Source organism: Dysidea avara, chromosome 11 (assembly GCF_963678975.1).
Source record: "Dysidea avara chromosome 11, odDysAvar1.4, whole genome shotgun sequence".
NCBI classification, from domain to species: domain Eukaryota; kingdom Metazoa; phylum Porifera; class Demospongiae; order Dictyoceratida; family Dysideidae; genus Dysidea; species Dysidea avara.
This window is the reverse complement of record NC_089282.1, coordinates 3,100,804-3,217,614: the sequence shown is the minus strand read 5'-3', so window position 1 is coordinate 3,217,614 and position 116,811 is coordinate 3,100,804. Positions and strand designations below refer to the sequence as shown.

Genomic DNA, 116,811 nt, shown 5'->3' with positions numbered 1-116,811 from the left:
TTTATAGCAACAGACAGCTTGATTTGGAGTACTCCTTTTCTTTAAATTTGAGTAATGAAAAATGACCTCCCGCCCACATGAAAATCCAAATTTTTGTGGATAAGAAACAAGTAATCAAGTTTACCTGGCCTAATATCTGAAGCATAGTGTTGATTACTTGGTAGGCTAGACCTTAACTGATTACCCTATAGCTACATGCTCAATTGCATTTAAATCTTTGCATTTCCTGTGCTTTGCAAGGTGTGGTCCGAAATTAGGTTACTTTTGGATAAAACGTCATGCAATTTGGACATAGACTTAATGCCTCGTCAAACACACAATCCTTGAAGAGTGTTGGTGTGCTAGTTGGTGAGTGTCTAAGCTAACAAAGATGTAAATTCAAGGCAATACGTTTTGTAGTTTCTGAGTACAAGCATCTGAAAATTCCTGGTGGCCAAACATCAGTGGTTTACTCTATGGTAGATATAGTGACTGACCAAGGTGGATGTTGATTTAAAATCGTCATGCTGTTAAGGGTTATTTTTTCATATCAAGAAGTTTGCAGACACTTCCTATACATTGTTCATCACAAAATGCCAGCTTGAATAAGCATATCCATTGAAATACCATTGAAAATTAATTATTGTGTAACTACCTATGTCATGTCTGTTTAATAACTTTCTGGGTGTGATACATGTAGGGCAACTCTACAAGTACAATGATACCAGAAGAAGTCTAATTCACAGAAATTTTGGCATATTAAAATGGCCTAAACTGACCTGCTTTGGTGAATTTCCCCATACATTTTGTATTTGGCATTGTGTGGGGAATGTTATAAAAGGCTTAATAACCCATGACACATGATAGATATCTCAGATTCTGGACCAGATTTGGAAGAGCAGTGAATAACAATTAAAATGAGCTATAGCAGAAGGAAATCAGAAGAAATTTGAGCACATCTTTAAGGTTGAAAAGTTGAAAATCACCTACTGTTCCTATGACAAATTAAATGGCAGATATTTGGAAGGGATCGCTCTGAAGCTGTTTTGATGTCTTGACACCATTAATGTTCGCTACATCAGTGTTACAATAAAACAAAAGCATTGTGAATTAGTTCTGCAGGTTAGTTTGTGAAAATTAATTATGGCGTTTCTGCAATTAAGCACAACAATGTCTGTTTTTGTAGCAAACTTCTTCATATGGTGCCATGTAATATTTTTATGTAGCTAGGTTTGTGTTTTGTATGTAGACATGTAAGGTGTTGGGGAAGCAGCCTTGTGCAGGTCTAGCCTTTTGGTGTCACCCCTTCCTCTTTGAATAAATTAGATAATAAATAAATGAATAAAATTTCATGGTGTACCAAGCTGTATATCCCCACTAAAACTTTTTGACTCCTCAGATAAGTTCTGAGGACATCTTCTGTTATATCACATTTAATGTTCTTAGAGTATCTTGATCTTTCCAAAGCAGTTAGGGATCATAGTGAAGCCAGTGCCCCCTTGCATGGGGCAAATTTCCTCTATGTCTCCATATCCTAATAGTGTATTTGTGGGAGTGTGTAGTACAGTGGAATGGAGCAGTCACATTGAAATGAAATACTCTAATACAGCAACCAGCTGAATTCAAGACCATTTGAAGCTTAAACATCAATGAAAATGGTCTGATACAGAAATAAAGTGGCATTATTAGCCAATTATGGTGGCATAATTTTGGGAATAATGGGCAATTCTCAAAAGCATAATAGGTGATTTTTTGAGCACTGCTCAAAAGCATAATGCTCAATTTTTGGAGCATAATAGCCTCATGCCTAGTAACAACTTGTAATAAATTAGTCACAATATATAATTTAGTACGTGGTTTATAAAGTTGCAAGTCAGCATGTTCGGAACCTCAACCTGGATGTGTTACTCCTCACAGTTGTATTTCACTAAATGCTGTACTGAAATTATAAATGCTCCTATAATTACTAGCAATGTTGTGGGTGTGTGGAGTTGTACCATGAGCTGTGAAGTTGTCAAGGAGTTCATCCAGTCAAGAGGAGATCACTACATATAGTGAGTGTATAGAGTAAGTACTTCAAGTGTGTTGGTGTCCATTACAGGAAAAGAATGGAGAATGGTGGATAACCTGTCACCGTAGCCACACTGGTGAGAAGATGATCCAAGAGACATCACTAAAAAATATTTTATTGTGGAATTTATAGTACGGTGGATCCAGACCTCTATTAACACCTTGAGTATCTGAAAGTAACAATAACTGCTCAAGTAGGACAGTTCGAGTGCAATGAGCTTTATCTGAAATTGTGTCACAAACACAATAATGGTCGCTGTAGTGTGGGGACATTCGTAAAATTTGTATGGGCGACTATGGGAAGAATTTTTTGAACTGTAATATCTCAGCCAAGACGGAAGATATCAAGCTCTAACCAACAGGTACGGTAATAAATTAGCTGAAAGAATAGGAATTTAGAGTTGTTTTGAAAATCAACCGAAAATCACTTATTGTAATGTATTATAGCCATACCTGCTAGTTAGAGTTCGATATCTTCCTTCTTGGCTGAGATATTGGCCGTTCAAAAATTTTCTTTCCAGTTGCCCATACAAATTTTACGAACGTCCCCACACTACAGTGGCCATTCTATGTCTGTGACGTTGTTTCAGATAAGGCCCATTTGCTTGAACTTGGGAAATAATGGTGTTCAGATAATTGGGGATCCACTGCACTGTTAGTCTGTTACCCTAGAATATGTCGTGTATCATTTGTTATACATAGTTTATTATAACCAGTTTCACAAACCACTCTATATACAATAACGTCCACCCATACCAAATATATTCTCAATTGGATATTTTAATACTTAATAAGTAATAGTGCAGCTGTAAATAATACTACAGTAACATACAAAGTGTGTGTATAGTCTTACTGGATACTACACTGAGTGTCTTCTGTAAGAATATCTGCTACTTTGTGTAGGGTAGCTCTTCCTTTCTCCACTGTAGTGATGGAATGTTCCAGAGCTCCTGCAACATCTCTTCCACCAGTAGTACCTCCAAGGACAAGGATAGTGTCAGAATCAATGGGGACTACAGTAACACAGAACCTGGGGCTGGACAATGATGATACTGTATTCCACTTGTTAGTAGATTCATCCAACATGGCAACATCAGAGGTAGGAACTTTCTGTAGATCACCACCCATGATCACTGGTGGGTGAGAGTTTGATATTGTTCTAGTGTTCCTGTGAGGAGCACTGGGTAACTTCATCCATTGAACTGACTGGTGACTGGTAGTGGCGGATGATGTGATGATATCCACTGGTAGTTGGTATACTCTATTGGTCCTGCCTGTTGATCTACTGTACCCCACAATGATGATCTTGTTGTCACTGATGGTGGGGAAAATAGCCCACATCGGCTCTGGTAGCAGAATGCTAGTCATCATCCAGTGAGATGGTTGTGTAGTGTTCAGTATCTCAATATCATCATTGATAGTGTCCTCATCTCTTGCTCCACCTGCTACGATGACGTACTCTGAGTGACTCACTACTCCTGGTTTAGACCTGGCTCTTAACAAGTTGGGGAAGTGGTCAGTCCAACTATTGTTAATGTAGGTGGTAACTTTGTTAGTAATCTTCTTAGTGACATTATCCCGTCCACCAATTACAGTTAATTTACCATCAATTATTTGTAGTCTGCCCATATAGTGACCAGGGGGAGGTAACTGTTCCCACTGGTCAGTGATGATGTTGTAGCAGTAGACATGATAATGTGTATCATCATCTGGAGCATCACCAGCCATGATGTATACCTTCTTGTCATGTAGGACTGCTGATGTGTCATACATGGGAGAAGGCAGGTCTGCACACCTCTCCCATGTGATCTCATAACAACCACTTTGTAGTGCCGGCACCAAAGGAGGGAACTCCTACACAAAAAGTAGATCACATGATCATGGTAGTAGTTATATCCCAACGAGATGTATTGTATCCCATAATCAGTTGGTTAATCAATGAATGAATTTGTAGTAAAATTCAAATTATTGTGTAATACACTTTACGAGTGGTTTATTTGTATGAAGTTGAATTCTGTGGATTTCACTCCAAACTACAATTGCACTATAAGATAATAATTATCGTTGGCTTAGACAAAAGTTTGGTGTGACTGAAGTTTAGTGAATTTGGTGAATCAAGGAAACTTTATTTGTCAATTTAACTTTTATATTCTTCAATAATGGCTGGGTCGTAAATTCACCCAACTTTTTTCTGCCTACCGGTTTCATATGCTGATTCACCAAACTTAAGTCACACCAAACTGTAGAGTATACCACACAGACTAGAGATTGTTAATCAATCGATAACATCTTGCATGGTACCAATTTATGTATGGTGTGGTCACTTGTATGGTATCTGTGATAACATATATGGCTTCATAATACTTAGGTTGTACACACTAAAAATGTTCTTACTACATTATTCACTGTTTAGGTTTACAGTGTATAAAGTTACTGAAGATGGAGATTATAATGGAGTGAGGGTATGACACCATGACAACTACATGTGATGACTGATGTCACTTACTGATTGTTATGTAACTTAAAACTGTTGATGTTAGCATCCTAAAACTTGTTTGTAATTATATCAAACATGGTGGGCGTGTCCACTTACTGAATTATATCATCCATGGCAGAGTTTCAGGAGAGTATTAGGTCATTTTAACTTGATTAGTTGTTTAACGGGTGAAAATCTTTAGAGTAAAGGGTTGGTAGGTCAGCATATGAATAAAAATATTAACAGAACTCAGGACTAAAGGAATACAAAATATGGTCTCAACAAAAAGGCAACTCGTTTGTAGTCATAGCATGCTTCTGAACTAGATTTTGATGAGATATTTGCAGGTAAACAATAGTTAAATGTATTGGAAGAATAGTAGGACTGCACAGAGTTTCTAGTAACCTGTATTTTAGCTTCATTTTTAATCTATGAAAATGGTGGATCAGTCAGGTCCATACCTTGTCTGGCATGTGGAACAAATAATCAAGTTAATGTGTCTTTAAGCAAGCTATAGTGATCAATAATCCTTAGCAGTCGATACTCGATACTCCACAATGGTAAATGTGTTACAGAGTGTTTATGGTTTGATGACTGTTCTATTAGAGTATATCAACATTTATGGATCATACTTAAGGTTACGGGATACTGTAAACCCCACATGTACACTATCAATCATTTTTCATGATTAGGGGTTTGATTATTCTTAATGCATTGTTATCAAATATTTATGCATTCTTAACTTCTCTTTAATCGACATGAAATTCAAATGTTGTTATGGAAACATGGGTTGTCCCCATGCCAATTAGTGAAAACTATGAACCAAAAATCAGACCAATGAAGAGCCATGAGAACTTACTAACAATTCTAAGATTTGAAGAACATCACTTGTGAGGGACTGACAAGAGGATTTGTGAATAATGCGTATAGTTGCTGAAATATGACTACAATATGGCCTAAAGCAAGACACTGTGGTCACAACAGCGCAGTGCGCATGCGTATATATAAACGTGCGAATATTCGAATGGGCACTGGCAGATCCGGAGCCTCTGTCAGCTTCGAAGCTTCGGATTATTCGAATAGTTCGTCTCAGCCCTAGTTAATACCTTATCTAAACGTAAAAGTAACTGCTTATCCATTGCCAGTTCACTTTTCTGAATGCTTTTGTTGAACTTGAGAAATAATGTTGTTCAGATAATTGGGGATCCACTGCACTGTTACCCTAGAATATACCATGTATCATTTGTTATACATAGTTTTTAAAATAACCAGTTTCCCAAACCACTCTACAATAACGTCCACTATAACCCATTATACTGAATGTATTCTCAATTAGAAATAATTAATAGTAAATAATATTACAGTAACATACAAAGTGTGTGTATAGTCTTACTGGATACTACACTGAGTGTCTTCTGTAAGAATATCTGCTACTTTGTGTGTATGAGGGTAGCTCTTCCCTTCTCTACTGTAGTGATGGAATGTGCCTTAGCTTCTGCAACACCTCTTCCACCAGTACAACCTCCGAGGACAAGGATGGTGTCAGAATCAATGAGGACTACAGCAACAGAACTCCTGGGGCTGGACAACGATGATACTGTATTCCACTTGTTAGTAGATTCATCCAACATGGCAACATCAGAGGTAGGAACACCTTGTACTATACCACCCATGATCACTGGTGGGTGAGAGTTTGGTATTGTTATAGTGTTACAGTGAGGGACACTGGGTAACTTCATCCATTGAACTGGCTGGTTATTGGTAGTGGTGGATGATGTGATGATATCCACTGGTAGTTGGTATACTCTTTTGGTCCTGTGTGTTGATCTACTGTACCCCACAATGATGATTTTGTTGTCACTGATGGTGGGATAAATGCCCCACATTGGCTCTGGTAGTAGAACACTAGCCATCATCCAGTGAGATGGTTGTGTAGTGTTCAGTATCTCAATATCATCATTGATAGTGTCCTCATCTCTGTATCCACCTGCTACAATGACGTACTCTGAGTGACTCACTACTCCTGGTTTAAATCTGGCTCTTAACAAGTTGGGGAAGTGGTCAGTCCAATTATTGTTAATGTAGGTGGTAACTTTATTAGTAATCTTATTAGTAACATTATCCCGTCCACCAATTACAGTTAATTTCCCATCAATTATTTGTAGTCTGCCCATGTAGTGACCAGGGGGAGGTAACTGTTCCCACTGGTCAGTGGTGATGTTGTAGCAGTAGACATGATAATGTGTATCCCTATCTGGAGCAACACCAGCCATGATGTACACCTTCTTGTCATGTAGGACTGCTGATATGTTGTACATGGGAGAGGACAGGTCTGCACACCTCTCCCATGTGAGGTCATAGCAACCACTTTGTAGTGCCGGCACCAAAGGAGGGAACTCCTACACAAAATGTAGATCACATGATCATGGCATGCCTTTAGTAATTATATCCCAATAATGAGATGTATTGTATCCCGTAATCAGTTGGTTAATCAATAAATGAATTTGTAGTAAAATTCAAATTATTGTGTAATACACTTTACGAGTGTTTTATTTGTATGAAGTTGAATTCTGTGGATTTCACTCCAAACTACAATTGCACTATAAGATAATAATTATTGTTGGCTTATACCATATATGATGAAAGTTTGGTGTGACTGAGGTTTAGTGAATTTGGTGATTCAAGAAAACTTTATTTGCCAATTTAATTAGCTATTTTATATTCTTCAATAATGGCTGCGTCATAAATTCGCCAAACTTTTTCTACCACCAAGCTGTAGAGTATACCACACAGATAATCAATCGATAACATTTTGTATGGTACCAATTTATGTATGGTGTGGTCACTTGTATGGTATCTGTAATAACATATATGGCTTCATACTACTTAGGTTGTACACACTAAAAATGTTCTTACTACATTATTCACTGTTTAGGTTTACAGTGTATAAAGTTATTGAAGATGAAGATTATAATGGAGTGAGAGTATGATACCATGACAACTACATGTGATGTCACTTACTGTGATTGTTATGTAACTTAAAACTGTTAATGTTTGCATTCTAAAATTTGTTTGCAATTATATCAAATATTAATGATGTGAAACATGGTGGGCATGTCCACTTACTGAATTATATCATCCATGGCAGAGTTTCAGGAGAGTATTAGGTCATTGTAACTTGATTAGTTGTTTCACGGGTGAAACTCTTGAGAGTAAAGGGTTGGTAGGTCAGCATATCAATAAAAATATTAACAGAACTCAGGACTAAAGGAGTACAAAATTAACAAAATGCAAGTAAGGAGATGTGGTCTCCACAAAAGGCAACTCGTTTGCAGCCCTAGCATGCGTCTGCATTAGAATTTGGTGAGATATTTGCAGGTAAACAATAGTTAAATGTTTTGGAAGAATACTAGGATTGTACAGAGTTTCTAGTAACCTGTATTTTAGTTTCATTTTCAATCTATGAAAATGGTGGGTCAGTCGGGCCCATATCTTGTCTGGCATGTGAAACAAGTAATCAAGTTAATGTGATTTAAGCAAGCTATAGTGATCAATAATCCTTAGCAGTTGATACTTTATATGCTGAGTGTGTTACAGTGTTTTTATGGTTTACTGACTGTTCTATTAGAGTATATGGATCATACTTACCACAATTTGCTCTTTATTTTCATATGTAAAAATTACAGAAAAATTCTTACGCAAAATTTTTGAAAAAGATCGCGATATTCTAATGGAGTAGTCATTCACATAATTATCATGAAATGTTTTGCATGAAGACAAAACAAATTACGGTATTACAATTTAAAAGCTTATTATGACACTTAAACAGATTTAACATATTTGCTGCAGCCCCACATGTATTTCTGAAGTATGCCCTCTTTAATCAACCAATTTGGACTCTTTGCCATGTATTTTTAAAATTTCACATTCTCAGAAAAGGATGCAGGTAGTAGACAAGAAACATAATTACCAGTTGGAGTGGCCATATGGTACATACTATGATGTAAATTACTTGTAACTATTACTGAGAATTAAAATCCCTTATATTACTTTATATGGACTAACTCAGTGTCACACATTAACCACACACACTACACACCTTCAGTGGTTTGATCTTCTCAGACAAGTGTGTGATTGGAGGACGTCTGGCTGGATCGTTATCCAAGCAAGCCTCAACCAGTGGTCTCAATACTCCAGCTTCTCCCGTCAGCTTGTCAACATACTCCTTACGACGTTCAACTTCACTCAGCCCCCTGATCTGCCGTGAAACTGGATCAAACTCAGTAGGAGTTTTCAATGAGGGCCACTGTTCACTGACGGTGTAAAGCATTACTCCTCCAAAGGAAAATACATCTAAAGATAGCCCATATTTGGGCTTGTCTACTAAAGCTTCAGGGGGCATAAAGGGAAGAGTTCCCGGGGCCTGGCTGAGATATTTCATGGCACTCCAGCTATCAGCATCTATTCCTTTAGCCACGCCCAAATCAGCAATCTTTGCAACCGGAAGTAACGGCATATTCTTCAACAGGATATTATTAGGGGACAAGTCGCGATGAATTACTGGAGGAGTACGAGTGTGCAGGTAGGTCAGTCCTTCAGCTACATCGTGTAATATAGAGATCTTCCTCTTCAGACTGATATTTGGCTTCTCCACGTACTTGGTAAGGCTCTCATCCATCAACTCCATAACCATCACCGGAAGTGATGCTCGACTGGGATAATAGACACCCATGAGGCGAACGATATTGGGGTGGGTGAGCTCGCTGGAACGGATGCACTCGCGCTCAAAGTTTTCTCGAAGTTTTCCTGTATCCTCATCCTCGAGGAGAATTGAATGAATCTCTTTAGCGGCACACGTCACCCCACGATACTCCACTGCGTACACTTTACCATACGCTCCTCTCCCTAGGCGTTGGGTCAGTGGTCGGACTTCATTGAGAGTAAGTCCCATCAACTTATCGCTGAGATCCTCAATTTCCTCCGGTGCTTCAGCCATTTCGCAAACAATAGGATTGAGGGTGTGGTTTAATAACACCGCATATTTCCGCACACTTTAGTGTATTGACTCACTGACATGGTGCTGCAATGCCTCAGCTGCGCAAGCGCTGCAGCTTGATAAGTGTGTAATACAGTAGCTACCTGCAATTAACATATATGGGAACAACCAAACCAGAGTCAAGCAAGTTATCAAACTATCAGTTTAAGTTTGTAGGTGTGGAGGAACATGCAGCTATTCCCACAAGCTCTAGCATCCATATTCTGTATTATTGTTGAGTGTCTCCGAGGTACAGGCCTGAACGACAACCCTATCAGTATCACTACAGTAATATCAACATGTTGTATTGATCACTGTTGATCATCACATACAGGTTGTGTAATAGTAATATTGTCAGTGACGTGTGTAGTGTAATTGTTTGTTGTGTGGGACTGTTCTTCTGTTGTTTCATCATCTTCTACACTACTAGAGTCACTGGTCATACCTGTACAAGGAGATATGATAGTATGTACATTAACGAATGATACATTTGGGACCTACTTGACATGGTCACTATAATGGGGTGGTCTTATTAATGAGATCATGAAGTACGTTTGGGACCTACTCTACATGGTCACTGTTCTCTCCATTCCACCATTCCAGTAGTCTATTCCACTGTTTATACAGTCCCATGTACACCTCCCATCTCAATGTCTCATAAAATTACACTCACTTTGTTGTGGTTGTGACCTCATCACTTGATGACTTGTAGTACTGGTGTTTGTCATGAAGTAGGCCAGCATTGTGTAGAGTAGTGGTCTGGAATAGGGAGGAGGACAACCATCAACTAACTGTACATGATATGTAATACAACAGTGTGTACTGATGGTGAAGGATGGTCACACATCACAGGTATGACATACAAACAGATCCTGTTAATGTGGGAACTTGAAAATTGGTTGGTCCCAAGGTATACAGGGCCCAGTGTACCATATTGGGAGAAAGTTTTGATGGGCAAAATGGATTTCTCGGTTTTGTCAAAAGCCGCAAAAGTTTCCCAGCGAACGCTGCTACTAACTTATCTGACCAATCATAGATGTGTGAAATAAAATTAATTTGTTTAACAACATGGAAAGTCCTGCAGCAGCCCAGCTTCTTTCATTACCCACACCCACTTATTGGGATTGTGCATCACTGTCTGTAGCTAGTCATACATGGAGCCACACCCATTTATGTTACAGTAGTATGAAGGCAAGCATGAAGCCAATCCCATTGCTGCATGTACACTTAATCTGAAGCCACACCCACTTTAACTGATCAGGTGTACGTATACATCATAATTGTTGTGAGCCACGCCCACTTATCAGGAATGTGGACAAATGTGCATTGTTTATATGCACGGCTAAATGCTTTGAGCAGGCACGTTTTGTCTACCATGAAAGTTTAACCATGGATAAGTTTGTTTTCCCTCTAACGTGAAAGTTTTCGCCCATTGAAACTTGCACACAGTCTGGCAACACATGTCCCTTTGGCAGGTGCTGCCAGACTAGGTGGCACAAAGCCTAACTCAAGGGATCACTTAGTTCTGTTCATATCAGAGCAGATTTTACGTAAGACAACCACTTGTATACAAAGCTTACAACACGGTCAATGCTGTATAGCAGATTTTCTAGGAATATTCATTGATCACCACCAACCAAAATTTCAAGGGGGGAAATTCTCACTTTTCAGGATAAATGGATAAATAATACTTTAACAATGCCATTTACTAGAGCTGCAAACTTCAAGGGGGCACAGATAGCAGCCAATCACCCCCCCCCCCCCCCCCCTCTCAGAACAGTCCCGTTATACGACACTAAACTATATCACATACAGGTGTATGCTACCATTACTCACAATGACTTGGTAGTGTGGTCTGGATTCATCTTCAGCTCTCGACACAAGAACTCACGATCTAGGGGTTCTCTGGGCTGGCCTGACTCTAAAAATAAAATGTCCTTAACCACCATATCTTCAACTTCTTTAAAGTTAGCATAATTGCAGGCTAAATGACTAGCAAGGAGATGTCTAACCGTACTTTGACCTGTGACAACAGTCAGCATTGACAAAGATGAATAATACTAGTTAGTTGACTGAAAGTCAAACTGTTGTGTTGACTATTAGCAGGAGTTAATAATAGTGGTACTCTTTGTTATTAGACCATCACTACTTTATTGGTTAATTCCCACATCAAGTTTGAGGTAGCTGCACTAATATTAAATTTAATCATTTGATTGATGATCATGTGAATGAACTATATTCTATGATAGAGGGAGACACTGAATGACCAATAGCTGAACAAATAAACACAGCTAGGGAGTTTGGAGCCCCTCCAGTTTTGTTTCACAAGATACATATATAGCCCTCAAGATACTCTAATAGAGTAGTCATGTATGACTGTACAAGAAATAATTATGAATTATAAATCCGATTAGGGAACATAGAAACAAAAAGTAATGAAACAAAGGTAATTGACTACACATGCAGCTTCTTTCTTCAGCTGAAAAATTTTGGGCAAGAAAACCTTCATGATCAGTACTACAGTACTGTATGACAATCAATAATGACCAACTGTGTTTTTCACCTAGGGATGGGAAACAAGCAATACAAACATAATGGCCTCACTTGATTCTATTTATTTTTACTACATTTCACATCTTGGGTAAAGTAGCTTGACTGCTGTCCTTGCTAACTTTCACTTTGACTGTGGTTACAAATTGTGACCTAATTTTAGAAAACCGTCAATATTTGCACATTTTCCAAAATTTATTTAATGGTTCTTTGTTGTCTATAGCGACAGAGAAATGGACTGGCTAAGTTTCAGCTTCATAAAATCAGCAGTGTGGGACGAGCAAATAATTGATGTGTACAGTAGTCATTGAGAAAATAATCTACAGAAGTTTACTACCATAATGTACTGATACAATGGCATATGACGATGAATCTTGGCTGGCCATGAATTTGTGAATCCACCAAGGTAGAGTTTTTACCCAAAGTGTGCTTCTGTGTTCAAGAATTCACTGAACAAAGATCATTGGTAAATTCTTTCGTCACCGCAACGTAAACAAACGTCTGTAACTTAGAAACCTGACAAGGTTTTTTGAACTCCTACGAACAGGCAAACACAATGATGCCCAGGATTTATCCACTGGAGTGTTAATTCACTACCTACCAGTGAAGCGATAAAAACTTTCAATTTTTTTCTGGAAAATTTGCATTTACCCAATGTGTTTTATTACAAAAGTACAATTGTTCATGGATCAACAGTTTTCTCAAATTCAGTCACAATTACACAGTTGCTAATGGAGGGACTTCAGTGGTGGATCTAGAAGTTCACAGAGGGGTTTCAGGTTAATACATCTTTACGTGGGCAGTGGAACTCACTCAACAAGTGTGCAAAGCACATTCAACATGTACAACATGTCACAACTAGGGAGTCTGGGGCATGCCCCCCAAATAGCCTTCTGAGATCGAATTTGGTAACACTTTTGATCAAATAAACACTATAATAATTACTGCATGGTGTTACTTAATTATCCAACTCTAACAGTGACAATTCTAAACACTGACATTCAGAGGTCAAAGCGGCAGTTATGAATCTACATGATATGCAATACATGGGGCACAACACAAAATATTAATGTAGTAATATGATTTTACGCATCCAGAAAACTCCTGAATCACTTTGGAATGACTGACATGCATAGGTTAGGTTAAGGCCTACCAATAGAAATAAGTTTTGGAGAATGTTTTGGAATAGTTACGAGGGACAGATCCAGACTTTCAAAACAGGTGTTCACTGTGGAACATGGCAATTGTCAGTAGCTTCAGTCTAGCTAGCTACCTCAGTAGAAGCTACTAAGCTAGCTAGTAATATCACTCTCCATGCAGCAATGTTTCACTGTTAAATTTTACCATTACATTAAAAGCTTTTAGGATTAGCTTTAAACCATTAAACGATAATTATTTTTAGAGGTGCTTGTTGCATATAATCAGAGCCCGCCTTCTGACCCTGATAGGGGTGATGTTAGGATGGCATCAAGTGATTAACTAGGTCATTAGCTTTTTTTTGTTTTGAAACTATCAAATGGAATGAAGTGTTAAATAATACACATGATTCCTTGGTCACATGTGACCACAAAGACCAAAGTCAAAGTAGTCATGGCAATGATGTATACAAAATAAACATGCAAAAAACAAGTTAATTAGTCAAAGTTGGGTTGCAAACGGTGAGAATTGCGCACTTGGCTGCTGTACAGTAGGCAGTTTCACTCACCTGCACCAGCTCTGTAAACTGATTTCGGGCATGCGCATTGTTTTCAAAGGGATGAAATCATTGCAACCCTCCTGTATCTGCCAACCTGCAAGAAAGTTGTTGCAGAAGTCAGAATTATACACAAGAGGAATTTTCCATTAAACTAATGCACCTATCAGTGTAAGCCCCACTACCACTGATACGGGCTGAGGTTAGAGAAGGTGGGGATTTGCATCACTGAAAATTACAATTCCTACCTACTGGGAAAGTACTGGAGATGCAAACCCCGACCAAGTCTCAACTTGCAAACCCAGGGCTAGGAGGGGAATTGTACAGTCATGTGGTGTTGGTCTAGCGATGAGTTAGTTCGAGTGGGATATGAATGTAGTAGCTAGCACCTGAGCCACTCCTTCCTAAACTGAAAGCACACACTTTTGTTGCCTGAGTGAATTACTTTAGTGAAGACAAATCCCCACTATGTTGAGGGAAATTTAGCAATCAATTCCCTCACCATCCCCGACCTTTCTCCACCCTCAGCCCATATTCGTGGTAGTCGGGCATAGGCGAATAACCCCCTCGCTAACCCCCACCACAGGTAGTATATCTTGGCTGAACTCTTGGAAACACATTTCCCTATGCCCATACCTAGATAGCATAGTAAAAGTTTTTAAGGGGTGGGAGTGGGGGCTGCTTCAGTACCCTTAAATAGCCCCTAAATCCACTCTTGGGAATAGCACCATTTATTATATTAGTCTGGTCTTACATTATTGTCATTAATTACATTAGATAACGTTAGATTAAATCAAACATTATATTCTACTCAATAAATCTGGGTAATTCTGAAATGCATGTATCGTGGTTTCACATGGTTGGTCATCCACATATACAAGAAGCTGACATGGCTTTCAATGTATATTACATTACTGTTCTATTAGAGTACCATATATAGGGTTGGCAATGAAAAAATCTACCTCTATAGTTTCTCCTCCAACTCTGGGTGATCAATTCTACCCAAGTCTACATCAAACCGTAGGGTAATATTATGGTGATTCCCCTTGCTGTTTCTGTAGCGCGTATTTTAATTTTTCAGGTTTTTAAATTAAAATGGGCAGCAGCATCAGTGATGCTGTTTAGAGCACTTCAATGTTTCCATGAATGGTGCTTTACATGGTGGTCACTATACTATCGAAGACAGATGCGTATTTTTGGTGAAACAGATGCTGTGAGTTTCTAAATCATAGCATGAGCGAGGGCATCAGTTTGTGTTGGCACCTAAACATTGTAAATCTCCAATTAATATGGTGTCGGGGAGTTAGGAAACCAACCTTGGACTTTGTTAAGTGAGTTTCAGTTGGTTGATTTTTCATTGCAGACCCGTCAAGCACCATTTTAGCAAAAATTGAAGTACAGCAAATCACCTTTTAAGCAAGTGTATTTTGTAGAGCACCTGCTGATCAACGAGTTGATACGAGACTACTTCATGTTCAATCGCTACCACAACTCATGTTCCGTTCTTGTCACTGGTAAGTAGACACTGTGGGGTTGATGTAGGGAGGTTGATACATGTGACCGTCTCAGCAAAAACCTGAATTGTTCGCACAAGCATGCATATTGAGAAAAACGAAATTTAAAATATTTCATAAAATTACGCATGCTACAAAGAAAAATACGCAAGTTTTTATCGGGCAAGTATTTGAAGAAGGAAGATTCAAATTGATTAAAACTATATACCATCTTATTCGCCTGCTCATGGAGAGTTTGAAAATCTTTGTTTCGTTTCTGTAACTTCAACGGTATGCGTGTCACGTGCGTTTGTTTACGATACGGTAAACATAACAAGATCGTTATCATTTCTTCTACCAAACTGCCTTCATATCCATATGCGCAAGTGTCTACAGGGCTAAAACAATATCTTGGCTGATGTGCTGATCAATGGTGAACATTTTAAGCCAAATTGCAAAGTTGTAGACTAATCCAAACGGAAGTTATGACTGCGAATGCAAGAACCTGTAGTTTATTTTCAGTATAGTCAATGTACAAATCGATTATCTTACTCTTCCTACTGTCTAGTGCTATAATTTCAAAACTACACACCACAGAAGGCTGAAACTGATGATCCATTCCTTGGACACTGCCAATAATGCTGAGTGAATAAAAAAAATTTTAATTGTGCGAACAAGTCGGGTTTTGCTGAGACGGTCACATATATTTATTCTAATAGAATTTTTTGAGGGGAAGATTTTTCGAGGAGGGAATTTTTTGCTATCCATAAGGAACCACATTATAGCAGACAGTTTTTGGACACACACAATATAAGTAACATGTTTAGTTACATAAAAAGGAGACCAAGTGCTCAAATATTACAAACAACTTCCTTACTTTCTTTTTGTTATCTTCTAGTTGTCTTAGCTCATGTCTCATGTTTTGTTGAGCTTGTTCAGTTTCCTGATTAGTTTTCTTCAGTTCCTGCACCATGACAACAAGATCATGTGATACACAGTGTTGGGAGTAATGTGTTACTTATGTAACGCATTACGTAATATCATTACTTTTGTGGTAACTAAGTAATATAACGAAATACGCTATAAAAGCAGGTAATATACGGTACAAATCAGCCACAACTTAAACACACGTTATTGCTACACGCAATACCCACGCGTGGACTTCACTACTTATGCAGCCACGCACACGAATTTGCACGATGCCAAAGCACGAATACACAGTTTTGCGTGTGCAGCATTCAACTTAACACTCTTTGTGTAGCGAAAAACATGGGTCGAATGTCTATGGAGACCAGAAGGAGGGTTATTATATTGCGACATCGAGGGTATAAGCTTAAGAACATCCAGCTTCGACTTCGCGATGAAGGTATTGAGGTGTCGAAAACAAGCCTCTGCCTATTGATCAAGAAGTACAACAATGAAGGCATTATATCAGACAGGCTAAGACCACCTTCTCGTGCTGCTAAGCTATCATTCCAGCACTTACGAATGATCGACAATGCACTAGACCAAGATGACGAGATCACATGCAATGAGCTACGTCGTATGTTAAGAAAGAAGGGTGTGAATGTATCTTCTTCAACTGTTTACCGTGCCAAAAAGCACTTAGGTACGTCAGATAAGTTTGGTATAAAAATAGCTAGTGTAAGGGATGCTCCTCGTAGAGCCTAGCTGGGGAATCATTGTTAGTACAGCTCCAGGCTTATTATGAATGCATTAACACGTGTACGCAGAGTATACTGAACTAACCGTTTAAACTGTCTCCATAACTCTTAACAGGTTTACAAGACTGCTCTTTACTGCAATAGACGCGTGATGATTTCAAAGTAAGTAAATTAACAAGAGCCTCTTGAATCATTTCTTAGGCGCTAAATTCTAATTTGATAATGTGCTTTGAACCACGGCTGTGAAAATTATTTTTGAGTCCACACCCTAGGCTAATGCTCTATTCCCTCAGCTAGTGTATTCTGTTGCAGTGGCCTTATGAAAAAAATGGGCTTTAGTGCCTGGCGTATTCCCAATATAGTTTGTTGAGTATGCTGAATAGTCTTAACAGCCAACTCGTGTTATCACTCAGCAGATAATTTCACCTTAAAATAGCATGCAGAACTTTAAAAATAGTTATGAACACCAGAACAATAATTATTTCTAGAGGCTGGTCGCTGTGTGCATTCAAGTAGCTATGGTCACAAACTAATTGTCATGGACACTGAATTATTGGGTGAGGGTAAATTCCCTAAACTGAGCACTATTTACATGTGTGTAGATGCAAAAAATCACTTAGTGCATACTATTACAGGATGGGTATCAAGTGTGCCACACTACTGTCAAATGATACGAAACAACAATAAGCAAAAGAGGTTGCTATGGTGTTTGCAGCAGAGGATCAATTGTGAGAATTTTAAAGATGTGATATGGTCGGATGAATGCTCTGTTGCCATTGAACGAAGCAGACGCACTTCAAGACGAAGAGGGCAGCCACGAAAGTTTAAGCCAAAACCTAAGCACCCCTTGAAAGTGCACATTTGGGGTGCAATCAGTATGAGAGGTGCTTCAAGGGTAATCATGTTTACTGAGAATTTGACCGCAATCCGATATGCTACCATCTTGAAAGCTGGACTATTGCCATTCATAAAAGCCAAATTTCCCCACAGTCATCGATTCCAACAGGATAATGACCCCAAACACAGAAGTCGTTACATACAAAATTTTTTCACCAAACGTAAGGTCAACTGGTGGAAAACTCCAGCAGAAAGTCCGGACCTCAACCCAATAGAGAAAGTATGGGGTTCAATGAAGAACTACCTACGCTCAGTACATTTCCGCAAGCTGGAAAACAGGAATCTTGAGGGTCTCAAATCTGGCATCAAGAAGTTTTGGAAAACACTAACACCCAAGACATGTCAGAGATACATTAACCACATAAAAAAAGTGATGCCAATTGTTGTTAAGCAGAGAGGAGACGTCTCTGGGCACTGATGCGTACTGTACTCTTTCAACTATGTAACTATAGTTTAACATGACCCAGTATTCTTGTATAAATTTTGATTAATTGACAACATTTGACAAAACATGAGATTAGGGGCACTTCTTAGCAAACCGAAATCATCTCTGTGTGTGTTTGGGGAGGGGGGACTGTTTAGAACATAAAAATACATGCAAAAACGAGTCTGAATGCCATAAATGACACAATTGTACTATTTTTGATGAACTAAAAAACATGACAAAACTGATTACATTGACAACACAGTACATAAAACAAACGGGAGTACTGAACGAAACAAAACAGTACATAAAACAAAACTGTGTACTGAACAAAACCAAAGCAATCAATTAACAATGTAACCAGTAAAAGCCAAACAAAAAAAAAACTGTTGAACCTAAATCATGTTATTAACCATTAAAAGATCCAGTCACTTTTGAAAACAATCAGTTTTTTGCAGATCTTGGTGGCCGATTCAACCTCCGTCCCATTTCATCAATAGATTTGACACACTTCGACCAGGCCAGTTGCTCGTTCTCTGTGGATCGCAATGGCCACATCTTAAAGGTGGCAACTTTTACGGCTGCAAGTATATCTTTGTCTAATTTGTTTTTGCCACGTTTTCCAGACACATTCGATGTCATTCTGACAGCCTTGGAAATGAAACATTTAATCAATCTAGCGGCAAAATTTGCACGGGACGAACTTTCCTGCTTCCGATTTTGTAGAAATATTGGGTTAAACACCTCTGTAATCGGGTACAGCCTATCATTTCTCTTTGGTTTCTTTACATTGAAGGAGCGAACAGGTAACTTCTTGCGTACCTCATTATCATTACAAACAGAGGACTGGCCAAAAGCTGCACGATTTATGCCTGGCATCACTATTGGTGGCGGCAGAGGAGGGACATAATTTTCATCATATACATCGGCTTGCATTTCTTGAAAACTACCACTGTCGTCTGACAACTGAAAATCAAAATTGGGACTGCTGCTTAAATTTTCATTCCCAGCATACGTGTGGTCAAACTGAGAATGGCTACTCCAACCTGAACTACCCAGAACATCATTAAAACTGTTGGTTTCATTGAATATGTTGTCGGCATAAGACATGTCCATAGTACCACCGTAATCAAAACTTTCTCCCTCCCTGGTTCTGTCATCCATTCCATAAGCATCAAACGATGCCTCCATCGGAGAATAAACATTACGATCATTATACCATTTAGCGGCACTCCTTTCTGAATTATTTTGATGGCGAACATCAATATTGAAAGTGTTCGTGGAATACTTATTCGGTCTACTGTAATCGCCCTCATAACTCGATGGTGCACGGCTGTAGCTACCCTGCTGTCGCACATCAAAGTTAAAAGTGTTCCCAGGCGAAGAACTTGCAACTGGAGGCCTGGTACCTGTCAACTGTGGCACCTGCTTTCTCTCCTCAGCCTGGTTACCCGAAGAATACACTAATTTCTTATGGCCTTCTGGTGTTGACTCCAATGCTATGGCAACTTGATCTGTTAGCTTGGATAAGCCCAGTTGTAGCTACAACAAACACAAGAGCCAGTCAGTATACACACATTAAATTAAACAGTTTATTCATACGTTTCTCAATTCTCCAAGGAAATCAACTTCACTTTCGTCGTCTGATCTGTCTTCCTGCATAATATAAAATAGCAATTTATGACATAAATAATGTACACACAACACTAGCAGCTATAAAATTACAATATAATTCAAAAACAGAAAGATCTGTTTATTGCCAAATTGCCTTAGTGTGAGGCATGTAATCAGTAGTTTTGAACATTCTGTGTTGTTACCAGATATTGGAAAACCAATCCAAATTACACATCAGGCAAAATCAAATTAACACCACCAGTGGTAAGCTCTACATGTTTTGACCCACAGCATCGCTCAAACTTTTCTTGATAGATGTCTTTTTCTGGGTTGTGTGAAGGCCTCAAATAGTGATAGCCTTAGTGAGGTCCTGGGTGGCAAGAATCAGTGGTCTATTGGTGGATGGCCTTTTTAAGTTGGCCAAACATTTTCTGTGTTCACTCTGCTGCATATCAGCCACTAAGGAGCCACTGTGATTGTAACTTTTAGCTTCAGTATTTGTGCAATGCCATTTTACAGTCTATTCCTTTCCCCCAACCTGCCCACAAACCCACCCACCCTATTGTGAGCATCCATGATACCTTGCACGTCCAACAGTTCAGATTGTCCAACTTATTTGCCAAGAAACTGTAAAAGCAACCTAAGTTCTTTGAATGTTCTAAAAAGTAATAAATTTATGCATCTTGTGTGTAAATGTCATAAGTGTGCTCATTACCCTTGGTGAGCTAAGGTGGCTTGAAATCTTTAAAACTATTTATCTCGAAACGTCTAATGCATGATTTCAATCAGTTTTCCAAAATGCAGCAACAGGTTTATTTGTTTATAGCTAATGTGAACAAAGGAGAGTCGAGGAATTTCTGTATACACACAACTACTCTCATTCAGAGGTCACTGTCTTGCACCAATCAGGTAATAAATTATTCAACAATAATGACATGTCACAATCACCAGTTGTACCATTAACAACTTATGCCTCACTGTAGATGAATATCAAAAACAAATTTATCATAATCCAATTTATTCAACTTTCTTATTAACTTATCTTGTAAGAAATGAGTGGATACTGTGGGAATTATTGCAGAATGGAATGTCTTTTGCTAAGTGCACACATATAGCAATATGCCAGGTTAATCGCTGAAACAATTCTACATGGCTTGGAACAGCAATAGATACCAATAGTTGGCTGGGAAAGCAATTAATGGGATTCATACAAGATTTTATAAACTTGAAAGTGCATAATATTTCACAAACTATCGCAAAAATATATTGTAGGCTACCATGAAGCATGGGAGAAATACTAAGCTAACAAAAACTTTATTTGTAGGCCAGACAAATTTTTTTATACTGCTGCACTTCATTATTAAATAATGACCACCCACAGTGAAAGTCAGCAGAATATCTTCTTAAATTTGCATATTGTTAATAAACTTAAAAATCAATAAACACATTATCCAATTAAGTGGCATTGTTATTTTATATTAATACGTGTTATCACTGTACCTCTTCAGAAGTAGAAGCTGGTGAACCAATTTCAATTGTAAAATTGTCTTTGTCTTTATTCCCCTGTGATTATACATTAGTATAATTATTGTACATCAGGATTACAACACATACAGGTGTCTTTTTAGGTTGTTTAGCCTTTTTAGTCTTTGTCTTTCTTCCATCAGACGGAAGTTTTTGTTTCATTGGCACCTGCTTCTTACATTTCTTAGATGCCACCTTCTTAGTATGTGGCTGCTTCTTTTTCGATAGCTGTTTCTTTGGCGGAACCTACATACATAATATTAATTTAACACAGTAATCACTATTACATAGCATAGCTATAGCCTGCATAGTTGAAATATCTGTTATCCTAGACCTCAAGCAGTCATGTGATATCACATTGTTTCCTAACTCTACAAGATGGATTACAGTGTATTTGAGTGTTGTTTTCTATGGTATTGTTTTAAATATACTGTGGTACCCCTGCAGAGAATTTAGCTGTTATTGGGAAGGCAAACTGTGCTCACTGGTTATTCCAACCTTGTGGAACTAAGTTGTTTGCATCTATTTAATGTCCAACTCAGGAGAGTGTTGATTCTTCAACCCAGCAAATACTGAATATGCTAATTCTGTGAAGCGAGGTATTGTTGAACCCCTTAAAGACATGTTAGAAAAACTAGTATAGCCATTCATAGAATATTTTGAGCTTTTGAGAAGTTCACCATCACAGTCAACACAAATGAATGTGGAGGAGATATCATAAAAAAGATGTCAAATCGTGTCTTAGAGAAGCTAACACTATCAACCAATCAGTGTACAATCATAAAGTCTTAACACATTTATTTAATTAGTATTGGCTAATGTATAGTATACAATGTTTGATCAAACCAAGTGGAGTTGTTGCACCCTGGGCTAAGCACCTGAGCTGATTGCCCAGTGCATAATCTTTAACCAACTAGGGAAAGTCATTGATCATCCTTAATCCCAAAGAAATTATCACCATTTGGTGGGACCTATATACTCAGAATCCGCTAATTTCCTCAATCATATTACGGTACTACTCTTTCACAATAACACCCAATTTAACGTATCTTTATGCTTGTGAAGAATAAAGAGGTAGGAATTTAGAGTGGGAGTAATAAAGCTTAAGTTGCTCCTGCAGTAACCAGATTGGAATGAAGCACAGAGTAATATTTGCTGGTATTCAGCTGTTCTAGCATGCTTTGCCTGCATTACCAGTTTGACTAGTTTGCCTCCTAAAAGCTTGACACTATTTGGTATTAGTCCCTAATTCCCATGTGAACCATGTAGTGTGCTAGTTTTGTGCTAAATATTCAACAACCAACACCACTGAGACCCTTTCAGATTAACCCTGTTATTTGTATTATTTATGGTGTAAAAAGAACGATCATGGAAAATAAAGAAAGCGGCTATACACGCAGTAACAACTTATACAAAGTCTCATTAAGTACTAAAAGTATGTACCTCACTGCACCTGTCTTCTTCTTGGTTGTCCTCTTTCCCTGTGTCACTGTCATCATAGACCAACAAATGCTCCTTTTCTGTGGCTTCACGTTCATTACCTAATGAATATTTCACCAAGTTGGCTAAGTAAATCATAAATATTAACTTAATACAGTATTCTGAAAATGCGTGATTTATGTCTGGAGAAGTGGGTTTGGTTAGTCATGCCTGAACCAGACCACTACTGATTTGTCCATATGCAGGGAGCTGGTAGAACATCTACCAAGACCAGACCAACTCACTTTAGACAATGGTATGCAGTGTTTCGTTTGATGTGTGGAGGTCTCTTGTTTACGAAGAGACTTCGCAGCAAGTCTCTTAGTGCTAAGAGACCTGCGGCCAGGTGACAACCACAATTACACACAGTAATGCAATTTAATAGCCTTTTGTGGCAATTAGTATTTAACACGTTAGTAAACACCAAGCAACGTGAAGCGATTGCGAGCCGATTGTAACGATCTTGCATAATTGATGGCTGTGTTTCAGCAGTATTACTGTTTAGCCTGGCCAAAATACTGAAGCTGGCAAAGCCCGCGATGAGTAATTCAACTTGTGGCCTTTCGCCTAGTATTTACCGATTTATACACCAAGTATTAGACAGTATGGCCCGTTAAAGTCGTCGCTGCCAATAGCTACAACTAAAACTGTGTCCTTTACTCACGTTTAATGGATTTGCTGGCTACGTATCCACTCAGTTCACCACCGGAAAACTCGCTTGCATTGGTGTTTACAACAGGCTCGACAACAGGAACGCTCTGCACTAGGTTCAGTGTTTGTACACCATTGTCTAAGTAAGTTATCCGCCTTGGTTTCTATGTTGCATCATTCTAACACCTCCTACTCAACATTTATTCCCCGAAGAGGCTGGTATTTGCTGTCTAACTATTACTTAGAAGGTATAAATATGATATAACCATAATTGCCAGACCAGTTTTTCCATAATAGACTCATCCTTTCAGCTATAAAAAGGTGTCATGTACTCAGTTAACAAGCTGATGGTTTGTGGTCACCAAAGACCAAACCCTAACAAAAGTGATGGTTGAAGACCTAGCCTACTTTTCTGATTGACAACATAATTTTCTGGTGGGAGGTGCACAACATAACAAAAGAACCAGGTACAGTAGTTTGCACATGAATCTTGCAGAAAATTATTTGAACTGACAAGCCAAATTGGATGCACGAACGTGTTCTTACACAAAGTGAATTCTAGGCCCTCTGCCAATCTGGAATGGCTCTCATTGTGAAAAGTGACTTTTGTAACATCAACCACCACTATCAAGTTTTAATGAACTTAAAGACACTTCAAAATTCAACAGGCAAACTCCACCAACGCATGCACCTGTCAACGAGAAATTAAACAGTACTACCAAGAGTTAATGGTACTACCAGTAGGTTATTATTGGTATAGGGCACATGTGGACAAGTTTACAAGTATGAATGCAATTAGCCTCCTATAAAAGGTAGTATTTAACACCTCAGATTACATCCAGCACTGCAATAAATGTACAAGGTTTCTGTAGCTGTTTTAGCCCCTTGCATCAGTTGACAAGTTTTAAGTTGCCTGTTATAAAAATAATTGACAAGCCAACCATAGGCACTTGTTTACAACTATAGTGAGACACACACAAATGCAATTAGCCTCCTGCTGATCAGTAAACAAACTAGAATGATGGATTTGCTATTTCATTATAACATAGATAGTAGAGTGGGGGGATTTGAAACTTCTATTTTTCACACGTTCTATCCTCGTCTACGAGGAATTTGACACCTTACTTTTACAAAGATACATAGCCTATAACATAGAACTAATGTATATGAAGCTACACAGAAAATCTCAACGCAAAACATGCAAGTACCTGGCCACTAGAGTGATGAAAAAAATTGTGAAACCTGGTGATATCCAGACGCAACGAGACGAAATCCCTTTCTCTGCTGCTGCTGGAGTTCCAAACCACCCGTTGCTCAAGGTATAGCATTAAACAAGTCACAGAACAAGTTTCAGGCGAATCTAAGCTACCATGAGCCTTTGAGAGGGAGGAAAAAAAATTGAGAGCCACTAAACAGAAGTGTGAAATATAAATGGCGGCGTGCGAGTTTCCAAACCCCACTGATTATAATGAAGTGAATAAGCAAGCCATATTCTTTAGTTATTATTTGTCTATTTAAAGCTCTGCATGGTGCTGGCTAACACACCAGTTATAATAAGTATAAATAAACTGCATCGTGCACACTGTAGTTTACAACATTCTTACCAATAAACAACACCTCGGCTGAATATTTCTTTCCATCCGACCAACGGACAAAGTAGGTTTCGCCAATGACAATGTCTTTATCTTCTACTATATTCTTTCGCGGAACTTTCCCTACTGTACCATCATCGGCGTATGACACCACAGCGTAGGTCTCCTTTTCCTCTGAAAAGTACACATTTCACGCTAAAATTTCTACGCCTACTTCAAAAAACACACCACGTTTATCTCTCTTTTTCCTTCTTTCACGAAACATATCACCTCGACTCACACTGTCAACACAACACAACACTACAACAACGTGGCCTCGAACAGAATTGCGCATGTGCGCTAGCAGAATTTGTTTTAATGCCTACCGATATCTTTGAAGGACGATCTCACACCGGGTACAGAGTTTATAATGTCAGTGGACCGCGTATGTATTTGTGTGTGCCTACTATACTTTGTTAGTATGCTTGCTATGTATATTTAACTCTCGTTAACAGTTGCAATATGTAGCTAGGGCGCACGCACATTTTCTGGTAAGTGTGCGAATTACTCGCTAAGTCTCGCGAGGCTTCACACGATAATCAGGTACACGAAAATAACACGCGTGTTCCACGCGTGGATCGTTTAACTTGTGGCTGATTTGTACCGTAACTCAAGTTACAATGTAACACGTTACCTAAGTAATATAGTTACTGTAACGAATCTAATATTACATAATATTATTACTACAAGTAACAAAGTTACTAATCTCATTAGTAATCCACTGAGTAATGCCTAGCCACAATGAAGTAATGAAGCCTACTGAATGAAGCTTATTCACCAACTTCTTACTTATAACCAAGATTTGCACATTGTCCAACAATGCAATCATGTCACGTGATAAGGTGGTAGTTTCACACGTGACAGCTTAAGGCAGTGGACACAAAGTAATATAATATGTAATATTATTATAGTTACTTTATTTTATGGGTAATATGTAACTGTAACTAAATAGTTCAGTTGCAAGTAATATGTAATATGTAACTAGTTACTTCTAAAAGTAACTTGCCCAACACTGGTGATACACTACTGTGGTGGTCTAGTCTCACCTCCTCATAGTCAGCTTGTTTCTTCTCAAACTCTTTTAACTGGCTCTGTAACTTGGCCTGCTCTGATTTCATTTCATCAAGCCTGTAACAACATGACTGAGAATTACTACACAAACACACACTACACACACACATACAAAACTATATATTTACTTGCAAGTATTCACACACATGCCAACTCTTTTAGACTTTGCAAACTCACGTTGTGGTTTTTGTTCTCAATTTGGATACAGCTTTAGATCTGTTCATACGAGGACTATTACTATGTTCCTTCTGACCGCCACCACCACCACTACTACTCCTGTCATTGTCCTACAGAAAGACATTATAACCTGTTATGTGATGAGGTGTAGTTTGTAGCTATATGCCTTCATGGTTATCACAGGCCCATATCATTATTCATTACTTACCACTACTGGGGTACCAGTTGTGTTGCTACTGGCAACTGACTTTGGTGGCTTCTTGTTAATGATTCTAATACAGAGTTAACTTGATGATCATCCTGTGTGTGATAGATGTGTTGTAAATTATTGGATAAGCTTTACATACTGCACTAAACACGAAAGCAAGTCTTGTAAAACATGCTGATAACTACCCACTGTGCACTATTCGGGCACTATGTGTGAGTCAGCTAGTGCAGGCAAATTCTCCTGACCTCCTGGGAATCTCATAGAAAGCTATACACACTACACACACACCTTCGGCAAATACTTGCAAATGAAGTTCAACCCATCTAAATGTATCCATCTAGCTATAACAAGAAAAAAACATACATAAACATTGTTATCAAATCAAATCCATAGTCAACAAATACAGCAAAATAAATCAGCTAAATACCTGGGAGTAGTGATAGACGAACACTTAACTTGGAAGGACATGTCAATGTCATCTGTAGCAAAGCCATCAAAGCAAAAGCCTTTTTACAACGTAATCTCTTCCGGTATCCAACAACAGTGAAATCCAATTGTTACACATCCTTAGTGAGACCTATACTAGAGTATGCCACTACAGTGTGGTCCCCACACCTTCAATATCAGAAACACCAAATAGAAAAGGTTCAGCGTAGTGCTGCTCACTTTGTTAAAAATGACTTCTCCTATCACAGTAGTGTAACTACCATGCTCAAACATCTTAAGTGGCCACTACTCAAACACTGAAGTTTTTTTGGTTTTTTTGATAATGTTTTACAAAATATTACATGGTCTTGTTGACATTTCTTTTACACGTATACCCCTCTCAACACCTACCCGTGGACACAACCAGCGTTTCGTCACTCCTTTTGCTAGAACTGATACATATTTAAATTCTTTCCTACCCTCTGCTATCAATTTGTGGAATTCTCTACCCAATTCATTAGTTGAACTGGATGATTTAAACCAATTTAAAGATGATTTATCCTTATACCTCTTCCCAACAAACTGATTTTATGTATGATTATTTGTAGTGTGTTTATACTCTTTTTGTGAGTACTACACAGTAATTAACAATAATAACAATAACCTTTTTAGTCCCTGCATTCTCTGCTGGTGATGAAACTGAGGAAAGTGTTCTCCCTCGCTGCAGCTGGAGTTTATCCCCTCCAGTCCAGTAGTCTCAGTACCACTCTCGGTGGTTGAGCCTTGTTGAAGTATTGGCAACAGATGAGGCATTAACATTGTTGTCATAGTACTGTCCATGTCACTGGGACCTGTGGATACAATAACATGAAGAACATGCAAGTGCAATAAAATTACAGTAACAAGCTAACAGCTACAGTGAAATTACTAGTAGTCCCTCAGAACAATAACATCAAATAAAAATCAAATGTCATTGTAAATATTCACTAACTTGTAACCTTTGTTAGCCTTACCAGACCAGTGTCTATGTTGGACTGAAATATCCTTTACTTTATTTTTACAAACTTGTATTGCAACTTTCAAGTTGGAATTTACACACATTTTTTAGTGCAGAATTTATTACAATCATAAAAGCCAGTGTGTATGGGCTTGGAGGGACACGAAGGTAGCCAAGCCAACACACAAAAATTAACTTGACTATACTCTCCAGTTGTACACTTACTTGACTCATACACACTGCTTGGGGACTTGGGCTCAGCTTTAGGTGTGTTTAGTCCTTCATGGCTAGGAGGAGACACATCTGATTTTATTGTGACACATCTCTCTGCTTGTTAAAAGTGATCAGTTTGCCGGCTACATTCCGAGGTGGAGAGGTGCTAATTTGTGTCGTAGTAGTTGCAGGTAATGGTGGCACCCTTCCTGCCGTTACTGGTGAACTACCAAACATGCTTGGTGGACTCCTCATAACTGACTTGGGCCCATCCATGGGAGATATTGTAGTTGCCACAGGCATCGGTAAATTGTTTGTGGTTTCTGAGAAGTTCTTTGTGCTGCCTACACGAGTAACTCCTCCAGGCATGCTCCTAACTTTAGACTTTGGGTCCAGAGATGGAACAGACAGGGACGGACACTACTGGTGGTAACCGAACTCTGTCCATTTGTTGAGAAAAACTCATTGTCTTGATGGCAGGGGAAATGGCATCCTGTGTGGGTGAGATCTTCTTTTTCATTGAATTCTCAACAGGTCCTGAAGAGTACGATCTCTTGTCATTTGACAGAAGAAGGTTTCTGTTAAGTTTAGGAAAACCTGAGTTAGCAGATTTGAGGGTGCTGCATCTGCCCCAAAATCACCAGCTGAACTAACTCTTTCCAAGTGTTTATGTACAGGTGGTCCCTTAACAATTTGGTCCCCTTCTTTGATGTGATAAGAAGAGCTAACCCTCTGTATTGCTGCTGGAGGAACATCATCTTGTGTGATGGACATCAAGCTGATCTTCTCTTTCGAAGAGGACGGTTACGGGGAGACAAAGTGGAGTCCACTGCTGTTGGTAAGTTACTGAACATATTTTGAGCCAACCGAAATTCCCGTTCTACCCAAGATGGTACCTGAACACACACACAGAAGTTATGTATCCAGTAAGTACAAATACTTTGACATGTAGGTAAATACATAAATATATACACAAAGTTACACATACATAATATACTTACTATAGAGTCCTCAAGACTGTCGTCAGTAGTTGCTGTTATTGGGGACAGAGGTGGCATAGTTGGGCTCATCGATCGATCAGGAGTGTCTCCACCACGAGATGAGCTCTTGTGTGGGCTCTGTAAGCCTCTCCTGGGGTGAAGAAGATGGAACAAAGATAATAACTAGTGCAGCCTACTAAACCATCAAAGTATTGTGACAGAACTTTAGCAAAAAAACAAGTACAACACACACACACACACACACACACACACACACACACACACACACACACACACACACACACACACACACACACACACACACACACACACACACACACACACACACACACACACACACACACACAAACACTACACCCACAGACCTGGGAGTCCATTCTATGGAGAATGGAGTTACTAGCAATACGACGTCCTATAACAAAAGGAGTCCGTACCAACAGCAGTGTTCTCTAAGCTGTTCTGATCATCAATAATGTTATTACCTGGAGTATAAAGGATCTATGCCTGGAGTGAGAGCCACTTGTCTCTCCGCATCAACACCAACAAGTTACAACCATAACAAGCGATACCTTCCACCTTCATATTGCTACTGTCTAAGGCAGCTATGTCCACTATTTCACAATTCTCAGTACAAAAGTCTATGTTAAATATAAACTTTCTTCCACTCAATTGTTCTCTGTATTTGTGTCAGTATTTGGTGCAGCCCAGGGAGCAGCTTTCTTTGCATCAGTTGCTCCTACTAAAATTTACAGTAGCAACTTACTTCACTATCGTTTGCTGATCTGCACTTCAACAGAAATGTTGTCCCTTGCCACTAGCTAGACCGGGGCACTAGACTATCGATCGTCAGGTAAACTTGTACTGTTTCTACAATCTCACGCGACATTCAGCATGTGCTGGCTTCAATCAACTACTACCATGAAGTCTGATACACGAGTCGAGTTTCATTTCTTTCTTGCGGCGTGGTTTTCAGTAGACAACTAACTTGTATTCTAAAAATTTCGTGAGGGCACCGACTTCAAGCAGAATCTCCGTTATTATATAGAAACATCATCACTTGATGTTACAGTGCGTCCTGACAAGTGAGTCTTAAGTGTGCAGTGTTATTATGACCTGTCATTTGTTTTGTACTAATACACAAGTCTACTCACAACCTCGGCACTGTCTGCACCCAACAATGTCAGACTCTCCTACATTTATAGGCTTCACGGATCGCTAGTGGGATAACACTTCCAATATCATATCCCACTGAAGAATGCAGTGGTAGAGTAAGCCACTGATATTCAGCGACCAGGAATTTTCGGATGCTCGTACGCAAGAGCCATAAAAATGTATTCCCTTGAAGTTTACATCATTGTTAGCTTAGACACTCACCAACCAGCACACCAAGTACCAAGTTTTGTAGAATTTATTCAAGAACTGTGTGTTTGGTGAGGCATTCAGTCTATGTCCGAATTGCATGACATTTTGGCTAAAAGTACATATTTTCAGACCACACCTCGCAAAGCACAGGAAATGCAAAGATTTAAATGCAATTGTGCATGTAGCTAGGGTAGTCACTCAAGGTCTAGTCCACCAAGTATCAGCTTATAAATCATCAGATATTATTAAATGTATGAACACATGTAGGCCAATCAAATTTCAGTCATTCATTGATGTATTTAACTACAAGTTCCGATGAATTTTATGAGATGATTTCAGCAGTTTGACACCATAAACATCAAACAAATCATTTTGAGTGTTTAGTTGTGTTATGATGATCTATAGCTGGGTTACTACCAATACACCGAGAGTCAGAACACTTGCTACAAAGTCACAAGCAAATCACATTTCAGTAAATTTTGACTTGGAATATTGTCAGATGAAGAATGATACAATATGGAAGTATTTTGAAAGGAATTTCCACTGCAGCTGTAATTGACTGTTCTATTAGAGTAGTTGATATAATCCTGACTGCTTTATTAGAAGATTTCAATTTTATTCAATTAAATCTTGGAATTTAACTTTTTAGTAATATTCTGAACCAGGAGGGGGTGGGACATGATATTATCCTTCTATTATATTTGTTACTGTGCAGAAATCAAAAAGATTGTTGTGCACAGGTGTGATCATAATGAATGTTCAGGTTAGTACAAAACTCATCTAAGGTAGGGGAGTGAATTACAAAGGGGGGGAGTGTGTTCCAGAGTCTGATTGTAGAAGGGAAAAAGGAAAATTTGTAAGAATCAATCATAGTGTCAAGCTGTTTATAATATCCTTCCCTTGATGGACGATGATTAGGTATAAAATCATTTGTGGGTATATACTTAGATTGCCATTAATTATCTTATACATTGTAGTTATCTTAGACTTGTTTTTTCTTTCTTCAATGTCATAACACGTACAATTTTGCATAATTTAATTGAATTCCAATGATATTACAAGATAAAAAAACTTAATGTATTAGCTACTTGCATCATTGTAGACACTGAAGTCGATTGCTTTTACTACTAACAACTAAGAATACAGCAAACAAAAACACAGGTACCTGAAACCATAGATAATAGAGTAAAAGGGATAGGAAACGCAAGCGATTTCCGGTTTGATTTCCGTTTCGCGTGACTTGAAAGGACAAGACAGTTTTGTGCTCAAGCATGGGAATTAGTGTTCTAAGCAGCGTAAATAGTAACCCAACAGACTGCAGCAAGTATTTAGGCCTTTGTGAGAGACTTTGGCAAGAGAATTCAAACCGTAGATTTTGTAACAAAGCGTATTGCATTAACCGTAATTGTTACATGCTGTCATGCTTTCGCTCATAGTACCTTCATGCCTCATCCATACCGCTTCTTTTATAGCCGGTTCCACTTTCGAATCTTGTGGTAAGCTAGGCGTGTCACCAACACAGTCTTTTACCATTGCGTTGTACTGCAAGGTTGTTTAAACTTTTGGTAAAAAATGGAAGATACTTAGTCGTTTCTTCAAGCAACAGTTCCTGTTTTGCTCTGATATTTCCTCTGGTTCCCTCTGTTAAATGGTAAGGAATATGTTTATCACAGTTAAAAGGATAGAATATATTCACGAAGAAAGTAAAGTGGTTTAAAGTAATTTTTGAGCCGTTTTTTTCACTTTCAATCTCCTTTAATTTTGCGCACAACTTCCTTGAGGGTTGGTACCATCCTAGTTCCCTCGATTACTTACTTGAGTTCATTGTAGCGAAGTTTCTCAGTTGTTGGTTGCAAAATTCTGTCGTTACAACAATTTGTTTCTCTTTGATACAAGCGCAGCAAGCGTAACGAGTATGTTCGTGACGTAATACACGGAATTCCAATAGAAATGCATGTATTTTGTATGGTGGCCCGTTCCGGTCTATTTCCTGGAAATTTCTTTCATTTCTGGGAAATTTCCGAGAAATTTCTTCACTTTTTCTCATTTCTCAACAGTTTCTCTAAAGTTTCTCACCTTTTTCTCAATTTTTTCTCTATTCTTGAAACTTTCTCTAAAATTTCTTTAGTACTTCTTGATCTTTTCTCGTTTCTCAAAAATTTTCATAGAATTTCTTTGAGAAATAAGACGTCATGTGCACGTGATCAGTACTTCTCTAAAATTTCCATAGAATTTCTTCGTGACATACGACGTCATAATGCGTAATTAAGAGTTCTTACTGTACAACTTAAAAGTGCGCGTGGATATGGCAGTAAAAGATGAAGTTTCTTTTTTGTTCAAGTGCGTTAAGGAAGGCAAGATTACGGGAGACGAAGCCATCAATATCATTGGCAAGGGCAGATCATCAGCCACCACAGGAGCTATTATGAGATATGGACCCAATCATAGTATCCAACCCCCTACACCAACTGCAAGTAAGCCAGCAACCGTTATCTTGTTACACTTACTGAACGTAGTTCGAGCACATGCGTATTGACTTTAATGTATAAACCTGGCTTTGGTCTGTAGAGCTGTCTGGTTTTTTGTCAAAACAAAATGCTCTATATGCAGTGCTCATGAGCAATGGTGTTTTAAAAGCAGGATCTTCTGCCTTGAGCTCTTATCAGAAAATATCTTTTTTGTTCATAACATTTTTATTATAGCCAACTTGTATTTTTCCTTTTAATGCCTGCTTTAATTTGTATAATATGTAGCTAGTCGCATGAAAGTCTCCTGTCCGGACCGTATTGCCTTAACTTCTTGACATTATCAATTAGAGATTATAAGTACCCCCTCAGAAAAAGTTTTGTCGTCTGCCCACACCTTTTTGTTCGGCAACTTTTTGCATACAATTTGTTGTTACCGCCAAGGCCTTAACCATATAATCTTACCGCCAAGGTGTTAACCATATAATCTTACCGCCAAGGCGTTAACCATATGATCTTACCGCCAAGGCCTTAACCATATAATCTTACCGCCAAGGCGTTAACCATATAATCTTACCGCCAAGGCGTTAACCATATAATCTTACCGCCGAGGTTTCAACCATATAATCTTACCACCAAGGTCTCAGCCTTAATTTGCATGCAACAATTTTGAACAAGAATGGTATGGATGATTCACCAGACCTCTTCCTAGAAATGGGGGGTTTTAAACTTCTAATTGATGAGTGGTGCTTACGAGGAACGTGACTAGCTAGTGTTTTATAGGCATCACCAGCAACATGGCACTTTCATTTTACTAGGTAGCAGTAAAAGAGCTGAGATTATTGAAAAATATAAGCAACTCCAATGAGGAGAACGATCAAATAGCTCTAAGAAGACAAGATGTGCTGCTAGTGTTCAAAAGAGAAACCCAGTTTTAATTAAGGTCAGTGTATAACTAACTATTCTAATAAGCATCAGTGGTGGATCCAGGGGGTTTGAGAGGGTTCCATGGAGCACCCTTTTTGAAAAATCATCAATGAAGCACAATCAAAATACTCTAATAGAGCATTCACTAAAATCTAGTGATGTGCGATATAGCTTATTGTTTACATTGCATATTGCGATTATTGCAAGCAAAATTATTACGATTATGATAATTATCACGACGACAATTAACATGTAACATTAGATGCCAGTCTACAGGTGAGAACTTATACAAACAACAAGTTTCTGAGTGCAGTTGTAACTAGTGATGAAAATTTCTATCAGAGAAAGTTCTTGTTTATTGCAATTACTATGTATTTAGTTGAAATTTTTATATCACAATATAGCTTTGTCACAATATGATTATCATGAGATACACCGCATACGATAGATTGTACCATCACTACAATAATGCAACAGTCCAGGATGTAATCAAATGGCAGTTGCCAAATTGGTTTTACTGTATGTTGAACTTGAGAAAAACTGAAATTCACTCAAAATTTCTGCCGCTTTTGGTCTGAGCCTTCAAAAGTGTGGGTTGCAAAAGTGAAACCCTGAAAGTATGGATCCACCCCTTGAGCATTAGCCACATGTGTGCAACTGACTCAATAAGTTTGTTCGATTATGTTAGATTACACTTGGTGGAATGAGGTTCGATGATATAAAGCAACGTGGTGTACACTGCAAGGAACTTGGACCTAATGTTGGGGTTTCTATGGCACCCACAGCAACGTATGATGAATTGGTTGAGGAAGGAATAAAATACTTCTTCAGTTACAAGGAAAACGTAGCAGGTGTGGCAAGTCGTGAATATTTTTTGGCAGATGGGCAAGGAAGCAAGTTGCCCAACACCTTGCAAGGCCGCCCATGGGTTTTGGCAGATTATCTACACATCATGGCATGTTCCCATCAAAGACTAGGATATTCTGTGTACAAGTAAGCAGTCTTGTGTATATGATGAATGTGGGATATTTAATCATGTGTATTGGAAATCTATATAGCAAGAGATCATCGGTATTCCCAGTGAGCCAGTTAATGTTCATACTCCAATACCAGAGCCAGGTACTTCTCATGTTGTTGCCACAATACCATCTGACTCAAATGATGAGGTGGCTTTGAGAGATGTACAACACAGCAGTGACAAGAAAATAGGTAAATATATCACAGCTTTGTAACACAATTTCAATCTCTACGCATGTACGAAGATGAACACTTCATTCCATTTTCATCATTTACACTGGGACGTGAACTTGGTAAGGGGGTTATGGGTTGGTGTTCCTGTCCGAACTAAATGGAACGTTTGTTGCTGCAAAGTAAATTCCATTGACATCAGATGAGGTCGACATGAGTGAGATTAATGTTTTAAGGTGATAAAATAGTTATATAGCTATATGATTTCCATACGTGCTTTTATAACATTTGTTTACACTGAACAGCTCACTGCGCCACCCTAACGTTGTTGTGTTCATGGGGTATTCCAGAGATGAACATCACCAAGAGTTCATAATATAGAGAGGGAGGTATGTAGCTGCCAAGCGTGGCTACCAGTTTACTTAATACCATGTAGAAAGTACCACTAACTTACTAACCACAATATATGAAACTATACCTACTACAAACAAAGTCTAAAATATACATAATAATATATGACCTAGTAGAGGGTGGGGGCCTGCACAGTGCAAAATTTTAGACTCTCTGTGCCGAAGTGAGCCTAAGGGAAAAAACCCAATGAGCTTTACACTTTTTTTTTCTTTTTTTTTTTTTGCCCATCAGGAAAAAACCAAAGTGCAATTCCACCCTCTAAAACAACAAAACTGTACTGTGTGCATCCAGTCAACAAATTCAACACCTTGATAATCATAATGGTCTACAACTGGTAAGGATTCCAACAAACTTGTCAATCACAAGTACATTCATCACCCCTTGCAAGGGTGGGTGGGTGGGGGTAGCCTACACTTTGAAATACGCAGCGTAGAATTGACATACATTCGCACCTTACACATTTAAATACCCTACTACCCGCACGTGCAACAACTTCCGATTCCGGTTGGAGGTTATTTTCTGTCTAATTCACTTTGTTCAACCGACAGAAAATACACCTCCACCCTCATCTAGTACCCATACCCACACACCCTGCACCATACACATTCATATTGGTATGTGGCTGCTAAGCGCGGCTACCAGTTTACTTAATACCATGTAGAATCCCCCCCTCTTTATATTATGAACTCTTGACATCACGTATACATCTTGACTAATTATGTACATGGTGGAGATTTATTCAACCTCCTTTTCAAAGAGGTACATTTATTGACTTGACTGAAATCTTTACATGTGTAATTATCGTCACAGAAAATACCACTCTCAGCAAGTGACCAACTGTCGATAACCGATCAAGTGGCACAGGCACTTGCTTATATGCATGGACGAAAGCCTCCTTTTATTCATCATCGAGATGTAAAGCCAATGAACATATTGGTAAGTACATATGTAGATTGATGTAATATAGGCAAGCATTGTCTGTGTACTTGTCAAGTTCTTTGGTGCCTTAATAGTACTACTAGAGAAAGATTGGGTATAAATGTTATGAGATGTCACTGATATGGTACCTTAAAAGCTTTGTACATTGTGCAAATAAACTTCATAAGTACTTTTGTATTACTTTGGACTTTCTGCTGCACATAAAACAATATACCATATTTACTTGGTTAAACGCCGCACCTTTAATAGTTGCCGCACTGAGGGGGGCCCACAATCGATTGTGAAAATAAGGGCTTAAATATCGTTCACATGTATCGAACGTTGGTTAAGCTTGAATAGTCGCCACATCGATTTTTGAGACTATAAGGTAATAGTAGCCGCAGCGTTTAACCAAGTAAATATTGTACTTTTAAACTTATTTATGAATAAAATAATTTTATGGTTTGTTAGAAATTATAATTATTGTTCACAGGTTGAAAAGGGAACTTTCCATGTATACTTAACAGACATGGGATTAGCCAGACTCAAGACAACAGCTTGTACAACGACAAATGTTGGAAAAGCTGAAGGCACACCTTATTATTCTTCACCAGAATGCTTTTTTGGAAACACATGCCTTGCGTCTGATGTTTGGAGCTTTGGTTTAGTCTTATCTGAAGTGTTCGGGAGAAAGCATGTGTGGGGAAAACTAATGACCCATGCTGAGATGGCACAACTTATTGTGGCTAAAACTCTACCTTCCGTACAACACCTCAACCCAACCATCAGAAGGGTGTTGTTTGCAGTATGATGCGAAAAAGAGAATCAATATGATGACTGTGATACAACAACTAAGGGAAATAAATATTTAACAACTCAAGACACTTTTTAGATGTTTGTACAATACTATAGCTTCATCGGCATTTGTAGGCTTTGAAATATTATCTTCACTCATTACATGTTCAGCTAAATCAGTGAACTCCTTTGGTACAGAGCAGGGCTTAGTGACACTCCATTCACGTGCAGATTCTACATCATCACTACTCACGGTGTGTCTATATGATCGTGTCCCTAATAATTGCATAACATTTTATTCAAATTTAAGTTTATCATACCTTCATCTTCAGGAAGAAAATACAGCTTATCTGGTATACCACCAGGATTATAATTACTTGGTCGTATTCTATGAATGTTCCATTCATGTGCCACGTAATCCAATTCAGCTTGTATCAAGTCCATAAAACAGTATCGAAGGCAGTCACTGCACACAAAATCCATTGTTTAATTGGTGAAAAGTATGTGTATTTTGACAAATTCTATAGCTGTGTTAGCCAAACTATAATCCAGCCAATATACATTGTCTCAGAAAACATGACTATTTTAATGTTTTTAATTTGACATTGGCCTACACAAAATTTTTAATCATAGTAATGTACTTGATATTGGTAGAATGTTCACATAACCTAATGCATAAATTGTGTGACCAAATGCCTAATCATACATAGTTTGTTCAGCACTGGTGATTCTAGACCTGATATACAGGTGGAGGGACAGCATAAAATGTTGTATGACTGTACCATAAAGCAGAATTTTAAGGGAGTCGGGGGGGGGGGGGGGGGGAGGACCCCAGAAGCTGCAGGATTTTTGCAATTATAAGGATTTAAAATTAGTGCTAATGCTAAAACTAACAATACCCCCCCAGTAGAATCGCCTATGTTGTTCAGACGCTGTGACCTAGCATTTTTTTTCTTATTTCAAGCATTGCCAATATTTCCTTAAACTGGATGATGCATGCAAACAAAATTGAAATACTTTAATATAATTGGTTTGCTAATGCATTTTAATTGTTTACAGTAAGTTTATTAGCATATATGCAACAGCACCATACATATATAATCAACACTCTTTTACTTACATATGATATTCACTGCTGTCATCCAGTTCACCAGATTCTCTCAAAGCCTGTAATCATAGCAATTTTGCACTTATCACATGTGAAACTCTAATTTCACACACCTTAGAATAATCCATCCACCATTGCGCTGCATTCTTGCGGAGCTGTCCCCCCACCAAGCCTCAATACGCTAGTTTGTGCACGATTAAAACAAACAAATAATAAAATACAAGGTAAACAAACTTGATTGGAAGTAGATCGGCCATACATGAAGCTTTTCTCCTTTGCAAAGGGATCGTCATGTTGATCTCGCAAAAATGCTATATTTGTATTCTCAGTTCCTCTGTCCGTTCTTAAAATTGTAGGACACCCTACAGTAATAAACACATCAGTTTTAATTTATATGTTTAGCTATCATATGCCTTAAAACATACCACATTCAATTGATTAATTAAACACTGCAGTTGTAATTAGCCTATAATATAGTATAAAAAACTAATGAGGATATTCAAGGGTAGCCGGTGCTATCAGTACAAAACAGCTCTTAGACCTCAGTGCATCAAAAAAAGAGTACGTACTTATTACAATAGCTGCAATGTGTTTCACCACAATGTACACTAAAAATGGAAACAATAGACAAAAGGTATGGCATACAGAAACACATTATAGAATAATCATTGTTTGTTCTCTTCTCTATTACTGTAGGATTACCTTTCTAACACTATACAGATACATAATTATCTAATCCAAAACAGCCAAGCTGTAAAAAAAGTGTGCGGCCCTCAGAAAGGCTATGGTGAAAAAAGATGTGAAATCCAAGGTGGCGGCCAAGAAATGGCTGTGATGGTAGGTTAATGGTAAAAATTTTAATAATGACAATTCAGGTAAATTTTGTGAAGCGGCACAAAAATTCACCTGAATTGTCGTTATTAAAATTTTTACCATTAACCTACCATCACAGCCATTTCTTGGCCGCCACCTTGGATTTCACATCTTTTTTCACCATAGCCTTTCTGAGGGCCGCACACTTTTTTTACAGCTTGGCTGTTTTGGATTAGATTTCATTTCTTTTTGTATTTGTATACCCCAAAGCCGGCCTATGGCCAGCTTTGGGAATTTTTAACCTATGTTTTTTTCTTTACTACAGGAAGAAGAAAAGATGAAGTAGATGCACTTTAAATATTTTATCAGTAAATGTACAAATTATATATATGTGACCGGATTTGCGAAAAGGGGTCTTCCACACACATCCAATTTACGAACTTTGGCAGTTCATAATGTCAGATAGGAAAATAGCATTGCCTTGAAATTTGGACAGTGATGAGTAACAACATAGGTTAATGCATGAACAAAATTTCAGGTTAGTATCTTCTTTGAGCACAAAGGTATGGTCATTCAAGTTCATAGAATTGGATGTGTGTGGAAGACCCTTTTTCGTAAATCCGGTCACATATAATACATATGTGACCGGATTTGCGAAAAGGGGCCTTCCACACATCCAATTTGCCAACTTTGACAATTGATAACTTCAGATTGGAAAGAGCTATTGCCTTGAAATTTGGGCAGTGGGGATTTCTTTGCAGCTGAACTCTCTACATGATGGTTTCTTTGTAGCTGAACTCTCTACAAGGTAATTTCTTCTAGCTGATCTCTCTACAGGGTGATATGTTTGTAGCTGAACTATCTACAAGGTAACTTCTTCTAGCTGATCTCTCTACAGGGTGATTTGTTTGTAGCTGAATTCTGTACAGGTGATTTGTTTGCAGCTGAGCTCTTTACAGAATGGTTTCTTTGTAGCTGAACTCTCTACAAGGTAATTTCTTCTATCTGATCTCTCTACAGGGAGATTTGTTTGTAGCTGAACTCTCTACAAGGTAACTTTTCTAGCTGATGTCTCTACAAGGTGGCTAGTTTGTAGCTGAACTCTCTACATGGTGGTTTCTTTGTAACTGAAATTTCTACAAGGTGACTTCTTCTAGCTGATCTTTCAATAGGATGATTTGTTTGTAGCTTCACTCTCTACAAGGTAATTTCTTCTAGCTGATCTCTCTACAGGGTGATTTGTTTGTAGCTGAACTATCTACAAGGTAACTTCTTCTAGCTGATCTCTCTACAGGGTGATTTGTTTGTAGCTGAATTCTGTACAGGTGATTTGTTTGCAGCTGAGCTCTTTACAGAATGGTTTCTTTGTAGCTGAACTCTCTACAAGGTAATTTCTTCTATCTGATCTCTCTACAGGGAGATTTGTTTGTAGCTGAACTCTCTACAAGGTAACTTTTCTAGCTGATGTCTCTACAAGGTGGCTAGTTTGTAGCTGAACTCTCTACATGGTGGTTTCTTTGTAACTGAAATTTCTACAAGATGACTTCTTCTAGCTGATCTTTCAATAGGATGATTTGTTTGTAGCTTCACTCTCTACAAGGTAACTTCTTCTAGCTGATCTCTCTACAGGGAGATTTGTTTGAAGCTGAACTTTCTAAATGATGGTTTCTTTGTAGCTGAACTCTCTACAAGGTAATTTCTTCTAGCTGATCTCTCTACAGGGAGATTTGTTTGTAGCTGAACTCTCTACAGGTGATTTGTTTGAAGCTGAACTTTCTAAATGATGGTTTCTTTGTAGCTGAACTCTCTACAAGGTAATTTCTTCTAGCTGATCTCTCTATAGGATGATTTGTTTGAAGCTGAACTTTCTAAATGATGGTTTCTTTGTAGCTGAACTCTCTACAAGGTAATTTCTTCTAGCTGATCTCTCTACAGGGAGATTTGTTTGTAGCTGAACTCTCTACAGGTGATTTGTTTGAAGCTGAACTTTCTAAATGATGGTTTCTTTGTAGCTGAACTCTCTACAAGGTAATTTCTTCTAGCTAATCTCTCTACAGGGAGATTTGTTTGTAGCTGAACTATCTACAAGGTAACTTCTTCTAGCTGATCTCTCTACAGGGTGATTTGTTCATAGCTGAATTCTGTACAGGTGATTTGTTTGCAGCTGAGCTCTTTACAAAATGGTTTCTTTGTAGCTGAATTCTCTACAAGGTAACTTCTTCTAACTGATCTTTCTACAGGACAATTTGTTTGTGGCAGAATTTTATACAGGGTGATTTCTTTGCAGCTGAACTCTCTACATGGTGGTTTCTTTGTAGCTGAACTCTCTACAAGGTAACTTCTTCTAGCTGATCTCTCTACAGGGTGATTTGTTTGTAGCTGAACGATCTACAAGGTAACTTCTTCTAGCTGATCTCTCTACAGGGTGGTTTCTTTCTAGTTGAACTCTCTACAAGATAACTTCTTCTTAGACTAGCTGATCTCTCTACAGGGTGATTTGTTTGTAGCTGAACGATCTACAAGGTAACTTCTTCTAGCTGATCTCTCTACAGGGTGGTTTCTTTGTAGCTGAACTCTCTAAAAGGTAACTTCTTCTAACTGATCTCAATTTGTTTGTGGCTGCATTTTCTACAGGGTGATTTCTTTGCAGCTGAACTCTCTACATGGTGGTTTCTTTGTAGCTGAACTCTCTACAAGGTAATTTCTTCTAGCTGATCTCTCTACAGGGAGATCTGTTTGTAGCTGAACTATCTACAAGGTAACTGATCTTTCTACAGGGCAATTTGCTTGTGGCAGAATTTTATACAGGGTGATTTCTTTGCAGCTGAACTCTCTACGTGGTGGTTTCTTTGTAGCTGAACTCTCACCAAAGTAATTTCTTCTAGCTGATCTCTCTACAGGGTGATTTGTTTGTAGCTGAACTCTCTACAAGGTAACTTCTTCTAGCTGATGTCTCTACAAAGTCACTAGTTTGTAGCTGAGCTCTCTACATGGTGGTTTCTTTGTAACTGAACTCTCTACAAGGTGACCTCTTCTAGCTGATCTTTCTACAGGGTGATTTGTTTGAAGCTGAACTCTCTACAAGATAACTTCTTCTAGCTGATCTCTCTACAGGGAGATTTGTTTGTAGCTGAACTCTCTACATGATGGTTTCTTTGTAGCTGAACTCTCTACAAGGTAACTTCTTCTAGCTAATATCTCTACAGGGAGATTTGTTTGTAGCTGAACTCTCTACATGATGGTTTCTTTGTAGCTGAACTCTCTGCAAGGTAACTTCTTCTATTGATCTCTCCACAGGACGATTTGTTTGTAGCTGAACTCTCTACATGGTGGTTTCTTTGTAGCTGAACTCTATACAAGGTGATTTTTTCTAGCTGAACTATCCATTTCCATAGTTGCATGAACTCCCTACAAGGTAACTTCTTCTAGCTGATCTCTCTACAGGGTGACTTGTGTGTAGCTGATCTCTATACAGGTTTCTTATTTCTAGCTGATCTCTTGAATTCTCTTCAGGGTGACTGCTCTATTAGGATGACTGCTCTATTAGAGTATCTCGATCTCGCACTTGCTGCACCAAGTTGGATTTCGTGTTATAACTCCGTGGCTTTAAGTCTGATTCTTCTACACCATTGATGAGCCTTTCTAAGATGATTACTCCATCTGTACAACGATTTTCAAAGCATTACCCCAAGCGGTTTATCTGGTAGGCGTGGCAAGCAGTCGTTATTTTTATTAGCTAATCTCGATTGCGTAATTGTTACACACTGTTTGTTTTTTCGTTGTATCTTCCTGTTTTTTAGCTCGATTTCTTTCAAACCACAAAAGGTTTGAGGTTCAATAGTTAACCTATTCACCCACCGATTTTCAGCTTCTTCCCATACGCGGTTTACCCTGTAGGCGTGACAACATATTGGTGTTAATTTTCGTGAATAATCGCTCATAACTCTTTGCCTGTTTATCGTATTCCAGCCAAAGTTGGTACCGAGATGCGCCTTTATATCCCCCTTCTGTGTGCCAAATTTCAAGGCAATCGGATATGGCGTTCGAGTTTTATAGCAATTTTTGTAAGTGTGCGACAAGAAAAAGAAAAATAAGAAGAAAAAAAAACGAAGAAACTGAGCCAATTTTTGAAGTCGCATATCTCGGGAACGCGCGAAGCGATTTCGCTCAAATTTGGAATGTGGAGTGCTGCAGTTGGAGGGAATGTCCACAGCAAAAATCGGCTTGTTTCATCAAGGAAGCACAGAGCTACGGAGGTGCGAAAATTGCGTTTTCTTTCTTCCTGTCAATATACTCACGGGTGTTACGCGCCGGCTTCTTGGGCCGCACGACACACTACCGTGTGTCTTGATTGTCACCGTGAGGCATGTTCACTGACACAGTATAGCTACAGCCACTATTCAAATGTAAGCCTTTTTGTATCAAATCTAAAAATGTACGTTATTATAGTACATTTAGATATTATGTCTTGGCCTTATATGTTTACATATACTGTATATCCGAGGATCAAAATGCCATCCTGCAGGAGCTGAGAATTGGGAAGGATGAGGGTGGGCAACTGTACCCTCTGCCATTTTTGAGGGCAGCACCTATTCACTTATTCCAATGCCCAAAAGGCAACTATCTTATGGTACTACTCAAACGCAACGTCGCTATATGGATTGCAAGTTGATGTTTTCACAAAATTTTCATCCTTGGAACACATCAGTAGACAATTAAAGTAAAGCGATCCTAAAATATTAAACTGTGAAAATGCTTAAGTCATTCAGCAAAAAAGTTGAACAAGTAATATCAAGAGTTAGAGGATTAATGCTTGGTTGTATGTATACTATAAATTATTTATCTCATGTTTTCAACTAACCTGCTAATTTTTCTACACAATTTAAATAGTACCCTGCAATAATGTATGGATCATTATTTGAGGGGGACACATGAAGCCAAAGGATTCTACGTGAGTAGCTGTTAGAAGGTAAGATAAGGATTATACACTTGTTTTTAATATTGCTTACCCATCAATGCAGCCATGTATGGCAAAACCATACGGCTTTAATTTATCATATCCGTCACAATGCCATATATAGTCTGGCCTCTACAGTTCACCAGAAAAGTGGACACAAAGTACAATAAAGCATTATCTGGTGAAATGAGTACACCTTGCTGTGATACATCCTTCTCTTCAGTTTTTTTCCTTTCCTAGCTGCAGCGCCTTCTGGGTTATCCAAAGCTGACAACATCATCACAACATTTCTGTAGCAAAATGTTGCTTACTGACTAAATAAAGGACCAACTGACTCACCTTCCAACACGCAAACTATGTTTCTCTTTCAGCCTCTTGTGCAATATGCGGTAACCAATGCAGTTCCCTGACACCTCCCTTTCTTTCTATGAATACAGTATTGCAGTAATGGTAGTCACATTTATTTTGAAAGACTGTAGAATGAATGTAAACAATTGTCCTAATGTTGGATCCATGTAGCATGGAAGTTGGAACAATTGCTTCTCACCCTTCTTTAAGCTACACAAAGCCTGCAACATACAATGAAAGCATCCTCTCACAACTCATAATAGGATAGGCAGAAATTCATAAACAACAGAAATTCTTTAATAAAATAGCCCTCATAGCTATGCAGCAGGTTGTATTGTAGTACTATGATACCGACTCTTCAACACTAACAATTTTATAATTCTTGACCTGTGAATAAGATACTTTTCCAGTACAAGATGTGTGGAGAACATTTTACCAGTGTCCTCGCAAGATATTGACCTGTTACAATTTTAGATTGACCGTTGTTACAGATCTGCCAGCCTACAGCAAATGCTTGTGTGTTACCTCTTGAATACTATTTGCTTTATAGGCTATAATATACCATTCAGTGTAATTTCTGACTACCACAGATACAGGCTGGGGTAGGGGGGAATTGATTGCTATAAACTGAGGCAAAGATGTGGGTCCCTTGAATGTTTGGATACTAAGATACTGCGTGTATTCATGTAAGGGGCCACTCACGCATATCGACTCGCAACTTGGAATTCATAGATCAACACCACAAGATTGCACATCCCTTCCTGTGACTGTCCCACTAACTATTTTCCTGTGCTTTACTTGAATGCCTATACTTCTCCTATAAGTAAGGAGCTGAAAATTACAGATTCCCTGCACCATCCGCAATCTCAGCCCACATCTGTGGACCATGGTAGTTGGGGATTTAATAGGTGCAAAAAAGTATATCTCCCACTAGGGACCTACAGATAGGCTATAGACTAAACAGCTGTGGAGAAGGGAGTATGCGAATGAACTACTTTCATGGATACACAACTTACTTTAATAGCCGCTTCGACTTCTTCAAAGGAAGTTTGACCGTTTTTGTCTCTTCTTCGCAAGCCCATCCTCTTCAGTCGCTTCCTCAGTTGATCCATTGTTAAGTTTATACCGTGCCGTAAGTGTAAAAACTTGCAAATGTCCTCATATGTATAATCGTCTTTGAAATAACGTAATATCAAATCTTCCTCACCCACTGTATGCAAAGCAGGAATGGCCATGATAGTGCCGTGCTTGACACCATCCCATAATAACAAATATCACGTGCACATGACGTCGTATTTCTCAAAGAAATTCTATGGAAATTTTTGAGAAACGAGAAAAGATCGAGAAGTACTAAAGAAATTTTAGGGAAAGTTCAAGAATAGAGAAAAAATTGAGAAACTTTAGAGAAACTGTTGAGAAATGAGAAAAAGTGAAGAAATTTCTCGGAAATTTCCCAGAAATGAAAGAAATTTCTGGGAAATAGACCGGAACAGGCCACCGTAATTTTGTGACATCACATTATTGCGTTTCCTGTCCCTTTTAAGTACTCTATTATCTATGCTGAAACTATAAGATCAGAATTTATTCTAAATAATGCTCTATTGCAAAGTTTACCATGATATTGTTGGAGCTTAGTGGGGCTTAGTAGATGAAACGATTTCTTCACTATTGGATTACTATATCAGACAATAAATACCACGCTGATCTTCACGGTTTACTAGAACTAAACCCTATGGCATAATGTACAGTATGCATATGTCACGCAATTATCGTGACATCATGTCCTACCTCCTCTGATTCTGAACCATGGTTTGAGTTAATAAAGAAGTCAAAATATTTAAACTACTCTAATAGAACAGTCACTGAAATTCCATTTAAAATGCCTCAACACTGCGTCATTCTTCATATGAGATTGTTCTAAGTGAAGATTTTACTGAAAACGTTTGCTTGTGGCTTTGTAGTAGGTCCAGCTACAGATCGTCACAAAATATACTAAGCACTCAAATTGATGTTTTTGGTGTCAAACAACTGAAATCCTCTAAATTTGTTCATAAATTTCATCAGCAGTTGTAGTTATATGCACCAATGAATGACCAAAATTTGATTGGCCTACATGTGCTCATACATTTACTAATATCTGAGGCATAGTGTTGATTTATAAGCTGATACTTGGTGGACTAGACCTTAAGTGACTACCCTATAGCTACATGCTTAAATTTTTTCATTTTGGTTTGGTCTGAAAATAGTTACTTCTGGCCAAAACGTCATGTGATTCAGATATAGAGTTAATACCTTGCCAAACACACAGTCCTTGAAGAAATCCTACAAAAGTTGGCGTGCTAGTTGATGAGTGTCTAAGTGCAATTTTCAAGGGAATACGTTTTGCAGTTTCTCCAAAATTTTCTGGTGGCCGAACATCGGTGGCTTACTCTATGGTAAATAGTGACTGACCAAGGTAAAATTGTCATGCTATTAAGGATTATTTTTCATACCAAGAAGTTTGCAGACATTTCCTATATTATTTGTTCATGGCAAAAATACCAACTGGAACAGGCATGTCCAATACATTTTCATTGAAAATTAATTATTGCATAACTATCCATGTCATGTCTGTTTAATAACTTTCTGGGTGTGATACATGTAAGGCAACTCTACAAGTACAATGATACCAGAAGAAGTCTAATTCACAGAAATTTTGGCATGTCAAAATGGCCTAAACTAACCTGGTGTAACCATACATTTTGTATTAGGCATTATGGGGAACATAATAAGAGGCGTAATAACCCGTGACACATGATGGAAACTTGAGATTCTTGACCAGATTTGAAAAGAGCTGAGCTATAGCAGAGGGAAATCATATAGCCATACAACAATAGTCATGCTGTTCCCTACTTGGCCCCCCCTAGAATCGCCACTGTAGATATGTAAGTTTTTGGGAAGCACCGTTGTGCAGGCTTAGCCTTTTGTAGCTACCCCTTCCTCTTTGAATAAATTAGATAATATAAAATTTCACAGTGTACCAAGCTGTATGTCCCCACTAATAATTTTTAATTACTCAGATAAGTTCCGAGGACATCTTCTGTTGTATCACATTTAATGTTCTTAGAGTATCTCGATCTTTCTAAAGCAGTTAAGGATCATAGAGAGGCCAGTGCATACCTCCTTGCTTCCCTATATCTGCACATGGAACAAATTTCCTCTATATCTCCGTATCCTAATAGTGTATTTGTGGGAGTGTGTATAGTACAGTGGAATGGACTATAGTGGAATGAATTATAGTGGAATGGACTATAGTGGAATGCACTATAGTGAAATGGACTATAGTGGAATGGAATAATTATTTCATACTAACTACAAAGAGATTCATTTATTAGTCTACAGGACTACTAAATATGAAAATAAATAGTAGAGATCTCTGAAATTATTCCATTACTTAGTCTTGTATGTACTTTGTTAGTAGTGTATAAATCAAAACAAGATGTTATGTAACTCCTGGGATGGTTCACTGTAATGTTGTGGTCCATTTGCTTAAACTAGTATATGGTTTATAAAATTAGCAAGTTGCCGTGTTTGGAATCTCAGCCTGGATGTGTTACTCCTCACTGTTGTATTTCACTAAATACTGTACTGAAATTATAAATGCTCCTATAATTACTAGCAATGTTGTGGGTGTGTGGAGTTGTCACATGAGCTGTAAAGTTGTCAAGTAGTTCATCCAGTCAAGAGATCACTACATATAGTGAGTGTATAGAGTGAGTACTTCAAGTGTGACAGTGCCCATTGCAGGAGAAGAAAGGAGAATGGTGGATAATCTGTCACTGTAGCCACACTGGTGAAAAGATGATCCAAGAGACATCACCAAGACACAAGAAGGTATTTTATTGTGGAATTTATAGTACAGTTGTATCCACAGTTATCAGGACCTCTGTTAACACCTTATCTAAACGTAAAAGTAACTGCTTATCCATTGCCAGTTCACTTTTCTGAATGATTTTGTTGAACTGGGAAATAATGTTGTTCAGATAATTGGGGATCCACTGTACTGTTACCCTAGAATATACCATGTATCATTTGTTATACATAGTTTTTAAAATAACCAGTTTCCCAAACTACTCTACAATAACGTCCACTATAAACCCATATACTGAATGTATTCTCAATTAGAAATAATTAATAGTAAATAATATTACAGTAACATACAAAGTGTGTGTATAGTCTTACTGGATACTACACTGAGTGTCTTCTGTAAGAATATCTGCTACTTTGTGTGTGTGAGGGTAGCTCTTCCCTTCTCCACTGTAGTGATGGAATGTGCCAGAGCTCCTGCAAGACCTCTTCCACCAGTAGAACCTCCAAGGACAAGGATGATGTCAGAATCAATGGGGACTACAGCAACACTATCCCTGGGGTTGGACAATGATGATACTGTATTCCACTTATTAGTAGATTCATCCAACGTGGCAACATCAGAGGTAGGAAGATGATGGAGATCTTGACCACCCATGATCACTGGTGGGTGAGAGTTTGGTATTGTTATAGTGCAATAGTGAGGGGCACTGGGTAACTCCATCCATTGAACTGGCTGGTTACTGGTAGTGGTGGATGATGTGATGATATCCACTGGTAGTTGGTATACTGTAGTGTAGCTGCTTGTTGATCTACTGTACCCCACAATGATGATATTGTTGTCACTGATGGTGGGGAAAATGGCCCACATTGGCTTTGGTAGTAGAACACTAGACATCATCCAGTGAGATGGTTGTGTAGTATTCAGTATCTCAATATCATCATTGATAGTGTCCTTGTCTCTGTATCCACCTGCTACAATGACATACTCTGAGTGACTCACTACTCCTGGTTTACTCCTGGCTCTTAACAAATTGGGGAAGTGGTCAGTCCAATTATTGTTAATGTAGGTGGTAACTTTGTTAGTAATCTTATTAGTGACATTATCCCATCCACCAATAACAGTTAATTTCCCATCAATTATTTGTAGTATGCCCATGTAGTGACCAGGAGGAGGTAACTGTTCCCACTGGTCAGTGGTGATGTTGTAGCAGTAGACATGATCATATGTATCATTATCTGGAGCACTACCAGCCATGATGTATACCTTCTTGTCATGTAGGACTGCTGATATGTCATACATGGGAGAGGGCAGGTCTGCACACCTCTCCCATGTGAGCTCATAACAACCACTTTGTAGTGCCGGCACCAAAGGAGGGAACTCCTACACAAAATGTAGATCACATGATCATGGCACGTCTTTAGTAATTATATCCCAATAATGAGATGTATTGTATCCCATAATCAGTTGGTTAATCAATAAATGAATTTGTAGTAAAATTCAAATTATTGTGTGATACACTTTATGAGTGGTTTATTTCTATGAAGTTGAATTCTGTGGATTTCACTCCAAACTACAATTGCACTATAAGATAATATTTATTGTTGGCTTATACTATATATTATGACGAAAGTTTGGTGTGACTGAAGTTTTAGTGAATTTGGTGAATCAAGGAAACTTTATTTGCCAATTTAGCTATTGCATATTCTTCAATAATGGCTGGGTTGTAAATGCCAAACTTTTTTCTGCCAACCTGTTTCATATGCTGATTCACCAAACTTAAGTCACACCAAACTGTAGAGTATACCACACAGACTAGAGATTGTCAATCAATCGATAACATCTTGTATGGTACGAATTTATGTATGGTATGGTCACTTGTATGGTATCTGTGATAACATATATGGCTTCTTATTATTTAGGTTGTACACACTAAAAATGTTCTTACTACATTATTCACTGTTTAGGTTTACAGTGTATAAAGTTACTGAAGATGGAGATTATAATGGAGTGAGGGTATGACACCATGACAACTACATGTGATGACTGATGTCACTTACTGATTGTTATGTAACTTAAAACTGTTGATATTTGCATTCTAAAACTTGTTATGTGAAACATGGTGGGCGTGTCCACTTACTGAATTATATCATCCATGGCAGAGTTTCAGGAGAGTATTAGGTCATTTTAACTTGATTAGTTGTTTCACGGGTGAAAATCTTGAGAGTAAAGGGTTGGTAGGTCAGCATATAAATAAAAATATTAACAGAAATCAGAACTAAAGGAGTATGAAATGTGGTCTACACAAAACAGCAACTCGTTTACAGCCATAACATGCTTCTGAGCTAGATTTTGATGAGATGTTTGTAGGTAAACAATAGTTAAATGTATTGGAAGAATACTAGGATTGTACAGAGTTTCCAGTAACCTGTATAATATATTTTAGCTTCATTTTCCATATTTCAATCTATAAAAATAGTGGGTCAGCTGGGCCCATCAGGGGCGGATCCAGACTTTGGAAAGAGGGGGGCACCTTGCTGAAAAACAGTTGAAGACCAAAAAAAAAAAAAAGGTCACAACAATAATAGCTAGTTATCCTTTACCAAATATATCACGTCTGTTATGTAAAATAAAATCCTATTTATAGCTTCATAGGTAAGCTACACTGCCTCATGAACATTGTGACTGCTTTATTAGAGTAATCGATTGCTCTATTAGAGTATCTCGATCTTTTACTGACTGTTCTATTAGAGTATATCAACACTTATGGATCATACTTACCATAATTTGCTCTTTGTATGATTATTTTATGCAAAAATTACAGAAAAATTCTTATGCAAAAATTTTGAACAAGATCGCGATACTCTAATGGAGTAATCATTCACATAAATCATATGAAAATAACAAAAATTTGTATCATGAAACATTTTGCACAAAAATAAAGCAAATTACAGTACGTCGTTTCTTGCTATTTTAAAGCTTATTATTATGACTCTTAAAGATATTTAACATATTTGCTGCAACCCCACATGTATTTCTGAAGTATGTCTCTTTCAATCAGCCAATGTGGGCTCTTTGCCATGTATTTCTGAAATTTCATACTAGCCATCATGAAGTTCTCTAGTTTAACAATTTATCTGCTATGTTAACTTCACTTCAAGTTCAGTTGCCAGAGTGGACCTTGCTTCAGACCTCCGAGAATCAACTATGGATTGGTGTTCCTAACCCTCCCAGGGGAGGGTGGTTGGACCCACCCACCCTCCCCTGTGAAATTCCTTAACTCACATCAGATAACCGGAGCAGACAGACGGAGAACTTTTGACTTTAACATATACATGCACTGGAGTGGAGCTTTTTGGGTTATTTCCTGTATGGTCAAAAAAAAAAAAAAAAGGCCGGCAGGTTTTTTCCTTGAGTTTCCTTGGGCTGGGTGCTCAGAATTTTTTTGTTGGGCTTATTTTTATTTTGCTAGCCCCCACTTCATTACTTATGCAGTTTTTTTTTTCTGTAATGCAAGATCTGATTAAGTATTAGTTAGTTGTTGTAAAGGATTTGTATGTACGTATGCTAGTGGTCAACCATTATTAATAGCCAACCTTCTGTGGTGGCACAACACAGTAATGAATTAAGTAGTGGGTGTGTATGGGTATGGTATGGTGTGGGAGGGGGAATTTTTGATTTGCGCATACTCGAAGTATACGGAACAAATAAAACTGGATGTATAAATTTATGAGGCAACTGGACAAAACGTAAAAAAGCAGCCCTATGAGGTACTCTTGTGTATTAACGAAGGTTTAGAATTGGTTGCTAATGTTTTTCAAAGCTTTCTAGCGAGATTTAGAGAGAAACTTCACTAAGAGGATGGTTTTGCTTGTACCCATGCCTGATACGGACATTGGCATAACAGCCTTGCTGTTAAAGCTTCGGAGCTCAAACCCCTGACACAACATTGCTGTGAGCTGCTTAACAACAAGACGTGTTCAGTTACAAAATCGCAGTATGTGTTCAGTAGAAATCTCGACTTCAATATCACCGTACATTTCCAATGGCAAAATTGAAATCGAGGTTTCTGCTGAACAAGCAGCCCGATTTTGTAATTGAACATGTCTTCTTGTTACCCAGTTCACACCAATGTTGTGTCGGGAGTTTGAGTTCCGAAGCTTTAACAGTGAGGCTGTTATGCCAATGTCTGCATCAGGCATGGGTACGAGCAAAACCACCCTCTTATCAAATTTTCTCACTAAATATGTTGCTAGAAAGCTTTTAAAAACATTAGCAACCAATCCTAAACCTTCTTTAATATATAAGAGTACCTGACAGAGCTGCTTTTTCACATTTTGTCTATTGACTGCCAAGTTTTATACGTCCAGTCATGGTCCATTTTCGTGACGCATGAAAAATCCGTAAATATGCCCAATTCACAAATTCCCCTATAACACATCGAATTTATTTTTAACTAAATTACATCGAACGAAAATTTCACGATTTATGGTAATTCATACTCGAGCTATATGTGACCTGATCTTGGAAAACCTACCCTTTTGGCACATTGGTCAATTTTCTGTTTTATAGCTTAAATAAGGTACTGGGTACTCATCTATCTTGTGTCAAAATTTCAGCTTAATATCTTTAAGCATTACTGAGATATGGCCAATTTTCTCTCCTGTACATTACAAACTAACTTTTATGGTAGTATATTGAGTTCTGTGAGTGATTAAGGGTGACAAATCACTTTGTTTACCAGCAATTCCGTTTTTACCATCTAGAATACTTTAAAAGACATTTCTGATAGTTTAATGAAGTATTCTTGGTACATTTCTGCAATTAAATCCCATGTATTATTGTCTAAGACTAAGTTTTAGCCATTCCAGCACCTGAACAAATCACCCAATTTGTAAGTTAATTGTCCCACGCATGTGAAATTACTACATAGTCTGATATAATCATCCACATCTCCTAAGAAAAAGAAGCTATGAGTGCGAAACTTCACAGCAAGAAGGTTTAATAGTTGCTTTATCCAAATGTGCAAAAAAAACATTAATATTGAAAAAATTGTTGAAATTTTCAATGCAGTTTTCCCAAAATGTTTGCTTGTGCCCAAAAGGTAGGTTTTCCAAGATCCAGTCACATATTACAAGTTTTTGCAATTGAATTCATCAACTTTTGCTTGTCCCATTTGCAGTAGAGTTCACCAACTTTGCAGTAGAATTCGTCTCGTTTGCAATTGAATTCGTCAATTTTGCAATTGCATTTGTCGCATCTGCAGCTGGGCAGATAAGAAACATAGTTATTATCAATTGGAGTGGCCATATAGTACTAAACTCTATAACTATTGCTGAGAGGTATTATATGGAACAATTTAACGTCACACATTAACCACACAACACACACACAAACCTTCAGTGGTTTGATCTTTTCAGACAAGTGTGTGATTGGGGGACGCATAGCTGGATCATTATCCAAGCAAGCCTCAACCAGTGGTCTCAATACTTCAGCCTCTCCCGTCAGCTTGTCAAGGTACTCCTTGCGACGTTCAACTTCATTCAGCCCCTTGATCTGACGTGTCACTGGATCAAACTCAGTAGGTGGTTTTGGTGTGGGCCACTTTTGATTGACAGTGTGAAGCATTATCCCTCCATAGGAGAAGACATCCAAGGACAATCCATACTCGTAGTTGTCTGCCATTGCCTCAGGGGGCATAAAATGAAGCGTCCCTGGAACTCGAGTGAGATGTCTCATTGTGGTCATGCTGTTGACGTCCACTCCTTTAGCCACGCCCAAATCTCCAATCTTTGCAAGTGGCGGAAATTGCTCCACTGAAGCATACTTCAACAGGATGTTACCGGGGGACAAGTCGCGATGAATTACTGGAGGAGTACGAGTGTGAAGGTAGGTCAGTCCTTCAGCTACATCGTGTAATATAGAGATCTTCCTCTTCAGGCTGATATTCGGCTTCTCGACGTAATCTGCTAGGCTCTCATCCATCAATTCCATAATTATCGCCGGAAGTGATTCTGGACTGGAATAATAGAGACCCATGAACCGTACGATGTTGGGGTGAACAAGCTCGCTACAGCGGATGCACTCTTGTTCAAACTTTTGAACCTGCCAAGTGCGTGTTTGAGCGAGAATTGGGTGAATCTCCTTGGCGGCGCACTCAACTTCACCATGTTTCACTTTGTACACTCTCCCATATGCTCCGGCGCCTAACTGTTGGTCCAGAGACTCGATTCCTTCGATAGTAAGCTTCTTAAACTTTTCGCTGAGATCATCTGGTGCTGTGGCCATTTCACAAAAGGTACAAAGAAAGGGTGTGGCTCGGTAAAGTTATTCGCATAAATTAGTATAACTCCGGATATATTCACTATAAAAATAGGTTAAATAGTTGACTTATCTTTGATTCTGAGTTTATATCAAAGGGAAAATAGTAGCAATAGTTATACTACGGGTACATAGTACTATCATAGATCGTATATTCTTCGTACCCAAGAATATACGATCTATGGTACTATAAGCTAAAAAGGAACACATGGGGCTGTAAATGAACTTACTCTCAAGGCTCCAGGCAATCATGACATGTAGCCTTGACAAAGAATCAAATATATAGCCTGTGTGGATATTGGTAAAGAAGCTGGTAAACTTACTATGTTGATGGTCTCATTGTTTGGCTAAGATTTACAGATTGCTCCTACCCTTTTCAAATCCATCATACTTAAGACCCGAGACACCGTCTTGATGACAAAGTCATTGGTACAATAATAGTTGTACATTAGTTCCTATAATCACTGTTGATCATCACATACAGGCTGTATAATAGTGATATTGTCAGTGATGTGTGTAGTGTAATTGTTTGTTGTGTGGGACTGCTCTTCAGTTGTTTCATCATCTTCTACACTACTAGAGTCACTGGTCATACCTGTACAAGGAGATGAAATAAGTGTAATATGCACTCTTACACACACACATGCCTAATGCCATTCCATACACTTATAATTCAATTGACTATATTTACAAGCAAATACACAACTAGTCTGTCCAACAGTTCTCCCAATCCTCTGTGGAGTCTACCGGATGTTGAGTAACTTATTTACAAGACTGTCTATTATTAGGATAAACCTCCAGGAGATCTCTAGGACAATAAGTATCAATGGTTAAATTTATCATATGCAAGATTTGCAAAACTAATGTGGGGAAATTCCCTGGTCTCCAACAGCATTGTAGCTGGGTTTTGTTTGGGTTATCCGGTCACTTTATAGAATATATGGGTCAGATCACATGTGAACTTATTTATTGTAGAACTGTATTAACGTATCATAGACTTACACTGTATGTGTTACTGTCTGGACCCACACCTATTTTTTTTTTTTTAGTAGGCATAATCCATTTTCATATTTATCTGCAGGCTAAAGCAGAACCACACCCACTAATCAATTATTACTATTGTCAAATCAATATATAAACACACAGTTATTATATGAGTCATTAGAGGAGGGTGGAAGCACTGCTCAAAAGTATTACGTTAATTGCATACCTCTGTTTAGAATTTCACGTGAGCTTCAATAGTCGTAATACAAAACTAGGGATCACTGGGGATCATTAGATATTTAGATTGTACTTTGCGTAAGCATCACAATGGTGTACTTTGTTTTGTAAAATCATTTAGTTTTCAGGGCAAAACTGATGAAATACTTTCGCATGTAGTACACTTGCACTAACCAGGTATGTATATTCTTCAACAAGACAATGATGCCACACTTTGTTACACCATCCACACAATTTAGTTAATAACAGAAAACGAGTATTTAGCATAATTCATTTTAACAGTGCTTAAACCGCTTCCACCCTCCTCTGATGAGTCATAGTTTACTCAGTTTTGCAGTAAGCCATCTTCTTTTATGAGCCACACCCACTTATCAGGAATGTGTGGTATTGTCTTGTCTATAGGCATGGAGCCATGCCATAACATGCTGTCTATAAAGTTATTCTGAACCAGGTTTCGATGGTGGTCTCTACTGCAGGATTAAAGACAGGGGTGCTATGTAACTACACCATCAAATTATCAGGCCTATGACTAGAACACAGCTACGCACATGAATACACAGCCTATAGGTGATGTCATTGTAGACGAATATCAATAATAGGGCAACTATGGTCTTCTGCAATATGATGTCATGGAAGTATATAATAGGGATTTGCATCACTATGAATAATCCTCATTATGGGTACGACTTGTTTTGGTTACAGGTCCAGTAGTCGACAGTTTCACTCTACGTTTACAAAAAATCTTCAATAACTTAGTGAATGCCAAAACAAGTTCCTTAGTAATAGCACCACAAAAATTATTGGTGTCAACAGTAGCAATGAAGTTTGAGACAATTGGCTGCATACACCTTAGCTATGAAGTACACCTTAGCTATGTTTGGTACCTACTTGACATGGTCACTACAATGAGGTGGTCTCATAAACAAGACAGTGATATTTCACTGTGTAAGATATCAGTGTACACCTCCCATCTCAATGTCTCATAAAATTACACTCACTTTGTTGTGGTTGTGACCTCATCACTTGATGACTTGTAGTACTGGTGTTTGTCATGAAGTAGGCCAGCATTGTGTAGAGTAGTGGTCTGGAATAGGGAGGAGGACAACCATCAACTAACTGTACATGATATGTAATACAACAGTGTGTACTGATAGTGAAGGATGGTCACACATCACAGGTATGACATACAAACAGATCCTGTTAATGTGGGAACTTGAAAATTGGTTGGTCCCAAGGTATATAGGGCCCAGTGTACTGTATAGGGAGAAAGTTTCAATGGGCAAAATGGATTTTACGGTTCTGTCAAAAGCTGCGAAAGTTTCCCAGCGAATGCAGCCTGCTACTAGCTTATCTGATCAGATTGACTGATATGTGAAATAAAATTAATTTGCTTAATTAGCAACATGGAAAGTCCTGCTGCAGCCCAGCTTCTTTCATGAGCCACACCCACTTATTGGAATTGTGTATCACTGTCTGTAGCTAGTCATACATGGAGCCACACCCAGTAGTATGAAGGCAAGCATGAAGCTTAATTGATCATCAGGTGTATGTATGCATCATAATTGTTGTGAGCCACACCCACTTATCAGGAATGTGGACAAATGTGCATTGCTTACATGCACAGCTAAATGTTTTGAGCAAGCACCTTTTGTCTACCACAAAAGTTTAACCGTGAATAAGCTTGTCTGCCCTCTAACGCGAAAGTTTTGCCCATTGAAACTTGCACACAGTCTGGCAACACATGCCACTTTGGCAGGTGCTGCCAGACTAGGTGGCACAGAGCCTAACACAAGGGACCACTTAGTTCTGGCATACCTTCATATCAGAGCAGATTTTACGCAAGACAACCACTTGTATACAAAGCTTACAACACAGTCAATACTGTATAGTGGATATTTTCTAGGAATACTTTGTTGATCACCACCAACCAAAATTTCAAGGGGAGAAATTTTCACTTTTCAGGATAAATGGATAAATGATACTTTAACAATGTCATTTACTACAGCTGCAAACTTTGAGGGGGCACAGATAGCAGCCAATCCACGAAAATCACTACCAACCTCCCCCCCCAAAAAATAGTCCTATTATACAACACTAAACTATATTACATACAGGTGTATGCTACCATTACTCACAATGACTTGGTGGTGTGGTCTGGATTCATCTTCAGCTCTCGACACAAGAACTCACGATCTAGTGGTTCTCTGGGCTGGCCAGACTCTAAAAATAAAATATCCTTAACCACCATATCTTCAACTTCTTTAAAGTTAGCATAATTACAGGCTAAATGACTAGCAAGGAGATGTCTAACTGTAATTTGATCTGTGACAACGGTCAACATTGACAAAGATTAATAATACTAGTTAGTTGACTGAAAGTCAAACTGTTGTGTTGACTATTAGCAGGAGTTAATAATAGTGGTACTCTTGTTATTAGACCATCACTACTTTATTGGGTAATTCCAACATCAAGTTTAAGATAGCTGTACTAATATTAAATTTAATCATTTGATTGCTGATCATAAGAATACACTATATTATTCTGTGATAGAGGGAGACACTGAGGGACTGATAGCTGAACAAATAAACACAGCTAGGGGGTCTGGAGCCCCTCCAGTTTTGTTTCACAAGATACATAGCCCTCAAGATACTCTAATAGAGTAGTCATGTATGACTGTACAAGAAATAATTATGAATTATAAATCCGATTAGGGAACATAGAAACAAAAAGTAATGAAACAAAGGTAATTGACTACACATGCAGCTTCTTTGTGAAAATTTTGGGCAAGAAAACCTTCATGACCAGTACTACAGTACTGTATGACAATCAATAATGACCAACTGTGTTTTTCACCTAGGGATGGGAAACAAGCAATACAAACATAATGGCCTCACTTCATTCTATTTATTTTTGTTACATTTCACATCTTGGGTAAAGTAGCTTGACTGCTGTCCTTGCTTGCTAGCTTCGCTTTGACTGTGGCTACAAATTGTGACCTAATTTTAGAAAACCGTCAATATCTGCACATTTTTCAAAATTCATTTTATGGTTCTTTGTTGTCCATAGAGACAGAGAAATGGACTGGCTAAGTTTTAGCTTCATAAAATCAGCAGTGTGGGACGAGCAAATAATTGATGTGTACAGTAGTCACTGAGAAAATAATCTACAGGAGCTTACGAACATAACGTACTGATACAATGGCACAGGACAATGAATCTTGGCTCATTGTGTTTGCTGTGAATTTGTGAATCCACCAAGGTAGAGTTTTTGCCCAAGGTGTGCTTCTGTGTTCAAGAAGGAAGATGAATTCACACAACAAAGATCATTGGTAAAATCTTTCATCACTGCAACGTAAACAAACATCTGTAACTTAGAAACCTGACAAGGTTTTTTGAACTCCTATGAACAGGCAAACACAATGATGCCCAGGATTTATCCATCGGAGTGTTAATTCACTACCCACCAGTGAAGCGATAAAAACTTGCAATTTTTTTTTCTGGAAAATTTGCATTTACCCAATGTGTTTTATTACAAAAGTATAATTGTGCATAGATCAACAGTTTTCTCAAATTCGGTCACAATTACACAGTTGCTAATGTAGGGACTTCAGTGACGGATCTAGAAATTCACAGAGGGGTTTCAGGTTAAGAAATAAGTTTTGGAGAATGTTTCAGAATAGTTACCAGGGACACATCCAGACTTTCAAAACAAGTGTTCACTCTAGAACATGGAAATTGTCAGTAGTTTCAGTCTAGCAGCTAGCTACCTCAGTAGTAGCTACTAAGCTACGTAGTTAGTGATAGTTGATGATAATCACTCTCCATGCAGCAATGTTTCACTGTTAAATCTTACCATTACATTAAAAGCTTTTAGAAAACGCAAGTGAAGCCTTTAGAATTAGCTTTAAACCATTAAAACGATAATTATTTTTAGAGGTGCTTGTTGCATATAATCAGAGCCCGCCTTCTGACCCTGATAGGGGTGATGTTAGGATGGCATCAAGTGATTAACTAGGTCATTAGCTTTTTTTTTGTTTTGAAACCATCAAATGGAATGAAGTGTTAAATAACACGTATGATTCCTCAGTCACATGTGACCACAAATACCAAAGTCAAAGTAGTCATGGCAATGATGTATACAAAATAAACATGCAAAAAAAAACAAGTTAATTAGTCAAAATTGGGTTGCAAACATTGAAAATTGCGCACTTGGCTGCTGTACAGTAGGCAGTTTCACCCACCTGCACCAGCTCTGTAAACTGATCTTGGGCATGCGCCTTGTTTTCAAAGGGATGAAATCATTGCAACCCTCCTGTATCTGCCAACCTGCAAGAAAGTTGTTGCAGAAGTCAGAATTATACACAAGAGGAATTTTCTATTACACTAATGCACCTATCAGTGTAAGCCCCACTACCACTGATATGGGCTGAGGTTAGGGAAGGTGGGGATTTGCATCACTGAAAATTACAATTCCCACCTACTGGGAAAGTACTGGAGATGCAAACCCCGACCAAGTCTCAACTTGCAAACCAAGGGCTAGGAGGGGAATTGTACAGTCGTGTGGTGTTGGTCTAGCGATGAGTTAGTTCGAGTGGGATATGAATGTAGTAGCTAACACCTGAGCCACTCCTTCCTAAACTGAAAGCACACACTTTTGTTGCCTGAGTGAATTACTTTAGTGAAGACAAATCCCCACTATGTCAGGGGAAATTTAGCAATCAATTCCCTCACCATCCCCGACCTTTCCCCACCCTCAGCCCGTATTCGTGGTAGTCGGGCATAGGCGAATAACCCCCTCGCTAACCCCCACCACAGGTAGTATATCTTGGTTGAACTCTTGGAAACACATTTCCCTGTGCCCATACCTAGATAGCATAGTAAAAGTTTTTAAGGGGTGGGAGTGGGGACTGCTTCAGTACCCTTAAATAGCCCCTAAATCCACCCTTGGGAATAGCACCATTGATTATATTAGTCTGGTCTTACATTATTGTCATTAATTACATTAGATAACGTTAGATTAAATGAAACATTATATTCTACTCAATAAATCTGGGTAATTCTGAAATGCATGTATCGTGGTTTCACATGGTTGGTCATCCACATATACAGGAAGCTGACATGGCTTTCAATGTATATTACATTACTGTTCTATTAGAGTACCATATATAGGGTTGGCAATGAAAAAATCTACCTCTATAGTTTCTCCTCCAACTCTGGGTGATCAATCCTACCCAAGTCTACATCAAACCATAGGGTAATAATACGGTGATTCCCCTTGCTGTTTCTGCAGCGCACATTTTAATTTTTCAGGTTTTTAAATAAAAATGGGCAGCAGCATCAGCGATGTTGTTTAGAGCAATTCAATGTTTCCATGAATGGTGCTTTACACGGTGGTCACTATACTATCGAAGACAGATGCGTATTCTTGGTAAAACAGATGCTGTGAGTTTCTAAATCATAGCATGAGCGAGGGCATCAGTTTGCGTTGGCACCTAAACACTGTAAATCTCCAATTAATATGGTCCAAAAAGGTGTCTGGGAGTTAGGAAACCAACCTTGGACTTTGTTAAGTGAGTTTCAGTTGGTTGATTTTTCATTGCAGACCCGTCAAGCACCATTTTAGCAAAAATTGAAGTACAGCGAATCACCTTTTAAGCAAGTGTATTTTGTAGAGCACCTGCTGATCAATGAGTTGATACGAGACTACTTCATGTTCAATCGTTACCACAACTCATGTTCCGTTCTTGTCACTGGTAAGTAGACACTGTGGGGTTGATGTAGGGAGGTTGATATATGTGACCGTCTCAGCAAAAACCCGACTTGTTCACACAAGCATGCATATTGAGAAAAACGAAATTTAAAAATATTTCATAAAATTACGCATGCTACAAAGAAAAATACGCAAGTTTTTATCGGGCCAGTATTCAAAGAAGGTAGATTTAAATTGATTAAAACTATATACCATCTTATTCGCCTGCTCATGGAGAGTTTGAAAATCTTTGTTTCGTTTCTGTACCTTCAACGGTATGTGTGTCACGTGCGTTTGTTTACGATACGGTAAACATAACAAGATCGTTATCATTTCTTCTACCAAACTGCCTTCATATCCATATGCGCAAGTGTCTACAGGGCTAACACTATATCTTGGCTGATGTGCTGATCAATGGTGAACATTTTAAGCCAAATTGCAAAGTTGTAGACTAATCCAAACGGAAGTTATGACTGCGAATGTAAGCACCTGTAGTTTATTTTCAGTATAGTCAATGTACAAATCGATTATCTTACTCTTCCTACTGTCTAGTGATATAATTTCAAAACTACACACCACAGAAGGCTGAAACTGATGATCTATTCCTTGGACACTGCCAATAATGCTGAGTGAATAAAAAAAAATTTTTTTAATTGTGCGAACATGTCGGGTTTTTGCTGAGACGGTCACATACCGTATAGCTAGCGGGTTATTTTCGAAACAGAAATTTTCGCACAAGAAGCAAAATCTTAATTTCGAAGAGTGCATATTTTGAAGTCCGGATGGATTTCAAATAAACGGAAATCCGTGTCACAAATTATGAAGATGCGTGAATGTTTGCTTTGCTGATGGAGTAATCCCCATTCCTGTGCACTGGAGAGAAGACTGAGGGAGTCTCGGGTGGAGTGAATTCACTGGCACGAACACGCTCGATCATATACCATAGATTCTATAGCAGACGGCATCAATTCCCATTCTGGAACCTGTTTTCTGGTTATTGGTACAGTAATGATACAGTTTACCCATTATCATCAAAAATAAAACAACAACAACATAACTCTGTGCATAAAATAAAGGACGCACATTTACAAGCACATGAAACAAATATAAAGTTAGTCAGGTGAAGCTGAGTCCAGCCTGCCTTCTGCATAAGCAAGGTCAATGACAGCTGTCTCGCTCGATCCACAGCGGTGGTAAGAGGACCTTGAACCTCTTAAACATTGAACAGCTGAACGGAGCAATGAAAATCCCAGCCTACATCGTAACCAGTACAATGTTTTGCTATATGATTGTCCATGCTTCTCAGCGAGTAGTGTGGCAATTCGTTTGTAAACAACGGTGGCCAAAGGTCCCATACCTCCAGTACATGAAAAAATCAATGGCGAAAATGACCCATGCTCAACTTCCCGGATTCTCTCCTCATATTTTCTCTTCTTCTCTAGCTCCGCACGCCTGTAGCACTGTGATAAAGAAACCCATTATCATCAGCAATACTGAGCTAAAACTCGAAGAATACACGAACGAATCGCCGAAAGTTGGACGGTTGCTTTCACTTGAGGGAATTTATTTTTGAAAAACAACCGGACGTGGGAATTTATTTTCGAAGAGAAGGGCCTCTTCGAAATATCCGAAAATAAAAACCTTTCGAAAATTACCAGCTATACGGTATACTTATTCTAATAGGATTTTTTGAGGGGAAGATTTTTTGCAGATTACCACCATCCAAAATTTCGAGGAGGGAATTTTTTGCTATCCATAAGGAACCAGACTATAGTAGACAGTTTTTGGACACACACAATAATGTACATTATAATAAGTAACATGTTTAGTTACATAAAAAGGAGACAAAGTGCTCAAATATTACAAACAACTTCCTTACTTTCTTTTTGTTATCTTCTAGTTGTCTTAGCTCATGTCTCATGTTTTGTTGAGCTTGTTCAGTTTCCTGTTTAGCTTTCTTTAGTTCCTGCACCATGACAACAAGATCATGTGATACACAGTGTTGGGAGTAATGCGTTACTTATGTAACGCATTACGTAATATCATTACTTTTGTGGTAACTAAGTAATATAACGAAATACGCTATAAAAGAAGGTAATATAACTCAAGTTACAATGTAACACATTACCTAAGTAATATAGTTACTGTAACGAATCTAATATTACGTAATATTATTACTACAAGTAACAAAGTTACTAATCTCGTTAGTAATCCACTGAGTAATGCCAAGCCACAACAAAGTAATGAAGCCTACTGAATGAAGCTTATTCACCAGCTTCTTACTTATAACCAAGATTTGCACATTGTCCAACAATGCAATCATGTCACGTGATAAGGTGGTAGTTTCACACGTGACAGCTTAAGGCAGTGGACACAAAGTAATATAATATGTAATATTGTTACACTTACTTTATTTTATGGGTAATATGTAACTGTAACTAAATAGTTCTGTTGCAAGTAATATGTAATATGTAACTAGTTACTTTTAAAAAGTAACTTGCCCAACACTGGTGATACACTACTGTGGTGGTCTAGTCTCACCTCCTCATAGTCAGCTTGTTTCTTCTCAAACTCTTTTAACTGGCTCTGTAACTTTGCCTGCTCTGATTTCATTTCATCAAGCCTGTAACAACATGACTGAGAATTACTACACAAACACACACTACACACACACATACAAAACTATATATTTACTTGCAAGTATTCACACACATGCCAACTCTTTAGACTTTGCAAACTCACGTTGTGGTTTTTGTTCTCAATTTGGATACAGCTTTAGATCTGTTCATACGAGGACTATTACTATGTTCCTTCTGACCGCCACCACCACCACTACTACTCCTGTCATTGTCCTACAGAAAGACATTATAACCTGTTATGTGATGAGGTGTAGTTTGTGGCCATATGCCTGCATGGTTATCACATGCCCATATCATTATTCATTACTTACCACTACTGGGGTACCAGTTGTGTTGCTACTGGCAACTGACTTTGGTGGCTTCTTGTTAATGACTCTAATACAGAGTTAACTTGATGATCATCCTGTGTGTGATAGATATATTGTAAATTATTGGATAAGTTTTACATACTGCACTAAACAAGCTACATACAGAAAGCAAGTCTTGTAAAAGCTGATAACTACCCATTTGGGTACTAAGTGTGAGTCAGCAAATCCTCCTGACCTCCTGGGAATCTCATAGAAAGCTATACACACTACACACACACCTTGGGAAAATACTTGGCAAATGAAGTTCAACCCATCTAAATGTATCCATCTAGCTATAACAAGAAAAAAACATACATAAACATTGTTATCAAATTAAATCCATAGTCAACAAATACAGCAAAATAAATCAGCTAAATACCTGGGAGTAGTGATAGACGAACACCTAACTTGGAAGGACATGTCAATGTCATCTGTAACAAAGCCATCAAAGCAAAAACTTTTTTACAACGTAATCTCTTCCGGTGTCCAACAACAGTGAAATCCAATTGTTACACATCCTTAGTGAGACCCATACTAGAGTATGCTGCTACAGTGTGGTCCCCACACCTTCAATATCAGAAACACCAAATAGAAAAGGTTCAGCGTAGTGCTGCTCACTTTGTTAAAAATGACTTTTCCTATCACAGTAGTGTAGCTACCATGCTCAAACATCTTAAGTGGCCACTACTCAAACACTGAAGTTTTTTTTTTGTTTTTTTGTTTTTTTTAAATTGATAACGTTTTACAAAATATTACATGGTCTTGTTGACATTTCATTTACACTTATACCCCTCTCAACACCTACCCGTGGACACAACCAGCGTTTCATCACTCCTTTTGCTAGAACTGATACATATTTAAATTCTTTCCTACCCTCTGCTATCAATTTGTGGAATTCTCTACCCAATTCATTAGTTGAACCAATTTAAAGTCATTTGACTGAAGAAGGTTTCTGTTAAGTTTAGGAAAACCTGAGTTAGCAGATTTTGAGGGTGCTGCATCTGCCCCAAAATCACCAGCTGAACTAACTCTTTCCAAGTGTTTATGTACAGGTGGTCCCTCAACAATTTGGTCCCCTTCTTTGATGTGATCAAAAGAGCTAACCCTCTGTATTGCTGCTGGAGGAACATCATCTTGTGTGATGGACATCAAGCTGATTTTCTCATTCCGAAGAGCATGGTTACTGGGAGACAAAGTGGAGTCCACTGTTGGTAAGTTACTGAACACATTTTGAGCCAACCTAAATTCCCGTTCTACCCAAGATGGTATCTGAACACACACAGAAGTTATATACCCAGTAAGTACAAACACTTTGACATGTAGGTAAATACATAAATATATACACAAAGTTACAGATACATAATATACTTACTATGGAGTCCTCAAGACTGTCGTCAGTAGTTGCTGTTATTGGGGACAGAGGTGGCATAGTTGGGTTCATCTGTCGATCAGGAGTGTCTCCACCACAAGATGAGCTCTTGTGTGGGCTCTGCAAGCCTCTCCTGATAAAGAAGATGGAACAAAGATATATCAGTGCAGCCTACTAAACAATCGAAGTATTGTGACAGAACTTTAGCAAAAAAAACGAGTACAACACACACAACACACAAACACTGCACCCACACACACACACACACACACACACACACACACACACACACACACACACACACACACACACACACACACACACACACACACACACACACACACACACACACACACACACACACACACACACACACACACACACACACACACACACACACACGCACACACACACACAGACCTGGGAGTCCATTCTATGGAGAATAGAGTTACTAGCAATACGACGTCCCATAACAAAAGGAGTCCGTACCAACAGCAGTGTTCTCTAAGCTGTTCTGATCATCAATAATGTTATTACCTGGAGTATAAAGGATCTATGCCTGGAGTGAGAGCCACTTGTCTCTCCGCATCAACACCAACAAGTTACAACCATAACAAGCGATACCTTCCACCTTCATATTGCTACTGTCTAAGGCAGCTATGTCCACTATTTCACCATTCTCAGTACAAAAGTCTATGTTAAATATAAACTTTCTTCCACTCAATTGTTCTCTGTATTTGTGTCAGTATTTGGTGCAGCCCAGGGTGCAGCTTTCTTTGCATCAGTTGTTTCCACTAAAAATTTACAGTAGCAACTTACTTCACTATCATTTGCTGATCTGCACTTCAACAGAAATGCGGTTGTCCCTTGCCACTAGCTAGACCGGGGCACTACACTATCGATCGTCAGGTAAACTTGTACTGTTTCTACAATCTCACGCGACATTCAGCATGTGCTGGCTCCAATCAACTACTACCATGAAGTCTAATATACGAGTCGAGTTTCATTTCTTTCTTGCGGCGTGGTTTTCAGTAGACAACTAACTTGTATTCTAAAAATTTCGTTCGGGCACCGACTTCAAGCAGAATCTCCGTTATTATATAGCAACATCATCACTTGATGTTACAGCGCGTCCTGACAAGTGAGCCGTAAGTGTGCAGTGTTATTATGACCTGTCATTTGTTTTGTACTGATGCACAACTCTACTCACAACCTCGGCACTGTCTGCTCCCAACAATGCCAGACTCTCCTCAGGGGTGTAGGAGAATTTTTTAAAGTGGTAAGGCAAATCCAAGTCTCTGAAGACCCCGTGCAATCGTATAGCTTAAATTAGGTAAATTATGTACTATAAGAGTTGCCATTCTAGGGGGTCTGGGGGCATGCCCCCCAGGAAATTTTTGAATTTAGCTAATCTGATAGTGCATTTTGGACCATTTCTGGGCATATTTCCCTTCTACTAGCATAGGAATATATAATCTATATATGCTACTAGTTACCGTCTTCTGTCCGAACTCGCGCTGTAAAGGTAAAAGAAATCGCTGGGTGGTGAGGTTCTTCTCCAGTCATTGGAGTCGACCATTTAACAGCCAGTTTCGACAATGACATCCTTGTACACGAGGCGGCCTCACACCTGGCTGAGTTGGGGAATCCCTCCCTGGTAATCACGCTACATGTTAATCGAAAACCATTTGCGTGACCCTCGTGCATGACTGTAAAGGTTAAGGCTTTCTTGTCTCAAACGGTTACTTATATCGCCTAACAGTCCTTGAGTTTTGAATCCTACCAGTTCTTACCGATGCGTATATATTCTAGCATAAATCAAAAGTATACGTATGCTATGCTCCGAAACACTAGCAATACGATTTCCGGATATTTCTAAAAATTGGATCAAAATGTGGTGAGGCTCTTGCCTCACTTGTCGCACCGTCTCCTACGCCCTTGCTCCTACATTTATAGGCTTCACGGATCGCTAGTGGGATAACACTTCCAATATCATGTCTCACTGAAGAATGCAGTGGTAGAGTAAGCCACCGATGTTCAGCCACCAGGAATTTTCGGATGCTCGTACGCAAGAACCATAAAAATGTATTCCCTTGAAGTTTACATCATTGTTAGCTTAGACACTCACCAACCAGCACACCAAGTACCAAGTTTTGTAGAATTTATTCAAGAACTGTGTGTTTGGTGAGGCATTCAGTCTATGTCCGAATTGCATGACATTTTGGCTAAAAGTACATATTTTCAGACCACACCTCGCAAAGCACAGGAAATGCAAAGATTTAAATGCAATTGTGCATTAGCTAGGGTAGTCACTCAAGGTCTAGTCCACCAAGTATCAGCTTATAAATCAACACTATGTCTCAGATATTATTAAATGTATGAACACATGTAGGCCAATCAAATTTCGGTCATTCATTGATGCATTTAACTACAAGTTCCGATGAATTTTATGAGATGATTTCAGCTGTTTGACACCATAAACATCAAAAATCATTTTGAGTGTTTGGTATGTGTTATGACGATCTATAGCTGGGCTACTACCAATACACCGAGAGTCAAAACACTTGCTACAAAGTCACAAGCAAATCACATTTCAGTAAATTTTTAATTGGAATATTGTCAGATGAAGAATGATACAATATGGAAGTATTTTGAATGGAATTTCCACTGCAGCTGTAATTGACTGTTCTATTAGAGTAGTTGATATAATCCTGACTGCTTTATTAGAAGATTTCAATTTTATTCACTTAAATCTTGCAATTTAACTATATTCTGAACCAGGAGGGGGTGGGACATGATATTATTATTATATTATATTTGTTACCATGCAGAAATCAAAAAGATTGTTATGCACAGGTGTGATCATAATGAATGTTCAGGTTAGTACAAAACTCATCTAAGGTAGGGGAGTGAATTACAAAGGGGGGAGTGTGTTCCAGAGTCTGATTGTAGAAGGGAAAAAGGAAAATTTATAAGAATCAATCATAGTGTCAAGCTGTGTATAATATCCTTCCCTTGATGGACGGTGATTAGGTATTAGATCATTTGTGGGTATACTTAGATTGCCATTAATTATCTTATACATTGTAGTTATCTTAGACTTGTTTCTTCTTTCTTCAATGCCATAACACGTACAATTTTGCATAATTTAATTGAATTCCAATGATATTACCAAATAAAAAAACTTAATGTATAAGCTACTTGCATCATTGTAGACACTGAAGTCGATTGCTTTTACTACTAACAACTAAGAATAATTGTAGCAAACAAAAACACAGGTACCTGAAACTAAGATCAGAATTTATTCTAAATAATGCTCTATTGCAAAGTTTACCATGATATTGTTGGAGCTTAGTGGGGCTTAGTAGATGAAACGATTTCTTCACTATTGGATTACTATATCAGACAATAAATACCACGCTGATCTTCACGGTTTACTAGAACTAAACCCTATGGCAAAATGTACAGTATGCATATGTCACATACATCATGTCCTACCTCCTCTGATTCTGAACCTCCTCTACCTCCTCTGATTCTGAGGCATAGTGTTGATTTATAAGCTGATACTTGGTAGACTAGACCTTAAGTGACTACCCTATAGCTACATGCTTAAATTTTTCATTTTGGTTTGGTCCGAAAATAGTTACTTCTGGCCAAAACGTCATGTGATTCAGATATAGAGTTAATACCTTGCCAAATACACAGTCCTTGAAGAAATCCTACAAAAGTTGGCGTGCTAGTTGATGAGTGTCTAAGTGCAATTTTCAAGGGAATACGTTTTGCAGTTTCTCCAAAATTTCCTGGTGGCCTGGTAAATAGTGACTGACCAAGGTACAATTGTCATGCTGTTAAGGGTTATTTTTCATAACAAGAAGTTTGCAGACATTTCCTATATTTTTTGTTCATGGCAAAAATGCCAACTGGAACAGGCATGTCCAATACATTTTCATTGAAATTTAATTATTGTGTACTACCTACGTCGTGTCTGTTTAATAACTTTCTGGGTGTGATACATGTAAGGCAACTCTACAAGTACAATGATACCAGAAGAAGTCTAATTCACAGAAATTTTGGCATGTCAAAATGGCCTAAACTAACCTGGTGTAACCATACATTTTGTATTAGGCATTATGGGGAACGTAATAAGAGGCGTAATAACCCGTGGCACACGATGGAAACTTGAGATTCTGGACCAGATTTGAAAAGAGCTGAGCTATAGCAGAGGGAAATCATATAGCCATACAACAATAGTCATGCTGTTCCCTACTTGGCCCCCCCTAGAATCGCCACTGTAGATATGTAAGTTTTTGGGAAGCACCATTGTGCAGGCTTAGCTTTTTGTAGCTATCCCGTCCTCTTTGAATAAATTAGATAATATAAAATTTCACAGTGTACCAAGCTGTATGTCCCCACTATTAATTTTTAATTACTCAGATAAGTTCCAAGGACATCTTCTGTTGTATCACATTTATAATCCAACAACTGAATGTGTTACTGTATAATACTCTCAATAGCAGCTTGACGTATTATATTGAAATATGTCAAGCGATTAGCCAATAGAATTAGTATTACACTTGTTTGTCAAGGTCCCATGACAAAAATCTATAATACTAATTTGATTGGCTAAAATAGTGTGGTGTGTTTATATTAGAAGTAAATGTCCGATTTGACAACTATTGTTACCATAGTGATAGATGCCCCAAGGCATGACACAACATGGTTGCTTAGCAACGGTTGCTAGGTAACAGTTGCTAAGGTAAAAGTCATTTTGAGACCATAGCAACGGTTGCCAGGCAACGGTTGCTAAGTGTGATTGGTCTTTTGCAGTGGTTATTTTTTGAATTTCTGTTGCCTAGTAACAGTTGCTATGGTTGTCGGATTAATTTGCAATAGGACGGATGGCTGTGGTATTCGGGATTAATAGTTCTCGCACTGTAAACAGGAAGGAAATAGTGCTCGGCTTCGCCTCGCACTATTTTACTCCTTCCTGTTTACAATGCTCGCACTATTAATCCCGAATACCACAGCCATCCGTCCTATTACATATACATATTCTTAGAGTATCTCGATCTTTCTAAAGTAGTTAAGGATCATAGAGAGGGCAGTGCATACCTCCTTGCTTCCCTATATCTGCACATGGAACAAATTTCCTCTATATCTCCGTATCCTAATAGTGTATTTGTGGGAGTGTGTATAGTACAGTGGAATGGACTATAGTGGAATGAATTATAGTGGAATGGACTATAGTGGAATGCACTATAGTGAAATGGACTATAGTGGAATGGAATAATTATTTCATACTAACTACAAAGAGATTCATTTATTAGTCTACAGGACTACTAAATATGAAAATAAATAGTAGAGATCTCTGAAATTATTCCATTACTTAGTCTTGTATGTACTTTGTTAGTAGTGTATAAATCAAAACAAGATGTTATGTAACTCCTGGGATGGTTCACTGTAATGTTGTGGTCCATTTGCTTAAACTAGTATATGGTTTATAAAATTAGCAAGTTGCCGTGTTTGGAATCTCAGCCTGGATGTGTTACTCCTCACTGTTGTATTTCACTAAATACTGTACTGAAATTATAAATGCTCCTATAATTACTAGCAATGTTGTGGGTGTGTGGAGTTGTCACATAAGCTATGAAGTTGTCAAGTAGTTCATCCAGTCAAGAGGAGATCACTACATAAAGTGAGTGTATAGAGTGAGTACTTCAAGTGTGACAGTGTCCATTGCAGGAGAAGAAAGGAGAATGGTGGATAACTTGCCACTGTAGCCACACTGGTGAAAAGATGATCCAAGAGAGATCACCAAGACACAAGAAGGTATTTTATTGTGGAATTTATAGTACAGTTGTATCCACAGTTATCAGGACCTCTGTTAATACCTTATCTAAACGTAAAAGTAACTGCTTATCCATTGCCAGTTCACTTTTCTGAATGATTTTGTTGAACTGGGAAATAATGTTGTTCAGATAATTGGGGATACACTGTACTGTTACCCTAGAATATACCATGTATCATTTGTTATACATAGTTTTTAAAATAACCAGTTTCCCAAACCACTCTACAATAACGTCCACTATCAACCCATATACTGAGTGTATTCTCAATTAGAAATAATTAATAGTAAATAATATTACAGTAACATACAAAGTGTGTGTATAGTCTTACTGGATACTACACTGAGTGTCTTCTGTAAGAATATCTGCTACTTTGTGTGTATGAGGGTAGCTCTTCCCTTCTCCACTGTAGTGATGGAATGTGCCTTAGCTCCTGCAACATCTCTTCCACCAGTACAACCTCCAAGGACAAGGATGGTATCAGAATCAATGGGGACTACAGCAACACAATGCCTGGGGCTGGACAATGATGATACTGAATTCCACTTGTTAGTAGATTCATCCAACATGGCAACATCAGAGGTACTGGAGATCATCACCACCCATGATCACTGGTGGGTGAGAGTTTGGTATTGTTATAGTATCATAGTGAGGGGCCCTGGGTAACTTCATCCATTGAACTGGCTGGTTACTGGTAGTGGTGGATGATGTGATGATATCCACTGGTAGTTGGTATACTCTATTGGTCCTCCTTGTTGATCTACTGTACCCCACAATGATGATCTTGTTGTCACTGATGGTGGGGAAAATGCCCCACATTGGCTCTGGTAGTAGAACACTAGACATCATCCAGTGGGATGGTTGTGTAGTGTTCAGTATCTCAATATCATTATTGATAGTGTCCTTGTCTCTCTTTCCACCTGCTACAATGACATACTCTGAGTGACTCACTACTCCTGGTTTAAACCTGGCTCTTAACAAGTTGGGAAGGTGGTCAGTCCAACCATTATTAATATAGGAGGTAACTTTATTAGTAGCCTTTTTAGTAACATTATCCACTCCAACAATAACAGTTAATTTCCCATCAATTATTTGTAGTATGCCCATGTAGTGACCAGGGGGAGGTAACTGTTCCCACTGGTCAGTGGTGATGTTGTAGCAGTAGACATGATATAATGTATCATCATCTGGAGCACTACCAGCCATGATGTATACCTTCTTGTCATGTAGGACTGCTGATATGCCATACATGGGAGAGGGCAGGTCTGCACACCTCTCCCATGTGAGCTCATAACAACCACTTTGTAGTGCCGGCACCAAAGGAGGGAACTCCTACACAAAATGTAGATCACATGATCATGGCACACCTTTAGTAATTATATCCCAATAATGAGATGTATTGTATCCCATAATCAGTTGGTTAATCAATAAATGAATTAGTAAAATTCAAATTATTGTGTGATACACTTTACGAGTGGTTTATTTGTATGAAGTTGAATTCGGTGGATTTCACTCCAAACTACAATTGCACTATAAGATAATAATTATTGTTGGCTTATACCATATATGACGAAAGTTTGGTGTGACTGAAGTTTAGTGAATTTAGTGAATCAAGGAAACTTTATTTGCCAATTTAGCTATTTTATATTCTTCAATAATGGCTGGGTCGTAAATTCGCCAATCTTTTTTTTCTGCCAACCTGTTTCATATGCTGATTCACCAAACTTAAGTCACACCAAACTGTAGAGTATACCACACAGACTAGAGATTGTTAATCAATCAATAACATCTTCTATGGTACCAATTTATGTATGGTATGGTCAGTTGTATGGTATCTGTGGTAACATATATGGCTTCATAAAGCTTAGGTTGTACACACTAAAAATGTTCTTACTACATTATTCACTGTTTAGGTTTACAGTGTATAAAGTTACTGAAGTTGGAGATTATAATGGAGTGAGGGTATGATACCATGACAACTACATGTGATGTCACTACTGTGATTGTTATGTAACTTAAAACTGTTAATGTTTACATTCTAAAACTTGTTTGCAATTATATCAAACATTAATGATCTGAAACATGGTGGGCGTGTCCACTTACTGAATTGTATCATCCATGGCAGAGTTTCAGGAGAGTATTAGGTCATTTTAACTTGATTAGTTGTTTAACGGGTGACAATCTTGAGAGTAAAGAGTTGGTAGGTCAGCATATAAACATATGAAGAAGTATGCTACATGGCACGGACATTATTCACAGATTTCACAATCTAACTTGCAGAACTAATTCACAATGCTTTTGTGTCACTGTAGAAGGTTAATGGTTGTCAAGACATTGAAATAGCTCAGAGCGTCCATTCAATTTGCCATAGAAAAAGTGATGTCCAACCTTGGCTTAAATTTCCTCTGATTTTCTTCTGCTATAGCCCATCTTAATTGCAATTCACTGCTCTTTCCAAATCTGGTTTGGAATCTGAGGTAGCTATCACGTGTCGCCCGAGTTGTTACGTCTTTTATTGCATGCCCCTGAAACACCCAATACAAAATGTATGAGGAACTTTGCTACACCAGGTTGGTTTAGGCCATTTTGATGCACCAAAGTTTCCGTTGTACTCGCAGAGAGTTGCTCTGCACATATCAAATTTGGAAAGTTACTAAACAGACTCGAGGTAGGCAATACACGATTTAATTTTTAATGGTTTTTCAATCGAAATGTATTGGACATGCCTGTTCCAGCTGGCATTTTTGCCAACAAAAGTACAGCAAATGTCCGCAAACTTCTTGATACGTATAAGTATTAACAGAAATCAGGACTAAAGGAATACAAAATTAACAAAATGCAAGTAAGGGATGTGGTCTCAACAAAAAGGCAACTCGTTTGCAGCCATAACATGCTCCTGAACTAGATTTTAATGAGATATTTGCAGGTAAACAATAGTTAAATGTATTGGAAGAATACTAGGCTTGTACAGTTTCTAGTAGTCTATATTTTAGTTTCATTTTCTATATTGGGTCAGTCAGGCCCATACCTTGTCAGGCATGTGAAACAAGCAATCAAGTTGATATGGCTTTAAGTACTAGTATTTATGATCAAAAATTGAGTACCGTAATGTACAGTGTTGGGACAGTTACTTTTTATAAGTAACTAGTTACATATTACTTGCTACAGAACTATTTAGTTGCAGTTACATATTACCCAAAAATAAAGTAACTATAATAATATATTACTTTGTGTCAACAGCCTTAAGCTGTCATGTGTGATACTACCACCTTATCACGTGACATGATTTCATTGTTGGGCAATGGGCAAATCTTGGTTATAAGTAAGAAGCTGGTGAATAAGCTTCATTCAGTAGGCTTCGTTACTTTGTTGTGGCTAGGTGTTATTCAGTGGATTACTAACGAGATTAGTAACTTTGTTACTTGTAATAATAACATTACGTAATATTAGACTCATTACAGTAACTATATTACTATGTAATGCATTACATTTGTAAGTAAAGTAACTTGAGTTATATTACCTGGAAGAATACTAGGCTTGTATAGAGTTTCTAGTAACCTGTATTAACCTCATTTTCAATCTATGAAAATGGTGGGTCAGTCGGGCCCATACCTTGTCTGGCATGTGAAACAAGTAATCAAGTTGATGTGACTTTAAGCAAGCTATAGTGATCAATAATCCTTAGCAATCGATACTTGATACTTTACAATGGTGAATGTGATACAGTGTGTTTAAACCATTATAGGTTTATTGACTGTTCTATTAGAGTATATCAACACTTATGTATCATAATTACCATAATTTGCTCTTTGTATAATTATTTTCATACACAAAAAATTTGAAAAAGATCGAGATACTCTAATAGAGCAGTCATTTACATAAATCATATGAAAATAGTTTTCACAAAAACTTGTATCGTGAAATAAAGCAAATTACAGTATGTCAGTTTCTTGCTATTTAAAAGCTTATTATGAAACTTAAACAGATTTAACATATTTGCTGCAACCCCACATGTATTTCTGAAGTATGTCTCTTTCAATCAGCCAATGTGGGCTCTTTGCCATGTATTTCTGAAATTTCACACTAGCCATCATGAAGTTCTCTAGTTTAACAATTTATCTGCTATGTTAACTTCACTTTCAGTTGCCAGAGTGGGTGAACGGACTTTGTGAGTGTGGAAATGGTATGTATATTCATGTCTATTGCATACAGCCATATCCGAGACTAACATATACCGTAGATCAGGAAATATTCGACAGTAAGAACATTTTGTGGTTGCTTCTACCAATGAAAATAAATTACGTAAATATTTTCACTCTTGAATATTTTCTATTTGCAAAATATTTTTTGGAGGTTGAGCCATCAAAACCGAGGTATAAGCACTTGAGGGGGTGTTGGAGAAGAATTGAAGAAAGACTAACGGCCTACCGTCAGGGTTCTAATATCTGCCAGAATAAGTTTGTATGCCACTGTAGCCGCAAATTTAATATAATTATAGGGTCTAGCTAGTGGTCTAGGCTGACCTCCGTCACAGCTGGGTATTGCCCGTACAGGTACCTGTTTTATCATATCTTGCACGTTCATTTCTGGCGCACGAAATTATTTGCTATACAGAAAAATTCGCAGGTAAAATATTTTCGTGGTTTGGGCTGTCCGCGAAAATATAATGTATTTTCTGGCGTTTGAATGCAATGAATTAGACAGAAAATAAGCTCCCACGTTAATACTGATAGTGTTGCGTCACGTCTGCACGTGACGCCTAGTATAAAAAGTGTGTTGTGGTGTGTTATAATTCACTCTAGGCCACGTGTGTTGAAACAGGTTGGCTGCGTTTCGTAAGCTTATAGTCTACGTAATGGAAGACGACAAGTTCGAGAAGCTGATGAGCGAGATCCAAAAGTCACAGCGCGTAGTCGAAGATAAGCTTGCTGCTTCACAAGATAAGTTTACCACTTCGCTGGCAGAGTTTAGGAAGGAGGTGAATTCCATCCAGGAAAGGACTACGAAGGAGCTGTCTCAAAAGATCTCGAAGTCCAATTGCACCTTCCAGAAGAAAGGACACGAGCACCAGTTCAATTTCAATTCTGGTGTTCAAAACTCCATCGCGACAGCTCGCAACGAGCTAGGAAAGCTGGCGGAAGATCCAATGGACAAGAGTGCCTGGTCCAAAGCCGATGCCTGCCTAGACGAAGGTGAAAAAGCCTTGAAGAAGCGGCAGAAACATATTTTAATCGCTGATCGGTCGGATCATGGGTGGGGTGCCGTTCGCCACTACGAAGCGGACCCCTTAGCGGACGACTCCGACGATGAAAAGGAGATCAAGAAGGCTAACAAGGCCGCTCAAAAAGAGGTGGAGAAAGCAGGATTCACGTCAGCAAAGAAGCGGCGTGGTGGTGGCCAGGGCGGATTTAGAAAAAGACGCCCCCAATGGATGGAGCAGCCAGGGCCCAGCTACAGGAGGGAAGTGTATCAACCACCACCACCTGGATTACAGTAAGGCATTTGACTCTGTACCACATCGTAGATTGATTTCTAAACTTGAAGCATACGGTGTGCGTGGAAACTTGTCCCTGTGGTTATCCAATTTTCTCACAAATCGTTTTCAGAGAGTAGTGGTTAATGGGTCTCAGTCAGATTGGGTTAATGTTCAGAGTGGAGTACCTCAAGGTTCAGCCTTGGGTCCCTTATTATTTATACTGTATGTCAACGATGTGCCTGACCTCATTGAGAGTAATTTGAAGATGTTTGCAGATGACACCAAGATATACTCGGTCATTAAATCTACAACATGATATCAACAAGTTAATGCAATGGTCAAGTGTTTGGTTGCTTAGATTTAACGCAGCCAAATGCAAAGTAATGCAGATTGGTAACTCTCTTCCTGCATCATACACCATGTACGATGGCACTACAAATGTATCTACTGACCTAGAACTAGTGAACGAGGAGAAGGACCTTGGAGTGTGGTGCACAAGTGATCTCAAGCCATCTCTTCTACACTGCCAAAAAGCTGCAGTCAAGGCTACACAGGTTCTTGGGCTTATTAGGCGATCTTTTAGAATTGACTCTACTGATATGTTTATATTTCTGTATAAGATGTATGTTCGACCGTATTTGGAATATTGTGTGCAATCTTGGAGTCCATACTTGGCCAGAGACATCGACACCCTTGAAAAGGTTCAGAGACGTGCAACTAAACACCTTCGCGGATTAGCCCACTTGACTTATGAAAGCCGTCTTGAAATTCTGGATCTCTATTCTCTGTATTGCAGACGTCAAAGGGGTGATATGATTGAAACATATAAGATACTTAAACGACATTATGACTTGGACCCATCTACATTTTTTACTTTAAATACTGCTACCACCAGGGGCCACTCTCTTTAGCTTTTTAAAGAAAGATCAAGATTACTTGTTAGGCAGAACTTTTTTACAAATAGAATAGTCAATCTATGGAACTCCTTACCTGACTTTATCATTTCAGCACCAACAGTTGCAACCTTCAAGCTGCGCTTGGATAATTTTTGGAAGCAATCTAGATATGGGCACCTTCAAAGGTCTGCGGCCTAGCCTGGCAAGTTAGCTTGCCTTGGCATCTACAAGCCCATTAAATAATAATAATAATAACCACCACCACCACCGCTGATGGGGCAGTACCAATTCCAGAATAGACCACCCCCACAGTATCGTAACAGACCACGGGTTGTGAGCCCATGCTTTAGCTGTGGAGCATATGGTCATCTGGCTGCCAGTTGTGGGGCAAAAGAACGCCCGTATCCTTTGAACCAGCCTGTGGTGAGCAGTGCTGCTGATGTGTCTGAGTTTATACATCAAAGTACTTGTGGTGTATGTGTTGATAATGTGGCTGCTGGATCAGCCAGAGGTATAGAATGTGTCGATGAGGCTGCAACTAAGGTCTCAGAGCATGTGACCAATGGGGAAAGTGTTGATAGTACAGAGGGAAATGGTATGTATGACTTGCATGAGTTAGAATCCTGTAGTATGCATGAGGTGGAAAGCAGTGCTATGCACAATGTGAATAGCAGTAACATGTGTTCAGAAATAAACCCAAAGTTCTGGGAAGTGGAGTCCAGTGGACTCAAACAGATAACAGATGTTCAAGGGTGCCTGAAGAAACATTTAATGTATAGGGAAAATGTACTGCATGCTCCTCCCCAAATTCTGGATTGCATAGAAAATGGCTATCGCCTTCCGCTTAAGTTTGTTCCCCCAATGCGCTTTCAGTGCAACCACAACTCAACAGCAACCCACAATGAGTTTGTAAATGAGGCCATTGAAAATTTAGTCAAAAATAGATGCGTAGCACTTGTGAATGATAGGCCCTATGTATGTAGCCCCCTCTCAGTTGTATCAAACTCATCAGGCAAGCCGCGTCTCGTTCTCAACCTAAAGTACCTGAATCAGTTCCTGCGTGTCTTGAGTTTTAAGTATGAAGACCTTAGAACGGCTGCTCTGATGTTTGAAGTAAACGAATACCTCTTTAAGTTTGATCTAAATTCTGGGTATCACCATGTTGACATCCATCCCGAGTATCAAAAATACCTGGGTTTTCAGTGGAAGACGCATGACAAAGTTAAAAACTATGTGTTTACAGTCCTACCCTTTGGGCTTTCATCTGCATGTTACCTATTCACCAAGTTGATGAGGCCTTTGATTAGACACTGGCGTGGGAGAGGACTGAAGGCTATTGTTTATCTCGATGATGGAATTGTGGCAATAAAAGACAGAGAACAAGCCCTGAGAGAGAGTGCTCAAGTTAAGCTTGACCTTGATAATGCTGGCTTTATAGTTAACAATGAGAAATGCAATTGGGTGCCCAGCCGTAATACAGAATGGCTTGGGTTTCAGATAGACTTATCAGTGGGCGAGTTCTCAGTCCCTGCATGTAAAATTGATATGATCAGGTCAAAGCTGTTGACAGCTAAGGAGGCCCAGTTAGTTCCAGCCCGACAGCTGGCCAGTGTGATTGGTACAATTATTTCTATGCCCATAGCCCTGGGCCCAGTTACTCGCCTAATGACACGCAACCTGTACGCTGTGCTAAATGACCGTGTATCTTGGTGCCAGAGGTTAGCACTGTCAAAGGAAGCATTGGATGAATTGCAGTTTTGACTGGATGAGATATCTCACTTTAATGGTCAGAAGATATGGCCCACAGCTTCTGCAGTCAGAGTGGTGTATTCAGATGTGAGCGCCACTGGTTATGGGGCGTGGAACACGGGAATGTTGTTGCTAATGGGCAGTGGTCACCTGATGAAGCAACACAAAGCTCAACTTGGAGAGAATTAAGAGCCGAGAGGATGGTATTAGAATCATTCCAGACTAAGTTAAAAAATGAGCGTGTGCGTTGGTTTACTGACAACCAGAATGTCCAGTGTGGAAGTAAAAAGCTTGCCCTACAAACTGAAGCTCTAGGAATTTTCTCTGCATGTGTGAGTAATAATATACGGATAGAGCCTGAGTGGATCCCAAGGGAGCAAAATGAATTAGCAGACTATTAGGCCACATAAAATTATTTATTAGATTATCATCAACCTGACTTCCTGTTCTTAATGCAGCGGACGGGTATTTACAATTTATAATTTATTTTAAAAAAAATTTTTTTTTGTCAGACTAATTAGTGTTTAATTTGCCTTTTACTACTTGGACCACCGGAACCACTGGGACCACCTGCAGATACTGCTCGTTTCCTCTTCAATACAGGAGGTCTTTTACTGGCTATGTACTGATTACACATAGAATATTAAATTGCCGAGAGTAGACACTGCTTCCCCCACTGAAACATCTAAGGAAATGCGCACAAATTCTGTTACTCTCTTATCGCGACCGATTTCACACTCAATCGATGCAGTCGAAAATGTGTCAGAAAGCGGAAAGGAATTATTATCGATCTTTCCAGCAGAAAAATCATTGAACAAATCCAGCAAAGTACCTTGTTCTGCCACCTGACAGCCAAACCATCTTTTCAAAACACGGCTGCCAGATCTTATAAGCACAACAACCAACACCATTGAACAAAAAAAATATTTATGCACGTGAGCAACACGTGAGATTTACCGCTTAAAAATAATTTATTTGTCTCACAAAACTTGGTGCGGGCGGTGATGAGAATCTAATCATTAAATTTATGTGGCCTTATAGTCGTATTGTTGACTACAATGACTGGATGTTGAACCCTTCCATTTTCAGCTGGTTGGATGCCTTGTGGGGTCCTCATACAATTGACCGGTTTGCTAACCCATCTAATGTGCAGCTTGAACGCTTTAACTCAAGATTTTGGTCACCAGGATCAGAAGCTGTAGACGCTTTTACCTGCACCTGGGCAGGAGAGAATAATTGGTGGTGTCCCCCTGTCTATTTAATCCCCAGAGTCATTAGGCATGCTCAAAGTACACATTGTAAGGGAACCCTGATTACACCCCAGTGGGTGTCTTCCCCCTTTTGGCCCCTATTGTTCCCTGATGGTGCGAACCCGATAGATTCAGTTGTGGGGATAGCTGAGCTCCCTAACAGTGAAACCCTGCTCTTACCAGGTGAAACAGGTCATAATCTGTTTAAAGGCATACCCAACACTCCAGTTTTGGCATTACGGCTAGATTTTACTACCTAAAAAGCACCCTCAATGTAGCCATAAAAAAATAAATAAATAAGTATATAAATAAATTTTAAAAATAAATAAATAAATGTGCATCCGTTGTATCTGTATTCCTTCTTGCTAGCAGCACAGTATTGTGTGAAACAAACTTATATACAATAAATAAATAAAAGAAATATAAAAATAGTGTTAAGGAATGGCCACAGCCTACAGTGCTAACAAAAAGGGCCGCAGCTTACAGTGCTGTGAAAGGGCCACAGCATACAGTGCTAATGAAAGTTGTGTTGTACCTGAGTGATTGTAGTTGGCCTATGATGCCCGCCTGACAGTATTAATGCAGCCTACAGAGCTGAGCTTATCTGACTAGTGAACAGGCCTACAATGCTGGCTACACCTGGGTTATGGGACTTTACTCATGTATTGTTGATATATATAGTAGCCTACAGTGCTGACGGATGTAAAGGTCTTTTCTAATTGATGTCCATAGTGTTAGTATTACTTCCTCAGTTAAAAAGACCTCAGCCTTGATGAAATGTTTATTGGACTGGTACAATGGCTTTATGGAAAGAGCTGCAGTAGTGCTGACACAAATGAATTGGTACCCAGAGCTTACAGTGCTGAGGTAAAGGGTACTGTTAGTACAGATTGGTACGGTCTGGTACCTTGGAATGGTTCACCTATGCTAGTGGTACTCTGCTGAGGCAGACAAAGTGAATGAACACTATAGAGGGAGATAACTGGAGTGTAGCCTGTGTCTTAGCCAAGGTGTTGCATGTAATTGCATGATGTTATCTCCCACACAGAGTTGGTCTGTGCATGCAAGGGAAGTATATTAATACTGACACATGTATCCCACAGGTGTTCTGATGGAAGGCAGCTGGAAGCTGATGAGTGATATGGAGGACCCGGAGCTAAAGGATTTGGCAAGAAAACTGCCTACTACAATCCTACACAGCCGTGCTGATAGCACCGTCAAGAAATATTTGGGTGCATTTAGAAGGTGGAAGACGTGGGCAACCTCACATAACCTAGTCCCGATTCCTGCTAAACCCTGCCTTGTACCTCCAGCACCTGGGTGATAGGACGCAGTCGAAGTCAGCTGCAGAAGAAGCCTGTAACACCCTTTCATGGATCCATTCTAGTGCAGGAATTACCTCTCCATCAACACACCCATTTGTTAAGGCTGCACTAGAAGGGCTGAAACGAACTCATGCTAGGCCAGTAGTCAAGAAGGAGCCATTAACAGTGGAAATGCTGGAAATGATTGCTGATAATGCAGAAAGATCTGGCTCGCTATCCGACTTGCGTTTGGCTACTGCTGTCCTTCTGGCATTTGCGGGTTTTATGCGCTTTGATGAGCTTATAGAGACGAGACCATCTGATATCATCTTCTCTGAGCAAATGATGACCGTAAAGATTCCAAAGAGTAAGGGAGACCAATTACGACAAGGAGATGAAGTATCAATTGCAAGGACTGGAAGCCGGACATGTCCAGTGGCTATGCTGGAGCGCTACATGACAAGAACACCCACATCTCAGGATGACCAGCGCTTCCTGTTTAGGGCAATCCATAGATCCAAAAATGGTGAAGAGCTTCGAAGTACAGGCAAGATAAGTTATAGTTGCCTCAGAGATCTCTTTCGGAAAAAGCTATCCAGCCTTGGCTTCAATGTCAACGATTTTGGCCTGCACAGTATGAGATCTGGTGGTGCTACAGCAGCAGCTAATGCTAAGGTGCCTGATAGGCTGTTTAAAAGGCATGGGAGATGGCGTTCTGAATCAGCCAAGGATGGATACGTGAAGGATAGTGTGGAGAGCAGGCTGGAGGTCTCCCAAAGCTTGGGACTGTATCTTGTAAACGCCTTCTTTGGCCTCTCTAGTGGTCAACCATTATTAATAGCCAACCTTCTGTGGTGGCACAACCCAGTAATGAATTAAGTAGTGTATGGGTATGGTATGGTGTGGGAGGTGTATTTTCTGGCGTTTCAATGCAATGAATTAGACAGAAAATAAGCTCCCACGTTAATACTGATAGTGTTGCATCACGTCTGCACGTGACGCCTAGTATAAAAAGTGTGTTATAATTCACTCTAGGCCACGTGTGTTGAAACAGGTTGGACCCACCCACCCTCCCCTGTGAAATTCCTTAACTCACATCAGATAACCGGAGCAGACAGACGGAGAACTTTTGACTTTAACATATACATGCACTGGAGTGGAGCTTTTTGGGTTTTTTCCTGTACGGTCAAAAAATAAAAAAGGCCGGCAGGTTTTTTTCCTTGAGTTTCCTTGGGCTGGGTGCTCAGAATCTTTTTGTTGAGCTTATTTTTATTTTGCTAGCCCCCACTTTATTACTTATGCAGTTTTGTTTTTTTCTGTAATGCAAGATCTGATTAAGTATTAGTTAGTTGTTGTAAAGGATTTGTATGTATGCTAGTGGTCAACCATTATTAATAGCCAACCTTCTGTGGTGGCACAACCCAGTAATGAATTAAGTAGTGGGTGTGTATGGTATGGTGTGGGAGGGGGAATTTTTGATTTGCGCATACTCGAAGTATACGGAACATAAATAAAACTGGATGTATAAATTTATGAGGCAACTGGACAAAACGTAAAAAAGCAGCCCTATGAGGTACTCTTGTGTATTAACGAAGGTTTAGAATTGGTTGCTAATGTTTTTCAAAGCTTTCTAGTGAGATATTTAGAGAGAAATTTCACTAAGAGGATGGTTTTGCTTGTACCCATGCCTGATACGGACATTGGCATAACAGCCTTGCTGTTAAAGCTTCGGAGCTCAAACCCCTGACACAACATTGCTGTGAGCTGCTTAACAACAAGACGTGTTCAGTTACAAAATCGCACTATGTGTTCAGTAGAAATCTCGACTTCAATATCACCGTACATTTCCAATGGCAAAATTGAAGTCGAGGTTTCTGCTGAACAAGCAGCCCGATTTTGTAATTGAACATGTCTTCTTGTTAACCAGTTCACACCAATGTTGTGTCGGGAGTTTGAGTTCCGAAGCTTTAACAGTGAGGCTGTTATGCCAATGTCCGCATTAGGCATGGGTACGAGCAAAACCACCCTCTTATCGAATTTTCTCGCTAAATATGTTGCTAGAAAGCTTTTAAAAACATTAGCAACCAATCCTAAACCTTCTTTAATATATAAGAGTACCTGACAGAGCTGCTTTTTCACATTTTGTCTATTGACTGCCAAGTTTTATACGTCCAGTCATGGTCCAGTTTCGTAAATTTTCGTGACTCATGAAAAATCTGTAAATATGCCCAATTCACAAATTCCCCTATAACACATCGAATTTATTTTTAACTAAATTACCTCAAACGAAAATTTCGCGATTTATGGTAATTCATACTCGAGCTATAATTTATTACAAGTTTTTGCAATTGAATTCATCAACTTTTGCTTGTCCCATTTGCAGTAGAGTTCACCAACTTTGCAGTAGAATTCGTCTTGTTTGCAATTGAATTCGTCGATTTTGCAATTGCATTTGTCGCATTTGCAGCTGGGCAGATAAGAAACATAGTTATTATCAATTGGAGTGGCCATATAGTACTAAACTCTTATAACTATTGCTGAGAGGTATTATATGGAACAACTTAACGTCACACATTAACCACACAACACACACACACACACAAACCTTCAGTGGTTTGATCTTTTCAGACAAGTGTGTGATTGGGGGACGCATAGCTGGATCATTATCCAAGCAAGCCTCAACCAGTGGTCTCAATACTTCAGCCTCTCCCGTCAGCTTGTCAAGGTACTCCTTGCGACGTTCAACTTCATTCAGCCCCTTGATCTGACGTGTCACTGGATCAAACTCAGTAGGTGGTTTTGGTGTGGGCCACTTTTGATTGACAGTGTGAAGCATTATCCCTCCATAGGAGAAGACATCCAAGGACAATCCATACTCGTAGTTGTCTGCCATTGCCTCAAAGGGAAAATAGTAGCAATAGTTATACTACGGGTACATAGTACTATCATAGATCGTATATTCTTCGTACCCAAGAATATACGATCTATGGTACTATAAGCTAAAAAGGAACACGTGGGGCTGTAAATGAACTTTGAACTCTCAAGGCTCCAGGCAATCATGACACGTAGCCTTGGCAAAGAATCAAATATATAGCCTGTGTGGATATTGGTAAAGAAGCTGGTAAACTTACTATGTTGATGGTCTCATTGTTTGGCTAAGATTTGCAGATTGCTCCTACCCTTTTCAAATCCATCATACTTAAGACCCGAGACACCGTCTTGATGACAAAGTCATTGGTACAATAATAGTTGTACATTAGTTCCTATAATCACTGTTGATCATCACATACAGGCTGTGTAATAGTGATATTGTCAGTGATGTGTGTAGTGTAATTGTTTGTTGTGTGGGACTGTTCTTCTGTTGTTTCATCATCTTCTACACTACTAGAGTCACTGGTCATACCTGTACAAGGAGATGAAATAAGTGTAAATATGCACTCTTACACACACACATACCTAATGCTATTCCATACACTTATAATTCAATTGATTATATTTACAAGCAAATACACAACTAGTCTGTCCAACAGTTCTCCCAATCCTCTGTGGAGTCTACCGGATGTTGAGTAACTTATTTACAAGACTGTCTATTATTAGGATAAACCTCCAGGAGATCTCTAGGACAATAAGTATCAATGGTTAAATTTATCATATGCAAGATTTGCAAAACTAATGTGGGGAAATTCCCTGGTCTCCAACAGCATTGTAGCTGGGTTTTGTTTGGGTCATCTGGTCACTTAATAGAATATATGGGTCAGATCACATGTGAACTTATTTATTGTAGAACTGTATTAATGTATCATAGACTTACACTTTATGTGTTACTGTCTGGACCCACACCTTTTTTTTTTTTAGTAGGCATAATCCATTTTCATATTTATCTGCAGGCTAAAGCAGAGCCACACCCACTAATCAATTATTACTATTGTCAAATCAATATATAAACACACAGTTATTATATGAGTCATTAGAGGAGGGTGGAAGCACTGCTCAAAAGTATTACGTTAATTGCATACCTCTGTTTAGAATTTCACGTGAGCCTCAATAGTCGTCATACAAAACTAGGGATCACTGGGGATCATTAGATATTTAGATTGTACTTTGCGTAAGCATCACAATGGTGTGCTTTGTTTTGTAAAATCATTTAGTTTTCAGGGCAAAACTGATGAAATACTTTCGCATGTAGTACACTTGCACTAACCAGGTATGTATATTCTTCAACAAGACAATGATGCCACACTTTGTTACACCATCCACACAATTTAGTTAATAACAGAAAACAAGTATTTAGCATAATTCATTTTAACAGTGCTTAAACCGCTTCCACCCTCCTCTGATGAGTCATAGTTTACTCAGTTTTGCAGTAAGCCATATTCTTTTATGAGCCACACCCACTTATCAGGAATGTGTGGTATTGTCTTGTCTATAGGCATGAAGCCATGCCATAACATGCTGTCTATAAAGTTATTCTGAACCAGGTTTCAATGGTGGTCTCTACTGCCTACTGCAGGATTAAAGACAGGGGTGCTATGTAACTACACCATCAAATTACCAGGCCTATGACTAGAACACAGCTACGCACATGAATACGCACCCTATAGGTGATGTCATTGTAGACGAATATCAATAATAGGGCAACTATGGTCTTCTGTCATGGAAGTATATAATAGGGATTTGCATCACTATGAATAATCCTCATTATGGGTACGACTTGTTTTGGTTACAGGTCCAGTAGTCGACAGTTTCACTCTACGTTTACAAAAAATCTTCAATAACTTAGTGAATGCCAAAACAAGTTCCTTAGTAATAGCACCACAAAAATTATTGGTGTCAACAATAGCAATGAAGTTCGAGACAATTGGCTGCATACACCTTAGCTATGTTTGGGACCTATTTGACATGGTCACTATAATAAAGTCGTCTTATAAATGAGGCCATTAAGTACACCTTAGCTATGTTTGGAACCTACTTGACATGGTCACTATAATGAGGTGGTCTCATAAACAAGACAGTGACGTTTCACTGTGTAAGATGTCAGTGTACACCTCCCATCTCAATGTCTCATAAAATTACACTCACTTTGTTGTGGTTGTGACCTCATCACTTGATGACTTGTAGTACTGGTGTTTGTCATGAAGTAGACCAGCATTGTGTAGACTGTAGAGTAGTGGTCTGGAATAGGGAGGAGGACAACCATCAACTAACTGTACATGATATGTAATACAACAGTGTGTACTGATAGTGAAGGATGGTCACACATCACAGGTATGACATACAAACAGATCCTGTTAATGTGGGAACTTGAAAATTGGTTGGTCCCAAGGTATACAGGGCCCAGTGTACTGTATAGGGAGAAAGTTTCAATGGGCAAAATGGATTTTACGGTTCTGTCAAAAGCCGCAAAAGTTTCCCAGCGAATGCAGCCTGCTACTAGCTTATCTGATTGGATTGACTGATATGTGAAATAAAATTAATTTGCTTAATTAACAACATGGAAAGTCCTGCAGCAGCCCAGCTTCCTTCATGATCCACACCCACTTATCAGGATTATACATCACTGTCTGTAGCTAGTCATACATGGAGCCACACCCATTTATGTTGCAGTAGTATGAAGGCAAGCATGAAGCCATTCCCATTGCTGCATGTACGTAATGTGAAGCCACACCCACCTAAATTGATCATCAGGTGTATGTATGCATCATAATTGTTGTGAGCCACACCCACTTATCAGGAATGTGGACAATGTGCATTGCTTACATGCACGGCCAAATGTTTTGAGCAAGCACCTTTTGTCTACCATAAATTATAGCACTGTATTTTCAGTATAGTCACTGTACAAATTGATTATCTTACTCTTCCTACTGTCTAGTGCTATAATTTCAAAAGTTTTTAAGGGGTGGGAGTGGGGCTGCTTCAGTACCCTTAAATAGCCCCTAAATCCACCCTTGGGAATAGCACCTTTTATTATATTAGTCTGGTCTTACATTATTGTCATTAATTACATTAGATAACGTTAGATTAAATCAAACATTATATTCTACTCGGTAATTCTGAAATGCATGTATCGTGGTTTCACATGGTTGGTCATCCACATATACAGGAAGCTGACATGGCTTTCAATGTATATTACATTACTGTTCTATTAGAGTACCATATATAGGGTTGGCAATGAAAAAATCTACCTCTATAGTTTCTCCTCCAACTCTGGGTGATCAATCCTACCCAAGTCTACATCAAACCATAGGGTAATATTATGGTGATTCCCCTTGCTGTTTCTGTAGCGCGTATTTTAATTTTTCAGGTTTTTAAATTAAAATGGGCAGCAGCATCAGCGATGTTGTTTAGAGCACTTCAATGTTTCCATGAATGGTGCTTTACATGGTGGTCACTATACTATCGAAGACAGATGCGTATTCTTGGTGAAACAGATGCTGTGAGTTTCTAAATCATAGCATGAGCAAGGGCATCAGTTTACGTTGGCACCTAAACACTGTAAATCTCCAATTAATATGGTCCAAAAAGGTGTCTGGGAGTTAGGAAACCAACCTTGGACTTTGTTAAGTGAGTTTCAGTTGGTTGATTTTTCATTGCAGACGCACCAAGCGCCATTTTAGTGAAAATTGAAGTACAGCGAATCACCTTTTAAGCAAGTGTATTTTGTAGAGCACCTGCTGATCAACGAGTTGATACGAGACTACTTCATGTTCAATCGCTACCACAACTCATGTTCCATTCTTGTCACTGGTAAGTAGACACTGTGGGGTTGATGTAGGGAGGTTGATACATGTGACCGTCTCAGCAAAAACCCGACTTGTTCGCACAAGCATGCATATTGAGAAAAACTAAATTTAAAAATATTTTGTAAAATTACACATGCTACAAAGAAAAATACGCAAGTTTTTATTGGGCCAGTATTCGAAGAAAGAAGATTCAAATTGATTAAAACTATATACCATCTTATTCACCTGCACATGGAGAGTTTGAAAATCTTTGTTTCGTTCCAGTAACTTCAACGGTATGCGTGTCACGTGCATTTGTTTACGATGCGGTAAACGTAACAAGATTGTCATCATTTCTTCTACCAAACCGCCTTCATATCCATATTCGCAAGTGTCTACAGGGCTAACACTATATCTTGGCTGATGTGCTGATCAGTGGTGAAAATTTTAACAAATTGCAACGTTGTAGACTAATCCTAACGGAGGTTATGACTGCGAATGTAAGCACCTGTAGTTTATTTTCAGTATAGTCACTGTACAAATCGATTATCTTACTCTTCCTACTGTCTAGTGCTATAATTTCAAAACTACATAGCACAGAAGGCTGAAACTTTGATGATCCATTCCTTGAACACTGCCAATAATGCTGAGTGAAAAAAAATTTTTAATGGTGTGAGCAAGTCGGGTTTTTGCCGAGACAGTCACATATATTTATTCTAATAGGATTTTTTGAGGGGAAGATTTTTTGCAGATTACCACCATTCAAAATTTCAAGGAGGGAATTTTTTGCTATCCATTAGGAACCAGACTATAGTAGACAGTTTTTGGACACACACAATAATGTACATTATAAGTATAACATGCTTAGTTACATAAAAGGAGACCAAGTGCTCAAATATTACACACAACTTCCTTACTTTCTTTTTGTTATCTTCTAGTTGTCTTAGCTCATGTCTCATGTTTTGTTGAGCTTGTTCAGTTTCCTGTTTAATTTTCTTCAGTTCCTACACCATGACAACAAAATCATGTGATACACTACTGTGGTGGTCTAGTCTCACCTCCTCATAGTCAGCTTGTTTCTTCTCAAACTCTTTTAACTGGCTCTGTAACTTTGCCTGCTCTGATTTCATTTCATCAAGTCTGTAACCATATATCTGAGAATTACTACACATGCACGCATGCACGCTACACACACAAACACAAACACGCACGCACACAAACTACACACGCACACACACACACACCTTGGAACCTTGGAAGCCGCCCACGGCAGCAAGTACCATGATTAGCGGAGCCTCAGGACAAATCCTGGGCTAGTGACGAACTGTACACATCACAGAAATGATGATGTCTTGTCAGATCTCCTTGGCGTTTGAAACGTCTTCCACAAATACAAAGAAAATTCCTTTCCTGGGATGCTCTGTTGGCAGCACAAGTATTTCCTTCCCTACACCGTGCTACCTCATCAACAGCTATTGCACACAAGTTAGACCACCTTTCACGATCTTGACATACCACATACCAATCCTCAACACTAATTGCCCTTAAGTCAGACATCACTTCATCCCTCCATCGCTTCTTGGCGCCATAAAATGGCCTTTTCTTCAATAGCTCTCCAAACAAAAGTTGCTTTGGAAATCTGTCACTACTCATACGGCCCAGGTGACCAAGCCACCGTAACCTTTGATCCAAAACAAAATCAGCTATCGACCAATACAGGCCAAACTGTCCAGATAACTGTTGGGTAGTAATATGATTTTGCCATTGTTGGAATTTAGACACACCCAAAATTGTTCGTACACAACGGTTGTGAAATGTGGTTAGCCTTCTCACATCAGGAGCTTTCAGAGTCCATGTCTCTACTCCATATAGCAAAATAGAAATCACCACAGCCTTATAGACAGCTCTCTTAGTATTAATGGAGAGAGTGCGATTGAGGAAGATTGGTACCCTCAAGCACACACACACACACACACACACACACACATACAAAACTGTATATTTACTTTCAAGCATTCACACACATGCCAACTCTTTAGACTTTGGTACACAGACAACCTCACATGGTGGATGTTGTTCTCAATTTGGATACAGCTTTAGATCTGTTCATACGAGGACTATTACTATGTTCCTTCTGACTGTCACCACCACCACTACTACTCCTGTCATTGTCCTACAGAAAGACATTATAACCTGTTTTGTGATGAGGTGTAGTTTGTGGCCACATGCCTGCATGGTTATCACAGGCCCATATCACTATTCATTACTTACCACTACTGGGGTACCAGTTGTGTTGCTACTGGCAACTGACTTTGGTGGCTTCTTGTTAATGACTCTAATACAGAGTTAACTTGATGATCATCCTGTATGTGATAGATGTGTTGTAAATTATTGGATGAGTTTTACATACTGCACTAAACACGCTACATACAGAAAGCAAGTCTTGTAAAACATGCTGATAACTACCCACTGTGCACTATTCGGGTACTAAGTGTGAGTCAGTTAGTGCAGGCAAATTCTCCTGACCTCCTGGGAATCTCATAGAAAGTTATACACACTACACACACACTTTGGGCAAATACTTGGCAAATGAAGTTCAACCCATCTAAATGTATCCATCTAGCTATAACAAGGAAAATAACACATATAAAACATTGTTATCAAATCCATAGTCAACAAATACAGCAAAATAAATCAGCTAAATACCTGGGAGTAGTGATAGACGAACACTTAACTTGGAAGGACATGTCAATGTCATCTGTAGCAAAGCCATCAAAGCAAAAGCCTTTTTACAACGTAATCTCTTCCGGTGTCCAACAACAGTGAAATCCAATTGTTACACATCCTTAGTGAGACCTATACTAGAGTATACCACTACAGTGTGGTCCCCACATATTCAATATCAGAAACACCAAATAGAAAAGGTTCAGCGTAGTGCTGCTCACTTTGTTAAAAATGACTTCTCCTATCACAGTAGTGTAACTACCATGCTCAAACATCTTAAGTGGCCACTACTCAAACACAGAAGTTTTTTTGTTTTTTTTGATATGTTTTACAAAATATTACATGGTCTTGTTGACATTTCTTTACCCCTCTCAACACCTACCCGTGGACACAACCAGCGTTTCGTCACCCCTTTTGCTAGAACTGATACATATTTAAATTCTTTCCTACCCTCTGCTATCAATTTGTGGAATTCTCTACCCAATTCATTAGTTGAACTGGATGATTTAAACCAATTTAAAGATGATTTATCCTTATACCTCTTCCCAACAGACTGATTTTATGTATGATTATCTGTAGTGTGTTTATACTCTTTTTGTGAGTACTACACAGTAATTAACAATAATAACAATAACCTTTTTAGTCCCTGCATTCTCTGCTGGTGATGAAACTGAGGAAAGTGCTCTCCCTCGCTGCAGCTGGAGTTTATCCCCTCCAGTCCAGTAGTCTCTGTACCACTCTCGGTGGTTGAGCCTTGTTGAAGTATTGGCAACAGATGAGGCATCAACATTGTTGTCATGGTACTGTCCATGTCACTGGGACCTGTGGATACAATAACATGAAGTTTGCAAGTACAATAAAATTACAGTAACAAGCTAACAGCTACAGTGAAATTACTAGTAGTCCCTCAGAACAATAACATCAAATAAAAATCAAGTGTCATTGTAAGTATTCACTAACTTGTAACCTTTGTTAGCCTTACCAGACCAGTGTCTATGTTGGACTGAAATATCCTTTACTTTATTTTTACAAACTTGTATTACAACTTTCAAATTGGAATTTACACACATTTTTTAGTGCAGAATTTATTACAATCATAAAAGCCAGTGTGTATGGGCTTGGAGGGACACGAAGGTAGCCAAGCCAACACACAAAAATTAACTTGACTATACTCTCCGGTTGTACACTTACTTGACTCATACACACTGCTTGGGGACTTGGGCTCAGTTTTAGTTGTGTTTAGTCCTTCATGGCTAGGTGGAGACACGTCTGATTTTATTGCAGACACATCTCTCTGCTTGTTAAAAGTGATCAGTTTGCCGGCTACATTCCGAGGTGGAGAGGTGCTAAGTTGTGTCGCAGTAGTTGCAGGTAATGGTGGCACCCTTCCTGCCATTACTGGTGAACTACCGAACATGCTTGGCGGACTCCTCATAACTGACTTGGGCCCGTCCATGGTAGATATTGTGGCCGCCACAGGCATTGGTAAATTGTTTGTGGTTTCTGAGAAGTTCTTTGTGCTGCCTACATGAGTAACTCCTCCAGGCATGCTCCTAACTTTAGACTTTGGGTCCAGAGATGGAACAGGCACGGACACTACAGGGGGTAACCGAACTCTGTCCATTTGTCGAGACAAACTCATTGTTTTGATGGCAGGGGAAACGGCATCCTGTGTGGGTGAGATCTTCTTTTTCGTTGAATTCTCCACAAGTCCTGAAGAGTACGATCCCTTGTCATTTGACAGAAGAAAGTTTCTGTTAAGTTTAGGAAAACCTGAGTTAGCAGATTTGAGGGTGCTGCATCTGCCCCAAAATCACCAGCTGAACTAACTCTTTCCAAGTGTTTATGTACAGGTGGTCCCTTAACAATTTGGTCCCCTTCTTTGATGTGATCAAAAGAGCTAACCCTCTGTATTGCTGCAGGAGGAACATCATCTTGTGTGATGGACATTAAACTGATCTTCTCATTCCGAAGAGGACGGTTACAGGGAGACGAAGTGGAGCCAGTGTTGAAACAGTTACTTTATAAAAATAACTAGTTACATATTACTTGCAACTGAACTATATAGTTACAGTTACATATTACCCATAAAATAAAGTAACCATAATAATAATATTACTAGTTATATTACTTTGTGTCCACAGCCTTAAGTTGTCACGTGTGAAACTACCTTATCACGTGACATGATCTTCATTCAGAAGGCTTCATTACTTCATTTTGGCTAGGCATAACTCAGTGGATTACTAACGAGATTAGTAACTTTGTTACTTGTAGTAATAATATTATGTAATATTAGATTCATTACAGTAACTATATTACTTAGGTAACGCGTTACATTTGTAAGAAAGTAACGTAAGTTATATTACCTGTTTTTATAGCATTTTTCGTTATATTACTTAGTCACCACAAAAGTAATAATATCATGTAACATGTTACATAAGTAATGCGTTACTCCCAACACTGGCTGTTGGTAAGTTACTGAACACATTTTGAGCCAACCAAAATTCCCTTTCTACCCAAGATGGTACCTGAACACGCACACAGAAGTTATATACCCAGTAATTACAAACACTTTGACACGTAGTTAAATACATAAATATATACACAAAGTTACACATACATAATATACTTACTATGGAGTCCTCAAGACTATCATCAGTAGTTGCTGTATTGGGGACAGAGGTGGCATAGTTGGGCTCATCGGTCGATCAGGAGTGTCTCCATCATGAGATGAGCTCTTGTGTGGGCTCTGTAAGCCTCTCCTGGTGAAGAAGATGGAACAAAGATAATAACAGTGTAGCCTACTAAACAATCAAAGTATTGTGACAGAACTTTAGCAAAATACCAAGTACAACACACACACACACACACACACACACACACACACACACACACACACACACACACACACACACACACACACACACACACACACACACACACACACACACACACACACTACGCCCATCGACCTGGAGTCCATTCTACGGAGAATAGAGTTCCTAGCAAGACAACATCTCATAACAATAGAAGTCTGTGGTGAAGTACCAACAGCAGTGTTCTCTAAGCTATTCTGATCATCAATAGTGTTGTTACCTGGAGTGAGAGCCACTTGTCCCTGATCTGTCAGCACCAACAAGTTACAACCATAACAAGCGATACCTTCCACCTTCATTTTGCTACTGTCTGAGGCAGCTAAGTCTACTATTTCATCATTCTCAGTACAAAACTCTATCTTTGAGATGTTAGATAAACTTTCTTCCACTCATCGTAATTCTCTATATTTTGTGTCGGGTTTCGTTACTTTCACATCGTTTGGTGACCCACGTCATAATTCGTAATAGCAATTAATCCATGACAGGAAATGAGTAGTCACGTTACATGGTGTACACTAAGGCGGGAATTGCTTGAATGCTCAGCCATATGGCAGAGTGGACTGTCGGTCTAACAAAGTACGGAAATTATTACTCGGGGATTGTAGAAGAGAACAAGATAGATCAACTACTTGAACTGCACAGAAGAGACACAGTTTCAACATTTGGGACGCGAAATAGTTGCAGAGCTGCACCAGCCAAATCAAAGAGTGAAACGGAAGATTATGACTTCTATCAGGTTTAATACATAGCTGTAGCCATATTAATTCAGTAAGGTATAGATGTACAGTTGTATACCGTGCTGGGCATGAAGTAGCTACTGTAGCAGACATGGGGCCAAGTACATTTAAAAGTACTTAAGTAAATAAGTAAAGTACAAGTACTTTTGAGTTTGTGAAGTACAAGTACTCCAATTGAAATCACGACAGTACTTAAGTAAAGTACAAGTACATACTGAAAGTACTTGGGTAAAGTAAAAGTACAGTACATTTTCCTATAGCCGCAAAATTTATGCAGCCATGCATAATAACTTAAGTTTGAGGTACAAACATGCAAGGTACAGTTTTTATATTCACAGAACTGCTTAGTAATCATTCAATTTTTAAATCAATATAAGTCTATTGTGCTCAGGTCTAAATTCTTTTTTAGTGCAATGCTAAATAACTGCTTAATTGGGATAAATGATACGAGTACGAAAAAGAACATGGAAAGGGAAGGATACGCTATGCGATTATCTTTCCAAAAAGTTTGCAGGGTTGGTTTTTTGTACACATGGGGTTTCCAAAAATTGCTAGTAGTCATCAAGTTCAGCATGTAAAGTAATTTCAGTTACCATAGTTGAGCTGTCTTCTTCACAAGGAATGCTGTATGATGTAGAAGAATACATGCACTATAAATGATAATTTCATACCAAGTGTTACTTACCACCAATTCAACAAACCCCTCATTACAGTAGTTGCATTTAGCCTTCAGTCTCCTTTAGATAAAACTTCAGGAATTGCAAAATATTTCATGACAGCAGGTATACTTTCAGGATTTTTATCAACCATTCTCTTCAACTCTCAATTTATACAACAGCATTGTTTTTGTTACCATACAACATAATAATTTGACGGGGGGAAATTTTGACGAATGTGGTGAAATGCTTGCCATTCGTCAAAATTTTCCTCATCAAAGCTTACGTAACTAGTCAATTAGAATACTTCTGGTGCAGGACATTCATCAATATTCAAGAGATAGAGAATTCATCAAAATTTCCCCCGTCAAATTATTACACTGTACAGTATATATACCAGAATTCCAACAAAACAGCTGCTCATGGTTAGATGATATGTAGTAAGGTTGTAAAATGCACTAAAGAATTTCAAGCTAAAAAACTATAACTTCATCAAATTTATTTTTATTAACATTCACTATGTACAAACTACAATGTTTACGGTACTCGAAAGTACTTTAAGTACTCAAGTACATAGCAAAATACTTGAGTATAAGTACAAGTACATTGACGTAATTTAAGAAAGTATTTAAGTAAAGTACAAGTACTTTCAAACTTGTACTTAAGTGTACTTAAGTATAAGTACTCATGTACTTGGCCCCATGTCTGTACTGTAGAAGCCAATAAATGTGGCAATTAATATGTGGCAATTAATATGTGGCACTTGCACTTTTACTCCTCCACAAATGTCTGGCAGCCTCTCCAGGTCACCTCTGACATAACTCTGTGGTCCTACTAGCTACATGCATATCAGTAGATCGTCTGTATAGATGACCAAGTTGTCGAATGTGCAGCAAAAGTAATAGTTATTTTTGTGCATTCTATAAACACAGCCTGTAGTTGATAGCTGTGATATACAGTTAATCAATATTGATACAAGTGCATATACCATCTTTATCAAACTGTCTAATAGATTACTTTCTCCAAGTAAATCATTACTTGGAACTCCCAGCCCTTCTTTGCTTCTGTGCCAGTTTAGCCTAGTACAGAACAAACAGTACACATGTACATGTGATATGTAAGAATATGTAACGTAAGTAATAGCAATTATAATAATGTACAGTTATAAAATCATGTCAACTCTTTTAGATTCCATGCTCCCAGAGACTATATTGGAAACACTCCATTGGTGATCATACTATCCAGTTTAACAATACACCTTTTGCTCTAGGAGAAAAGCGGTTAATGCAGTGCCAATATGGAGTTCAAAACAAGCAACCGAATACTCCTAAAAACACCGATCGGATTTACCTTCAAGGAACAAGGAAACAAGGATGTTCAGCTCATGTTGAACTACGAGAATTTTATCTCTTTCCCGAATATAATGTAAGTTCTCTTGTATCCCCAGAATCATCTGCGAAGCAAATCCGTCAAATAAGGGAAGACACACTGAAACCTTTGAAGTCTAATTTACAGCAGAAAGTAGCTGTACAGACTACAAGGAAATATTATGTGAACTTACCAACTGAAGATGCCCATCACACCTGTCACCAAACGCGAGGAATCATGGGGTTCTCCCAAAAAGTTCATCCTGAACTTATCAACAAAATACAGGAACTTGTTTGTGCAGGCATAACAGATCCTATGGAGATGAAAAGACTGCTGAAACATCATGTGCACCATTATATGTGTGCAGAGCATCTTCCTGACCCAATGACAGAGCATACTACCCAAATATGGAAGATATATGTAATCACATTAATAGGGCAAAGAAGGCAATGCAATATTCTGTTATTGATCAGGAAAATGCTCTTAGGATGATAGAGCAATGGTCCAAAGACTCCCCCAATTCCTTATATACATTTCGACCATACAGGGACAAAACAATGAACAATGAACAGGATGACAACACATCGCAAGGACAACTGAACACTGAACAAACTTTACTATGGGTACACCAGGAACCATGGCAACAACAGCTCATGGTGAAATATGGGAATATTATTTCACTAATGGACGCTACTTATAAGACAACACGTTACGATTTACCTTTGTTTTTTATCTGTGTTCGAACCAATAACGGATATTGTGTGGTGGCAGAGTTTATAGTGCAGTCTGAATCTGCTGATTGTATCAAAGAAGCAATCTCTGTACTGAGGCAGTGGAACCCAGAGTGGTGTCCAGAGTTCTTCATGGCTGATTTCTCAGAAGCTGAAATCCAAGCACTGGAATCTTCCTTTCCCAACAGCTTTGTATACCTTTGTGATTTCCACAGGGAGCAGGCTTGGGAGAGATGGGCTCGTGATAAGAAGCATGAATTAAGTCCTGTTGATGCTGAGATACTGCTGGACCACCTTCGTGCATGTGCCTGGGCCCCATCAAATGACAATGACTCTGAGCTACCACTAGATTATAATTACCAACAGTGTGTCAAGGTCATGCAGAGCACAAACCTGTGGAAAAGAAATCAACATGTTCGTGACTGGATTGATGGTACTTGGCTGAAGTCATGCAAGGCAAGAAAACTAGTGTAATTTGTAGTGATAAATAAAACAAAACTCTAGCTGCTTATTTCTAAATCTAGATCATATATTTGCTACAGTGCATGTACATGTGACTGGATTTGACAAATCCAAGCTTCTACACACATCCAATTCTTTGACTTTAACCGCTTGTAACTTGACCAGGCAGTCAGTATGCTACTGACCTATAATATGCAATAACAGGTCAAATGATAAAATTGAGTCATGGTCTTTTAAATCTGGGAGTGTGTGGAAGCCTGGTTTTGTCAAATCCGGTCAAATATGTCAACAACATTGTTGCAGACAAATTTATTCTGTCAGTGCTCTCACTTAATAGTATGTATAGTAGGGATTGAGCATTTTACACTTGTACAACTGTAAACTATATAAGTCCTTGGGTAAAAGAAAGGACTTTTATATGTAGAAACATTGTGTGTCATTCCATCTTAGCATTGTTACATGTAGATTTATGCATTTTTTTTACAAAACAACAGTAATTATATGACCAAACAGTGTATGTGGTACACTTTACAACAGTGATATAACATAAGACTCTTTTGCAGATTAATTTTATTGGTATGGACTGTGTATATAATACATCGCAAGTACATATATATATATATATATAATATATGGTTGTTATCGCAGAGGTGGGCAAGAGCTTACGGAGATAACAAGTACCATGCAGCAGTGGAAACCAACAACGGAGCTGAAGCTTTGAACAAGCTGTTGAAATACCAGTACTTGCCAAGAGGAAAGCGTATGATGCTGTCAAACATGATTCGTACCATTGTTGAAGAGTTTGTCCCTGCTCTTCACTATAGGTACATTTTTCAAAACTTCAAGCAATCAAATTCATACAGATCCTACAATCCTGCAGTGGTTCCCTCATATCTACAAGGCCGTCCAAAGCGTACAGTGTTACATTGTCTTCACAGGCGAGCTACAAGCAACAAAGTTACCAAGTCTATGGTAAAAATCATTGATGATGGTAAATTTGAGGTGCAAGGCAAGCATAAAGTTCATACCATAGATTTTGGACTAACTTCAGATGTGCCAACATGCACTTGCAAGGACTGGGAGGCACACAGAATACCATGCAAACATTTTTTTGCAGTGTTTAACTGGTTTCCAGAATGGGGATGGGAGCGATTTCCTAAGAGCTATCAAAGCTCACCCTATCTCTGTTTGGACGAAGATGCTATAGCCACCTATATGCAGTGTAACAGTGATCTGTCAAATGGAAGTCCTGCTGAGCCTCACCGGATTTCTGCTAATATAGAGGAAAGTGATGAATATTCTGAAGTAGATGGATTGCTTCATGACGAGGATGAAACAGGTGATCAACTTCTAGGGGAAATCCCATGTAAGGTAAGAATAATTTTATTTGTATGGTATACATCCTGTACATAGTCTTGCAAGGGTAAACCCACAGTTGTATATATAACCAGATAGAGTATAGCATTTGCCAAATAACAATAGTAAACCTTAAGTGGATCAATGTATGCCTGTCTCAGTAAGAATATGCCTTAAGCATTTCTGGTGTAATGGCCTATGTAATTCATACAAATAGCTAGAATTATCAATACCTAAATCATTGGGATAAAAAAAATTGTGTCAGATTATTATAGTGTTACATAGAAAAAGTGTTATTGGTACATAAAATAAAGTTAAATAATAGAAGTACTCTGGATATACGATATACAAAGGTGTCGAATTAGAGAAGTTTCGCTGCAATGACAATAAGCTTGATTTTAGTGCTTTTTTATAAAGAAACCTTTGTATTTCAATTATACACATTGATAATACAGGTTAACTACCAAAGTGGATAACTAATACTGAGCCATCTACAGTATAGTTAAAATTTTCAAAAAATTTTGATTATAAATTTGGTTCGTTATTTGTTGCTAGCTATAGTTATTCAATGAACCCCTCAAATTTTTGTGAAAAAGTTTTAATCCTTGAAAATACATGCATATATACAGGAAAAGAAATCTGTGGACAAGTTAGCTGAAGAAACCAGAACAACCCTTAAATGCATTATTTCCTTGACCTACAACTGCACAGAAGAACAGCGAATGCCTTTGAAGGAAATGAACAGCGAGCTCAGTAAGTTGATGGCTACATTCAAGGCAAGTCTTCCTCAGGAAAAAGGGCTATTGATTCGTCCTGAGGTCAGGAAAGCACTGAAACAATCACGTCAGAGAAAAAATGCAGCTGCAATTGTATCACAATTACCGATCAAAGCAAAGCGAGGAAGAAAAAAAAAGAAGTCAACTTATAGAAACCGTGTGGGGTGGAAAGCACAAGTCCTCAGGAAAGTATGGATAGACCAAATATGTAAATTAATATAACACCTTCAATCACAACAGGCAGCAGAGAAAACAGTGAACAAATACAAAAAGGCAAGAAGTAGTAAACAGCAGAATGGTTCAACTACCAAGTCAGGTAAAGATCCTACAACTACTGCATGTATATATATGTGTGTGTGTGTGTGTGTGTGTATGTGTGTGTGTGTGTGTGTGTGTGTGTGTGTGTGTGTGTGTGTGTGTGTGTGTGTGTTCTTTAGCATCTAGACACAGACGAACACGGTGTGGAGTATGTTCACCTTGTTGTCGCAAAGACTGTGGCAAGTGTTTATCATGTAAGGACATGGTGAAATTTGGTGGAAGTGGGAGGAAAAAGCAATGCTGTCAGCTCAGAAAATGTATCAAACCATTGAGTCCAATCAAACAACAATCAAAGAAACCAACAGCACAGATAGAAGGAAGATGTAAAATACACCTTACAGAGCAACACAGAAGGTCTATATTAACCAGAGCTACTCAGATCACAAATAAATATAAGAGCCTTCGAAAGCGCAGGTTTGAAGAACACAGTATCATTGCTCCAGCTAAAAGACTTAAGTTCACACACAAGATAATCCAACAGATAAATTACAAGGCAACACACTACATTTCACCAAAACAACATCAGCTGATACATGTAGCATTGCTATAGTACAGAACACAAAGGTATGTACGTAAAATATATACAGTGCATAAAAGTATATAATTTGTACTGCAGGATGATTGTAGATCCAGTGTAACAACACAAGGTATGAAGCGTAACTACATTTTAGCATGAAAGTAAATATTCATACTCTTGACTGTGCATTACAAACATTGCATCAAGCAGGTATAATAAATCTTCAAGTTTATACTATGCATTTGCTAATTATGTAACTATATAGTGCTCCAATTTTCTTCACAACCTTTGCACCATAATTGCACGCTTCATCATCGCACAAATGCTGCAATGTCTGGTTCAATTACAATTTGCCATAGTACTAGGAAATTAGGTACATGCAGGCCACTGTACATGTAATGGTATGATGGTATGAATTTCTTTATGTTCAGCTATAACTGACAGTGAACAATTTGTAAATTATTAATCAGGTTATGCAGCTGATGTAATGGATATTTCAGTGACAAGCAGGCACACAGAGGTTTTGTTTCCTTCTTTGGTAAGTAGCATTTCCTTGCAGTATATTTACATAATTGATCTGTATTAGATATTACAACTGAAGTATTCATTCTACTTTTGTATGAATTAATTTTTTCAATCACACAAACAGATGGACAGAGTATTGAGTGGGCCTGGAGACGAGATAATCTGTTCAGATTTTCATATATCAGTGACCAGAATGGACATGCAAACATTATTGGGTGTAAACTGGCTGAACGATCAGGTACTATACATAAAGGTGTACACGATTGATTATGGTTAATTTTTTTCATTAGATCGTTAACTTCTATTTTAAGCTGATAGCATCTTTAGAAAGTTCTGTGTACGCAACTGCATCCTTCTTCTACACTAAGCTTACTGTCAGTGGCTATGAGGGAGTAAGGCGATGGACAAATCAAGTACAGATTGTCAAATTGTTGTACTTATTCATGGAAGTTATTTTGATTCTGCTTCCAGGTTGATCTCTTTGCACGCCAACTGGTTCTTATTCCAGTTCACCTTGGCAATCACTGGGCTACTGTTGTCATTGATTTTGTTGCTAATAAGATTGTTTACTATGACTCCAAAAAGCCTACACAGAAATCTGCCACTCCTCCATGTCTGTACAACATGCGGTATGAGATCACTATAAACTTTTAAGTAGAATTTTGCATGTGCATGTGGATGGCTGGCTGCTTCTTGTGAATAACACGTCTGTACAAAGTATCAGTAGTGAAATGGTATTGGCCATTTTTTACCTAAATTGCAGACTATCAGATCAGTAGTGAAAAAATGGTACCACTGTACATCTAACTTTTATCACAATTACATATGCTACTGTGTATTTTTCAACTGTTTTAAAAAGCTAATGGGCTTTGTAATACATACAGATATTTTATTTTATATTGGGATGTGACCTTATACATAAATTATGGTATGCCCTGGCTGCAGGTCTGTGATAACAGTATTTAATCCCTGACACATTGCCCATTTTCCAACCATTTGGCAGGACATTAGGCCACTCCAAATAAATTCCCTGTTTCCTGTCCTGGACTCAAGCATATTTGCACACAGGCGGGCGATTCATTTTCATTATTCCATTACAAGATTGGCAAGTTTTCAAGTCATTATTTGCCTGGCACAACCATAAAAAAGCTTGCTTAAGCTTGTACCTAGCTTCCTTTTTAATTTAGTTGCAAACATAACACAGAATATTTGTGCTGACTTGATAGCACTGCTGACCTCGCTGCTGACACGTGAGCTGACATTGTTACAAGTTCCTGTACAGAATGCAAGAATAACAGGAAAATAATGGAAGAATATGGAATAATGGAATATTTAGAGGTGACAGTAACCAGATGCGAGCGGTGGACAGGAAACAGAGAATTTATTTGGAGTGGCCTTATGTTCTTTCAAACAGTAAGGAGAAACCTACTGTCTGTGCTGTTTATACCATATACGGCAAAACTTTCAAGGGGGAAAACATTCGTGGTTTTCGCGATTATGCTGCCAACTGCGAATGTTTTCCCCTCGAATATTTTGTGTGAAAAAACCCTAAAAACTATATATAATTATACCTTTTTACATTTTTTTAGGTCTTCAAAGCAGAGCAGCGGTTTTGCAAGCTCACACATTTGACATTCTTTAGTTAGAGAAAAAGATAGTGTTTGTTTGGGAATGCTTCGTTTTTTAACACTCAACACATGGTGCTTCTTAAGTATGTCAAGCTTAAGAAACCGACTTTGCCAGTTCTGGAGGAGTCCTTAAGTGCTTATCATGGTTCACCAGGCACTTAGCCACTATCTGCGAATATATTCCCCGCAAATTGCAAGATTTCTATGCAACCGCAAATATTTTCCCACGAATTGTACTGCTTCTGTGCATCCGCGAAAGTTTTGCCGTATACGGTATTCCAACTACCAGTTGGTTACTAGGAGACATTTCATTCTTACAAAACCAAGGCAGGGACCACAAATATACCCTGAAGCACATAAAATGCAGTTTTGCGACTGTAACAAACAACACTCATGCTACTTGGCAGTACAATAGGCAAAATGCAGTGCATTTTTGTCTCTCCAGTGTATTGGTGTGTCCAGTCATGGTGAACTGCATTGTTTGTCTGACCAACTACAAGTTAGTCAACAAATTCGTCCTGACACTTAAAAATTCTAATCATAAGCCTTGCTATACATCAATCCCTCCCTCTAAGATAAATTTGGTCTTCCATGATAATGATTTTAACTAAATAAAATGTACCACCTCTGAGCAAAAACCTGACCAGTTTGCATGTTTCAGTTTTTGAAATAAATCACATCAAAATACAACTGTGTGTCAAAAATAAATTTACAGACATTCCAATCACTTTGGTAAACAGTGAAATGATTAAGGATTGAATCTGATCTAACCATTGGATTTACCTCTTAATGGAGAGTACGTAAGAATACCTTTTGTACCATGAAGTTACATGTGTTTGTTTATGTTACAGTAAAATATAACTTATTTTTCATCGCCATTTGTAAAGTTGCCTCTTGTTTGAAAGCGTAATGAGATACCATAGAAGCAGAAAATTTATGGGAACAATATTTGGCAAAATGAACAATTTGCATGCGCTAAATTTTCTCTATGATGCTCAAGAAACTATACTTGAAAATATAAAAATGGAAAGTTGTGGTGCAAACCTTTTGTGGTTAATTATGTGATTGTATGCATGGAAGTCAAGTTTCTCAGATTCAGTCCCACCTTAATGTTATGGATGAAACATATGCTATCAATGTACACATAAATACTATACCGTATGCTATTTGTTCATTTCTAGAGATTACCTTGTTAGAGAAGCACATGAGAGACAAGTACATTTTTTAGCTAAGAAATTTCGTCTGCAAGTAGCAAAGGTAGAAACTAAATAATGTATATGATAGGTTGATCCTATTTCTCCATTGTATTTTCTATAGGGGATACCACTTCAACACAATGGTTCCGATTGTGGTGTTTTTACATGCATGGTAAGAAACAAAGTTATAGCCACATATAAAGCATAATAAATTATGTGTATGTTTGTGTTTATAGTATGCACGATATAAAGTTTTTGGAAAGCAGTATGACTTCAATCAGGTTAGCACACAATGTTTCTCAAATTATGGTAGTCAGTCTTGTACTTGTATAATGACTGGTTCCATTTAGCTAGTCACAGATTATAAAATTAAAGCATCTAATTCCTGATTATTACGTCTCGAATTAAAACCAATACATAGTGCAGCCATAGCCAGCAACAGGGAAACCATCATGCATTACTGCAAATGAACACCTTGAGCTGTTAGTGAAAAGAAATGACACACAAAAGAGGGAAAAGGCAAGTCCATGGTGTATGCATTGTTCAAAAATTTTCATACGTCAGGCAGTTACCCAGTCAGTTTTAGTCGATCAGGCAGCAAAAAAAAAAACAAAAAAAAAAAACAAAAAAAAATGCACAGCAACTTACTAGAAGTGTTTTGGGTCACACTGAAGGCACTGGTTATACCTAACCTATCCTGCCAAGGCACTGTGAAGGTATTGTGAGGTTGGTTTCTGCTGAATTTTTTTGTGAGAAAGTAGTGCAATTAAAAAGTAAACCTCCACGATCTCTACCACCGTATTGCAGTATATGCAATAACATTTTAGTAGATTAATGAATTGCCCATTCATCTATTATAAATCTTGCCCATTCATATATGCGACCGAATTTTGGAAAATCACCCATATGAGCGTGCATGAAATAATTAGAATTTTTATGTTTAGTGGGCTGCTAATAAGAACAGGGAACAGTTATGAAAATAGTTCAAGAATTTTCTTTATAATTTAAGGTATTGAGAATGGCTTAAATCCATCAACAAGTAGATTTGCACTATAAAGTTCGTGATTTGATCATTAAATATTTTAGGTGTCAAATGCACCCATATGGGTGATATTCCAAAATTCAGTCACATATTATAAAATCCAATCAATATTTGGAACAGTCAATTATTCATACTGTACAAGAACAACTATTTTGCATGGGTTTCTTGGTGTTACACAAATGTTTTAAGGTTGACAGTATACGTACATACCACTACTCACAATTTAATACCAAATTTCCTTAATGCTTCTTTTAGCTAAACACGCTATAAATTTTGTACTCTTTGCTTGTATCTATATACAGGAAGACATCAGGGGCTGATACAGGGGAGGTGGATGGGGTGGCTAGCCACCCATCATGAATTGAACTACTAATTACTTACACATACAAATCAAAGCATTAAAGTACTCATACTGATCACATAAAACACTTCTAGTACACATTTTTCTGTTATCTTTAGTCACAAACTCTTTGCATATTTGTTCAACATTCAGCAGGAAACTAAATCCTTGCATTGCCAATACTCCGAGGTTACCCAGTCTTTCATCACTCATAGTGGTGCGCAACCATGAATGGATTTGCCTGAGACAAGAAAAGGTCCTTTCTGTCTCAGTGCTTCTGATGGGTTGTATTGCCAATATGCAGAGGAGTTCTCATATATTGGGGAAGAATAGGATCTGAATCTTCACTAAACAAATGAGTTATAGACTTATCCTTTAAAGTTGCGCAGAAGTTACTGCAGTGATTTTTCCATCTAGCAAGCTCACTATCAAGGTAAATCTAAATGATTCCATTTAGATTTTAAGGTGGTACATATATAACTGATGGTTATCTTTTGTGGCAATTACAGGTGTTTACAAGTATCAGTGTTTCTTTAGGTTCAGTACAAGTGGCCAGCACAAAATTTACATTTATAATTATGAGTCAAAATCACTTCCAGATTCAATCTCGGGGGGACAATTTTCTAAATTCTCCTGGGGGCATGCCCCCAGAACCCCCTAGTAAGAGCATGCTTTACATGCTGAGTGTGCTTCGCACAATGAACCTATAAACACAAACACTTTGATGATAAATCCCCACTTCATTATAATATGGCAGCGCTCATTGCATAAAACACTAGCAAAAGCATGAAACTACGCCAGCCACCCCTTTTGACTTATTTCTGGATCAGCCCCTGGACATGCAACTTATTCGGCAGAAAATGATGAAAGAAATATTTGAGAAGAAATTGATGTAAATGCAATGTGTTATTTTAGGTTTTGTGTTGTATCATTAATCTTTACAACATCAGCAGTCAGCTCATCAAGTGTATCTATGTGACCTAATTATCAAACTAGTAATTTTTTTCAATCAAGTGATGTGATGTAGCCCATGAATGCCTTCTACCAGATCATGACTTATGTAGCAATTCCTGATACTAAGATCAAGACCTAATAATTACCACTTGAAACCATTCTACAGCACTACCCATTTCACATTAACACCCATTAATAAGAAGGTGGGGATTTTGGGTGAGATTATTAAACTGCTATTGCAGTACAATAGTACATGCAGCTACTGTAGCTAGTACTGCCTCAGTTGCTACTTGTTATTGGCTCCCATTTAAAATATAATTAATGAGCTTGCTCAATGTTTGTTCGTTAAATATCTACTGTTGAGTTTTTATCACACTTCTACGGGATACTACATCTAAAGGTGATATGTAATTCCTGCCATACCATCCTCAATAATGCACCTGCCATAATTACTTTAACATTCAGCAAGCCACTTGCCATAATTGGCCGCCAAGAGATACCACATGAGTTAAAGAGTTTGACCTGCATTTAAACCTACATTCACCTAATAGGTTGTATATAACAATATAATTACCATATTTCCTTGGTTAAATGCCCCAGCATTTATTTCCTTAGTTCACAAAAAAATGTAATCAACTACTATATATTTAAACTCAACTATTCAAACAACTCAACCACTATTTGACACGACCTTTAAGCTCATAGTTTAAAAATTGACTGTGGCACCTCTGAAATGCAGCTACTATTGAAAGTACAAGAAGTCAGTATGGTACCTAACTAATAAACAGACAGTTATCCAGCATGCAATGATTACACAACATTATTACTTTACAGCAAATTGTAGTTGTTAAGAGTGTGCAATAGTCATGCTGACGCCAATTAAAAGACATAATTATTTATACTAATAAGTTAAGGAAATTTTTAGACCTAAGTGAAATCAAGGATTGCATGCCCAATGGTTATCACAAGGATGATTAACATAGTACATTGGAAATTGATATAAATCTAACAGATAAAGGCATAGATTCTCTACTTCCTATTGGAATTGCATGGTTGTTGACGGAACCTCTGTTTACAGCTTTCTATGCTTGCTGCATAAACACATAACATATAAATTACTTCCCACTGCTGATGCCATAGACTTGCACTATACAACAGAAGTTAAAGAAGTTGCTCCAGGTTAACATCAATCAACTGAAGGTGTGGATGCAGCCATTTCTTTAGAATACATATAGTTTCTAATACAGGGGAGTAGATTATCTATGATAAAGGTGAACTTTTAGGCAGAAACACTATTAAATATTGACAGTTATTCACTGCATATATATATATATATATATATGTGAGTGGTTCAAGTAAAATCCAAGTATTATTACCATATTTTAAAAACTTATTTTTTTTAAATACAATTATATAATTTAGTCTGTGAGGAATGTCGTATCAACATAATAACTTATTTTGATAATTTTGTGCATGGTGAAGTCATAATGATGACATCATAATGCTAAATTTTAATCTGCATTTTTAAATGATTTGTTTAAAAGAAATAAAATTTGGATTTTACTTGAACTTCTCACATATATATAAAATCTCGCCTATTAAATCAGCCTCACCTATAACTCTGGGAACTTAGTGGCATAGTATAGTGATGTCACTGTGTTATATAATAATTATCATCCTTAGTACTTACAATGTGACACATAAAGCTGAACAGTGTTCAAACAAATCAATTTTTAAAACAATATTGGTCTTACATTTTGTTATCTGATTGTCATGCTTCCAAAGTATTTGTTAATTGTGACTTGTGATTCCAGTACTTACCATGTTATATAATATTACCGATTTTTCTAGTTAGCTATCCTTGAAAATGCATTGGGTACCTGTGTATACTTAGTAACACAATACACACAGTTTTATTTGTGAATCACTTGCTTTATTCATGTAATATTCTGAGTGGTCAGTTTACAAAGAAGTGGTCACTCTAAAGAGGTTTTACCTATCTCATATGCTGTTCTCCACAAAATAGATATGTGGTGAAAATTTCATGTTATTAATAGTTTCCTATCTAGATTTATGACACTTTGAATATTGTGCTTGGTGCCATGCAATATATATAAAAAGCATTGAAAATACTGTACACAAAGATCATCACACTGTAAACTTTTTTTGCTTATATCTTTTGATAGGAACCACCGATTGAGGTGTGGTTTGCACTAAAATGACCCTGAAAAATAACACAATATTTGTCATACCAATGAATGCATGGAATGTTAATTATTTAATTTAGTTGGAAATCTCTAATATGAGCTTGGGCTGCATGACATTTTCAATGTTTTTGAACAAAAATACGGCCCGTGATTACGCTACAAATTTGTGTCAAGCTTCACGATGGAATAATGCACTTGTCAATTCATGCCCCACCCCGGGCGTCCCCACACCACAGGTGGGGATTTGACATTGCTTCTTATCCCCACCCCTGGGGCAATTGACAGTTGTCCAATTCACTGACCAATTTTCGGTAGTTGCATTTCTAAACAATAAAATAGCACTTGCTATAATTTTACTAGCTACAGGGCAGGTTTATTACTAGTCGCATGCATGAAATATGTGCTTAGTCATCCTTGAGGTGTTGTCAAATCCCCCACTATGGGGGTGGGGATATAGTGGTGATTTGACAGCCGATTTTGCCCAGTAGTGGGGAATTTGACACCACGATTTGTCAAATCCCCTGTATTCCCCCACCCCACCCCGGGAGTGGGGGTGGGGAATGAAATTGACAAGTGCATAACGGATTCGCTTCAATTTTCGTCTGTAGATAGGCCATAAGACACTGCCAAATTATAGGTCCAGGGATTCTACCATTGTTGAGAACGATTTATTAAGTGTCCGGAACAAATCAAAAAAAAAGTGTCCGCTGTCCGGAATTACCCGCACTTACCTTATTTTCTTTTACCTATCGTAGCTACGTACGTACCGAGCTTGGTACGTACGTACTGCAGCTAGTCTCGAACCCATGCAGACCTTACGGTCTGGGTTCGAGACTAGTACTACAGCTAGGTACTACGTACGTAGTGCCCTACGTAGCTAACTAGCTGTACAGTATTAAACTATGTTCATAAACCATACAAATTCCTATTTTGATATCAACTAGCCTTTAAGCATGTCACTACATTGCTCATACGTAGCTACGTACAGTAGCTAACTATAAATAAACCCAGTACCTTCAGATCATCAGTTCAGTAGGATCAAGATAAGTCAGGACGTGTTCAAAGCTCCTGAAGAAATCGTTGAGTCCGCAAACGTGCTACAACTATTTTCAACCTCTCGGTATCAATTAGCTAATATCCAACTATTCATACTGTAGACTATCCTTCCCATTTATGTACTTTCATGGATTAATAATCTATGGTATTTACAAGTGGCTCAGTCACGTGACACCATCATAAATACAGCAGTGATTACAGGTATGTCAATAATCAGACTAACTATAATATTCATAAAACATAAAGCAAAGACTAGCTAGCTATATGCTTGACACCTTTTATTTCAGCAATAAAAATAGTAGCTAACATTAAACACCTCTTTGTAATCGCAGCAATAATTATAGCTAAGTAAGAGTTAGTAACCATAGTGTACTGTAGCTAATCTTTATATAGCTATTGACAGGTTCTGGCCACTGATACAGGATGTCAATGGACCACAGTGTACTACTACTCATGCACCACAATAATATCAACAACATGTACATTGTAAAGTTCATATAATCATTACTATAAATCTTAGTTGCTAAGAGATCATGGCCCATAGGTAACATCTGTGAAACTGTTACAGGTAGTAGCTTATTGGTTGTCATTTAATATGTTAGTGTCTCTCAAGTTGGTACAGATAGCACAAGTCATAGCTATTCCAAACTAATAGCAGTGCACTGAAAAGTTTAAAGATATAAAGCTGGCTGGTTTCTGAGGTGACTGTACTAACATAGACTAAAATCAAAGTTTAGTTGGATGATTAACAAACCAATAAAATGCATGTCAGGGTGATAATAGACATACTCAATGAAAAGTGTCATAATGGAAAATTTTAAAATGTGATTTTAAGAACACACTACTGGTTAAAGAATATCCAAAGGATATGTAGTTATGTATTACAACAAAGCTCATGTACATCTAGTAAATGGAAAGATTCAAGAAATGCAATTCACTTTTGCATATTGATGTTTATCAGTAGTGGATTGTTTGTGGTTACCCACTTCAGTATTTCATACATTGCTTATTCTAATTAAGGATGATTTCAATGCATCATTGCACTGGAGCATTCTTTAGTTTGACTTTGTTGTTTGTTGTCTGTTGTCACTAAGGGAAGTTACAATTAATTGTAAGAGGTGTGGGTAACTAAGACTGCAATCACATCATGCTGAAGATATCTGGACTTCAATCTTCCTGCCACACAGCTTAATGTAGCAATATATATTATTATGAACACTGTGATATGGTGTATTTTACACCAAATGCTGCATTTTCGTTGGAATAAAATTTAATTTGTGTGTTTAGTTAAAATAGAAGTATTAAATTTATACACATGCTTGAATCTTAAGGACAGTTATATGCCACTAAACTTGTTGCTATTCTTATGTCATTATTGATGTCTGCTATCAAAATTCACGTGGCCCAATACTATATGCATGCCAGCAGTTTTTCACACAAGTGCAGTGCAGGTGATTAACCCACAAGGCGCATATACATAATACAAGTTATGCACCTATCAAATTAGTCCCCACTCCCTCCTCCAGGGGATTAGTAGGAGATGTAGTGAACTTCTTTTGTAGGATGTGTAATTGAAACTAATAAAGGTATGGCTACAACTGCACATGAGCATATTTATGATTGTTGTAGTCTACTGTATTGAAATAATTCCCCTACATCACAATATGACAGAAAATTAGTTTTTAAAGTGGTCAGATTCTTTACTACTTTCCTTTGATTCTGAGGAGGGGGTAGGAGATTAATAATTTAGGTGCATTATACCATGGGAACTAATGCTATACCTGATATTTACTCAATCATGCCCATAGTATCGTGGTACTGTACGTATACCACTTTGACACCTCAAATTATAGGAAACCACAGGGTTATATTATTTTATTATTGTCCTGACCACAGAGGTGTTAAATTTCAGTGTTTTTCATTGTGGAAGGAATATAATAGACTGTATGTATGACATTGTAGCACTTAATGTAGGATATTGTCTGCTACTAATTTATAGCTCCCTCCAGATTGATGGAGAATATAAACTTTGGATATACAGAAATTACATCATCTCCTTGCTATGTTTAACCGCTGAGTAGATGCAATTCCCAACTTCACAATTACACAGCTAGATAAACTGCCACTCGGTATCTTAAGAAATATTTAAATCCACCATGTATTGCAATTCAAGTTTTACTGTATTATCCCAGAATTTGCTGTCCCAGCATTTCACATATTTCCAGAGAAGCCCAGTTAAATTTTATCCTGTGTTGGTGTTTCTGCTGATTCTCGACTTCAAGAGCTAGGACTACAGTTGCAGCTAGGAAGTATTCCTTTGTAAATACAGAATGTTGATTACTCCCTACTAATAACTGCTCGTGAGCATTTAGAGACACTAGCAGTCCAATCCAAGTACTGTAACAGTGACTCTGTTAAATTATAGAATTCATGTAAGACCTGGAACAGGCTGATGGAAGGATTCCACCCTAGTTTTTTCTCCTGTGAGCTGCTTCTGACACATTACCAACTGAAGTTAACTAAAGACGATGGTACATTCAGTCTAATGTGCAGTGTACCTTATGTGACTCTTCCAGGCCTACCACTGCCCACATCTTAGGTGGTTTTCCTGTTGCATTAACTCAACAGCACTACACATACCGACATGACCAGGTTCTCCATCTTCTTGCCTCTAGATGTTTGTCAGTTATTCATGTATCCATGTGTATGCTTACCTACCAGGATTGTGAGTTAGTGAAGGTCCTCAAGCAACTGTACCATCCAACCTGTTGATCACTTCTTACAGACCAGATATTATTGTTTAAAATTCTGAAGCATCCACTGTAGCTTTACTGGAACTGACTTGTCCCCTGGACTCTGAACATCATATTGAAGCAGCTAAATCTAGGAAACAAATTAATGCAACAGGATACTTACAGATACTTGCATAATTTGATTGTTTGAGGATTGATAAACAGTTGAAATTAGTGTGCTAGGACACTATCAGCCCAGCTGTATTCAGCATTTCAAGAGTTTTGTTGACTTCATCACCACCAAGTCTTTTGTTCGACAGACATTAATTTTGATGATGCAGCTAAGACATGCATATCCTGTTCACAGAAAATTTTCTTGGCCAGGAATTGCAGGGAGTAGACAGCATAGTTTATGTCATAATGTAACAAATTTTCTATTTTGTATGTAATTATTATGGTTTCTTTTGTATATTTAACCTTACCGTTCCCACACAAATCTGTTTAAAGTGTCTGGTTGTGGTCACATGAGACCAAGATCTTATCAATATTATTGTAATGTATTTACATGCTTCCTCATTACTGATGGTTCTCTATCAAACATGTGAAACAAACGCAATTGAAATACTTTAATAGAACTGTCACTGAGAAGTAAAAATGTGCATAAAAATGTCTGAAAATTTTCTCCAGGGGAGCCAAACCCACCAATCTGCCACTGCTGAATTGCTCATTTCTACTTTATGAATTTAAGTTCTAGTTTAGTACACTAGAATGGTAAAGTTTTATGATCTTGTTAATCTATCAGTGGACATTCTATGTGCGCTTGTATTAGAAGTGCTTAGAAAAAAGTTACAAATCATTTCTTCCTGGGATATACTAAATTATACATATGATATCCAGGCATGATAAATTTCATGTTTCAAATTTCAGCAGTATTGATCAATGATATTTCATTCAGTAACGGTAAGAGACCCCTCACATACAGTAATGTGTCATGCAGCCAAGCACAGCTGGTGTTGGCGCACAACAAACTCATTTTATGGAACCAAGAAAATGCCATTTTCACATATCTATAGTTCAATAGTGCCCTGAGTGGTAACTAACCATTATTGCAGTGGAAACTTCCTCAGGATAGGGCACTTTTCATTTCAAATGTGAGTTGCATCCACAAGATTCTTCCAAGCAACTTGTACAAAAAGTGACAACATTTTCATCAAGTGATGAGTAAATTCAGTGGTGGCTTCAATTCTATGATATGGAGGTTAACGTAGAAATTGTCAGAAATTTCACCATTATAGAAATTTAGTTGAAATATGAAATTTGGATAAAAATATGGAAATTGATTGCCAAATTTCAAATACCATGGATAATTTTCATAGTGATTGATCCCCAACTGCGTGTCTTGATATCGAATATATTTGTACTTCGTACTACTCTAGTACAGCACCACCCATCACTGAGATACATAACTTCAAAGTTTGTCTTATTTTCTCAGTTTGTATTTTTCTTCTAATTATGCTTCTTTTTCAATCAAGTCACCATGTAGGGAGTCAATTCAGTTACAAACAGTCACCTTATAGAGCATTCAGCCTTGTACTTTAGTAACGGTGTGTGTTAGAATTGTAGCTTTTGTATTTGTACTTGTTTGTGGTTATGCGTGTTTTGTGCGTGTATTTAGCCAGTTACTCTGGTAGGGAAAAATGTATTTTGCTGCATACCAAGAAGATAAATAATAAATCCTTGTAAAATCACCCTGTAGACAGTTAAGCTTATAGCTATATGTACATAACATCCTGTACAAAGATTCAATTGTGTAACAAGCCACCCAAATAGCTACATGGCAATCACTTTGTTCAGTTCCTATAATACATAGATTCACACAAATAGCAGTCTTTGACGATTCCCATAGTAAAGAAAAAAAAAGCAAATTAAAAGGAAGCCTCAGCTTTGGGGCTTGCAATAGAAAGCAATATTTATACCAAAACAGCATAGCTGTGTAAAGAGACCTCCCAAAAGGCCAGAGTGAAAAAGTTAGTAAGTCAAATATGGCAGCCAAGAATGGCTGCAATGATGCTAATACCAATCATTTTATGATTAGTTATTAAACGATTGGTATAGGCAACCTCCCTTGTTTCCAGGCATCTGCCTACTATGCCAGCATAAGGTTAAAATAGTGGTTAAATTGAATTAGGGAATACTGTAATTCTCTTTATTTTCGTGACAAAAATTTTCGTGTAAAAATGTTTTTGTATGATTTACATGAATGACTGCTCTATAAGAGTAGTTTGACCTTATGTAAAAAATTTTTGTGTAAGAAATTTTTGTACAAGTTTTGCATACATGTACTAAAATTATTTTACAATGAAAAAAAAGCAAATTATGGTACTACAGGATAATCAGATGAGTTGTAGGAGTACTGCTTGTAAAGGGATATGTAAATATTTTTTAGCTTTTGCTTAAATTATGCTACTTGATTTGCTTTTTGAAACTTAGTAACAATGGGTTAATCTTGAACCACAGTTGTAGTTCATAATAGACATCACCCATGTTTTATTAAACTCATAATGTAATGCTCATTGGCAAGCATCCTCAATCTCAAAGAATAATTAGAAGTTAATTTGCATGATTAAGTAGTGAGTGTAAAGTCAATTATAAATTATTATGACACTACTATCTAGTTTTAGCAACTTCATAACTTACCGTATATTTGGTCATTAAATATTTTGGATGAATTGAGGTTATGAATTAAGTTTTGTTCATGGAAATACTGTAGTTATTGCTTACAGTATAGATTGTGTACTGTGAAAGTATGAAGAAACCATAATAGACTACATTATAATAATTATTGTTATTATTGTTCATGTACTGGTTATGGTAGATCACAGTGTCATTGCAATGTAATAGTGTGAATTAATGAAGTAACTAGATATAGTACGAGTATGTTACAGAGACATGCAAGTCATTCACTCCATACACATTAACAATGTTGACCAAAGTCCTTAGCTAATATGGCATGAATGCAATGCATTCTGATTGTACAATATTGTAAGATTAGAAATCAACCACAAATTTGCAAACCACAAGAAATTAAAATGCAAAATTTTACAATAATTTTATTGCGATGTGATTGGGTTAACAATAAACTTTGTCACGAATGTTTAAGAGCCTAAAATACATAATGTACTATGCACTATGCATACATATCTAAAACAAAATGCTACAAAAATATAAGTTATACAAAAAGATAAGAAATATGCCTAGACAAACTACATAGCTAATTAGAGTACAAACCTTCCTTACAGTTTTGATTTGTGAG

At 38.2% G+C, this 116,811-nt stretch overlaps 9 protein-coding genes and 3 long non-coding RNA genes across 38 annotated transcripts; 4 read left to right on the top strand and 8 right to left on the bottom strand.

The window, feature by feature from the left end:
- Window positions 1-1,947: 1,947 nt before the first annotated feature.
- LOC136237935 (uncharacterized) lies at window positions 1,948-51,142 on the top strand. 10 transcript variants are annotated; one of them, XR_010692651.1, is made up of 6 exons: window positions 30,157-30,355; window positions 48,224-48,304; window positions 48,352-48,438; window positions 48,868-49,037; window positions 49,694-49,806; window positions 50,380-51,142. XR_010692651.1 is itself a non-coding variant. In XM_066028220.1 (6 exons), the coding sequence occupies exons 2-4, from the start codon at window positions 34,952-34,954 to the stop codon at window positions 35,373-35,375; spliced, it is 306 nt and encodes a 101-aa protein (XP_065884292.1). In that variant the 5' UTR covers window positions 30,157-30,355; window positions 34,432-34,951; the 3' UTR covers window positions 35,376-35,451; window positions 36,437-36,562; window positions 37,038-37,782. The 10 variants fall into 10 exon arrangements, 2 of the variants coding, with proteins under 2 accessions (XP_065884292.1, XP_065884293.1); XM_066028220.1 differs by lacking the exons at window positions 48,224-48,304; window positions 48,352-48,438; window positions 48,868-49,037; window positions 49,694-49,806; window positions 50,380-51,142 and adding exons at window positions 34,432-35,020; window positions 35,086-35,236; window positions 35,290-35,451; window positions 36,437-36,562; window positions 37,038-37,782; XR_010692652.1 differs by lacking the exon at window positions 49,694-49,806 and having other exon boundaries at window positions 48,868-49,077.
- LOC136237927 (uncharacterized) lies at window positions 2,814-9,537 on the bottom strand. 2 transcript variants are annotated; one of them, XM_066028195.1, is made up of 2 exons: window positions 8,625-9,537; window positions 2,814-3,903 (listed from the first exon to the last, which is right to left on the bottom strand). In XM_066028195.1, exons 1-2 carry the CDS (start codon window positions 9,519-9,521, stop codon window positions 2,899-2,901), a joined length of 1,902 nt encoding a protein of 633 aa, XP_065884267.1. In that variant the 5' UTR covers window positions 9,522-9,537; the 3' UTR covers window positions 2,814-2,898. The 2 variants fall into 2 exon arrangements, with proteins under 2 accessions (XP_065884267.1, XP_065884268.1); XM_066028196.1 differs by lacking the exon at window positions 2,814-3,903 and adding an exon at window positions 5,853-6,924.
- LOC136237937 (cell division protein ZapB-like) lies at window positions 9,833-30,329 on the bottom strand. Of its 3 annotated transcripts, XR_010692656.1 has the most exons (12): window positions 29,639-30,003; window positions 29,274-29,403; window positions 28,285-29,168; window positions 27,727-27,913; window positions 26,925-26,977; window positions 26,637-26,728; window positions 26,429-26,538; window positions 26,227-26,308; window positions 16,174-16,260; window positions 11,397-11,481; window positions 10,234-10,319; window positions 9,833-10,005 (listed from the first exon to the last, which is right to left on the bottom strand). XR_010692656.1 is itself a non-coding variant. In XM_066028230.1 (11 exons), the coding sequence occupies exons 6-9, from the start codon at window positions 26,473-26,475 to the stop codon at window positions 11,455-11,457; spliced, it is 243 nt and encodes an 80-aa protein (XP_065884302.1). In that variant the 5' UTR covers window positions 26,476-26,538; window positions 26,637-26,728; window positions 27,727-27,913; window positions 28,285-29,168; window positions 29,274-29,403; window positions 29,639-30,005; the 3' UTR covers window positions 9,834-10,005; window positions 10,234-10,319; window positions 11,397-11,454. The 3 variants fall into 3 exon arrangements, 1 of the variants encoding a protein (XP_065884302.1); XR_010692655.1 differs by lacking the exons at window positions 26,925-26,977; window positions 29,639-30,003 and adding an exon at window positions 30,037-30,329; XM_066028230.1 differs by lacking the exon at window positions 26,925-26,977 and having other exon boundaries at window positions 9,834-10,005; window positions 29,639-30,005.
- Window positions 18,384-25,419, bottom strand: LOC136239510 (uncharacterized). The gene is made up of 7 exons (XM_066030252.1): window positions 25,370-25,419; window positions 25,154-25,315; window positions 22,863-22,960; window positions 21,510-21,665; window positions 21,396-21,458; window positions 19,884-19,937; window positions 18,384-19,823 (listed from the first exon to the last, which is right to left on the bottom strand). Exons 1-7 carry the CDS (start codon window positions 25,404-25,406, stop codon window positions 18,726-18,728), a joined length of 1,668 nt encoding a protein of 555 aa, XP_065886324.1. The 5' UTR covers window positions 25,407-25,419; the 3' UTR covers window positions 18,384-18,725.
- LOC136239361 (uncharacterized) lies at window positions 44,418-45,832 on the bottom strand. Of its 2 annotated transcripts, XR_010693428.1 has the most exons (4): window positions 45,582-45,832; window positions 45,268-45,514; window positions 44,557-44,642; window positions 44,418-44,507 (listed from the first exon to the last, which is right to left on the bottom strand). It is a non-coding gene; the product is annotated as an uncharacterized lncRNA (long non-coding RNA). The 2 variants fall into 2 exon arrangements; XR_010693429.1 differs by lacking the exon at window positions 45,268-45,514.
- On the bottom strand, window positions 48,715-54,735 carry LOC136237929 (uncharacterized). The gene is made up of 2 exons (XM_066028205.1): window positions 53,810-54,735; window positions 48,715-49,795 (listed from the first exon to the last, which is right to left on the bottom strand). The coding sequence occupies exons 1-2, from the start codon at window positions 54,698-54,700 to the stop codon at window positions 48,824-48,826; spliced, it is 1,863 nt and encodes a 620-aa protein (XP_065884277.1). The 5' UTR covers window positions 54,701-54,735; the 3' UTR covers window positions 48,715-48,823.
- Window positions 54,736-55,138: 403 nt separating this feature from the next.
- LOC136237936 (reticulocyte-binding protein homolog 2a-like) lies at window positions 55,139-67,165 on the bottom strand. Of its 8 annotated transcripts, none has more exons than XM_066028229.1 (11): window positions 66,478-67,165; window positions 66,061-66,190; window positions 64,928-64,981; window positions 64,653-64,744; window positions 64,445-64,554; window positions 64,244-64,325; window positions 63,582-63,647; window positions 60,195-60,279; window positions 58,090-58,174; window positions 56,953-57,038; window positions 55,142-55,328 (listed from the first exon to the last, which is right to left on the bottom strand). In XM_066028229.1, exons 5-8 carry the CDS (start codon window positions 64,489-64,491, stop codon window positions 60,238-60,240), a joined length of 237 nt encoding a protein of 78 aa, XP_065884301.1. In that variant the 5' UTR covers window positions 64,492-64,554; window positions 64,653-64,744; window positions 64,928-64,981; window positions 66,061-66,190; window positions 66,478-67,165; the 3' UTR covers window positions 55,142-55,328; window positions 56,953-57,038; window positions 58,090-58,174; window positions 60,195-60,237. The 8 variants fall into 8 exon arrangements, 7 of the variants coding, with proteins under 7 accessions (XP_065884297.1, XP_065884301.1, XP_065884299.1 ...); XM_066028224.1 differs by having other exon boundaries at window positions 55,146-55,328; window positions 63,582-63,668; window positions 64,445-64,574; window positions 66,478-67,146; XM_066028223.1 differs by having other exon boundaries at window positions 55,148-55,328; window positions 63,582-63,668; window positions 66,478-67,144.
- LOC136237941 (uncharacterized) lies at window positions 67,006-73,991 on the top strand. The gene is made up of 5 exons (XR_010692660.1): window positions 67,006-67,198; window positions 71,669-71,752; window positions 71,800-71,886; window positions 72,316-72,517; window positions 73,817-73,991. It is a non-coding gene; the product is annotated as an uncharacterized lncRNA (long non-coding RNA).
- On the bottom strand, window positions 72,158-94,901 carry LOC136237932 (uncharacterized). 7 transcript variants are annotated; one of them, XM_066028209.1, is made up of 11 exons: window positions 93,213-94,041; window positions 92,657-92,843; window positions 91,867-91,920; window positions 91,569-91,660; window positions 91,361-91,470; window positions 90,356-90,437; window positions 90,215-90,301; window positions 87,658-87,750; window positions 85,710-85,981; window positions 85,184-85,474; window positions 72,158-73,235 (listed from the first exon to the last, which is right to left on the bottom strand). In XM_066028209.1, exons 10-11 carry the CDS (start codon window positions 85,469-85,471, stop codon window positions 72,480-72,482), a joined length of 1,044 nt encoding a protein of 347 aa, XP_065884281.1. In that variant the 5' UTR covers window positions 85,472-85,474; window positions 85,710-85,981; window positions 87,658-87,750; window positions 90,215-90,301; window positions 90,356-90,437; window positions 91,361-91,470; window positions 91,569-91,660; window positions 91,867-91,920; window positions 92,657-92,843; window positions 93,213-94,041; the 3' UTR covers window positions 72,158-72,479. The 7 variants fall into 7 exon arrangements, with proteins under 7 accessions (XP_065884281.1, XP_065884284.1, XP_065884280.1 ...); XM_066028212.1 differs by lacking the exons at window positions 92,657-92,843; window positions 93,213-94,041 and adding an exon at window positions 94,655-94,901; XM_066028208.1 differs by lacking the exon at window positions 91,867-91,920.
- Window positions 94,902-96,966: 2,065 nt separating this feature from the next.
- On the bottom strand, window positions 96,967-98,803 carry LOC136237924 (uncharacterized). The gene is made up of 4 exons (XR_010692641.1): window positions 98,379-98,803; window positions 97,852-97,971; window positions 97,641-97,743; window positions 96,967-97,556 (listed from the first exon to the last, which is right to left on the bottom strand). It is a non-coding gene; the product is annotated as an uncharacterized lncRNA (long non-coding RNA).
- On the top strand, window positions 97,352-101,556 carry LOC136237922 (uncharacterized). Its single transcript, XM_066028187.1, has 4 exons — window positions 97,352-98,845; window positions 99,500-100,222; window positions 100,837-101,172; window positions 101,224-101,556. The coding sequence occupies exons 1-4, from the start codon at window positions 98,066-98,068 to the stop codon at window positions 101,425-101,427; spliced, it is 2,043 nt and encodes a 680-aa protein (XP_065884259.1). The 5' UTR covers window positions 97,352-98,065; the 3' UTR covers window positions 101,428-101,556.
- Window positions 101,557-101,768: 212 nt separating this feature from the next.
- LOC136237923 (sentrin-specific protease 1-like) lies at window positions 101,769-106,883 on the top strand. Its single transcript, XM_066028189.1, has 10 exons — window positions 101,769-101,865; window positions 101,918-101,948; window positions 102,289-102,356; window positions 102,468-102,581; window positions 102,634-102,756; window positions 102,815-102,972; window positions 105,153-105,228; window positions 105,289-105,339; window positions 105,404-105,448; window positions 106,512-106,883. Exons 3-10 carry the CDS (start codon window positions 102,306-102,308, stop codon window positions 106,527-106,529), a joined length of 636 nt encoding a protein of 211 aa, XP_065884261.1. The 5' UTR covers window positions 101,769-101,865; window positions 101,918-101,948; window positions 102,289-102,305; the 3' UTR covers window positions 106,530-106,883.
- The last annotated feature ends 9,928 nt before the right edge of the window (window positions 106,884-116,811 follow it).

Bases quoted from the DNA above. Each gene is read 5' to 3' on its own strand.
- LOC136237929 (XM_066028205.1), bottom strand. From the start codon at position 54,700: ATGGCCACAGCACCAGATGATCTCAGCGAAAAGTTTAAGAAGCTTACT. The intron at 49,796-53,809 runs GTTTGTGTGTGT...CATTTTGTGTAG, and splicing joins AAAAGATCAAACCACTGAAG to GAGTTCCCTCCTTTGGTGCC.
- LOC136237922 (XM_066028187.1), top strand. From the start codon at position 98,066: ATGGAAGATATATGTAATCACATTAATAGGGCAAAGAAGGCAATGCAA. The intron at 98,846-99,499 runs GCAAGAAAACTA...TTGTTATCGCAG, and splicing joins CTTGGCTGAAGTCATGCAAG to AGGTGGGCAAGAGCTTACGG. The intron at 101,173-101,223 runs GTATGGATAGAC...CAATCACAACAG, and splicing joins AAGCACAAGTCCTCAGGAAA to GCAGCAGAGAAAACAGTGAA.
- LOC136237937 (XM_066028230.1), bottom strand. From the start codon at position 26,475: ATGAACAGATCTAAAGCTGTATCCAAATTGAGAACAAAAACCACAAC. The intron at 26,309-26,428 runs GTGAGTTTGCAA...ATGTTGTTACAG, and splicing joins TTGAGAACAAAAACCACAAC to GCTTGATGAAATGAAATCAG. The intron at 16,261-26,226 runs GTGAGACTAGAC...GTCATGGTGCAG, and splicing joins AACAAGCTGACTATGAGGAG to GAACTGAAGAAAACTAATCA.
- LOC136237923 (XM_066028189.1), top strand. From the start codon at position 102,306: ATGGATATTTCAGTGACAAGCAGGCACACAGAGGTTTTGTTTCCTTCT. The intron at 102,973-105,152 runs GTATGAGATCAC...GTTCATTTCTAG, and splicing joins CCATGTCTGTACAACATGCG to AGATTACCTTGTTAGAGAAG. The intron at 105,340-105,403 runs GTAAGAAACAAA...TTGTGTTTATAG, and splicing joins GTGGTGTTTTTACATGCATG to TATGCACGATATAAAGTTTT.
- LOC136237927 (XM_066028195.1), bottom strand. From the start codon at position 9,521: ATGGCTGAAGCACCGGAGGAAATTGAGGATCTCAGCGATAAGTTGATG. The intron at 3,904-8,624 runs GTGTGTAGTGTG...CTTTTTGTGTAG, and splicing joins AGAAGATCAAACCACTGAAG to GAGTTCCCTCCTTTGGTGCC.
- LOC136237932 (XM_066028212.1), bottom strand. From the start codon at position 85,471: ATGGCAGACAACTACGAGTATGGATTGTCCTTGGATGTCTTCTCCTAT. The intron at 73,236-85,183 runs GTTTGTGTGTGT...CATTTTGTGTAG, and splicing joins AAAAGATCAAACCACTGAAG to GAGTTCCCTCCTTTGGTGCC.
- LOC136237936 (XM_066028224.1), bottom strand. From the start codon at position 64,491: ATGAACAGATCTAAAGCTGTATCCAAATTGAGAACAAAAACCACAAC. The intron at 64,326-64,444 runs GTGAGTTTGCAA...ATGTTGTTACAG, and splicing joins TTGAGAACAAAAACCACAAC to GCTTGATGAAATGAAATCAG. The intron at 63,669-64,243 runs GTGAGACTAGAC...GTCATGGTGCAG, and splicing joins AACAAGCTGACTATGAGGAG to GAACTAAAGAAAGCTAAACA.
- LOC136237935 (XM_066028220.1), top strand. From the start codon at position 34,952: ATGGGTTTTGGCAGATTATCTACACATCATGGCATGTTCCCATCAAAG. The intron at 35,021-35,085 runs GTAAGCAGTCTT...AAATCTATATAG, and splicing joins CTAGGATATTCTGTGTACAA to CAAGAGATCATCGGTATTCC. The intron at 35,237-35,289 runs GTAAATATATCA...GCATGTACGAAG, and splicing joins CAGCAGTGACAAGAAAATAG to ATGAACACTTCATTCCATTT.
- LOC136239510 (XM_066030252.1), bottom strand. From the start codon at position 25,406: ATGTTTCGTGAAAGAAGGAAAAAGAGAGATAAACGTG. The intron at 25,316-25,369 runs GTGTGTTTTTTG...TGTACTTTTCAG, and splicing joins GAAAAAGAGAGATAAACGTG to AGGAAAAGGAGACCTACGCT. The intron at 21,666-22,862 runs GTACATACTTTT...TTATGTATGTAG, and splicing joins AAGAAGACAGGTGCAGTGAG to GTTCCGCCAAAGAAACAGCT.